Source organism: Bombina bombina, chromosome 4 (genome assembly GCF_027579735.1).
Source record: "Bombina bombina isolate aBomBom1 chromosome 4, aBomBom1.pri, whole genome shotgun sequence".
NCBI classification, from domain to species: domain Eukaryota; kingdom Metazoa; phylum Chordata; class Amphibia; order Anura; family Bombinatoridae; genus Bombina; species Bombina bombina.
The window spans coordinates 676,519,056-676,663,234 of NC_069502.1; the positions used below are offsets into that span (position 1 = coordinate 676,519,056).

General features: G+C 37.0%; 1 protein-coding gene across 1 annotated transcript; it reads right to left on the bottom strand.

The window, feature by feature from the left end:
- Positions 1-17,306: 17,306 nt before the first annotated feature.
- On the bottom strand, positions 17,307-112,003 carry LOC128657756 (G-protein coupled receptor family C group 6 member A-like). The gene is made up of 6 exons (XM_053712166.1): positions 111,903-112,003; positions 101,935-102,232; positions 57,495-58,352; positions 30,525-30,737; positions 25,492-25,609; positions 17,307-18,262 (listed from the first exon to the last, which is right to left on the bottom strand). The coding sequence occupies exons 1-6, from the start codon at positions 112,001-112,003 to the stop codon at positions 17,307-17,309; spliced, it is 2,544 nt and encodes an 847-aa protein (XP_053568141.1).
- Positions 112,004-144,179: the final 32,176 nt, after the last annotated feature.

Sequence of the window (144,179 nt, forward strand, 5' to 3'; positions counted from 1 at the left end):
GGGGTCAGCGATAGCGGGGGCGGCAGAATAGGGGTTAATAAGTGTAAGGTTAGGGGTGTTTAGACTCGGGGTAGATGTTAGAGTGTTAGGTGCAGACGTAGGAAGTGTTTCCCCATAGCAAACAATGGGGCTGCGTTAGGAGCTGAACGCGGCTTTTTTGCAGGTGTTAGGTTTTTTTTCAGCTCAAACAGCTCCATTGTTTCCTATGGGGGAATCGTGCACGAGCACGTTTTTGAGGCTGGCCGCTTGCGTAAGCAACTCTGGTATCGAGAGTTGAAGCTGCGTTAAATATGCTCTACGCTCCTTTTTTGGAGCCTAACGCAGCCTTTATGTGGACTCTCAATACCAGAGTTATTTTTATGGTGCGGCCAGAAAAAAGCCGGCGTTAGCTTTTCGGGTCGTTACCGACAAAACTCCAAATCTAGCCGCAAGTGTTTTTTATTTTTTGTGATTTAAGTTAATTATTTTTGGTACTCTTAGATTTTTTACATTTTTCGTATGATTTGGTTTTTTTAGTTGTAATTTAAAAAAATTTTTTTTTACAAAAAAAACATTATTTATACACTAAAAGAGGTTTTTACATGAACCAGTGACCATGAAAGGTGTGAGGTGTTATACATTCATGAAAGATTTTTTAACATATCGTTAAACACAAGACTAATGATAGTTTATAGTCCATTGAAAGATTCATAATAGTCCTGTATCAACACGATGAGTATGCCATAGGTCATGTTGTCCACTTTAATTTTTTCACTTTTTCTTCAAAACATTAAAAACAATAAACAATAATAAAATATAACAAACCAAAAAAATTGAGTAAAGTGCCATGCACCAATAAAGCCCAGAGTCGGCCATACTTACCCGAGACGCCCGCGGACCACTAGACCTAGAGCATCCCTCCTTACCAGTATGTGCATGAAGTGTTTGTTCATTATGTGCCTAGACAGACTATATATAATTATTCGAGAAGCACCATGTAATTTAGATTTTTTTTCCTAGTGTTAGGTTTTTTAAAATTTGTAACTTAGATTTTTTAATTGGTAGTATTTTTTATTTTATTAGATTAGTAAGGTTAGGTTAATTTATAGTTTAATGTTAGGCTTATATTTATTTCACAGGTAAGTTTTTATTTATTTAAATAGTTATAATGTAATTTAAAGTTAGGGCGTGTTAGGTTTAGGGGTTAATAGTTTAATTTAGTGTTTTGCGATGTGGGGGGGGGGGGCACGGTAAAGGGGTTAATAGGTTTCTTTAGTGGCGGAAATGTGGGAGGCCGGATATTTAGGGGTTAATAACTTTTTATAGTGGCGGCGATGTTGGGGAGCGACGAATTAGGGATTAACAGCTTTTATTAGTGTCGGCAATGTTGTGGGCGGTAGATTAGGGGTTAATAACTTTATTTAGGTGTTAGCGGTGCCGGGGGCGGTGGATTAGTGTTGTTTAGACTAGGGGTTTATATTAAGGTGTTAGGTTTAAACTTAACTTTTTTTGCATTACGGAAATTTTTCATTCCGCGATCGCAGGTGTTAGTTTTTTTTTTTAAAACACTCTTTCTTCATTGATGTCTATGGGGGAAAGCGTGCATTAGCACGTCAAAGCAGCCCTTGGCTTTTGTTCGGTATGGAGCTTAACGCAACCATATCGCACGCACAAGGAGGCTTTTCAGAAACTCGTAATGGCAGCGCTATGGAGAGTGAAATAACCCAACTATTGTTGCATTCATTTTGCACCCTGTTTAGCACAAAACTCAGAATCTAGATATTGTGCATTCTTTTTTTTTTACTACTAATGCAACACAAAGTTTTACTGAAATGTGTATGCTATATGTTTATTTATATATTTGTCAGATGAAAACCTATTAAAAAGGTTTAAAATATTTAGAGAATAGAGGGGCGTGTCTGGGCATCAGTCATGGAATGCCGCATTTCTGAGAGCTCCTGCAGCTTCACTGATAATCTGTCAATTATCAACAAAATACTGCTGCATCTATAAGTATCAAAGCTTGATACTGCCACAGTAACAGTTGTTGATCAAGAAAATGCATTGATTGCTGTATGTACACTGCAGGAATCTCAGGACTGGACCATTGAACCTGAAGGTGATGGCCTAGTTAAGCTCAATACCCCCCCCCCCCCCCCCCATTTGATTTCCTGGGGTAATGCAGCAATCTTCGTGTTGCTGCCTGTTTTCCATGAGCTGCATACTGGACAACTTAACCTCACAGGATGACTGCTTCTGTATTGCCAGATGAGGCGAGGAACCTTCTGAAAGAATTTAAAGCGCCTTTGTTAAAGAAATGCACATGATGCTTAAAGGGACATAATACTCATATGCTAAATCACTTGAAACTGATGCAGTATAACTGTAAAAAGCTGACAGGAAAATATCACCTGAGCATCTCTATGTAAAAAAGGAAGATATTTTACCTCACAATCTCCTCAGCTCAGCAGAGTGAGTTCTGTGTAAAAAGTTATACTCAGCTGCAGCCCATTTTTTTAAAATAATTTTTTATTGAGGTAATGAGTAATAACAACAAGATACAGGATATGTCCAGGCTCAAATCATAGTTAACAAAAGTGATCATACAATTCTCGTACAGGTAATAGACTTAAGCTAAAGCATTGAGGTACAAGTATTATAATTGTAATTGCTATGCCTAAACCACAGCGGTGCTATATACAAACGAATGAGAACTTTCACAATACAATATAACAAATTCAACAGAAAGAGAATAGCTGCTGGCATAAATTATAACACTGTGTCTAGAATTTTGATCCTGGAGCGTATGACACAAAGTGAACAACAAAAGAAACTAATGTATGGCGAAAATGGGTGACTGGGACATATAATAATGAAACCTCTTTTTTTTTTTTGTAGTAATAATAAGAATGATCCCCAAATTGCGGTGGTTATCATAAAATAGTGTAATTATTCAGAGCAGCTTGGGGCAAAACGGGGGTTAGTTTCATGCTTTTGTTGAGTGTAGGGAAATTCAGCGGGCGAGAGCCACTCTAAATGGGATTAAAGGGAGGGGGGGAGCGGAGCCAGTTATGGTGTCTATCCAACAGAACTCTTGGGACTCTACACTTTATGGCCAATATGTGAGTGGTATCGAGGAGGGAGAGTTATTTGTTCACATGACTGGGAAGAAAAAGATATAATCCATAAAGAATATTTATACCATAATAGTAGGGTTGGTCTATCACATGTGACGGATATAATGGGCTAAGCCCATAACAACAGAAATCTGGCAATAGGGAGATACTATTTATGATGCTCTATACCACGTGTAGTGACTGAGCTATGTTACTGTCAAAAGCAGCTGTTAGCTAATAATATATAACTATTCTTGGGTGTAGAAACAGTGGATAAGAGCTATTCCAAATGGGGCCCCAGGCATCTAGGGCTAACAGTTTTAAGGAGAGAAATTAAGAATTGTTATGTGTCTACTCAAGATGGACCAACATACTGCAGGTCTACAAATGTGATGCCAATACCCCCTATGAACCAGCACAGGGAGAGATGTTGCTATGTGGGAGAGCAGCAGACACCCTTTATATTTATAAAGGAGGACCAATTGCGGAAGCGAAAGGAAAAGAATGTACTTAGATAGCATTCCCCAATACTAAACGGAGGGACCACTATATACTAGTAGGGGAAAGCCACAGATATTGGCGAGTGTTTAAAACTTAACTTTTAATATACAGAGTAAAAATACTAAATAGAATTAAAAACACAGTTGTGGACCACAAGACAGACAAAATATATTACTAAGGTGGAGAACACCAGGAAAAAATACTAATATATCAGGGTGTAATACTAATAGATTCTGGATGTATGTGAGACTTATGGTGCTTGACCACCCCCTCAGCAGTGAGGGTGTTAGTGGTGTACTTGTAGGAAGATACTCAAGGTACTATCAGGTGACCTGTAAATTATTCAGACCCCCCTGTAATCACCCAATCATGGTCTTGGGATGTAGGATCTGTGTAGTTAAACTGGTAATAATGACAAATAATTACTGATCTCTGAGCCCATATGTACTTTGGGCTGGAATAACTAGTTATACTAGAATTGTGCTGAAATAGAACTAGAGGGTTTTCAGGTAACTGCCTTTAATAAAAATCAAAGTTAAAGTTGATTTAATACCAGTGGTTACCTTAAGACGCGTGTATTCACTTTCTGTTAGATTAACATAAAGTTAAGATATCTAAAAAGAGGTGCGACACGCCACTTACTGATTTTCCAACTGTAAACACATGTCCTGTATGTCAGTTAAATGTAGTGCTTACCACATCCTCTAATTGGAGGTTATACGTGGTGTACTTATAGTAATGCCCCTGGTTAGAGGACCAAAGAATGATCAGGATTGTATTGGGGTCAAATAGTATTTCACCCAGGATTAAGGATATGATAAAGCACTATTCCTAGTTTACTTAATAGTAAAATGAATCTATCAATGTGTTGGTCAGAAACGTGATTTTCCTCTATATTACTTGGTAATAGGGTTAGGCAAATACTGTGTATCCACTTAAAAAGAGAAATACAATTATTATTACTAAAGGCAAAACGTAATGCCTATATTGAATCATAGATAAGCGGATATATAATGTTAGTATGCCCAGCTGAATATTATATAGGGCCCCTAAATAGGTAATATCATTGGACCCCTATGATTAACAAAAGCATATGCTTTATCTCATATAGTCCATTCTAATCTCGGGACATAGTAAAAAAGGTACCAGAAAGCCAATATAGTAATTATAGCAACTCTCTCGCGAGAGATATTCAATGGTGCTATCTGATAAAGTACCACAAATTACTCTAATTGCCCGCTTGCTTGAATGAAATACTTTATGCTGGTAAATATAATATTACAGCTCCCATCAGCAGCAGTCAGTTCTAGATAGTAACTAAAGTTATCACTCTACTTTTGTTGTTAGGCTCTCCGGATCAGTTAAATAACACTACCAGCATGCACACATTTTCATCCACACTTAGTTTAAATTCTAAATTACGGTCGTCAATCGTACATCCAAACAACTGCTTTAAAAACAGAGACCGAAGGTCTCAGCGTGATCTGACATGTTTCGCCAGTTCGGCTTTGACACTTAGTTTAAATTTTAGAATTTAAACTAAGTGTGAATGAAAATGTGTGCATGCTGGTAGTGTTATTTAACTGATCCGGAGAGCCTAACAACAAAAGTAGAGTGATAACTTTAGTTACTATCTAGAACTGACTGCTGCTGATGGGAGCTGTAATATTATATTTACCAGCATAAAGTATTTCATTCAAGCAAGCGGGCTATTAGAGTAATTTGTGGTACTTTATCAGATAGCACCATTGAATATCTCTCGCGAGAGAGTTGCTATAATTACTATATTGGCTTTCTGGTACCTTTTTTACTATGTCCCGAGATTAGAATGGACTATATGAGATAAAGCATATGCTTTTGTTAATCATAGGGGTCCAATAATATTACCTATTTAGGGTCCCTATATAATATTCAGCTGGGCATACTAACATTATATATCCACTTATCTATGATTCAATATAGGCATTACGTTTTGCCTTTAGTAATAATAATTGTATTTCTCTTTTTAAGTGGATACACAGTATTTGCCTAACCCTATTACCAAGTAATATAGAGGAAAATCACGTTTCTGACCAACACATTGATAGATTCATTTTACTATTAAGTAAACTAGGAATAGTGCTTTATCATATCCTTAATCCTGGGTGAAATACTATTTGACCCCAATACAATCCTGATCATTCTTTGGTCCTCTAACCAGGGGCATTACTATAAGTACACCACGTATAACCTCCAATTAGAGGATGTGGTAAGCACTACATTTAACTGACATACAGGACATGTGTTTACAGTTGGAAAATCAGTAAGTGGCGTGTCGCACCTCTTTTTAGATATCTTAACTTTATGTTAATCTAACAGAAAGTGAATACACGCGTCTTAAGGTAACCACTGGTATTAGATCAACTTTAACTTTGATTTTTATTAAAGACAGTTACCTGAAAACCCTCTAGTTCTATTTCAGCACAATTCTAGTATAACTAGTTATTCCAGCCCAAAGTACATACGGGCTCAGAGATCAGTAATTATTTGTCATTACTACCAGTTTAACCACACAGATCCTACATCCCAAGACCATGATTGGGTGATTACAGGGGGGTCTAAATAAGTATCTTCCTACAAGTACATCACTAACACCCTCACTGCTGAGGGGGTGGTCAAGCACCATAAGTCTCACATACATCTAGAATCTATTAGTATTACACCCTGATATATTAGTTTTTTTCCTGGTGTCCTCCACCTTAGTAATATATTTTGTCCATCTTCTGCTCCACAACTGTGTTTTTAATTCTATTTAGTATTTTTCTCTGTATATTAAAAGTTATGTTTTAAACACTCGCCAATATCTGTGGCTTTCCCCTACTAGTATATAGTGGTCCCTCCGTTTAGTATTGGGGAGTGCTATCTAAGTACATTATTTTCCTTTCGCTTCCGCGATTGGTCCTCCTTTATAAGTAATCTCTTTAATGTACAGCACCCCTGTCCTATCCCACATAATAGTACACCTTCCCCAGTGAATATCACACAGGGAATCTAAATTGGGAATACTGACACAATACCAGTAGTGCCATCGAAATCTCCTCTTTCTTTTGTCACCCTTTATATTTATGCCATATCTAAAGACTGATGTACCCCACTCCTTCCACCATATGTAGAATGCTACCTCGGCCGCCGGCACCAAAAAAACTGGTGTGAGTTGTGTAAGTATTAGGAGTGGGCCCTCACGTGGGTTCTGTCACTCATCACCTTAAATATTTATTATGTGGAGGTACATAGAAATATAAGTGTATATATATATATAGGCCCTTAAACCAAGTCTGTAATTACCATAACTCAAATAAGGATCTCTCAAACTCAATGTAAACATGTATATAGGGATTGATACAATGAGATTCATAAATATGCGTCTGCATAATGAATAATGAGCTTAAATTAACAAAAGCAAGGTATCTAAGTCAGTGGTGTTAACCTTTCAGAAAAAAACAGTAGCTTTTAAATATGTGCAAAAACCTCAAACATATTATGGTCACACTTAAGTTAATATTAGATGTATGCGGCATAGAAAACTAAAGAAAAATTGTAATGAGACATATCTAAGTAACATTATTTAGATCAGGAATAGTTGAAGATGTTCCATAATGAAAGATAAAAAGCTAGGCTCCCTATAATCATGAAGGTATACTTTCATAAGAGTCATATATTGTGAATTAGGGTAGGAACTATCAAAGAATCAGGCTCTTTATGTCCTCTAAGCAGTTAATATTAGGAACAGTGAAAATAAGTAGAAGCTCAACACACATTCAATTGCCCGAAAGTAGTAATACGGTGAACAATAACTTATACACTAATCTTTTAAAAGGGATAATGTAACAGTTACCTTAATTAAAACATACATCTGAGAAGAGCAATACTAGATGTTTAAGGGGTGTGATTTGACCTAATAAGTGAGATTCCCAGTCTCAAATGAACTAAACTTGCTCGAGGCATATTCCATAAGGCCTTATGGGGTTACAGAAGCTTATAAACATAATTAATAGGATTGCATTTGTGAAAGAATATTAGCCCTATTGTAAACCTTGAAACTCAAGCACTTGGCATGGAAGTAACCTCTACATATCTGAATCTATAGATTAGATGGCTATCATGAACCAATTATTGAAGCTAGCCTAATGTATACGCAGTAAACATTAAACACTTGTAGTAGGCCTTCAACAAGGATATCTGGACTCTGGAGTTATACTAAGATACCAAAAATGCAATAGTAGGATGGTATTCAGCGCCGGTCACATGTGTAAAGCAATCTAGTAGGTATAATATACAGCAGACTATTGTCACGTACATAAAACCATATGATACATATATTTCTTAATGATCAACCGGCTCAGGTACATATGTTATAGAGCCTTAAACATTTCTAAAAGAAACATATTAAGCTATATGGTAGTAAATAATGGGCATGTAAACAAGGCAAAATAGATATATATATATAAAAATAAAAAAAATTAGATAAGGTCCTGTATATAGTCCCCAGTTCCCAAACCTATATGTTATCATCAGGGGCATGGTATCTAATGGTGTAAATTATAAGCCAATAGCAGCGATAAGCCTCCTCAGTTCCAAATTACTTCAAAAGAGAAGTAGAGTCAGACATGGGTGTGTGAGCACAGTATCCTGCTTAGACCCTATGCTTAGTTCAGCCTACACCTACTTTAACATCCTTGGTCTTGCAGAAAGAGTGAACCGATGAGAGGATTAGCAAATGGACCTAATATCTGTGGTCTGAAAGAACCAAAGGGCTTTATGAAGAATTCTGTGAGTCTTATGTTCTGAGGACTTTGCTGCGTTCGACCCTCTAGGAGTGTGAATACACTTGAGTATGGGTAAGACTTCTTGGGCTCCGGGAGGTCAGCCACCCACTCCCAGGAGCTGTAGGGTGTGAGAACAACACTGCTCTTGTCTTTAAAGAAATTTAGTTGGAAGCATTTGAGGTTTTCTGAGCCCAGCCACCACAAGGATGCGTGCGTCATACCAGCAGCCTCCGCTATTATTGTGTGTTTCGCTTGTACTGCTTCGAGCATGGTGGGTGAAGACGGGTCAGTCTTAATCAAGCTCAAGTCCTCAGGCAAGGGTTCGGGTGGCGGTGGTTGTGGGTTAGCTCGCTCTGACTGTAGGAGGGTCGAGAGGTCCCTGAATTGTTCCTCCATTTGTCTCTCGAAGTTCAGCAATAGGCCCAGCAATTCCCGATTAAGATCTTCCTGGTTCATTGTTATGGCGTGTGATGTGCAATCTCAGTGCAGAAGTTGCTTTCGTATGTCTGCCTTTGAATTCAGTTTCTCAGTATGTAGTACCAACAGCAGGCTTAATTGTGTGCTGTACAGTAGGTATCCACAGATGCTTGCTGGGGGGCCACATGTAGAGTCTGCAGCATCATAGCAGACTTCGGGACAGTCGGCTGCTCAGATGTTTAATCTGCCAGTTATCGTACAGGACTTCTATGTCTCAATGGTGGTTACGTCTCGTATATTGGGAGAGTAACAGTCTCAGGGCCAGACTATGGCTCGTGGCCTCGGTGCTAGGCTGGTGAGATGGTATGGCTTTCCTTTGTCCGGAACCGATCTTCTTGTCCCCGTATTTGGCAATTGCTGATCTCTGTGAATGAGTTGCATCAAGGAATCCTACTGAGGTGGGGAATAGGGTACTTTCAGATAGGGAAGAGACGGGTAAATTATATTAATTAAAAAATTTCGACGGAGCTCTGCTAAAACATGTCTGTTTACTCTGACTGCTGGCTCCGCCCCCCCCCACTGAGGAACTTTTGAGGTAAAATATCTTTCTTTTTTACATAGAGATGTTCAGGTGATATTTTCTAATCAGCTTTTTACAGCTATACTGCATCACTTTCAAGTGTTTAAATATTTGGGTATTATAGGCCTTTAACTCTATTGCCCTTGTGTTGCCTACTAATGCCTCCTATTTGCATTCTACTACTCTACTCTCAGAGGGTGTTGATGCCCTGATGTCACCTCTCCAGAACAACATTGTGCCTGCCTTGGAAACTAAGGCACAACTGCAGCTGAACGGTCACCATGCTTTAGGCCCACCCAGCCACAGCCAGCTAGAATTATCAACTCAACCCAGGAAGACTATCCTACATAAACTCTCAGTACTCTGGAAGGATATGAAGATATAAACTTCCTATCTTAGTGCTTTTCAGGTGAACATAAACTTCGGGTCTCTGAGGAGATTTGCATTACCACAGAAAGAACAACTCCCCAGAGCACCACTATTTTTTAGAAAAAGATCCTTAAAGGCCACAGCTAACAATATCTAAGCTACTGAACTACCATACTGTTGTATTGGCATGAGATTTTCTGGGTTGTTGCCCAATGCTTTCTTATAGAATACTCTGTTATTTGACTCTTGGTCTCACCCTACGGATGTTGCTGTTGGCTGAACTCTTTGACTTTTAAGGACCAAGCTCCAATGACGTAAGATTACCATTTCCTTTCCTGTTGGGTCATGTATTTCACTGTTATAGCAATTCAGATTACGTTTTTCTGTATTGCATATATTATATATTATGGCTACCCTGTCTGAACTCAAATGATTGCTTTTCTTTTCCAAACATAGAAATAAGAAATAATTTGTTTCAATTGCATAAGCAGTTTGCATTTCTTATATAACAATTAGACTAGTTTATTGATGTAAACTAATCTTTATTAACCACCACATCTTATCTATATAACCCATAAGCTCTAAATATATACCGTACCTGTAAATATTGTCACTTAATATCTAGTATAGTTGTCTTGTGAAAAGCTCAGTTTAAACCTTTTACCAAATTGCAGATAACCTTTTTAGCATATTTATTTGCTATTAAGGGTCAAGAGTTGCCTCCTAAACTGCCTCTAACCCTCCCCCCCACACACTTTTGGTTGATTGCTAATGGTCCACAAGTGACCATATAATTCATAGGACAAATTTTCTAGGTATTGACTTTTACTTTTTCAGTCTGTCAGGTTTCTGAGCTCGCCATTCTGAATGTGCATCTTATATGTTTGTTCCAAAGAAACCTATACCATATCATACACTTTAAAAGAGGTATCATTGCTGTACTAAGCTTTACATGAATGCTGTTTCGATTTTATGTTTTACAGTTATATGTATCACATGTTATATTAGTAATATCATTCATAAATATTTGCCAGACCTCCTTGTATGCATAGTATCCTAATCATCTCTATTGTTGGCTTGTTAAGTTTGCTTCAAGTACTCTTCATGTTTTATAACATGTAGTTTCATTTATTTTATTTTTTGGAAATTATTCACACCTCTGTACAATGTGAATTTTATGGTTGTATTTTTATTAATTTGACCCCAATATAAATATTAAAAAGAAATATTTAGTACATAATGTCCTAGATTCAATAATAGTTTCTGAAACAAATAAATTGAGGGGAAAAACTTGCCGTAACATTGCAACTCAAAAATTGTAGACTACAAACAGATTGGTACCAATCTTTCATCACATACTGAATTTGCTAGTGGCTATCTATAATAATTAGTGGAGCAACATCTCATCTGTGAAGGATGCCTGCATCACAGAAAATGTTACAGAACTAACAAATAAGAGTGAGAGTGGATAGTAACCTTAGAAAATCAGTTTACTTGAAAAAATAAAAGAATAAAATAAAGATAAAATATAAGCAACCTCATCAGCTTTGCAGTCATGAGACTCAACCACGAGACAAGTTACTTCATAGGAGAAATAGAGCCTTTATAAATTCCTCATGCCCCACAATGCCCATGACCAGCCCTTGGATTGTGTCTTCAAGTTCTATAACACATATTTCGATTCTGGATAGATATTCTATTCAGTGAGACTACTTCTCTATAACAAAACAGACGTGACATTTTATTTTTTCTGAATCATTTACATTAACCATGTTTCAAGCATGTTTCCATAGTTGCTGTGGTTGTTATTGTTTTAACCTCTTAGTGATAAGTTTTTGTGTCATGTGGGAGATATCATGTATTGGACACCAACTTTAGCTGTTAATGACAGCAACGCCCACTAACTGTAGAAAAGCAATACCCAAAAAATGTAGAACATGATCTCACCTTTACATTAAAGGTCCTCAGCAAAATCACAAGCATCAATGAATCCTGGGTAATGCGTTTGTGCTCCAGACACATTGCTCAGTGTGTCTAGAGGGATATGGCTGCACCTCACTGATGAGGCCCACACTAGGCCAAAACGTATATCTGCGGTTTTGCCGTTTCTTTTGTCTGGTATTTCGGGACTAGACTGCACTGTTTAGTCAGGGTCAGACTGATATACTACAGGAACATTCTTCTTTGTGAAAGGCACATGTTAAGCAAAAAGAGGCTGCTTCTTGGGTGGTAACTAGCCTTAGAACAAGCTCTTATGCTATTGTTCGTTCCCAGGTTGAGCGCTTCTGTCTTTTTATTTATGCTATATTACATGCCAAAAAAGTAACTTATTTTACATTTCATATGATTTTTCAATATAATATTTAAATGCTTAAAACATAGCAAAGGGATGTGAAATGGCTCAGCACTGTAGGGCATAGGCAACTTTAATATAACCCCTTTTCATGCAGAAAATATACATAACCTTTTTCATGCAGAATGTATGCATACATTTTGAGTTTCACTGCCTCTTTATATATATTATATACATATATATATATATATATATATAATTACTTTTTGTTTTATTTACCATTTTGGTGTACATTGAGCAAGTGTGATCATCAAGTAAAAACAAATTCTAAAAATACACATATATAATTTGATATGTTTTAAAATAATTCTTGAAATACCCTTCTTTAGTCAGCAAGTATTAACTTTTTATTTCAACAATGCAAGAAAAATTTGAATCTTTTATCAGAAATACAGATATTTTAGGTAAACATCTTTGTGAAAATATGATAGCATTCAATACAAATATATCAGTAATTATAGGGACATGAAACCCAAAAATGTTTCTTTTATAATTCAGAAAGAGCATGTGATTTTAATTAACTTTCCAATTTACTTCTGTTACCTAATGTGTTTTGTTCCTGTTTGTATCATTTGTTGGAAAGGATACCTAGATAAGCTCAGGATCTGCTGATTGCTGGCTGCACATATATGCCTTGTATATCTATGAATAAGGCGAGAGCCGAAACGCGTAACAGCCCACATCTTGGACATTTTATGCCAATAAAGTAACACTTTACTTTTATTAAGGAGTACCGACAGATTTCTTCTTTTTGCATCTGCACATATAAGCCTCAAGTTATTGGCTCACCCAATGTGTTCAGCTAGCTCCTAGTAATGTACGGCTGCTTCTTCAAAAAAAGATAAAATAAGAGAATGAAGCAAAATAGATAATATAAATAAATTAGAAAGTTGTTTAAAACTGTATTCTCTATCTAAATCAGGAAAGAAAAAGTTTGGGTTTCATGTCTCCTTAAAGGAACATTAAAGGGACATTATACACTCATTTTTTATTTCCATAAATGTTTTGTAGATGATCTATTTATATAGACCATAAAGGTTTTTTTGTTTTTTTTTAAATGTATAGTTTTTCTTATTTTTAAATAACATTGCTCTGATTTTCAGTCTCCTAACCAAGCCCCAAAGTTTTAGGAGAATACCTTCAGATACCTACTCCAGCTTGCTCCTGTTTGTGTAAAGGGTCTTTTCATATGCAGAAGAAGGGGGGAGCGTCTTTTTTCCCACTTGCAGTGGGCTTCCCAACTGCCTTTTCAACAGAGCTAGACTGAGAGCTTCTAAGTAAGTTTTATACTGTTTTATACTGGATTTTTATATCAGTATCTGTGCATCTTATTCTTTATAGTAGTGTCTATTAGATGCAGTTATATGAAAATTGGTGTATACTGTCCCTTTAAACACTTTGAGATGATAATATAAAATTATAAATTGTATATATAAAAAAACTCTGCAATAAACTTTCATTATTTATTTTGTTCCCTTTTCCTGTAATTCCATTCTGAAATTGTGGGTTTTTCAGTTCCTGTTTGAAATGGAAGTGCAGAACACTATTATATTCATCACAGTTATTGATGGATATTTATCAAAGCCTCAACTATGCTGCATTTGAAGGCACCAATACGCTCACCTAACCTCGCGGCCGCAGACCTGAGTACGATCTCCATATTTATAAAAAAAAAGCCGTCAAAAAGCCACGCACCAAGTACGGGGCGATGAGCATCGGACTGTTGTTAACTAACAATCATCGATCCCACTGCTATTCCGCTTTTTACCAACTTTATTTATACCACAACCAGGCCGCGACTCCTTTGCTTAAAGTGCTGCTGTACATGACTTTTTGGGACGTTTATTACGGCTACACTGCGACTCCTTTGCTTAAAGTGCTGCTGTACATGACTTTTTGGGACGTTTATTACGGCTACACTGCGACTCCTTTGCTTAAAGTGCTGCTGTACATGACTTTTTGCAACTTTATTTATACCCTATCACTAAACACCGCCACTATACTAAAATGTTTAACCCCTATCCCGCCGCTTCCGGACCCCGCTGCAACCTAAATAAAGTTATTAACCCCTATCCCGCCACTCCCGGACCCCACCGCAACCTGAATAAAGTTATTAACCCATATCTCACCACTCCCGGACCCCGCCGCAACCTAAATAAAATTTATTAACCCCTATCCCACCTCTACCGGACCCCACCGCCACTTAATAAATGTATTAACCCCTAAACCTCTGGCCTCCCACATCACTACCATTAACTAAACCTATTAAACTAATTAAGCTATTAACCCCTAAACCTAACAACCCGCTAACTTTACATTAAAATTACAACATACCTATCTTATAATAAATTTAAACTTACCTGTAGAATTTAAATAAACTAATTCTAAACTATTAATTAAACTACCCTAACTATTATACTAAAATTACATTAAACTACCAATTAAATTAACTATATTACATGTTAAAAAACCCTAACCCTACTCAAATTATTTAAATATACTATTAAAAATTACTAAATTATCAAAAAAAATAAACGCTAAGTTACAAAAAATAAAAAAACACTAAATTACGAAGAAAAAAAACACATTATCAAAAATAAAAACGAATTACACCTAATCTAATAGCCCTATCAAAATAAAAAAGCCCCCCAAAATAAAAAACCTCTAGCCCCAAAGGAATCAGCTCTTTTACCTGTAAAAAAAATACAAACACCCCCCAACAGTAAAACCCACCACCCCCACAACCAACCCCCCAAATAAAAAGCCTATCTAAAAAACCTAAACTCGCCATTGCCCTGAAAAGGGCATTTGTATGGGCATTGCCCTTAAAAGGGCATTTAGCTCTTTTACTTGCCCAGACCCTACTCTAAAAATAAAACCCACCCAAAAAACCCTTAAATAAATCTAACACTAACCCCCGACGATCCATTTACAGTTTTTGAAGTTCCGCTTGAAGGATCCATCCAGCCGGAAAGGAGTCTTCATCTGGGCGGTCTCTTCCATCTTCATCCATCCAGCAAAGTCTATCTTCATCCATCCGGTGCGGAGCGGGTCCATCCTGAAGACATCCGGTGCGGAGCTCTTCTTCAATGCGGTCGCCACCGTAAACTGGAACTTGAATCCAAGATGGCGTCCCTTGCATTCCTATTGGCTGAAAGGTTCCAAACAGTCAATAGGATTAGAGCTGCTAAAATCCTATTCGCTGTGTGGCTGATTGGAACAGCAAATAGGATTGAGCTCTCATCCTATTGGCTGATTGGAACAGCCAATATGACTAAGCTTGTATCCTATTGGCTGATTGGAACAGCCAATAGGAATGCAAGGGACGCCATCTTGAATGACATCACTTGCATTCAAGTTCCAGTTTACGGCAGCGACCGTATTGAAGAGGAGCTCCACGCCGGATGTCTTCAGGATGGACCCGCTCCACACCGGATGGATGAATATAGAAGAGGCCGCATGGATGAAGACTTCGCCAGATGGATGAAGATGGAAGAGGCCGCCTGAATGAAGACTTCTTGCCGGCTGGATGGATCCTTCAAGCGGAACTTCAAAAACTGTAAGTGGATCGTCGGGGGTTAGTGTTAGGTTTATTTAAGGTTTTTTTTGGGTGGGTTTTATTTTTAAAGTAGGGTCTGGGCAGTTAAAAGAGCTAAATGCCCTTTTTAGGGCAATGCCCATACAAATGCCCTTTTCAGGGCAATGGGGAGCTTAGGTTTTTTAGATAGGCTTTTTATTTGGGGGGTTGGTTGTTGGGGGTCGTGGGTTTTACTGTTGGGGGGTGTTTGTATTTTTCTTTACAGGTAAAAGAGCTGATTTCTTTGGGTAATGCCCCGCAAAAGGCCTTTTTAAGGGCCATTGGTAGTTTAATGTAGTCTAGGGGGGGGTTTATTTTGGGGGGCTTTTTTATTTTGCTTTCAGACTCCCATTGATTCCTATGGCATCCGCGGCCTCCAGGGTGGTCGATTGAAAACCATGTACGCTGGGCCGGAATAGCCGCGAGCGTACCTGTTAGAAATTTGATAACTGGCAAAAAATGTCAGATAGTGCCGAATGTGTATTCGGAACATCTGCAATGACGTAAGCATCGATCTGTGTCGTATTCAGACCAGACTTTTGCAAGTCTGTAGGCTTTGATAACTAGGTCGGCTCAAGCTCTCCACAATAACGCTGTGGAATTCCAGTGTATTTGCGGTTTACCGCTTGATAAATATCCCTCATTGGCTGCAGACTCTAGTGATCTATTTATAACTGCCCCTAATTGGCCACAGAAGAGAAATTAACCTATGTTACAACATCACAGCACCCATTGCTATATAGACACTAAGGGCAGATTTATTAAAGTTTCAACTGATAATACAATGAAATCCACTTAAATCTCGCGTCATATTAGACACAAATTGAATCTGCCATAATTAAAAAAGCATCAACATTGTCAAATGTTGAAATGTGTGACGTAATATACGCTCCTGCGATCTCAATCCGACGCAGATCGCGTCATTCCAGATGTTTCAAATTCACATTCGATAATATTTAACCCTCTTCCCAAATTATCAAACATTCAACAGGTACGCTCATGTCTTTTCCGCCACAGCGTACCTATCGTTCAAACCGCCACCCTTGAGGCCGCGAATGCCATAGAAATCAATATATGTGAAAATATAATTTATCCGATTTTTTGTATAACAAATAAATAAAACAATAATATATTATTGTTTGTTCAGGTATAAATCTAGCTATTTCTTGGACATTAGCAGATGAAAAATAAAAGATTACCATTAGAGAAATGTGCTTGTTCATGGACAGTAATGATATGGTATAAATAAAGTTGGAAAAAACAGAATATCCGCAACATCGATGACTCTTATTTATCAACAGTACGATGCTCATCGCTCCGTACTTGACGAGCGTGTTTTTGACTTACTTTTTAATAAATATGGTATGGTCATATGTAGATTCGCAGCAGCGATGTCTGGTGAGCGTATTGACTCCAGCGAATGCACCGAGTTTGACGCTTTGATAAATCGGTCCCTAAAACTTTAGACTTATTTTGTCAATATTTAAACAACTAATGAAACTTAAAAATACATCTACATGTTATTGTCAGACTAATCTTTTCTTTGAATGCATCATTCTATCTAGCATTTGTTTAGTGTTTAATGTCCCTTTAAATCAGATTTGTATTACTAATAGCTTCTTCTTCTTCTTCTTAAAGAAAGTTTGCCACCAATACCATTTTGCGTCTCCCGTGTGTAGTTTTTTTTATCACAATTTGGTTTAATGATGCTGTTTCTTTTCAACAAGATGATGTAACAGGTAGGTACAAGATGACATGAAATTATCCCAAAGCTTGAAGCTAATATGGCCACAACTTGTACTGCTGGTCGGTATATTCCATTAACATTCATATAAACTGGAATAAACATAACCCATACAAACATGTAGATGAGCATACTGAATGTGATACATTTGGCCTCCTTGTATTTATCTGGTAATTTTCTCCCTCTGTAAGCTAGAATAAAACTAGCAAGTGCAAGGAAACCAATGTAGCCCAACATGATACCAAAGGCCACATACGATCCTTCATTACATTGTGCAATAATAATTTTAGGTATTATGTTGACTTCTATAACAAAGGGTTCTTTTAGAATGAGCCATAACATACAAAGACAGAACTGGAGACCAGTTAACACAGCAATAAGAACCACAGGCTGATATGTTAATGCTGGTGTAGGTTTACCACTCTTGTAGGACTCGAAATCTAAGATTATTCTTAAAGATTTGACTAAGATGCAGGAAACACAAAGGGTGAGGCTGATACTATAAACGATTTGTCTGCACTTGCAGATAATATTTGTTGGATAACCAATAAAGAGCACAATGCTGACCAAGCTGACTAACAGTGATATCCCCAGAAGGTAAGTATAGTTGCCTCCTACTGCCTTAACCTCTGATGTATCTGAATACTTTATAAAAAAGACCCCCGTTAGTACAACCAGAGCGAATCCAAAAGCAGCAAAGCTTGTGAGGGCAACAGCAAATGGGTTTTTCCATTGTAGATACTCAGTTGTCCTGTTTTCACATTTAGAGCTTCCATTATTTGACCACTGGGCTAAAGGACACATCAGACATTCATTCATGTCTATAACAAAGAAGAGTGCATGTTAGAAGTTTGAAAGACTGGTGAACTTTATTAAATGAAGAGTAACTTGAACAGCACCCAGAGTTAATCTTTAATGTCTTATACTAAAGTTTAACAAATGTATTCAGAATTTACATAATTATTTATCACACTATTATTTTTGTTCAGAAACATAGAGGTCCCCCTTTCCAATCCATCAGTATTGACATTTAAAAACAATTTTTGGCAGATCAGATGATTTCTGCTTCTTTCTATAAAATATTTAAATCTTTACAAACAGCTCAAATTAGTTAAAGGGATAGGAAAGTCAAAATTAATCTTGCATGATTCAGACAGAGCATGTAATTTTAAGACACTTAAATTCACTTCTATTTTCAAATGTGCTTCATTCTCTTGGTATCCCTTGTTAACAAAAGAATACTAGTGGGAGATGGCTGCTGATTGGTGCCTGCACACATTTGTCACTTGTGATTGGCTAACCGGATGTGTTCAGCTAGCTGCCAGTAGTCCACTGCTGTTCTGTCAGCAAAGGATAACAAGAGAATGAAGCAACTTTGATAATAGAAGTAAATTAGAAAGTTGCTTAAATTTGTTTGTTCTATGCAAATCATGAAAGCAATTTTTGGGGTTTGCTATCCCTTTAAAGATAAAACAGCTAGTGTAAATTAATGTGTAGAAGGATTTTATATTATTTATTTGCACGTTTCCTTAAAACTGATGGTGACTATCTTATGTGACAACTATATGGGCATGGAACTTTTTCTTTGGTTTATATAATTCTTATTCTAAGGCACATTTCAATTGTTGATGCAATAGTATTTTTTTAAACTCACCCAGTTTATGACTATAGTCAATAATAATTATTAAAAACCATAAGCATAAATATGAAAAGGCAAATTTTATCATGCCCTTCTATAGGTTAGATCACAAGTGGCGCAATAACTGTTGCGCGCAAGTGAAAAGGGGTTTATTGCGGATTTTTGCACATGTCGGAAGTAGCACAATGTTTTAAGTTAAAATGTAAGTAAAATCGTTTGCTTGAGTGAAATTTAATTTTATGTGTGTCAGGAGAATGCAACCTCAGAGCTCTGGTTAACTGTTATGCAAGACAAAAAAGTTGCACAAAACAGATCACAAATATATTTTAAAGTATAGTTACAATCATTATAAGGACTTAACGATATGAAGTTTCAGGTGTTAGAAAAAAAGGCCTTCAAAGGTCTTTAATAAAGCGATATATACATATACATGTCTAAATATGTATGTATTTATATATTTATATATATATATCTATATATATATATATATATATATATATATATAAGCAACAATAATAAATAATACCCATGCTGTTTGGTGGAGCCTATCTTTGAATGTGGTCGCGCTACAGTGAATTGGAGCAGACGATTATCCGGAGTTTCAGCGTGCCTATGGTGAGCTAATGAGCACGCTGCTGAGGCCAAGCAGATATTATTTGGAGGCTAACCGAGGATTGATGATTGCTCACAGCAAGAAAAATGTTTGGAGAGAGGTCCCGAAGGCGTTTAGAAGTTTCGACAAGGCTGTGGGTAAACTGAGGCCACTTTGAAAGGGTGCAGTTGACAGAGGGGTACTTCTCCAATTAGCTAGTATCCTCCTGTACCTTTTCCTTTTTCCAGCTTGTTAAATATGCCTTTGCTTTGCCTGCTAATTAACGCTACATTAACCTGACCTCTTGCTACATACGTGCTCCAATTTTTGCTTGAGTGACTTTGCTTACTTTCATCTGCTTTACCTGATAGCTTACAACCGCATACCGTTTGTATTTGCTTTCATTACGACGACCTGCTCCAATTTCTGTTACTGGGCGCTTGACTGAGTAGTGCTAAAATTATCCTGGGGACTTTTGTACTTACTACATTGGTTCCAGTCTGGAGGACTGTGTAACTTCTATAGTCTCTACAAGGAGAACACTACTTAATACATCTCTATGCCCAACTGACCAGTACTATATGTTAATTGCTTTATTTTGTGCTGTCTTACGCTATCTTGTAATGCTTAAAGTTTGTTATGCATACTACTGCCATTTCTTGTGTGACAAGTACTGCATTGTGGAATAAGAGTTGCTTATTTCATGGTTGCCTTAGTTTTCACTAAAACCTTTATTAGGTCTGATGCACACCAGAAAGCTTTTCTTCCATTTACAGCACTAAGTCTAGCTGCTTACTAATTGCTTCACATGTGAAATACACTTACTATAGTTACATCCTGCATGGGTAACATTTGGGCCGGCCCTTTGGTGAAACTTTTTGCTTTGATTAAAAGTTTAATCATTTGTTATTATATTTTGGTTATGGTTTATACCATTTATGCTACTGCCTAGGTGGATCTGGACTGGTCCGTACCCGCTGGCCGCACAATAAAACTTTTTTTGATTACAAAATTCTACAAGTGTTTTCGTCTGTTTTTTTTATAAAAGAGTGCTGTATTCCCAGTCTTTGTTGAATGTCACTATTATGTGCCATTTTTTTCTCTCTTTATTATTGTTGCTTATAATTAATGAATGGGTCTGCACCAACAGTATTTATTGTAATACGAGATAGAAGTGTATGAGTACTCTATTCACTTCAACACTTGGTTTTCCTGCTATTTTTTCCATCCACCCAATCTATATTTAATATATATATATATATATATTTGTTAATATGAGTGTACATACTGTATGTATGTATTTATATGTGTATACAGTGCCCTCCACTAATATTGGCACCCTTGGTAAATATGAGCAAAGAAGGCTATGAAAATTTACTTTATTGTTTAACCTTTTGATCTTTTGTTAAAAAAATATACAAAAATACACAGCCCTCCTGGATATCAAACAATTACAAACACAACACAGGTTTATCAAAAAAAAATATATTTCTTAAATATACGTGTGGCACAATTATTGGCACCCCTATGAATTTATATGGGAAAATATATTTGAAGTATATTCCTATTGATATTTTTTTTTTTTTTTAGTACACCTGGGTGACTAGGGACAGAAAATTGTTCAACCATGACTTCCTGTTTCACAGGGTTATAGATATGAGGTAATACATAGGCCAAATTCCCTTAGTAATTCGTCACAATGGGTAAGATTGAGGAATATAGCTCTGATATGCGGCAAAAGGTTGATGACCATCACAAAATGGGAACTGGCTATAAGAAAATAGTAAAGGCTTTGAAAATGCCAATTTCCACCATCAGGGCAATAATCAAGAAGATCCAGTTAACTGGAAATGTTATGAATCAACCTGGAAGAGGACTTGTGTCTATATTGTTTCAATGTACTGTGAAGAGGATGGTTTGAGTGGCCAAAAAAATCACCAAGGATCACTCCTGGAGAATTGCAGTAGTTAACTGCATCTTGGAGTCAGAAAGACTCCAAAACTACAATCCGACGTCACCTTGGAAAGGTTTCAAGAAAAAAGGCATCTACTCTCATCCAATAAAAATCTCAATCATCTTCAGTTTGCCAGACACTACAGGAACTTCAAATGGGATCGGGTTCTATGGTCAGATAAACCCAAAATAGAGCTTTTTGGCAATAAACACCAAAGGTGGGTTTGGCGCACACAGAAAGGTAGCCATATGGAAAAGTACCTCATGCCCACAGTCAAATATGGTGGTGGCTCTTTAATGTTTTGGAGCTGTTTTTCTATCAGAGGACCTGGACATTTTGTTAGGATACATGGCATCATGGACGCTATCAAATACTAACAGATATTGAATGAACTAAAATGAAATACCAAAACACCTCACTGCCTCTGCCAGAAAGCTTACAATGAGCCATGGTTGGATCTTCCAGCAGGACAATGATCTAAAACATACATCAATATCAACACAAAAATGGTTTACTTACCACAAAATTAAGCTCCTGCCATAGCTATCCCAATACCCTGAATTGAACCCCATAGAAAACCTGTGGGGTGAATTGAAAAAGAGAGTCCATCAGCGTTGACCATGAAATTTGAAGGATTTGGAGAGGTTCTGTATTAAGGAATGGTCTCAGATTCCTTGCCATGTATTCTCCAACCTCATCAGGCATTGTAGGAGAAGACATGACATGACTAAGGACTAGAGGTCCGAAACGTTGTCTTTTTCTCTTTGAATATCCCAATAAAGATGGAAGTTTTTGCATAATTGGTGAGTGCTGCTGTTTCCTTTGGACTGTGCTACATTGTTACAGGGGCTTTGTGTGGAACCCCTACAGCTTGCACCACCTATCAACCATTGTGCTGTACCATTTGGACTGCAATTATAGGAGAAGACTCAGAGCTGTTATCTTGGCAAAGGGAGGTAGCACAAAGTATTGACGAAAAGGGGGCCAATAATTGTGCCATATTTATATTTAACAAACTTTTTTTTTGCATAAAACTGTGTTGTGTTTTCAATGGTTTGATATCCATGACAACAGAGTATTTATGTGTATTTTTTAAAAAAAGATCAAAAGGTTAAACAATAGACAATTTTTCACAGTCTTCTTTTTATATATTTACCAAGGGTGCCAATATTAGTGGAGGGCGCTATATATGTATTTATAGACATATATACACATACATATATATATATATATATATACTTTTTTTTTATATATATATATATATATATATATATATATATATATATATAAATAAAACTCTGCAGGCAGTCAGAACAAGGAAATCAAATTCATGGCCAGTGAAGTAGAAACTTGAAGTTTATTGGAAAACTTAAAAACATAGGCTCCCGTAAAGTTTAAAAATTATAGCGAACATAAGTGAACACTCAGTGCATAGCTGTACACGTTTCGGGCTCCACCCAGCCCTTGCTCACCAGCTGTACACATATATATATATATATATATATATATACAGTATATATATATATATATATATATATATATATATATACATATATATATATATAGTTATATAGATATGTGCATTGCAGCCCTTTGCAGTCAAGAAGATGAAAACATGTAAAAGCATATTTATGCAATATTCATATTTAATAAAATGTTTAAATGTGTATTTACTGTAAATATTTCACATTCCAATGTTCTTCAAATAGGGTAATATGTTCTATGTATTTTTAAATAAATAAATTCATATATATATATCTTTATATAGCTATACCTCTATTGAATTATATATATATATAGATATATATTTTACCAAAAAAACAACAGCACATCATATATATATATATATATATATATATATATATATATATATATATATATATAGTAATACATATTTATGAATAAAAAAAACATATTCTTCTATGTGAAAAACATTGGAATATGAAATATTCATATTTTCATGTCGGGTTTGCGCACCTGGAAAAATACAATTGGATATGCTCGCGAGTAAGAGTGTTAGTTTTGATTTTCACTTTTCGGCTCTATTTAAGGCAATGGCACAATACGTTAACGCAGTCCAGTCACGATATTTGAAATTTGGCTTTTTGTGCGCTTAGGTTTAGCGTGTGAGCAAAACCTTTTTACTTTCAACTTGCACGTGCGCATCCCGACGCATGCAAAAAAACATACTCTAGCTGGTTAATGTGCGAGCAGGAATGCCAACTACCGCTTTACTTGTAATCTAGCCCTATGGGGGGATACGATAAGGCAGTTTTGATATATTTTTTGTATGCATTGGGTTAATGTGCGTGCAGGAGGGAAAACTACTGCTCCACTCGTTGTGTGTGTGTGTGTATTTGCTGTCTTTTGAGCATAGGGACAACATGTTAAACAAATCTGATAGGTCAATGACATTTCAATGGCAATTACCTCACAAGAAGAAGAACTTGCCACCTCAAGAGTCCATCATATTAAAAAATATAACATTAATCTATTCTGGTTATAAACAATGAGATTATGGCTCCAAGTTATCAAGGTCTGTCGGACCTGATCCGACAGTGCGGATCAGTCCGACAGACCTCGCTGAATACGGCGAGCAATACGCTCGCCGTATTCAGCATTGCACCAGCAGCTCACAAGAGCTGCTGGTGCAACGCCGCCCCCTGCACACTTGTGGCCAATAGGCCGCCAGCAGGGGGGTGTCAGTCAACCCGATCGTACTCGATCGAGTTGATTTCCGGCGATGTATGTCCGCTTGCTCAGAGCAGGTGGACAGGCTCGCCAGAAACATGCCCCAATGGCTCCCATAAAATATTAGGAGCTGAGCGCCCCAACTAAGAAAGAGGACCACCAAATGAAATATAGACATCAGGGTCAAGCTAAAGTCCTGCATCTGGGTAGGGTTCCATTAAGTGGAGAATGCTTGCAGTAGGGGGGCGTGGTAAGGAGGGGGCATGGTAAGGGTTTTCTTAGTTGGGGTCTAATTTGAGAGCCCTGAGATCATGGGGCTTATGCCTACTTGGAATGAAGGGCGATTTATCTTACAATGAAAGATTGTGGTACATTTTTTTTTACCATAATGCATAAGTGTCTACTGTATTATAATATTTTATTTAGTTGTTTAGCATCAAAGGATTCTCTGATATACATAGGGCTACATTAGTTACATGGTTTTCTTTTTCTTTTTTTGGTTTCAGTTCTGGAATTTTGCTGCAATATTGCTGGTAAAGACTTTTATTAGCCTTGTCATTGCTAAATACAGTAAAAATGAAAGCGCTGTGCCATTGGGAAATTATGGTTTGTTTGTTTTTTATTTGTTTATTATTGAATGTTTAACTAAGAATTTCTTTTAACCAAGCCAATAAGAAATATTTTAAATCTACATTTGATACAATTATACATTTTCTTTCCTATATTCACCAAAAGTGGAATTAATCTACAAATCTCCCCAGTTTCTATAACACATCAATCAGAGAGAGTGTAGAATTAATCACAAGCATAAAGACTATAAGGCCCATTTATCAATCTCCGTATGGAGCTTGTGGGCCCGCGTTTCTGGCGAGTCTTCAGTCTCACAAGAAACACCAGTTATGAAGCAGCGGTCTAAAGATCGCTGCTCCATAACCCTGTCCGCCTGCTCTGAGCAAACGGACAGAGATCGCCACAATTCAACCCGATCGAGTACGATCGGGTTGAGTGAAACCTCCGCAAGTCTGCAGGGGGCGTTGCAATACTGAATATGGAGAGAGTATAGCTCTCCGCATTCAGCGAGGTCTTGCGGACCTGATCCGCACTGTCGAATCATGTCCGCAAGACCTTTGATAAATAGGCCTCTATAGCAGAATAAATTAAGAAATAAACTTACCAGATGCTGAAGTATAATGTCCTTCTGGACAAGGAATACAATCATAGCAACAGCTAATGATGGAATATTTTTTGTAAAATCCAGGTTTGCATGGTTTTGAACAATTTGACATGGGTATCTGCAGAAACAAAAGTATAACACTTATTTTAGTTTAATTTTAATCAATAGATGCTAACACCCAGATTGCAAGTTATGCGCTAAACCGAGTCCGTGAATAATGCAAAAAAATTAGCGGTATCGCACTCTCCATAGCGCTGCCATTACAAGTTACTGAAAAACCTTCTTTTGTTGTGTGGTATGGTGCGTTAAGCTCCATACCACACAAATCCCAAGGCCTGACTTGACGTGCTCATGCACGTTTTCCCCATAGACATCAATGGGGAGAAAGTGTTAGAAAAAAACTAACACCTGCGATTGTGGAATGGAGATCGCCGTAACGCAATCCCCATTGATGTCTATGGGGAAAAGAAAGTTACGTTAAAACCTAACCCCCTAACATAAACCCCTAAGGGTCAATTTATTATTGTGCGGATAGACATGATACAATGTAGTGTATCATGTCCGCCGCACATTGATAAATGCCCGACAGCAGATTTGCGGCCATTCGGCCGCTAACAGGAAGTGTCAATCAACCCGATCGTATTTGATTGGGCTGATTGCTGTCCGTCATCCTAGGACCGCTGCTTCTTAAGTTCAGCTTCAGGAGGAACTGAAGCGGAGTGGGTCAGAAGCAGCATCCGCTGTTTCATAAATCGCCCCCTAATCTAAATAGCCCTAATCCGCCGCTCCCCCGACTTCACCGACACTAAATAAAGTGATTAACCCCTAAACCGCTGCCCCCCGCATTACTAACACCTAAATAAACCTATTAACCCCTAAACTGCTGCCCCCAACATCGCCAACACTAAATAAAATGATTAACCCCTAAACCGCCAGCCCCCATAATGCCAACACTAATATAAAGTATTAACCCCTAAACTGCCAACACCCCACATTGCACAGACTATAATAAACCTATTAACCCCTAAACCGCTGTTCCCCACATCACAAAGACTAAACTAAACCTATTAACCCATAAACCGCTGCCTTCCCACATCACAAATCATTAAATTAAACTATTAACCCCTAAACCTAACTATCCCCTATACTTTTAATTAAAATTACAATATAACTATCTTAAAATAAATAAAAACTTAACTGTGAAATAAAAGAAAACTAAGATTAAACTATAAATAAGCCTACCATAACTATTTTAAGAAAATAAAATAAACGAAAAATAAAAAACCTGAATTCCAAGATTAAAAAAAACACTATGAAAAAAAAAAATCTAACATTACTAAAAAAATTTAAAAATAACATAACGAAAATTTAAAAAATCTAAAATTACAAAAAATAATAAACGAAATTAGCCAAAATAATACATATTAAGCCTAATCTAATAGCCCTATAAAAACAAAAAAGCCACCCCAAAATAAAAACTACAAATAGTCCTTTTGTAGGGCATTGCCCTAAGTTAAACAGCTTATTTACCTAAAATAATTACAAAGTCCCCCCTAAAAGTAACCCCCACCCAACCAACCCCCAAAATAAAAATCCTAAGTCTAAGTCTAAAAAAAACCTAAGCTACCCATTGCCCCAAAGGGGCATTTGTATGGACATTGCCCATAAAAGGGCATTCAGCTCTTTTTCGCCCATAAAAATATAAAAAGCCCTAATTTAAAAAAAAAAACACCCCAAAAAATTAAAAAAAAAAGTCCTTACACTAAGCTTAGAAAATCTACTCACAGTTCCTGAAGTCCAGAGATCTATCTTCATCCAGGCAGCGAGAAGTCTTCATCCAAGCGGCGACATTTTCCTCCATCACGGTGGCATCTTCTATCTGCATCCTGATGGCGCTGAGCTGTGGTGGTGCGGAGCTGAACAGGACCGGCGGCAATAACGACATCCAGCACGGAGCCTCCTCTTTATGTGATCACCGATGCACACTGAAGGTTTAATGCAAGGTACCCCTTTTATATTGGGGTACCATTGTATTCCTATTGGCTGAAAAATTAAAATCAGCCAATAGAATGAGAGCTGCTTAAATTCTATTTGCTGATTTGAACAGCGATTACGAGTTTTGCGGTAAGGATTTCAGTAGCTCTCATCCTATTGGCTGATTTGAATTTCCAAAATCAAATCAGCCAATAGGAATGCAAGGTACGCCATTTTGAATCATGTCCCTTGCATTGAAGATTCAGTATATGGCGGCGACTGTATGGAGAGGATGCTCCGCGCCGGAAGTCTTCAGGATAGATCCGCTCCGTGCCGCCGGGATGAAGATTAAAGTCACCGCTGGGATAAAGATAGAAGATGCCGTCTGGATGAAGATGGAGCCGCCGGGATGAAGATCCTTCAAGCAACTTCAGCAACTGTGAGTACCTAAAGAGGGGTTAAGGGGTTTTTTTAAGGTTTTTTAGGGTGGGTTTTTTTTTTTAGATTAGGGGTTGGGCAGTTCTTAAAAGAGCTAAATGCCCTTTTAAGGGCAATGCCCATACAAATATCCTTTTCAGGGCGATGGGTAGATTAGGTTTTAGCTATTTTTTTTACATTTTGTGGGTTTGGGGGGGTGGGGGTTTGTAACGTTAGTGGGGCTTTGTATTTTTTTTTTTTTTTTTAAAGAGCTGATATCTTTAGGGCAATGCCCTACAAAATGCCCTTTTAAGGGCTATTGGTAGTTTATTCTAGATTCGGTTTCTTTTATTTTGGGGTGGGTTCTTTTAAAATGGGTATTAGAATAGGAATAATTTTATTATTTTTGATAATTCGTTTGTTATTTTGTGTAGTGTTTTTTTTTCAATCTGGGGTGGGTTTTTATTTTTAGATTACGGGTTGGGCATTTCTTAAAAGAGCTGATTGCCCTTTTAAGGGCAATGCCCATACAAATTCCCTTTTCAGGGCAATGGGTAGATTGTTTTACTTTATTTTTATTTTGTGGGTTTGGTGGGAGTTTGTATACTGTTAGGGGGTGTTTGTTTTTATTTTTAGGAAAAGATCTGTTATCTTTAGGGCAATGCCCTATAAAAGGCCCTTTTAAGGGCCCTTTTGTAGTGTACTATAGTTTTGGGGGGGTTTGGGGGTGATTTTTTTTTTTAAAAGGGTATTAGAGTAGGAATAATTTTTATTGTTTAGGATAATTTCGTTTGTTATTTTTTGTAATGGTAGGTTTTTTATTTTTGGAAATTTAAGTGTTTTTTTATTTTTTGTAATGGTAGTTTTTTTTTTGTAATGGTAGGTTTTAGTGTAAGGCAGCTTAGGTTTTATTTCACAGGTAAGTTTGTATTTATTTTAACTAGGTAGTTAGTAAATAGTTAATAACTATTTAATAACTAGTCTACCTTGTTAAAATAAATACAAACTTACCTGTGAAATAAAAATAAAACCTAAGCTAGCTACAATATAACTATTATTTATATTGTAGATAGCTTATGTTTTATTTCACAGGTAAGTATATATTTAGTTTTAAAAAGGTACTGTATTATTTAGTTAATAATTGTAACTTTTATTTAGCTCTATTTTAATTATGCTAAAGTTAGGTGGTGTTAGGGTAAGGTTTAGGGTTAGGTTTAGGGGTTAATAGTTTAATTTAGGTTGTTGCGATGTGGGGGGCTAGCGGTTTAGGGGTTAATAGGTTTATTTATGGTAGTGATATGGGAGGCCAGAGATTTAGGGGTTAATAGCTTTATTTAGTGCCGGCAATGTCGGGGAGCGGCGGAATAGGGGTTAATATATTTATTATAGTGTGGGCGATGTTCGGGTGCAGGGGAATAGGGGTTAATAATTTTAGTATAGTGGCGGCGATATCGGGAGCGGCAGATTAGGGGTTAATAGATTTACTTTGGTGGCGGCTATATCGGAAACGGTAGATTAGGTGTTAATAACATTATGTAGTTGTCGGCGATGTTGGGGGCAGCAGATTAGGGGTTTATAACATTATGTAGGTGTCGGCGATGTCGGGGGCAGCAGATTAGGGATATTTAGATGTGGAGTTTATGTTAGGGTGTTAGGTTTAAACTTAACTTTTTTTTCCCCATAGACATCAATGGGGCTGCGTTACGGAGCTTTTCATTCCGCGATCGCAGGTGTAAGGTTTTGTTCTGTCCCGCTCTCCCTATTGATGTCTATGGGGAAAGCGTGCACAAGCACGTCAAATCAGCGCTTGTATTTTGCGCGGTATGGAGCTCAACGCAACCATATCCCACGCACAAGCCTGCTGTTTCAAAACTTGTAATGGCAGCGCTATGGAGGTTGAAATAACTTTTGTTACATTCGCGCATAACTTGTAATCTACTTGTATATTATTCATTTACTCCTTCCCTTCCCCCTTACCACCTAAAACAATTATTGGCCCATTTATTCTTGCTTTTGAAAAGTAATGCAACCCTGTATAAGTATAATATAACTAATTTTTTATGTACTCAAAAAGCTTTCTAATTTATCTAGTCTATCCCAGGACATTTAAACCCCTTCAATATACTGGATGGGTTGATATATATTTCTCTACTGTGTGTACAAGATGTTTCTAAATCTTCCTCTGAATGGACCAGTTTTGTTGTCAGCTAGATAGGTTATACGTGCCACATAGTATATAAATATCTACCAATATGAGTAATGACTTCAAGGGCTAAAATGCCTAGAAAGGACAACCTGTGAGCAAAGTAATTGATGCTTGGCATGTGGAGGAATGACTGGTAGAGGGTCAACGTAGTCAAGGTAGTTAGGTGAGCAGGGTTGTGTGGGAGTTTGGCTGGGATTAGGCTGAGTCAATCTGGGCATTGCTGGAGTTGGGGCAGTCCCTGGCTTCTTGATTTTTCAAGAAAAAGTAAAGTTGTGGAAGGAACAACAGGGAAGAACTTCTAAACTGTGACAGTGCACACACATTTTCAAGCCAGTTAAAAGCTCTGTATATATTGTAAGGTTTAAGATAACATTAATTAAAAGTATAAAATATTAATTTCAGCAAAGTAAATTATACAACATATTAATTTGCATACCTCATTGTCTTTAGTGTTCCAGAAGATAAGGGATTTATCTACCTTTATTTCTGATTTTAGAATATTATATTTTCCAACTCTTTTAAAACTTGTGTAACCGTCAACTGTATGCCAGTTGACAATATCATAGCCATTCAAAAAATCTCCATGATCTTCAAAGGATATATTTTTATTATTGTAGGTCAACTGAACATGTCTTATTTCATCAAGAAGCTGCAAAAAAAATGCATTACAGTGTGATTATTGCAAGCATGGAGTTTGGAGTGTTTGGATAAAATATGTCTAATGCAATTTAAATAAAAATAGAATTGTCTTATTTAGCTACATTTTAGTCTTTAGTCAAATCTTTATGTATAAAATAAATAAAAAAACAGCCTCTTAAATCATGTGTGAGTTGATAATTTATGTAAATTTATGTCTGAACAAAAAAATTTTCTGAAGTACAAAGCAAATTCAAGTTAAAGGGACATTAAACACTTTGAGATGGTAACATAAAATGATAAATTGTATATAATAAAACAACTCTGCAATATACTTTCATTATGTATTTTGTCCTCTTTGCCTGTAATTCCATTCTGAACTTGTGAGCTTTTCAGTTCCTGTTAGAAATGGAAGTGCAGAACACTGTTAAATCCAGCACAACCATTGGCTGCACACTCTAGTGACCTATTTATAACTGACCCTAATTGCCCACAGCAGAGAAGGTAACACAAGTTACAACATGGCAGCTCCCAGTGTTTTATAAACACTAAAACTTTTACACTTATTTTGTCACTTTTTAAACAACTAATGAAACTTTAAAAAAATACATCTACATGTTAGTCATGGACTAATCTTTTCTTTGGATGCATCATTCTATCTAGCATGTATTTAGTGTTTAATGTCTCTTTAAATGTAGTTAACTTTTACCTCATATTTTTCAGTCAAAAAGCACAATGTTTATCAGATGGTCTTTCATATGAATTAAATTAAAAAAAAATCACAATCAGATTTGTTACATTTTACACTTGAACCAAGCTTTTACATAGTTACTGAAGCAGTCAACCTACAAATATATATCTGACCTAGCTTGTAAAAACATTGTTTAGAAGTCCTGAACTATACATAGAATTGGTTAAATTGGAATTGCAAACAGGTCCAGTGCTAGGATTTTTGGCTAGACAGCTATCACATTTTGCCCCCCCCCCCTCCCCCTATAATATCCTCAGTCAACAAAATGGTCTACTGAGGTTTTAGGCAGCTACAGATAACTATTTTATCTATAATGTTAGAGAAAATAGATTTACATTATCACATCAAATTTTTGAGTGTCAGTCTAATTTATTATAACTATTATAGCTAAAAAAAATAAAAAAATTCTGCATTACATAATGTACCTAAGTGGTGGCACTGCATAACATAGCAAATCAGTGGTGGGCTCTGCATAATGAATCAAACAGTGGCAACATATAAACTTGGCAGGATGAACTCCTTTCTTTTTCACCATTATACCTAGACTGCTACTACATGTCTAACAGGAAAATGTATCAAGCTGCAAGGGGGCAAGTTCTCAATCAAAGAACCTGTCCTCCTTCAATCACCACTTGTCAATATGTAAAACTGTAGAAGAGCTCTGTTGTTCAGTCCTGATTCCTACTCTTGGGCAACCAATTGTGTGAGAGCAGGACCTGTCAATCACCCTTAACAAGTTAATTTAAGGTGATTTATCTCTGCCACCAAGGATGAGAAACATAGACTGCTTCATAAATTTGAGGTTGAGGGCTCACTTTTGCAAGCCTGAACTGCAAGTTCTCAGAAGCTGCAAATGCATCTCAATACATTTTCTTATTAGTATACATTTTTCAAGTTCTAAAATAGATTGCATTACTTGGCAGTAGACTACTGGCAAATTTTAGCCAGGGGACCAGTACAACTCACACAAATTTTTAACAAGTGCCCCCACCCTCTCTAGAAAAAGTGGATCAAGAATCACACTCAAAAAGCGTTTGAGCATAGTGTGCACATAAGTAACAGAGGAAACAAGGTACTGTCTTCCCTTTTTCGTATTGTTAAATCACTAATGTGTGGTACAACAGGGTTAAAAGGAGGAGTGCTGTGTTATCAGTTTATGTGACTCTTTATAAAATAAATTCCCAAAACATCAAAGGATATATTTTTATTATTGTAGGTCAACTGAACATGTCTTATTTCATCAAGAAGCTGCAAAAAAATGCATTACAGTGTGATTATTGCAAGCAGGGAGTTTGGAGTGTTTGGATAAAATATGTCTAATGCAATTTAAATAAAAATAGAATTGTCTTATTTAGCTACATTTTAGTCTTTAGTCAAGTCTTTATGTATAAAATAAATAAATAAAAAAACATCCTCTTAAATCATGTGTGAGTTGATAATTTATGTAAATTTAAGTCTGAACAAAATTTTTTTCTGAAGTACAAAGCAAATTCAAGTTAAAGGGACATTAAACACTTTGAGATGGTAACATAAAATGATAAATTGTATATAATAAAACAACTCTGCAATATACTTTCATTATGTATTTTGTCCTCTTTGCCTGTAATTCCATTCTGAACTTGTGAGCTTTTCAGTTCCTGTTAGAAATGGAAGTGCAGAACACTGTTAAATCCAGCACAACCATTGGCTGCACACTCTAGTGACCTATTTATAACTGACCCTAATTGCCCACAGCAGAGAAGGTAACACAAGTTACAACATGGCAGCTCCCAGTGTTTTATAAACACTAAAACTTTACACTTATTTTGTCACTTTTTAAACAACTAATGAAACTTTAAAAAAATACATCTACATGTTAGTCATGGACTAATCTTTTCTTTGGATGCATCATTCTATCTAGCATGTATTTAGTGTTTAATGTCTCTTTAAATGTAGTTAACTTTTACCTCATATTTTTCAGTCAAAAAGCACAATGTTTATCAGATGGTCTTTCATATGAATTAAATTTAAAAAAAATCACAATCAGATTTGTTACATTTTACACTTGAACCAAGCTTTTACATAGTTACTGAAGCAGTCAACCTACAAATATATATCTGACCTAGCTTGTAAAAACATTGTTTAGAAGTCCTGAACTATACATAGAATTGGTTAAATTGGAATTGCAAACAGGTCCAGTGCTAGGATTTTTGGCTAGACAGCTATCACATTTTGCCCCCCCTCCCCCTATAATATCCTCAGTCAACAAAATGGTCTACTGAGGTTTTAGGCAGCTACAGATAACTATTTTATCTATAATGTTAGAGAAAATAGATTTGCATTATCACATCAAATTTTTGAGTGTCAGTCTAATTTATTATAACTATTATAGCTAAAAAAAATAAAAAAATTCTGCATTACATAATGTACCTAAGTGGTGGCACTGCATAACATAGCAAATCAGTGGTGGGCTCTGCATAATGAATCAAACAGTGGCAACATATAAACTTGGCAGGATGAACTCCTTTCTTTTTCACCATTATACCTAGACTGCTACTACATGTCTAACAGGAAAATGTATCAAGCTGCAAGGGGGCAAGTTCTCAATCAAAGAACCTGTCCTCCTTCAATCACCACTTGTCAATATGTAAAACTGTAGAAGAGCTCTGTTGTTCAGTCCTGATCCCTACTCTTGGGCAACCAATTGTGTGAGAGCAGGACCTGTCAATCACCCTTAACAAGTTAATTTAAGGTGATTTATCTCTGCCACCAAGGATGAGAAACATAGACTGCTTCATAAATTTGAGGTTGAGGGCTCACTTTTGCAAGCCTGAACTGCAAGTTCTCAGAAACTGCAAATGCATCTCAATACATTTTCTTATTAGTATACATTTTTCAAGTTCTAAAATAGATTGCATTACTTGGCAGTAGACTACTGGCAAATTTTAGCCAGGGGACCAGTACAACTCACACAAATTTTTAACAAGTGCCCTCACCCTCTCTAGAAAAAGTGGATCAAGAATCACACTCAAAAAGCGTTTGAGCATAGTGTGCACATAAGTAACAGAGGAAACAAGGTACTGTCTTCCCTTTTTCGTATTGTTAAATCACTAATGTGTGGTACAACAGGGTTAAAAGGAGGAGTGCTGTGTTATCAGTTTATGTGACTCTTTATAAAATAAATTCCCAAAACATTAAAGGAGCAGACACGTGGTTAGTGGTTTGGGTGAAAAAAGTGCAGCGCCTCAGTAAAATACTAAGCAGTGTAAAACCGGACTAGGAGGTAAATCCTGGTAAAAGATTGGAATATGCAATGATGCCTGAAACGGAAACCCTGGGAAAAGTTAAGGGAAAGACAGACTTGCTGGTTAGCCTTCTGCTGGTGTAATAGGCGCAACAATTAAGAGTCTGTCTCTCATACTGAACTGGTAAAAGGAGCAGCTTTGTAGGCCATCCTGGGCCACCTTGGGCTGGTTAAATAATTGACATTTTCTCTGCTTTATTATAATTAAAAAAACAGAGGACAACCCCCAAAGAGAGCAATATTCAGCAGGAAAGGTGGTTAACTATCACCTGGTGAGCTTTGCGTCAGTCGCATGAACATTCTTAAAATAGAGCACAGGAGTCAAAAAACAAACAATAAGATAAGTCGGAACTCAAAACGCTGTAAACCCCTCTTTTTCTTTTTGTTAACCCCCTGTGGGGAGGAAAAGCTATTGAGAAATAGCCATAATCCAAGGAGTAGGTAATGCAAGTTCCGGATGGAGAAATACCTAAAACCTCAGAAAATGTCACCGAAATATAAAACGGGGAAAGGAAATCCTCTAAAAGCATAAATATTTAAAGGGACAGTCTAGTCCAAAAAAAACTTTCATGATTCAGATAGGGCATGTAATTTTAAACAATTTTCCAATTTACTTTTATCACCAATTTTAGATGAAAGCTTAACTTAGGAGGTTCATATGCTAATTTCTTAGACCTTGAAGGCCGTCTCTTAAGAATGCATTTTAACAGGTTTTTCACCACTAGAGGATGTTAGTTCATGTTTTTCATATAGATAACACTGTGCTCGTGCACGTGAAGTTACCTGGGAGCCATCACTGATTGGCTAAACTGCAAGTCTGTCAAAAGAACAAATAAAGGGGCAGTCTGCAGAGGCTTAGATACAAGATAATCACAGAGGTAAAAAATATATAAATATAACTGTGTTAGTTATGCAAAACTAGGGAATGGGTAAACAAGGGATTATCTATCTTTTAAAACAATAACAATTCTGGTGTAGACTGTCCCTTTAAGGGTCATCAATATTGGAGGATAAAGGAGAGGAATCAAGTATCAGCACTGATTTTTCCCAAAATGGAGGAGATAAATGTAAAGCTTGTCTCTATAATGGAGGAACTGAAACATCAAAATACTCGGCTCACAGAACTGAATATCAGAATGTGAGGATAATTTAAATATTTTTGATTCCAAATACAATCTGCTGATAAAACAAAATAGTAGATTAGAGGCCAAGGCTGAAGAATTGGAGGACAGAAGCAGACACAATAATCTGAGGATAATTGGGTTCACAGAAGATGTAAAAGCAGAAAGTCTGATTCAATTTGCTGAAACAATTTTACCCTCACTATTAAAGGGCCATAATACCCAAATGTTTAAACACTTTAAAGTGATGAGGTATAACTGTAAAAAGCTGACTAGAAAATATCACCTGATCATCTCTATGTAAAAAAGAAAGATATTTTACCTCAAAAGTTTCTCAGTAGCCACATCCGATTGTAAAGCGCTTTTAACCCCTTAATGACCACAGAACTTTTCCATTTTCTGTCCGTTTGGGACCAAGGCTATTTTTACATTTCTGCTGTGTTTGTGTTTAGCTGTAATTTTCCTCTTACTCATTTACTGTACCCACACATATTATATACCGTTTTTTTCTCGCCATTAAATGGACTTTCTAAAGATACCATTATTTTCACTTTTTCTAACTTTGACCCCCAAAATCTGTTACACATCTACAACCACCAAAAAACACCCATGCTAAATAGTTTCTAAATTTTGTCCTGAGTTTAGAAATACCCAATGTTTACATGTTCTTTGCTTTTTTTGTAAGTTATAGGGCCATAAATACAAGTAGCACTTTGCTATTTCCAAACCATTATTTTTCAAAATTAGCTCTAGTTACATTAGAACACTAATATCTTTCAGGAATCTCTGAATATCCATTGACATGTATATATTTTTTTAAGTAGACATCCCAAAGTATTCATCTAAGCACATTTTGGTATATTTCATGCCACCATTTCACCGCCAAATGCGATTAAATACAAAAAATCATTCACTTTTTTACTAATTTTTTCACAAACTTTTGGTTTCTCACTGAAATTATTTACAAACAGCTTGTGCAATTATGGCTTAAATGGTTGTAAATGCTTCTCTGGGATCCCCTTTGTTCAGAAATAGCAGACATATATGGCTTTGGCATTGCTTTTTAGTAATTAGAAGGCTGCTAAATGCCACTGCGCACTACACGTGTATTATGCCCAGCAGTGAAGGGGTTAATTATGGACCATGTAGGGAGCTTTTAGGGATACTTTTAGCTTTAGTGTAGTGTAGTAGACAACCCCAAGTATTGATCTAGGCCAATTTTGGTATATTTCATGCCACCATTTCACCGCCAAATGAGATCAAATTAAAAAAAACGTTACATTTTTCACAATTTTAGGTTTCTCACTGAAATCATTTACAAACAGCTTGTGCAATTATGGCACAAAAGGTTGTAAATGCTTCTCTGGGATCCCCTTTGTTCAGAAATAGCAGACATATATGGCTTTGGCGTTGCTTTTTGGTAATTAGAAGGCCTCCAAATGCCGCTGCATTTCACACGTGCATTATGGCTAGCAGTGAAGGGGTTAATTATGTAGCTTGCAGGGTTAATTTTAGCTTTAGTGTAGAGCTCAGCCTCCCACCTGAAACATGAGACCCCCTGATCCCTCCCAAACAGCTCTCTTCCCTCCCCCACCCCAAATTTTTTCCCCGCCATCTTAAGTACTGGCAGAAACTCTGCCAGTACTAAAATAAAAGCTATACTTGGGCTTTTTTTTGTTTTTTTTTTGGCATATTTACATATGCTGCTGTGTAGGATCCCCCCTTAGTCCCCAACCTCACTGATCCCCCACCAAACAGCTCTCTAACCCTCCCCCTCTGCCTTAATGGGCGCCATCTTGGGTACTGGCAGTAACAAATGTGCCTTTTTTTTTTTTAAAATGCCCTTATCTGTAGTGTAGCTTCCCCCCCCCCCAAGACCATCCCCCCATCCCTTCCAGATCCCTTAGCTGTTTATTTCTAACTTTTAAAACGTTTTATTTTAACTTTTAGCAGCTTTATTTTTCTGTAGTGTAGCGGTTCCCTCCCGCTCCCACCCCGTGCACATGCCCGCCCACCGCCCCCGTGCACCCGCGCACTCCCGACGGTTCCGCCCCTGATCCCGCCCCCCTTCCCTCCACTCGGCACATCGATGGCCGCCCACCCGCCTCCCAGACTTGCTCCCACCCACCAACGATACCGGCCACCGATGTCCGCTGCAGAGAGGGCCACAGAGTGGCTCTCTCTGCATCGGATGGCCAAGGGGGGTTATTGCGGGATGCCTCCATATCGAGGCATCACTGCAATAACCGGAAAGCAGCTGGAAGCGAGCAGGATCGCTTCCAGCTGCTTTCCAGACCAAGGACGTACGCCACACGTCCTCGGTCATTAACTGTACGTGTGGCGTACGTCCTTGGTCATTAAGGGGTTAAGCAACAAATCAGGAGCGAGCTTTCGTGCACACTCATGTTATTTCCCAATTCAGTGTAAGAAAGTTTACAATGAAATCTCATGAGAGTTAACTGAAATCTCATGAGATCACAGTAAAAGAGTTCATGACTTCAGCACTGTTGATGCTGATTGGCTGCTGTTCATTTCTTCATTTTTTTTTTACCTCCAGCTGGGCAGTAACTGAGTATAACTTTTTACACAGAATTTACTCTGCTGAGCTGAGGAGAATGTGAGGTAAAATATCTTCCTTTTTTAAATAGAGATGCTTAGGTGATATTTTCCTGTCAGCTTTTTACAGTTATACTGCATCAGTTTAAAAGGATTTAGCATATGAGTATTATGTCCCTTTAAAGTTGGAAGGAGAAGGAGTCAGATATGCAGTAGAGAGAGCTCACCGAACTGGAAGAATAACAGAGGCGTCTGAGTCAAGGCCAGTTGGGCCCAGAGCAGTTGTGGTGAAATACCGTAACTTTCAGGGTAAAATGGATATTCTGAGAGCCTTCAGGAGGATACAACAGCTTACCTATAAAGATGGAAGAATGTTGCTTTTTCAAGATTTTTCATATGAGACTGCAAATAAAAGGAGACTCTTCTCCCCAATTTGTACCCGCTTGGTGAAAGAGGGGAATTTTTTTTCACTATTGTACCTAGCTAAATGAAAAATTAAATCCGAAAATTACTTTTTTGTTTTTGAGACCCCTGAACTGGCACAACAATTTTTGGACAAGGATGCAGTAGACACTTAAATCTATGGGGTGTCTTCCTCTTATTGGGGAGTGGGGTTCTCTTCTCAGGGTGATTACCTTGGAAGATAAATAAGGTCACTGAGGAAATAACTGTCATTATCTATGTGCAGAAGATTTAGAGGTTTAAGTTAAAAAGCACATATGAAACTGTTGATTTATAATGAATGAGGTTGTATAAATGCTTTTTTAACTGACTAGATGGTATTAACTAACCTACTATTTTGTACTAAGAGAGATGCAATTGTTTAAAGATTTGATACACATAACCTTATATGAAAACCCTGACTCATAAGGGATCAGGTTATTTAAATGTTTTTTCATTTGAGTAAAAGGCAAGGATTACTGTACATATTTGAGATATGATATGGTTTAGTGATTCTTTTTTTTTTTTTTTCTTCCTTGGGTGGTAAGCAGAAAACAGTTACTACTCTTGGGCAAATGATTTAGATAATTATTTATTATTATTTACTTAATCCACTATTGCAGTATGTTAATTTTTACTGATCTTATAACTAGGCATCTACTTATCAAGCCGTCAACCGCAAATACGCTGGATTTCTGCAGCGTAATTGTGGCGAGCTTGATTTGCCTTAGTTATTAAAGCCTACAGACCGGCAAAAGTAGAATTTTGTGACGTAACATACGATCCGGTCTCAGTCCGACACAGATCGATGGTTACCTCACTACAGATGTTCCGATTGCAAATTCAGCACTATCTGACTACTTTTGCTAGTTAACAAATGTCTACCAGGTACGCTCGGCACTATTCCAGCCCAGCGTACCTGGTTTTCAATCCGCCACCCTGAAGGCGGCAGATGCCATAGGAATCAATGGGAGTCTGAAAGCAGCGAAAGCTCATGTTCACTGATGCCCGATATCCCATTGATTCCTATTGGAGAATAAAAGTTACGTTTACACCTAGCACCCTAACATGTACCCCGAGTCTAAACATCCCTAATCTGCCACCCCTGACACCGCTGCCACCTACATTATACTTATTAACCCCTTATCTGCCGCTCCCAACACCGCCGCCACCTACATAAATGTATTAACCCCTATCCCGCCGCTCCCGGAGCCCACCGCAACTAAATAAAGTTATTAACCGCTAAACCCCTGGCCTCCTACATCACTACCACTTACTAAACCTATTAACCCCTAAACCGCCAGCCCCCCACATCGCCATAAACTAAATTAACCTAACAACCCGCTAACTGTACATTAAATATTAACTCATCCCTATCTTATAATAAATTTAAACTTATCTTTAGATTTAAATTAAACTATATTAAACTATTCATTAATCTACCCTAACTGTTATACTAAATTACATTAAACTATATTAAACTAATAATTAATCTACCCTAACTGTTATACTAAAATTATATTAAACTATATTAAACTAATAATTAATCTACCCTAACTGTTATACTAAAATTATATTAAACTATACTAAACTAATAATTAACCTATTCTAACAATTATAATAAAATTACATTAAACTATATTAAATTAATAATTAATCTAACCTAACTTTTATACTAAAATTACATTAAACTACAAATTAAATTTACTATATTATATATTTAAACACCTAACCCTACTCAAATTATTTAATTCTACATTTAAAAATTACAAAGTTACAAAAAACTAAGTTACAAAAAATAAAAAAACACTAAGTTACACAAAAAAATAAACACTAAGTTACAAAAATAAAAAAGAAATTATCAAAGCTTTAAACTAATTACACCTAATCTAAGGGCCCTATGAAAATAAAAAAGCCCCCCCAAAATAAAAAAAACCCTAGCCTACAATAAACTGCAAATGGCCCTTAAAAGGGCCTTTTGCGGGGCATTGCCCCAAAGTAATCAGCTCTTTTACCTGTAAAAAAAAAAATACAACCCCCCCCAACAGTAAAACCCACCACCCACACAACCAACCCCCCAAATAAAACCCTAACTAAAAAAATCTAAGCTCCCCATTGCCCTGAAAAGGGCATTTGGATGGGCATTGCCCTTAAAAGGGCATTTAGCTCTATTGCAGCCCAAGTCCTAATCAAAAACTAAAACCCACCCAATAAACCCTTAAAAAATCCTAACACTAACCCCAGAAGATTTACTTACAGTTTTAAAGATCCGACATCCATCCTCCAAGAAGCCGGGCGAAGTCCTCAACGAAGCGGCCAAAGTCTTCATCCAAGCCAGCAGAAGTCTTCACCCAGACGGCATCTTCTATCTTCATCCATCCGGCGCGGCTCCATCTTCAAGACATCCGACGTGGAGCATCCTCTTCCTTCCGATGACTACCGACGAATGAAGGTTCCTTTAAATGACGCCATCCAAGATGGCGTCCCTTAGATTCCAATTGGCTGATAGAATTCTATCAGACAATAGGAATTAAGGTTGAAAAAATCCTATTAGCTGTTGCAATCAGCCAATAGGATTGATCTTTCATCCTATTGGCTGATCCAATCAGCCAATAGAATACAAACTCAATCCTATTGGCTGATTACAACAGCCAATAGGATGAAAGCTCAATCCTATTGGCTGATTGCAACAGCCAATAAGATTTTTTCAACCTTAATTCCGATTGGCTGATAGAATTCTATCAGCCAATCGGAATCTAAGGGACGCCATCTTGGATGACGTCACTAAAAGGAACCTTCATTCGTCGGTAGTCGTCCGAAGGAAGAGGATGCTCCGCATCGCATGTCTTGAAGATGGAGCCGCTCCGCGTCGGATGGATGAAGATAGAAGATGCCGTCTGGATGTAGACTTCTGCCCGTCTGGAGGACTACTTCACCCGGCTTGGATGAAGACTTCTCCCGGCTTCGTTGAGGACTTCAGCCCGGTTGGATAAAGACTTCTGCCGCTTCCTTGAGGATGGATATCCAGTCTTCAGGGGGTTAGTGTTAGGGTTTTTTAAGGGTGTATTGGGTGAGTTTTATTTTTAGGTTAGGGCTTTGGGCCGCAAAAGAGCTAACTGCCCTTTTAAGGGCAATGCCCATCCAAATGCGCTTTTCAGGGCAATGGGGAGCTTAGGTTTTTTTAGTTAGTATTTTATTTGGGGGGTTGGTTGTGTGGGTGGTGGGTTTTACTGTTGGGGGGTTGTTTGTATTTTTTTTTACAGGTAAAAGAGCTGATTACTTTGGGGCAATGCCCCGCAAAAGGCCCTTTTAAGGGCTATTGGTAGTTTAGTTTAGGCTAGGGGTTTTTATTATTTTGGGGGAGCTTTTTTAATTTTGATAGGGCTATTAGATTAGGTGTAATTAGTTTAAATATCTGTAAATTGTTTATTATTTTCTGTAATTTAGTGTGTTTTTTTCTTTGTACTTTAGCTAATTTAATTTAATTTAGGTAATTGTATTTAATTTAGTTAATTTATTTAATTATAGTGTAGTGTTAGGTGTTAGTATAACTTAGGTTAGGTTTTATTTTACAGGTACTTTTGTATTTATTTTAGCTAGGTAGTTATTAAATAGTTAATAACTATTTAGTAACTATTCTACCTAGTTAAAATAAATACAAACTTGCCTGTAAAATAAAAATAAAGCCTAAGCAAGCTACAATGTAACTGTTAGTTATATTGTAGCTAGCTTAGGGTTTATTTTATAGGTAAGTATTTAGTTTTAAATAGGAATTATTTATTTATTAATAGTAGGTTTTATTTAGATTTATTTTAATTATATTTAAGTTAGGGGGTTTAGGGTTAGACTTAGGTTTAGGGGTTAATAAATTTAATATAGTGGCGGCGACGTTGGGGACGGCATATTAGGGGTTAATAAGTATAATGTCGGTGGCATCGGTGTAGGGGGCGGCATATTAGGGGTTAATAACATAATGTAGGTGGTGGTGGTGGGCTCCGGGAGCGTCAGGATAGGGGTTAATACATTTATTAGAGTGGTGGTGGGCTCCAGGAGTGGCGGTTTAGGGGTTAATAACTTTATTTAGTTGCGGAAGGGTCCGTGAGCAGTGGGATAGGGGTAAAACAGTGTAGTATAGTGTGGGTGTTTGGTGACAGTATACCAATAAAGCTGGAAAAAAGCTGAAGAGCAGCGAGATCGATGACTGCCAGTTAACAACAGTCCGCTGCTCATCGCACCGTACTTGGTGTGCGGCTTTTTGACAGCTTTTTTGGTAACTTTGGAGAACGTATTCAGGTCCGTGGCAGCGAAGTTAGGCGATCTTAGGCGAGCATATTGGTGCCGTCGAATGCAAGTAAGTTGACGGCTTGATAAGTAGATGCCCTAGCATAAAGTAGCTCTTATAGAAATGGAAAAATCTTAGAGGATCTTTCTCTGAAGGAATTTTAAATTGATATATAAGCACATGGTAGAGGATAGAGATTATCACTTAAAGGTCCTAGAATTAATATGTGTTATTTTTCACACGATAAAGGGTGATAGCCTAGGTTCTTGAACTTTTATCTATTTCACAATTATATGGTCACAAATGGAAATGTTTTTTGCTTATTGTATTACAGGTATTGAATGTAAGGGAGGAGGTGTTTAGTAAATATAGTTTTGTTTTAGGTAATATATGTAAGGAGAGAAGGTAAGGGAAAGTAAGAAACGTAGGCTAATTATAGTGAGTAACTCGATTTTGTCACATCATGGGGTGTTATTTTTTTTTTTTGTATCTCTCTCCGCCCTTTGCAAGGGAAGTTAGCCCTCATGAGGTTATAGTAATTGGAGTAAATAAAGATGCTGTTTGGAAAAAAATAGGTGTGAAGGCTGTATAGCTATATAGTCATAGGTTGTTTGTTTTTTGTGTGTTGGTTATATGTGTTTTTTCTTCTTTTTATATATATATTTCTATCCAGCTGTAGTTCAACATTAGAGGAGGGTAGACAGGTTATCCTTAGACTACTTTGATAATGGTTAAATTCCTGTCATGGAATGTGGGTGGTATTAACTCCCCAATCAAACGTAAAGCTATTATAAACTATCTTAGTAAGAGGAAGTTGGATGTCATAGGCCTCCAGGAAACTCACCTTTCAGAAATAGAACGTTTGAAAATTAGGGCAAAGTGGATTGGGAAGGTCATTAGCTCATCATATAGCAAATCTGCAAGGGGGGTAGCAATATTGTTAAATCAAAAATTAAAATATGCTCTTAAACAAAAGATAATTGACCGAGAAGGACACTTTGTATTTATATATATTGATATAGAAGGTATTGATATAGAAGGTAAGGAATACGTTATTGAGAACATATATGGACCTAAAAAATTAGAGTGGAGTTTTTGAAAGAAGATCTATAGAATCATAGAGAAATTTTCGGATTATAAAACAATAATAATGGGGGATTACGCCACGCTAGATTCTTTTCTTGATAGAAAGAAAATTGGGGGAAATAGGGCGACAATGGGGTGGAAAAGAAACTGTAAGCGTGAAAAAAAAGATATTTACAACATTTTCTGTATCTTATAATTTAATAGATGCTTGGAGACTTTTAAATCCAAATAACTTGGATTATACATGTTTATCTAAAACCCATAATACTTTGGCAAGATTAGATATTTTTTTATCTCAGATTCACTAATGAATAGGGTTATAGATATTAAATTCTTTAATTCATACTTTCAGACCATGCCCGTATTACTCTAACCCTAAGTTTCAATTCCTTTTATTTTCCTAGCTATTTGTTGAAATCATTAAAATTTGCAGAATGTGGAATGAGTATAGCAATAACAAAGAGGACCATAGGGGTAATACGTCTATATATTAATTAAATTAAGAAAAGAGGGGCATAACATGCAAGGGAAACTAGCAACAGCTCTTTCAATAGCATACTCGCGACTAAGGAATACACCAACAGAGGCCAATAGACTTAATTATTATAAAATCAAAAAAGAGAGAGAGGATTTTTTTCTCTATATGGCAGGGAAGTCAATACTTAAGAGTTTGGAACACATTGAGAGATTTGGTAATAAAGGGGGTAAATACTTAGCAAATCTGTTTAATAAAACAAAGAAGAGAAAACCTATAGGACACATAAGTGAAGGAGAGAGAATTACTAATAACGTAGAGGAAATTCCATTACTTTTCCAAAATTATTTCTCAAACTTATATTCATCTCAACTTCCTGGGAGGGAGGATATCCAGGGATTTTTTTGAACATTTATATACTGTACTAATAAATACAATAATTATGCCAAGTATCTATACATTTAAATAGAACATATTGGGCTGAATACTGTTTATGGCCATTTATACACTTTAATGTATAGGTAAAGATGTAGAGTAGACAGATAAAAGGCGTACTGTGCAATTATGATTTTATATAGACATAAAATACATTGATATCTTGCAGTCTATTAAAATTTGGAGGATTGTCAGTGCTCTTACTAGCACTAGTATTACCCATTAGACTGACTATGGATTCGTATCCTCCTGCTGTCACCGGCTCCACCAACTTTTATGAAAGCTGCTAAAGTTCTGTAGAGAGTTTATCGGCTGTGCAGTGAGATATTTCAGTCAGGTGCTTTAAGTTGTTCTGCCTGACCTGCACTCTCTGGCTCCCTATGTTTCAGGGGAGTCCCCTCCCATTCTAGCCATTATGGACACTACTATGAAGCCGCAAGTTAAGCCTCAAAAAATGCACACATTTAAAAAAAGATATGTCATGCACCAAATCTGCCCTATAATCTCAAATTTCCTCTTTTCAAAACATCCTAACCTGCACCTGCATTTCAACTACCATTGTCATTTCTTAATCCTTTGTCCATCAAACAAATGCCCTCAAAAACCTCAGGCAATAGGTCCACAGTAACTCTTCAGCTTCTGTTCTCTAATGTGTTCATCTATTCTTGTCTCAGCTTGTCACTCATTTATTATAATCATTAGCCTCGGTCTCTGAAATTTGAACCTAGTATCTCAAGTCAATCCAAGCACACGTAGCTTAATTTATGTCTTTTTAAATATGCTCAATATTTTCAAACGGTTCCTGTTACTGCTGAGGACTTCTACCAGCAATCATTTATTCAAACAACTAGCCGTATTACTAATAAATATAGGTCTCAAATATCTGTCCATAACGTTTTCAACACCAACGTTTTTTTGTTTTTTTTTAACTTTTAGCAACCTCCTAGTGGTACAGATATTGAGTTGACCTTGCTTTTTGTTTTAAGTAAAAATCCATAACCCTAGACATAATAACATACTAAAAACACATCATCTTTGATTATCTCTTTGTAGTCTATCTTTCAGGGTCTGCTTAATATTTTGCAACTTCCCAATTTTACGCTATTGAAAATATATTCATTTTTTTTTGTTTTTTACTAACTTAAAGGGGCATTAGATTAAATTTGCCTGAAAACATTAAACGGATATTATAGTAATAAAATGACATGATTTAATTCATTGCAGCATGTCATTTTATTGCCTGTCTTTCACCCCTGCTGCTTCCAAGATCCAACCAAAATAATGGAAAACAGCACACCAATTTTCCTCTTTCAGTGGGGCACGGAGTAACAGACTTGCCAAGTCTCACCAAAGTCCATGAATTCCAAAAAACTCCAGCCACCAATTTCTTTAATTTTTGGAGAGGATAACAGAACATAAATCAAACATAAGATGTAAAAACATGGAGGCTCCTGTGTCCTCTCACTTCCTCTCTGCAGGTCATAATATTAGTCAACTTAGATTCCTTATCATAGATCAGGTAATGAAACCAAGGAGGGGTGGTGATAGAGAACATCTCCTCAAAATGAGGGAGATGTTCTGGATTCATAAATTAGATTGCCTGACCCCTAGGGGTCTAAATAAAGACTTTGATTGGAGTCTGTTTTGTTGACTCCTAATCAATTATGTAGTATATAGATTAGTCAAATAATAAATACATTATGGGTATAGACATTAATATCTAAGGACACTAATAACTGGTCAAATATTGGCAAACAAGATTGGAGATTTTCTTGAAGAAACAGGCGCTTTTGGGAAGGTATATTTCTTAAAATTTTCTGTATGATTATCTTTTTGTCTGAATTTATGAGAATGTATTATGTACATTGATCCCTATCACTGTGGCTTTATAGATATTGGGATTTTATACTCCTCTTTTTAAATTGTATATAGGTTTTATGTGATTTTAAGAATATGTGATGGTGTTTATCCATTCCATAAAGGAACACTGAAAAATTCAGAATAAAAACAGTGGTGTACTATATTTTTTATCCACAAGATGTCACTGTTGCAATAGCAATGGTTGTGTTCCTTATGGAATGGGTTAATTAACATCAGGTGAATGATTAACAGGTGCAGGTATAAGTAACAGAAACCTGTATAGCTAAAGTGTACATGACTAAGAGCATAATGCTGGCTTGAAACGTTGTATATCAATGGGACCCATGACAAAAGAATAAAGGTCTTTTAAAGAAATTGGTGGCTGGAGTTTTTTGGAATTCATGTCCAAGATCCAACCACCAGCCTAGTTTCATGAACCACCTGTATGACTAAGACTGCTGATTGGATCAGCTGCAGTTTCTGCAGTGCTCTGCGGCTCTCAAGGGACACTTTAATTATGTTTTTAACCATGTTGCAGCATCACTAGTGATACAATTACATGCTCTAATGAATTAGAGCATGCAATTTTATCACTATAACAATAATCCTTTAAATAAAATCTATTTACATTTAAATTAATTTACATTTAAATTAATATACAAGTATTCATTTTTACTTCAACTTTTACCAAATGCTTGTTAGCTTACATGTACTTTCTACTAATGTACAATGAACATTAGCAGAAACTACATCTCAAATGATGAGCATTAAAGGGACATTAAACACTTTGAGATGGTAATATAAAATGATAAATTGTATATATAAAACAACTCTGCAATATACTTTCATTATTTAGTTTGACCTCTTTGCCTGTAATTCTATTCTGAAATTGTGAGCTTTTCAGTTCCTGTTAGAAATGGAAGTGCAGAACACTGTTAAATCCAGCACAACTATTGGCTGCACACTCTAGTGACATATATATAACTGACCCTAATTGGCCACAGCAGAGAAGGTAACACAAGTTACAACATGGCAGCTCCCAGTGTTTTATAGACACTAAAACTTTACACTTATTTTGTCACTTTTTAAACAACTAATGAAACTTTAAAAAATACATCTACATGTTACTCATGGACTAATCTTTTCTTTGAATGCATAATTCTGTCTAGCATGTATTTAGTGTTTAATGTCCCTTTAACATGAAGCACATCTCAACCAATAAGCATTAGTAGAAAGTTTCTATGAGCCAATGAGGATAAGTAGAAAGCACACACCTGATACAGCTGTATTAGTTTAAATTTAATTTTGTAGTGCATTATGCTTAGTTATTGAAGGGACATGATACCCATGTGTAGAATCATTTGAAAGTGATGTAGTATATGTTTAAAAAGATGACAAGAAAATATCAGCTGAGCATCTCTATGTAAAAAATGGAAGATATTTTACCTCAATGTTTCTTCACCTCACAAGAATTATTGATCTGGGAACAGTTATCCTACAGTCAGGTGAATGATGAAAAAAGAAATAGAAAACAGCCAATCAGCTTCACCGGTTCTTTGCTGATGTCTTACTTTGCTTTACAGTGATCCAAGGATTTTTCACTGAAATATTGCAATATCTCATAGTAAACTTCCTTAAAAGGACAGTAAAGTAAAAAAAAACTTTCATGATTCAGTTAGGGCATGTAATTTTAAACAATTTCCAAATCTACTTTTATCACAAATTTTGCTTTGTTCTCTTGGTATTCTTAGTTGAAAGCTAAACCTAAGAGGTTCATATGCTAATTTTATAGACCTTAAAGACTGCCGTTAATCTGAATGCATTTTGAGCACTAGAGGGCATTAGTTCATGTGTTTCATATAGCTAACATTGAGCTCATGTACATGAAGTGACCTAGGAGTGAGCACTGATTGGCTAAAATGCAAGTCTGTCAAAAGAGCTGAAATAAGGGGGCAGTCAGCAGAAGCGTTTAGATACAAGGTAATCACAGAGGTAAAACGTGTATTATTATAACCGTATTGGATATGCAAAACTGGGTTATGGGTAATAAAGGGATTATCTTTCTTTTTAAACAACAAAAATACTGGTGTTGACTGTCCCTTTAAACTGATGAGGGATATAACATGGCTATGCCTGTGTTTTATCTTAGTTTATATAAGGAGATCAAGCACAGGTCTTAATAACTGTAAACTTTATTAAGAATGCTATACACACACACACTATGCAAGAGGCACTTCCTGACTCTACCATTGTGCACATAACAACAGGTTGATATGGTTCATACCAACTGATAATCTGAATATCACACATTTCCCTTTTTCTTTTCTTTTTAAACAACAGAAAACTTAAAGTACATTTTTTTTTAAACTGTAGTCTATGTGAAGAAACTTCAGTCCCTTTTAACATTGTTCAATTAGACGATTAGGTTTTTTGATATATCGACCTGACCTTGTTTGCATTGCATCACTAGCAGGCAAGTCAGTCAAGCTTTGCAAAGTTTCTCTGGCATCTTCATTCTCCAACTGCAATGGAGTGTTCAATGTATCCTCACAGGTTTCCTTCACTACCGAATTGTTGTGAACTGATGGAATAGCCATCAAATGTCTACGATTCCTACGTAAACATTGCCCATCATTGGTTTGAACTACATACGATCTTGGAGAATATTGCTGGATAACTGTCCCTTCAGTATTCCAGCTGTTTGAACCTTGTACTCGCACAGGAGTTTGTACCTGAAGATTCTCCAAAGGCTTTGCAGCTCGGTCACAGTATTCATTCCTTTTTTCTCTGAGTTTTCAACATGTTTTTGTGGGAACCTTTTCCAAGGTTTCAGAACTGGTACTCGTGTGACCAGCTGTCTGCCAAACAATAATTCTGCCGGTGACTTCCCACATTTTAAAGGAGTAGCTCTATAGCTAAGAAGAGCCAGACATGGATCATTGTCTGCATCTGTTGCTTTACGAAGTATGTTTTTCACTATTTTTACTCCAGCTTCTGCTAATCCATTTGCTTGTGGATATCCCGGGCTGGATGTTCGATGTTCAAATTCATAGGTACTGGCAAAACCCCTAAACTCTCTACAATTGAATTGAGGACCATTGTCTGATATTATTACTCTTGGAATGCCATGTCTCGCCAAAATTGCTTTTACTTTTTTGATCACTGTACATGCTGACTCATCTTCCAATAATGCTATCTCTGGGTAATTAGAGAAGTAATCCATTACTAAGATATAATGCTGATTTTTGAAAACAAACAAGTCCATTCCTAACTTTTCCCAGGGTGCCAACGGGAAGTCCGTATCCAGTATAGGCTCTTTAGGTAACTGAGGTCTGAATTTTTGGCAAGTCCGGCATTGAGTGATCATTGTCTCAATGTTTTCATTCACATTTGGCCAGTACAAAATGTCTCTAGCTCGTCTTTTTGTCTTTTCTATACCTGAATGACCTTCATGTAGTCTTTTCAGTATTTGACTTTTTAAACTCGCTGGTACAATTATCTTTTGTCCTTTCAAAAGTACCCCTTTTATCAAAGAAATTTCAGAAATGTATGGTCTATACAGGGATGGCATTAGTGTCTTAGATTTTCCACTAGAAACTGCTTTCTTCACTTGACTTAAAAGAGCATCTGTTTCTGTAGCCTGTTCTATTGCTGCCCACATTGCATGACTAAACGGGGCTGTCTTCAAGATCAAATTGACGTGAACAGTCACCTCTTTCTGCAACTGTAAGTCCTCATTGTTAAATGGTAAGTAAGCTCGTGACAGAGCATCTGCTACCACCAACTCCTTGCCAGGTATAAAATCCAAGGTGAAGTCATACCTTTGAAGTCTCAAAACGTTGAATTCTTGGAGGTGCATCTATCAAGCCCTTTTGGTAGATGTGAATCAAAGGTTTCAGTTTCTGCTGAAAATACTCTTCCATACAAATAAACATGAAATTTTTCACATCCGTAAACTAGTCCCAGTGTTTCCTTTTCAATTTGAGCATATGATTTTTCAGTATCTGTCAATGCCCTAGATGCATAAGCCACAGGCATCCATCCCGAGCCTTGATTTTGAAATAGAACTGCTCCCAATCCATTTTGTGAAGCATCAGTTGACAACTTTGTTTTTGCCGTTGGATCAAAGAATTGCAGAGTTGGTGCAGTAGTAAGCATGTCCTTCAAAAACTTCCATTCTTTCTAGTGATTCTCTGACCATTCCCAGGAATAGTTTTTTCTGAGTAGTTGTCGCATTAGTACAGTTTTGTCTGGTAAATTTGGTATGAACTTGCCAAGGTAATTCACCATTCCTAGTAAGTGTTGTATATCTTGCTTATTTTCTGGCTGTGGCATTTCTGTAATTGCCTTAATCTTTTTCATGTCTGGTAAAACACCACCTCCTGTGAGTTGTTCTCCCAAATATTGAATTGAAGTTTTTCTGAATTGACACTTTGTCTTATTGAACTTCAAATTATTCTCCTTAGCAACATCTAAGACCATCTTTAGCCTTTCATCATGTTCTTGCTTGGTTTTACCCCAGATCAGAATATCATCAATGAATACGGTTGTGCCTGGTATTCGTTGCTGCATGGTACTATGAAACACTTCTGGTGCTGAACACAAGCCGAAGGGCAATTGTTTGTAACAGTACCTCCCATAAGGAGTATTAAAAGTGCAGATTTTCATGCTTTCCTCCTCCAGTGGAATTTGCCAAAATCCTGAGGATGCATCCAGTTTACTGAATACAGTTGCTCCACTTAGCTCCCCAAGCAATTCTGGTTTTGTTGGTAAATGGAAGTGTTCTCTTAAGATGCTTTTATTCAGTTCCTTGGGATCAATACAGATTCTGAAACCCCCATCCGGTTTTTCCACCAACACCATAGAATGAACCCATTCAGTAGGTGTCTTGATTTTCTTTATAATACCTTTATCCTCCATCCTGGCAAGTTCCCGTTTAAGACGATCCCTTAGAGCAACTGGAACATTTCGCATGGCATGCACTACTGGACGAGAACCTTCTTTTAGTTGTATTTTATGTTGCATTGGAAGACATCCTATTCCTTCAAATACTGCAGCATAGTCTGTTAATAAATGTTCTATGTTCTCTTCTTTATTAGTTCCTTCAATGGCATTTACCCTTTTAATCAGTCCTAAAGTTTCACACATTTGAAGACCCAGTAGAGCTGGTTTGTTTCCTGGAACTACCAGAATGTTCATTTTATGCATTTGATTTCCATATTCCAGGAACACACTGCACTTACCAAGCACTGGGATAAAATCCCCATTATATGTCTTTAGTTTAACTGAGCTTTTCAGAAGTTCTGGTTTGTTCTTCAATTGGTGATACTTGCTCTCAGGCATCAAATTAGCTTGTGCACCTGTATCTACTTTGTAAGCAATATTAGTGCCATTTGTAATAGCTTCAATGACCCACTCCTTATCTGTAGCTTTGGTTACGTCAAGTCAAGTCCAATAAAGAATTCTTCTGATTCCTCACTTTCTGACTGGTCAACAATGTGAACCGTTTTTTTAGCTTTACACATCTTTTGAAAGTGATTCCTTTTTCCACATTTTCTGCAGATTTGCCCATAAGCCTGACATTGTCTTATGCCATGCTGCTTTCCACATCTGGTACATAGCCAGTCTGATTCAGGCTGAGAATTTGCTGTTTGTGTGATAAAACTTTTTCCTTTCATTTTATTTTCATAATGTGGATGCACTTTGTTTTTCCCCACTGTAACTGACATTACTGATGTTGCTGCTGTACTGTGGCAGAGTGTGCGCACTTGTTCCTGTGCTGCCTCTGAACTTTGACAAATTTCTACTGCCTTTTCCAGTGTTAAATCTTTCTCTCTGAGCAAGCGTTCTTTAACCCTTATATTTCTGCTGCCCATGACTAACTGGTCTCTGATTAATGAGTTACACATTGCTCCATAATTACATGATCTACTTTTCAGTTTTAAGTCTGTTACATACTCCTCAATAGTCTCTGTTTCATTCTGCATTCTACATCTGAAAAGATACCTTTCATAGGTTTCATTGCGTCTAGGTACACAGTACTGTTCAAATTTGTCTAGAACAACCTGATAAACATCCCTTTCTTCATCTGTAAATGTGAAGGTGTTGTATACATCTATTGCTGCTGATCCTGCTACAGTCAGAAAAAGTGCAATCTTTTGTTCATCATCTTGCTCCTGAGCTCCTATAGCTCTAACATATAGCTGGAATCTTTGCTTAAACCTCTGCCATGCATCTTCCATATTACCAGTCATTTTCAATTCTGGTGGAGGATTTAACTTTTCCATCTTAATGTTCTGAATTATGCAGTATTAATATAAAAGTCTGTAGTGCTGTTAGAATCAATCAGTTGTACAAGTTATGATGCACTTACTCAGTTCATGAGAAGAAGCTGTAGTCACTCTGCCAGAGCCTTGACTCTCACACTTTCAATTTGCTGCAAAGATTTCTAATGGATTCCTCTGAGTCCTTGCTTGTCAGTTCAGATAGAAGCAGGGAACTCCTTATTCTGACACCATTTTTATCTTAGTTTATATAAGGAGATCAAGCACAGGTCTTCATAACTGTAAACTTTATTAAGAATGCTATACACACACACACTCTGCAAGAGGCACTTCCTGACTCTACCATTGTGCACATAACAGGTTGATATGGTTCATACCAACTGATAATCTCAATATCACACAGCCTGCACATGCAGATGCTTGCTCCCTTGCAAGTCCTGGGACTAGCATCCTAATTGGATGCCTAAAGTCCATTTACAGTGGTATGTGGCTACTGAGGAAATTTTGAGGTAAAATATCTTCCTTTTTTTACATAGAGATGATGAGGTAATATTTTCTAGTTAGCTTTTTACAGTTATGCTGCATCACTTTCAAATGCTTCAACAATTGGTTATCATGTTCATTAAATAATACTAAAACTTATTTACCTGGCTGATTTTATAAAGGTCACTCCACTTAATTATACAAACAAATCACACAGGCCATCAGATTAGCCTGTGGCACATTGCTAGGCAAAAATGGTTTATTTCTGAAAAACTTACATACAACCATTCAATATATATAGCAATTTACTGCTATTACCAATTTTGCTTCATTCTCTTGTTATCCTTTCCTAAAGGAGTAACGGTGCAGTTCTAGGAGCTAGCTGAACGCATCGGTAAGATAATCACAATAGGCATTAATGTGCAGCCACCAATCAGCAGCTATCTCCCAGCTTCTGAGCCTACCTAGGTATACTTTTCAACAAATGATACCATGTGAACAAAACAAATTAGATAAAAGTAGTAAATTGGAAAGTTGTTTAAAACTGTATGCTCTGTCTGAATCAAAAAAATAAATAAAATGGGTTTTGTGTACCTTTAATCAAGGATTCACACAAAGTTTTTTTTCTTGAATTAAAGGGACAGTAAAGTCAGATTTATACTTTGAGAATTAAGATAGAACACTGTTTTTCAAACCTGTCTTCAGGCCTCCCTAACAGGTCACATTTTCAGGATATCTGAACTGGAGCACATGTGAAATGATCAGCTGATTAGTAAACACGGTTATTAACCTGATCTTACCCAAAATAATCCTAAAAATCTGGCCTGTTAGAGAGACCCAAGGACAGGTTTGAAAACCAGTGAGTTAGAGTTTACATCTATTATCAAATTTGCTTATATTTCTCTGTTATTTTTTGTTGAAGAGTACACCAAAGTAGAGTCATAGGAGCTCAGAAACTTGTCCTTAGCACTCAATGTCAGCAGCGTTTGTAACAATGTATAATACTGCAACAAACCACTTTCAGACACATGCACGTTCCTTATATCCTATGAGCCTACCTGAGTTTATTATTTAACCAAAAAAAAGTAAAGTTTTTTTTTAATTACATGCTTTGGGCTAGATTTATTAAGCTGCGAATGCAGCGGTTTCCACGCCAGCCTTCAGGCTCGCTGGAAACAAACGTTAAGATGCAGCTTTAACTCATACAACTCAGATATGATCGGGATGATTGACATGTTGTTAGACCCTAATCTATCTTTTGGCCCCCACATAGAAAAACGTGCATCTAAACTTTATCCAAAACTAGGTGCCCTGTACAGAAACAAATCCTGCCTCAGTCCTACAGTAAAGGAAAAGATTGTACAGCAAATGCTGATGCCTATCATGGATTATGGGGACATAGTATATGCACCTGCTCCGCAAACTCACCTTAATAATCTAAATACGTTATATAACTCGTTCTGCCACTTTGTGCTACAATGTAACTACAGGACCCACCATTGTGACATGCTAAAAGAACTAAACTGGCTGTCGCTGGAATCCAGACGCACCCTCCATCTTACCTGCCTTGTGTTTAAGAGCCTTTCTGGGAAGCTCCCACCCTACCTGAGCAGAATGCTCTCTTCAGCTATTCCCACCTCCTATAACCTCTGATCCAGTACCAGCACATTATTTTGCTTGCCTCAATACAAAAAGAAAGCAGCTCGATCCTCCTTTTCCTACAGAGCACCGAAAATATGATATGACCTCCCTCACACTTTCAAACCTTCCCCAAGCCTAATATCCTTTAAGAGATCCCTCTCTACATATCGCAAAACAGAATGCACCTGTCATGGTTGATTATATATTTCCTACCTGTTCTATGTTAAATTTTTGCATATATTGCGTATTATTGTTTTTGTATTTTATTGTACCCTATTGTATCAATGCAATGTTTTATGAACACAGGACATACTTGAAAATGAGAGAAATCTCAATGTATCCTTCCTGGTAAAATATTTTTTAAATAAATAAATAATTGACACTCCCTGCTAGCCGCAAATGTGCAGGGGGCGGCATTGCACAAGCATTTCACAAGAAATGCTTGTGCAATTATAAATGCAGACAGCGTATGCTGTTGGCATTTAGCAATGTCGGGCGGACATGATCGGCTACAGCGGGTCATGTCCTTCCAACATTTAATAAATCTACCCCTTAGTTTGAACCAGTGTTTCTCAACTCCAGTCCTCAAGTTTTCCTAACAGGCCAGATTTTCATGATATCTTAACTAGAGCACAGGTGAAATAATCAGCAGGTGGGTGAGAGCAGGTTAGTAACCATGGTTACGGATCAGCTGATTATTTCACCTGTGCTCTAGTTTAGATGTCCTGTTAGGTGTACTTGAGGACTGGAGTAGCAAAAACTGAAAACCATGACATTTTAATTCTGACTTAAAGTTAATGCTTTAATTTTTGTTTAAAAAGTAAAAATACAACTAAAATAACACTTTAAAATAATTGTGTGAACAAATGTAAATATGATCATATGATTGCAATAATTGGAATAACTGTATTCAAATATTTTAGGAAGTCAATATTGCATAATTAGTTGTCATGTTTTGCTTTAACTGCATATCTTTGGATTCCTGTCATACTTGTGAATGCTTACCTTGCTTTTGTTTATATATTAATTTACAGATTAAGGGGCCGATTTACTATGCAGCGTATGCTACAGTTTCCGTGCAAGCCTGCAGGCTCGACGGAAACAAGATTTAAAGGGACAGTAAACCTTAAAATTAATGTTATATAATTCTGCACATAGTGCAGAATTATATAACATTATATTAGCCAACCATTATTTAACATAATATTGCCTTTTTATTTTTAGCAAAAAACGCTGTTTTACAGACCCGCTCTCTGTGCTCTTCTGAGCGGGTCTGTTTTTTTTCCTCAGCGCATCGAGCCAGCTGTATTGTCACAGCTCGGCCCGACCGCGCCATAAGACTAAGTGCAGCTCGCTCCTGCTGTCAGACAGAGAGGGAGCGAGCTGCACTTAGTCTTATGGCGCGGTCGGGCCGGGCTGTGACTATACAGCTGGCTCGATGCGCTGAGGAAAAAAAACAGACCCGCTCAGAAGAGCCCAGAGAGCGGGTCTGTAAAACAGCGTTTTTTGCTAAAAATAAAAAGGCAATATTATGTTAAATAATGGTTGGCTAATATAATGTTATATAATTCTGCACTATGTGCAGAATTATATAACATTAATTTTAAGGTTTACTGACCCTTTAAGAAGCAGCGGTCCTAAGACCTCTGCTACTTAATTCATCCGCCATCTCTGAGGCGGCAGACAGTAATCATCCTGATTGGATACGATCTGGATGATTCACACCCCCTAGTGGCCGATTGGCCGTGAGTGTGCAGGGGGCAGTATTGCACAAGTATTTCACTAGTAATGCTTGTGCTATGATAAATGCCGACAGTGAATGCTGTCGTCATTTATCGATGTGGGACAGATATGATCTGCTACAGCGGATCATGTCCGCCCGCACATTCAAAAATCAGCCCCTAAGTGTTTTTTTTTTAGTTAAATAACAACTCTCCTTATTGATTGGAATTGTTTAAAAGTGATTAAAAACACTGCCCTACCATGTCTTATTGTAACTTAGACTATAGGCCCAATATAACTTAGTTGTCTTGCAATACATAATATGTTAAAGTTATGCTGTTTTACTTTACCTCATGAGGTGGCAAACTCTTAAGCTTTTCACAGTTTCCATTGCTGCACATTATATTTTTGACAGCTTGAGCAATGGCTGTAACAGCTAAAATAGTGCTGTACGTTGTACTAATTTCAATATGTTGCACCAAATAGTCATCATTTGCAAGGTTGATATTCCCCACGCTGCATGCCAAGGCAGATTTCTGGCTTATGGAATCTGTCTGAGGACAATATTTAGAAGAAGAATTAATACAATCCAGGTATTTCTTGTAGTCATCAGTACAGCCAAATCGTAGCTCTTTATACGCTTTAAGAAATGTATTTATTGCTCCATGTGGTGGAGGCTGGAGGTTTTTCAGATAATCATCAAACCCCTGTACTTGCCTTGCTTCAAAATCAATTCCAAGTATAGTTCCAACTTTATTAATATTTTTTATTCTAGAAACTTCTCTGGAGATTGACCAACTGTCACTTGCAATCCATGTTCTGGAAATATTCCTTCTTATACACTCCTGCAAAACTTTAATGATAGTTGGTGAGTTTGCAAAAATGACCACAACATTAGCAGTACAGTTGCTAAGCTCATTAAGAATTATGTTTATTTCTTTTGCCATAGAAGGATATTCCACATTTGATGGAACAATTTTAGAAAATGCTTTACATATTCTCTCTTCTTCCAGAAATCTGTTTATGTAGTCAAGTCCTGAACGTCCATAGTCATCATCACTTGAAATCACACCAACCCAGTTCCAACCAAATGCTCTGATAAGCTTAGCAATAGTTTGTGTTTGATATTTGTCACTTGGAACAGTACGTAGAAATGAAGGGAACTTCAAAGTATCACTGAGAAATGTGACAGTTGAAGCGGGACTCACCTAGAGGGACAGAAAATCAGCAATAAATAATTCAATATTAAGTGAAAGCACATTTTACATTGTAATACTTTTTAAATAACAATACAATACAAATTCAGCAATATATAATTTAATAATAAGTGAAAGCACATTTAAGATTGTAATATTTTTTAAATATTCAGCAATATATAATGTTATAAAATAATAGGCAACTGTGTAACCCTTGATGGTTGATGCAGCTTTAGAAAAGCACGTGTTAGGTTTTATTTACAGTGGAGGTTTGTACCCATGACAAGGCCTTCTCTCCATACTCCCCAGAAAAAAAGGTTATTGACATTAATGTCCCACAGTGATTTTTCTGTATAGTAGTCAATTTTTTTTAATGGAACAACATATTAAAAAAACTGTTTTTTATTTCATAGAGTTCAAATGCAGGTAATGACTGACTGTGTACAAGAGGCGTATATATCATGTGCATGAATACAAGTATATAAGTAATTAAATTAACTAGATTAAAATTATTTGTTCTCTGCAGCACTTAGAGGGTAGTGACCAACTGCTTGATATGACTGAGAAAGGGGTAGATTTACCAGGTGCCGGGTGGACATGATTTGCTGTAGCGAATCATGTCCGCCCAACATCACTAAATGCTGACAGCATACGCTGTCTACATTTAACATTGCACAAGCATTTGATTGATTGATTTGATTGCAGTCCACCACATAAAAGGTGGCGGACAAGTTAAGGAGCAGTGGTCTTACGACTGCTGCTTTAAACTTACATTTCTGGCGAGCCGGAAACGATGGGCGTAGAAAGTAGCATCCGCTGTTGAGTTTGGTTCTACCTGTTCTTTTATTTGGTAGTGAAAGGATTGGTAATTATTATCCATTATTTATTGGGTGAAAAACTGAGAAATAATGTTAGCTCTGGTAGTTAGATCTGGTAGTAAGAGAGCTTACAGATAATCTGTTATTCGAAAGGGTCAACTCTATTCTTCTTGATAAGGTGGTTCTGAGGTCATGTGTTGTGTTTTGTATGAAAATGATAAACTCATGTCTCTAATATTTGGAATCCAGCATATTGACAGCAGACTGCAATAATTACTGACACGGAGAAGAGGGCATTATTAAAGCCTGTGAGAACTGGCTACACTCTGTGCTAGTCTATGTAAAACAAAATTTATGCTTACCTGATAAATTTATTTCTCTTGTGGTGTATCCAGTCCACGGATCATCCATTACTTGTGGGATATTCTCCTTCCCAACAGGAAGCTGCAAGAGGATCACCCACAGCAGAGCTGTCTATATAGCTCCTCCTCTAACTGCCACTACCAGTCATTCAACTGAAGACAAGCAAGAGAAAGGAGAAACCATGGGGTGCAGTGGTGACTGTAGTTTAAAAATAAAACACACCTGTCTTAAAATGACAGGGCGGGCCGTGGACTAGATACACCACAAGAGAAATAAATTTATCAGGTAAGCATAAATTTTGTTTTCTCTTGTAAGGTGTATCCAGTCCACGGATCATCCATTACTTGTGGGATACCAATACCAAAGCTATAGAACACGGATGAAGGGAGGGACAAGGCAGGTGCTTAAATGGAAGGCACCACTGCCTGCAAAACCTTTCTCCCAAAAATAGCCTCCGAAGAAGCAAAAGTATCAAATTTATAGAATTTTGAAAAAGTATGAAGCGAAGACCAAGTCGCCGCCTTACAAATCTGTTCAACAGAAGCCTCATTCTTAAAAGCCCATGTGGAAGCTACTGCTCTAGTAGAATGAGCTGTAATCCTTTCAGGAGGCTGCTGGCCAGCAGTCTCATAAGCTAAGCGTATTATTCTCCTTAGCTAAAAAGAAAGAGAAGTTGCCGAAGCCTTTTGGCCTCTCCTCTGTCCAGAGTAGACAACAAACAATGCAGATGTTTGACGAAAATATTTAGTAGCTTGTAAATAAAACTTTAAAGCACAAACCACGTCAAGATTGTGTAAAAGACGTTCCTTCTTTGAAGAAGGATTAGGACACAGTGACGGTACAACAATCTCCTGATTGATATTTTTATTAGATACCACCTTATGTAAAAAAACAGGTTTGGTACGTAACACTACCTTATCAGAATGAAACATGAGATAAGGAGAATCACATTGTAAAGCAGATAACTCCGAAACTCTTCGAGCCGAGGAGATATCTACTAAAAACAAAACTTTCCAAGATAAGAGCTTAATATTTATGGAATGCAAAGGTTCAAACGGAACCCCTTGAAGAACCTTAAGAACTAAATTTAAACTCCAAGGCGGAGCAACAGGTTTATACGCAGGCTTAATTCTGACTAAAGCCTGACAAAACGTCTGCACGTCTGGAACCTCAGCCAGATGTTTGTGCAAAAGAATAGACAGAACAGAAATCTGTCCCTTTAAGGAACTTGCTGACAAAACCCTTCTCCAATCCATCTTGGAGAAAAGATAATATCCTAGGAATCCTGACCTTACTCCATGAGTAACCCTTGGATTCACACCAATGAAGATATTTACACCATATCTTATGATAGATTTTCCTGGTGACAGGCTTTCGCGCCTGTATTAAGGTATCAATGACCGACTCGGAGAAACCACGCTTTGATAAAATCAAGCGTTCAATCTCCAAGCAGTCAGCCGCAGAGAAATTAGATTTGGATGGTTGAAAGGACCCTGAAGTAGAAGGTCCTGTCTCAGAGGAAGAGTCCATGGTGGAAAGGATGACATGTCCACCAGATCTGCATACCAAGTCCTGCGTGGCCACGCAGGTGCTATCAAAATCACTGAAGCTCTCTCCTGCTTGATCTTGGCAATCAGACGAGGGAGCAGAGGAAACGGTGGAAACACATAAGCCAGGTTGAAGGACCAAGGCGCTGCTAGAGCATCTATCAGCGCTGCCTTGGGATCCCTGGACCTGGATCCGTAACAAGGAAGCTTGACGTTCTGGCGAGACACCCTGAGATCCAGTTCTGGTTTGCCCCAACGTTGAATCAACTATGCAAACACCTCCGGATGGAGCTCCCACTCCCCCGGATGAAGAGTCTGTCAACTTCGAAAATCCGCCTCCCAGTTCTCTACACCTGGGATATGGATAGCTGATAGTTGGCAAGAGTGAATCTCTGCCCAACGAATAATCTTTGAAACCTCCAACATCACTAGGGAACTCCTTGTTCCCCCTTTATGGTGGATGTAAGCTACAGTCGTGATGTTGTCCGACTGAAATCTGATGAACCTCACTGCCGCTAGCTGAGGCCAAGCCTGAAGAGCATTGAATATCGCTCTTAATTCCAGAATTTTTATCGGAAGGAGAGCCTCCTCCTGAGTCCATGACCCCTGAGCCTTCAGAGAGTTCCAGACTGCTCCCCAGCCCAGAAGGCTGGCATCTGTAGTTACTATGGTCCAATCTGGCCTGCGGAAGGTCATACCTTTGGGCAGATGGACTCGAGATAGCCACCAGAGAAGAGAATCCCTGGTCTCGTGATCCAGATTTAGTAGAGGGGACAAATCTGTGTAATCCCCATTCCACTGACTGAGCATGCAGAGTTGCAGCGGTCTGAGATGTAGGCGGGCAAAAGGCACTATGTCCATTGCCGCTACCATTAAGCCGATTACTTCCATACACTGAGCCACCGAAGGGCGAGAAGTAGAATAAAGAACACGGCAGAAATTTAGAAGTTTTGACAACCTGGCCTCTGTCAGGTAAATCCTCATTTCTACAGAATCTATCAGAGTTCCCAGGAAGGAAACTCTTGTGAGAGGGGATAGAGAACTCTTCTTTTCGTTCACTTTCCACCCATGAGACCTCAGGAATGTCAGAACAATGTCCGTATGGGACTTGGCAATTTGGAAATTCGACGCCTGTATCAGAATGTCATCTAAGTAAGGGGCTACTGCTATGCCCTGCGGCCTTAGGACCGCCAGAAGTGCCCCCAGATACTTCATAAAGATTCTTGGTGCCGTAGCTAACCCAAAGGGAAGAGCCACAAACTGGTAATGCCTGTCTAGGAAGGCAAACCTGAGAAACCGATGATGATCTTTGTGTATCGGAATGTGAAGATAAGCATCCTTTAAGTCCACGGTAGTCATGTATTGACCCTCCTGAATCATAGGTAGGATGGTTCGAATAGTCTCCATCTTGAAAGATGGGACCCTGAGAAATTTGTTTAGGATCTTGAGATCTAAGATTGGTCTGAAGGTTCCCTCTTTCTTGGGAACCACAAATAGATTTGAATAGAATCCTTGCCCCTGTTCCTCCTTTGGAACTGGGTGGATCACTCCCATAACTAGGAGGTCTTGAACATAATGTAAGAATACCTCTCTCTTTATCTGGTCTGCAGATAATTGTGAAAGGTGAAATCTTCCTTTTGGGGAAGAAGCTTTGAAGTCCAGAAGATATCCCTGGGACACAATTTCCAATGCCCAGGGATCCTGGACATCCCTTGCCCAAGCCTGGGCGAAGAGAGAAAGTCTGCCCCTTACTAGATCTGTTACCGGATCGGGGGCCAATCTTTCATGCTGTCTTAGAGGCAGCAGCAGGCTTCTTGGCCTGTTTACCTTTGTTCCAAGCCTGGTTAGGTCTCCAGACTGGCTTGGACTGGGCAAAATTTCCCTCTTGTTTTGTATTAGAGGAAGATGATGCCGCGCTCGTCTTAAAGTTTCGAAAGGCACGAAAATTAGTTTGTTTGGTCCTTAATTTGTTAGACCTATCCTGAGGAAGGGCATGACATTTTCCTCCAGTAATATCAGAAATGATCTCCTTCAGTCCAGGCCCGAATAGGGTCTGCCCCTTGAAGGGAATATTGAGAAGCTTAGACTTTGATGTAACGTCAGCTGACCAGGATTTAAGCCATAGCGTGCTACGTGCCTGAATAGCAAAACCTGAGTTCTTAGCCGTTAGTTTAGTTAAATGAACAATGGCGTCAGAAACAAAGGAATTGGCTAGCTTAAGCGCTTTAAGCTTGTCAAGTATATCATCCAATGGAGTTTCTACCTGTAAGGCCTCTTCCAGAGACTCAAACCAGAAGGCCGCAGCAGCAGTGACCGGGGCAATGCATGCAAGAGGCTGGAGAATAAAACCTTGTTGAATAAACATTTTCTTAAGGTAACCCTCTAACTTTTTATCCATTGGATCTAGGAAAGCACAACTGTCCTCAATGGGGATAGTTGTACGCTTAGCTAGGGTAGAAACTGCTACCTCCACCTTAGGGACCGTTTGCCATAAGTCCTGTGTAGCGGCATCTATTGGAAACATTTTCTTAAAAATAGGAGGGGGAGAGAACAGTACGCCTGGTCTATCAAATTCCTTAGTAGCAATTTCTGAAAACCTTTTAGGTATTGGAAAAACATCAGTGTAAACAGGCACTGCATAGTATTTATCCAATCTACACAATTTCTCTGGCACTATTATGATGTCACAGTCATCCAGAGTAGCTAAAACCTCCCTGAGCAACACGCGGAGGTGTTCAAGCTTAAATTTAAATGTTGACATATCAGAATCAGGTTGAAGGATCTTCCCTGAGTCAGAAAAATCACCCACAGAAAGAAGCTCTCCTGCCTCAGCTTCTGCATATTGTGAGGGGATATCAGACATAGCTACTAAAGCGTCAGAGTGCTCTGTATTTTTTCTAGCCCCAGAGCTGTCTCGCTTTCCTTGTAACCCTGGTAGTTTGGACAATACCGCTGTAAGGGTATGATACATAACTGCCGCCATGTCTTGTAAAGTAAACGCCATGGGCGCGCTAGATGTATTTGGCGCCTCTTGAGCGGGAGTCCCTTGAGCGGGAGTCAAAGGTTCTGGCACGTGAGGCGAGTTAGTCGACATAACTTCCCCCTTGTCAGTTTCCTCTGGTGATAAATTTTTTAAAGACAGAATATGATCTTTATAACTTAAAGTAAGATCAGTACATTTGGTACACATTCTAAGAGGGGGTTCCACAATGGCTTCTAAACATAATGAACAAGGAGTTTTAAACAGACTAGCAATGAGACCAGCAAGCTTGGAAAACACTTTGATAAATGTAAACAAGCAAAAAATAAAAACGGTACTGTGCCTTTAAGAGAAACAAATTTTGTCAGAAATTGAAAAACAGTGATAAAAAGCAGTAAATCTTACGAAATTTTTACAGTGTGTATAATAGACTAACAGAGTATTGCACCCACTTGCAAATGGATGATTAACCCCTTAGTTTCAAAACTGGATCAAAAAAACCATATAAACGTTTTTTCAACAGTCACAACAAACTGCCACAGCTCTGCTGTGGCCCTACCTGCCCATATAACGACTTTGAAAGGCACAAAAACCATTTAGAGAGGTCCTAAGTGTTCAGGGGACTCCTTCAGGGAAACTGGATGTCTCAAGCTGCAAAATCTAATGTGCATTTAGGCGCGAAAATAGGCCCCTGCCAACCTGTATTCACAGTGAAAGGGCCTAACAAAACTATCCCTAGGCAAAATCTAGCCAGCCATGTGGAAAAAACTGGGCCCCAATAAAGTTTTATCACCAATATGTATAAAAAAAAAAACGTTTAAACACTTCCAGCAAACGTTTTATTTTTCAGTAATGTGAGAAAGTAATAAGAATATTACCTTTTCCAGCAAGCATGATACTAGTCGTTATTAAATCACTGTAATCAGGCTTACCTTAAATAAATCCGGTATTAACAGCATTTTCTAGCATATTCATTTCTCTAGAAAAATTTAAACTGCACATACCTCATAGCAGGAGACCCTGCACGCCATTCCCCCAGCTGAAGTTACCTCTCTCTTCAGTAATGTGTGAGAACAGCAATGGATCTTAGTTACAACCTGCTAAGATCATCAAAGACCACAGGCAGACTCTTCTTCTACTTTCTGCCTGAGGCTAAAATAGTACAACTCCGGTACCATTTGAAAATAACAAACTTTTGATTGAAGATAAACTAAATAAAAACACCACATCTCTCTAGCTACTTCCTTTCTTGTTGAGAGCTGCAAGAGAATGACTGGTAGTGGCAGTTAGAGGAGGAGCTATATAGACAGCTCTGCTGTGGGTGATACTCTTGCAGCTTCCTGTTGGGAAGGAGAATATCCCACAAGTAATGGATGATCCGTGGACTGGATACACCTTACAAGAGAAAGAGTGTTTATCCCAATCTGTAGAATTTATGAAATATTGTGCATAAGTAATATGTTTATATATGTGTATATATGCTATTTGAATATGTAAAAATATATGGATATATATATTTATTTCTGTCACTCTTGGCATACCACTTTTGTGGATTTTATGCATGGGTATCTTAAGAGTTAAACAGTTAACATTAATAATTATCTGGCTTTTGCTTTAGTTAGTACAAACGTGTTATTTGTTGGTTCTGAGTTGGAAACGAACAATAAATATATATATTTTTTTGCTATTTGTATAGCTTTAGTAGCTGATATTATTTGCAGGATCCCAGGATATAATGTAATTGGAGCTTACTAAAAAAAAAACATTAGTTAAAATATAACTTTACTTGATATAATAAAAACACCATTAAGGTTTACCTTATGCAGCTGGAATCATCTTTATCTTTCAACAGAGTTACTTTTCAAGAAAAGCTTTGTTAAAAGTGCTAACGTCCTACAGCCTAGGTATCTGTTCATTTAAGGCGCTAGACAAAATCGCTATAAGTCACAGGGAAGTCTCAGACTAAGTATAAAAGGCAAGGGACATCTCCTTACACATGCGACCAGACTACAAGTAGAGAGCAAAAATATTAGTAGTTAAATCAATTGCACTCTTATTCTTGTGCTTGGAGCAAAAGCCTCAGTTGCGTTAACATTTGGAGGACTGATCCCTCACCTCATAGTCTTCTATGGGGCAAGTGTATAACTGTGTATGTGTGTATACATATGTATGTTCACGTATATATATATATATATATATATATATATATATACAGTAATTATACACATACAAATCCACACACACATATATAAGGGTGGAAAAATATCACTATGGTATACTAGTTAGGGGTTAAAGGCTACTAGTCCAGAAGGAAAAAGTAGTAGTCCACTCAATGTTAAAGATAGAAAAAAGTCTAAGTTGTCCAGAACCCCTAGACCACTTGAAATTTCAAGCCGTGTATATATATATATATATATATATATATATATATATACACACACACACTCTGCATATCCATATCTCCGGACAAAAAAAGAAGAAAAAAAAAAAAGTAAAAAAATATGTCTAACTTTATTTTGGAAAAAAGGTTAAAATCTTTTGCATGTAAAAACATGAAAATTCAGTTACAAGCCTAAGTACAAACAACAGCAGCCAGACATGTTTCGGGCCTAATGTCTGCCCTTGTAGTATATATGTAATATAATATTTTATTATTATGTCAAACCAAACCTTAATGTTGAGTTTAAAATATATAGATCTAGAAATCTGTATTACCTACATAAAAAGCATAATTTCTTTTGTGTTGAAAATAAAAAAAATTGTAAAAATAAAATTCTAAATTTATAATACATTGTAAATATTTATATCATATTATAGAAAAAGAGTAGTATAATCACTAATATATTCCGGGCAAACATATGCAACTCCCAAAATATATCAAAGAACAATGTACAGAATAATAAAGAATCAGAAATGCAACCTAAAACATTGAATAACAAATTAATCTACATTGTATGCTCACAGGAAACTACTGGCGCTCACACCTGTCTATATTGAAAATCAACATTATGGAGCTATGTCTGGCTTAGCGATACAGAAAAAAAATAATAAAAAAAATGTCTGACTCTAAGCACCCAAAAGCTGAAGAAGGATGTACAGTGAGCATTAAGGTGCCAGATGTAGACAGAGCAAAGACGAACAGTCGTTCAGCTTTAGCTGTTGTGCTTTATGAAACAGATGATGGCTTCAATCAATGGAGGCTTAAATCTATTCAATGTAAAATGTAGTAGCAAAGATAAAATTCCTCAAGATGAAGGGGTATAATTATTAAGCAGCGGATGCTGCTGTTTCCGCGCGAGCCTTCCGGCTCACTAGAAACTTAGGTTAAGAAGCAGGAGTCTTACGAGGGACGGCATTGCACAAGCATTTCACCAGAAATGCTTGTGCAATGATAAATGCAGACAGCGTATGCTGACGGCATTTATCAATGTCCACCTGACATTTGATAAATCTTCCCTGAAGGATTAAGCTCACATTCTATTGGCTGATTTTAACAGCCAATAGAATGCCAGCTCAATCCTATTGGCTGATTGCATCAGCCAATAGGATTTTTTCTACCTTAATTCCGATTGGCTGATAGAATTCTATCAGCCAATCGGAATTGAAGGGACGCCATCTTGGATGACGTCACTTAAAGGAACCGTCATTTAGTAAGAAGACGTCGAAAGAAGAGGATGCTCCGCGTCGGATGTCTTGAAGATGGACCCGCTCCACGCCAGATGGATGAAGATAGAAGATGCCGTCTGGATGAAGACTTCTGCCCTTCTGGAGGACCATTTCGCCCAGCTTCGTTGAGGACTTCGGCCCGGTTGGGTGAAGACTTCTCAAGGTAGGGTGATCTTCAAGGGGTTAGTGTTAGGTTTTATTAAGGAGGAATTGGGGGGGGTTAAAGTAGGGCTGGGTGTGTGGGTGGTGGGTTTTAATGTTGGGGGGGTATTGTACCTTTTTTTACAGGTAAAAGAGCTGATTACTTTGGGGCAATGCCCCACAAAAGGCCTTTTTAAGGGCTATTTGTAATTTAGTATAGGGTAGGGCTTTTTATTATATTGGGGGGCTTTTTTATTTTATTAGGGGGATTAGATTAGGTGTAATTAGTTTAAAAAACTTGTAATTATTTTATTTTTTTCTGTAATTTAGTGTTTGTTTTTTTCGTACTTTAGATAATTGTATTTAATCGTAGTTAATTTAGGGAATTAATTTAATTATAGTGTAGTGTTAGGTGTAATTGTAACTTAGGTTAGGTTTTATTTTACAGGTAAATTTGTATTTATTTTAACTAGGTAGCTAATAAATAGTTAATAACTATTTAATAACTATTCTACCTAATTAAAATAAATACAAAGTTGCCTGTAAAATAAAAATAAATCCTAAGCTAGATACAATGTAACTATTAGTTATACTGTAGCTAGTTTAGGATTTATTTTATAGGTAAGTATTTAGTTTTAAATAGGAATAATTTAGTTAATTGTAGTTATTTTTTTAGATTATTTTAAATTATATTTAAGTTAGGGGGTGTTAGGGTTAATAACTTTAATATAGTGGCGGCGACGTTGGGGGCAGCAGATTAGGGGCTAATAAATGTAGGTAGGTGGCGGCGATGTTAGGGACGGCAGATTATGAGTTAATAAAATGTAACTAGTGTTTGCAAGTTGGGAGTGCGGCGGTTTAGGGGTTAATATATTTATTATAGTGGTGGCGATGTCCGGTTCAGCAGATTAGGGGTTAAAATTTTTATTTTAGTGTTTGCAATGTTGGGGGGGACCTCGCTTTAGGGGTTAATAGGTAGTTTATGGGTGTCAGTGTACTTTTTAGCACTTTAGTTAAGAGTTTTATGCTACGGCGTTGTAGTGTGAAACTCTTAACTACTGACTTTAAAATGCGGTACCAGGCTTGACAGGAGAGGGTCTACCCCTCACTGTTTGGAAGACTCGTAATACCAGAGCTATGCAAGTCCCATTGAAAAAATAGGATACGTGACGTAAGTGGATTTGCTGTATTTTCGAGTCTGGCTGAAAAAGTAAACAATGAGCCTGTCATTTCAAGACTCGTAATACCGGCGGGCGTTAAAAAGCAGCGCTGGGACCTCTGAACTCTGTTTTTTTAAGCCTAACACAAGACTCATAATCTAGGCGTATGTTTTTTCATGGGATTCCCATAGCGCCGGTATTACGAGTTTTGCAGTACGGCTAAAAAGCTAATGTTACAGCCTAAAACGACAAGATCTGTACCGCCATCTAAAGTCAGTAGTTATGAGCTTTACGCTACAAAGCTGTAGCATAAAACTCATAACTAAAGTGTTACAAAGTACACTAACACCCATAAACTACCTATTAACCCCTAAGCCGAGCCCTCCCACATCGCAAACACTATATTAAATTTATTAACCCCTAAGCTGCCACTCCCGATATCGCCACCACTAAAAAATGTATTAACCCCAATTCCGCCGCTCCCCAACACTGTCGCCACTATGATAAACTTATTAACCCCTAAACCACCGCTCTCCCACATCATAAGCACTATTTAACTATTATTAACCCCTAATCTGCCATCCACCCACACCACCGCTATAATAAACCTATTAACCCTTAACCCGCAAGCCCCCCAAAATGAAATATACTAAAATAAACTATTAACCCCTAAACCGAAATCCCCCACAACAAAAGAAACTAATTTAAACTAGTAGCCCCTAAACCTAACGACCCCCTAACTTTATATTAAAATTACAATTTCCCTAGGTTAAATTAAATTAAAACGTACCTGTCAAATTAAAAAAAAATATTTTTAAACTAACAATTAAACTATAATAATTATTAAACCAAAATTAAACTAACTACCAATTAAATAAAACTAAACTACCAATAAAAATACTAACACTACTCTAAAAATTACAAAAAGTATCTAATTACAGAAATAAAAACTAACTAAATTATAAAAACAAACACTAAATTACGAAAAATAAAATAACAAATTATCAAAAATTAAAAAGAATTACACCAAATCTAATAGCTCTATCAAAATAAAAAAGCCCTCCCAAAATAGAAAAACCCTAGCCTACATTAAACTACCAATGGCCCTTAAAGGGCATTTTGTGGGGCATTGCCCCAAAGATATCAGCTCTTTTACCTGTAAAAAAAAAATACAAACACCCCCCCAACAGTAAAACCCACCACCCACACAACCAATCCCCCCCAAAAAAAACCTAATCTAAAACACCTAAGCTCCCTATTGTCCTGAAAAGGGCATTTGTATGGGCATTCTCATCCAGCCGGCGTGGAGCGGGTCCATCCTGAAGACATCCGGCGCAGAGCATCCTCTTTATATGGTCTCCGCTGTACACTGAATCTTCAATGCAAGGGACGCAATTCAAGATGGTGTCCATTGCATTCCTATTGGCTGAAAAATTTGAATCAGCCAATAGGAATTAGGGCTGCTAAAATCCTATTGACTATTCAAATCAGCAAATAGGATATAAGCAGCTCTCATTCTGTTGACAGATTAGGGGTGTTTAAACGTAGGATTTATGTTAGGGTGTTAGGTTTAAACTGTATTTTTTATTTCCCCATAGACATCAATGGGGCTGTGTTACGGAACTTTTGTTTCCACAATCGCAGGTGTTTTTTTTTTTTTTTTGCCGGCTCTCCCCATTGATGTCTATGGTGAAATCATGCACAAGCACGTCTCAGCAGCGATCTGATTGTGTGCAGTATGGAGCTCAACGCAACCATATCACACGCAAAAGGCATATGTTTGAAAACTTGTAATGGTAGCGCTATAGGAAATTAAATAACGTAACTTAACGTAAATTAACTTCTCTATAGCGCTTAAAACTCGTAATCTAGGTGATAGTTTAGTTAATTTACACATTAAGGGCCAGATTACAAGTGGAGCGTTATTTAGCCCTCCTAATTGCACGCTAACACCACTAGAAGTAAGGTTTTTGCGCGCATCAGGTAGTGCTCATATTACAAGTTATAAGTAAAATGTTTTCACTTGTGCGCTAATCTGATGTGAGCAAAAAGTCCAATTTACAAGATCTCGATTCCCCTGTCAAAGTCAATATAGTAAAAACAGCCTAATAGTGCGTAAATGTTTTTTTTATCTATTTGACTGCAAAAGGGCGCCAATGCACTTCTATATATGTCTATATATGTATTCAAGTGTGTTTATATGTATATATACTGTATGTCTGTAAATATACTTTTGGCCCTTCTAAATCAAACACCTTGTCATATTCTAGATCACTTTAAAATAACTTTTATGCATTTATTTCAAAATTAAACATACAGTATATCTTACTTTTAATATGTATATATATGTGAATGTAATACTTTTTAATTTTAATATGTTTTGTTTTAATGAACTGATATTCTAACCCTAACACTTTACTTAAGGAGGGATATTTATCAAGCCGTCAACCGCAAATACGCTGGAATTCCGCAGCGTTATTGTGGAGAGCCTGATTCCCCTTATTTATCAAAGTCTACAGACCGGCAAAAGTTGAAATCTGTGACGTAAAATACGATCCGCCGGTCTCAGTCCAACACAGATTGATGCTTACGTCACTACAGATGTTCTGAATGCAAATTCGGCACTATCTGACTACTTTTGCTAGTTAACAAACTGCTAACAGATACGCTCACGGCTATGCCGGACCAGCGTACCTGCTTTTCAATCCGCTGCCCTGGAAGCGGCGGATGCCATAGGAATCAATGGGAGTCTGAAAGCAGCGAAAGCTTATGTTCGCTGCTGCTCGATATCCCATTGATTCCTAGGGGAGAATAAAAGTAACATTTACACCTAACACCCTAACAAGTAACCCGAGTCTAAACACCCCTAATCTGCCACCCCCTACACTGCTGCCACCTACATTATACGTATTAACCCCTAATCTGCCGCCCGCCACCGTCGCCACCTACATTATACTTATTAACTCCTAAACTGCCGCCACCTACATTATACTTATTAACCCCTAATCTGCCGCCCGCCACCACCGCCACCTACATTATACTTATTAACCCCTAATCTGCTGCCCGCCACCGCCGCCACCTACATTATACTTATTAACTCCTAATCTGCCTCCCCGACACCGCCACCACCTACATTATACTTATTAACTCCTAATCTGCCACCCCAACACCGCCGCCACCTACATTATACTTATTAACCCCTAATCTGCCGCCCTCTACACCGCCGCCACCTACATTATGTTATTAACCCCTAATCTTCAGTCCGCCACCGCCGCCACCAACATTGTGTTCTTAACCCCTAATCTTCCTCCCCGACACCGCCGCCACCTACATAAAAGTATTAACCCCTATCACGCCGCTCCCGGACCCCACCGTAACTAAATAAAGTAATTAACCCCTAAACCCCTGGCCTCCCACATCACTACCACTTACTAAACCAATTAACCCCTAAAACTAACAACCCGCTAACTTTATATTAAATATTAAATCATCCCTATCTTATAATAAATTTAAACTTACCATTAGATTTAAATTAAACTATATTAAACTAATAATTAATCTACCCTAACTATTATACAAAATTACATTAAACTATATTAAACTATTAATTAATCTACCCTAACTGTTATACTAAAATTACATTAAACTACAAATTAAATTAAATATATTATACCAAAAACTAACAACTAAGTTACAAAAAATAACAAACACTAAGTTACAAAAAAAAAATAAACACTAAGATACATAATAGGATTTGTTCAACCTTAATTACGATTGGCTGATAGAATTCTATCAGCCAATCAGAATCTAAGGGACGCCATCTTGGATGACGTAATTTAAAGGAACATTCATTGTAAAGAAGACGTTGAACGAAGAGGATGCTCCGTGTCAGATGTCTTGAAGAAGGAGCCGCTCCACGCCGGATGGATGAAGATAGAAGATGTCATCTGGATGAAGACTTCTGCGGGATTCGATGAGGACTTCTGCCGCTTCATTGAGGATGGATGTCGGCTCTTCAGAAACTGTAAGTGGATCTTCGGGGGTTAGTGTTAGGCTTTTTTAAGGGTTTATTGGGTGGGTTTTAATTTTAGATTAGGGTTTGGGCTTTTGAAAAAGAGCTAAATGCCCTTTTAAGGGCAATGCCTATACAGGGCAATGGGGAGCAATGGGGAGCTTAGGTTTTTTAGATTAGGTTTTTATTTGGGGGGTTGGTTGTGTGGGTGGTGGGTTTTACTGTTGGGGGGGCTGCTTGTATTATTTTTTTTACAGGTAAAAGAGCTTAAAGGGTCATTGGCAGTTTATTGTAGGCTAGGGGTATTTTTTATTTTGGGTGGGGCTTTTTTATTTTCATTGGGCTCTTAGATTAGGTGTAATTAGTTTAAATCTTTGATAATTTATTTTTTATTTTGTGTAACAGTGTTTTTTTTTTTTTTTGTAACTTAGTGTTTGTTGTATTTTGTAACTTAGTTGTTAGTTTTTGGTAACTTTGTAATTTGTAATAGTAGATTTAAATTATTTGAGTAGGGTTAGGTTTTTAAATATATAATATATTTAATTTAATTTGTAGTTTAATGTAGTTTTAGTATAACAGTTAGGGTAGATTATTTTTTAGTTTAATATAGTTTAATGTAATTTTAGTATAACAGTTAGGGTACATTAATTATTAGTTTAATATAGTTTAATGTAATTTTAGTATAATAGTTAGGGTAGATTATTTTTTAGTTTAATATAGTTTAATGTAATTTTAGTATAACAGTTAGGGTAGATTAATTATTAGTTTAATATAGTTTAATGTAATTTTAGTATAACAGTTAGGGTAGATTAATTATTATTTTATTATAGTTTAATATAGTTAATTTAAATCTAAAGTTAAGTTTAAATTTATTATAAATAGGAATGAGTTAATATTTAATATAAAGTTAGCGGGTTGTTAGGTTTAGGGGTTAATAGGTTAATTTAGTATATGGCGATGTGGGCGGCTAGCGGTTTAGGGGTTAATAGGTTTAGTAAGTGGTAGTGATGTGGGAGGCCAGAGGTTTAGGGGTTAATACGTTTATTAGAGTTGCGGCGGTGTCGGGGAGCAGCGGGATAGGGGTTAATAACTTTATTTAGTTGCGGCGGGGTCCAGGAGCGGCGGGATAGAGGTTACAGTTTAGTATAGTGGCGGTGTTTAGTGACAGGGTATAAATAAAGCTGTGAAAAAGCCGAATAGCAGTGAGATCGATGACTGTTTAGTTAACAACAGTCCGCTGCTCATCGCCCTGTACTTGGTGCGCGGCTTTTTGACAACTTTTTATATAAATATGGAGAGCGTATTCTGGTCCACGGTCACGATGTAAGGCGATGTCAGGCAAGCGTATTGGTGCCGGCGAATGCAAGTAAGTTGACGGCTTGATAAATAGGCCTCAATTTCTCTAGTTATGCTAACTATTTTAGCGCTCTTATGTGTTGTGTTCGTGCACAGCACATAACTCACAACATGTTATTTGAGCTGTGTTTAGTATGGCCGTACCATTATTTGAAATGATATGGCATGCAAAAGAGATGCTGTCCTCGCTAAACATTCTGTGGTAATTCTGTTTAACCATTCACTTGTAATAGCAGATTGTCTGCTATTCATAGAGCAGGCTCCCAATATTAATAGCACACTCTGCACCATTAATAGTGCTGCACTTGTAATCTGGGCAATTGGAATCTGTGACACAGTGTGCCTAGAACATTTACATAGAAAACGTGGCACTTTCCCTTCATAGACATTAGGCCTCCACATGGGACTCTAAAAGGCAAAGGCTGCAGACTGGAGCTCCACTCTAGACAGGAAATGTGAGAAGGAAGCACGGAGGAAGTAATTGTAACTGTACAGGATGTGATGGGCAATTTTCCCAGGCATAAGAATCCAAATTCTAGATGTTAGATGCTAGATGCTTTTGATGCCTTGGCTTCCAGGTTCATCTAGCCCTAATTTCTTTCATGTAATTGGCAAGAGTCCATGAACTAGTGACATATGGGATATACAATCCTACCAGGAGGGGCAAACTTTCCCAAACCTCAAAATGCCTATAATTTATAAATACACCCCTCACCACACAAACAATTCAGTTTTACAAACTTTGCCTCCCTATGGAGGTGGTGCAGTAAGTTTGTGCTTGATTTTCTTCTGTTATATGTGCTTCTCATCATTTTGAAGCCTGATTCCTCTCACAGTGCAGTGAATGTCAGAGGGATGTGAAGGGAGTATCACCTATTGAATTCTATGGTTTTCCTTGCGGGAAATCTTTTCATAGGTTCTCTGTTATTAGTCAAAGAGATTCATCTCCTACCTCCCTTTTCAGATCGATGATATACTCTCATATTCCATTACCTATACTGATAACTGTTTCAGTACTGGTTTGGCCATCTGCTATATGTGGATGGGTGTCTTTCGGTAAGTATGTTTTCATTGCTTAAGACACTCTCAGCTATGGTTTTGCACTTTATGTATTAATATAAAGTTCTAAAAATATATGTATTGTACTTTTATTCGCCGTGAGTCAGGTTTATGTATATTTCCTTTTGCAGACTATCAGTTTCAAAATTGGGAAAATATATTTAGGAAGTTATTTTTTCTTAAATATATATTTCTTAAAAATTATTTATTTATTTCCCACTTCCTATATGCTCCTTTGCTTTTTCTATGCTCAGAGGGCTATGTTGTTTGCATTTTTTCCCATTCCTGAAACTGCAATGTAAGGAAATTGATAATTTTGCTTTATATGTTGTTTTTTCTCTTACATTTGCAAGATGTCTCAATCTGATCCTGTCTCAGAAATCACTGTTGGATTCCTGCTGCCTGATAACAGTTCTAACAAAGATATGTGTATCTGTTGTAAGTTAGCGGATATTATATCTCCAGCTGTGGTATGTAATAATTGTCATGATAAGCTTTTACATGAAGAGAATGTATCCATCAGTACCAGTACAATGCCTGTTGTTCCTTCAACATCTAATGTACACGATATCCCTGTGAATCTAAAAGATTTTTTTGCCGATGTGATTCAGATGGCTTTGTATTAATATAAAGTTCTAAATATAAGTATTGTACTTTTATTCGCCATGAGTCAGGTTTATGTATATTTCCTTTCGCAGACTATCAGTTTCAAAATTGGGTAAATATATTTAGGAAGTTATTTTTTCTTACCTGGGGTATAGTCTTTTCTTCAAATTGACTGCTTTTTCATTAATTTCGCGGGCAAAACTAGGCTCACAAGGTCGCAAAATGCTGATATTTATTCCGTCATTCTTGGCGCGAGAATTTTTTGGCGCGAAGGTACGTTTGGTGACGCAAATTCGTCATTTCTGGCGTCTTCGTTGATGCCAGGTTTCCTTGCACAAGGTTGCGTCTGCCATGACGCAAGTTGCTTCATTTCCGGATGTTATTAGTGCCAAAAAATTTAATTTTGCGTTGTGCATCATACTTGGTGCCAAATAAATTCTTTATTTATTCCCCACTTCCTATATGCTCCATGCCTTTTTCTATGCTCAGAGGGCTATGCTGTTTGCATTTTTCTCCCATTCCTGAAACTGCCATATAAGGAAATTGATAATTTTGCTTTATATGTTGTTTTTTTCTCTTACATTTGCAAGATGTCTCAATCTAATCCTGTCTCAGAAACCACTGTTGGATTCCTGCTGCCTGATAACAGTTCTAATAAAGATAAGTGTATCTGTTGTAAGTTAGCAGAGATTATATCTCCAGCTATGGTATGTAATAGTTGTCATGATAAGACTTTACATGCAGAGAATGTATCCATCAGTACTGGTACAATGCCTGTTGTTCCTTCAACATCTAATGTACATGATATCCCTGTGAATCTAAAAGATTTTATTGCCGATGCGATTCAGAAGGCTTTGTCTGCTATTCTGCCTTCTAATAAACGTAAAAGGTCTTTTAAAACTTCTCATAGAGTTGATGAAATTTCAAATGACTGACAACATACTGAATTATCCTCCTATGATGAGGATCTGTCTGATTCAGAAGATCCTACCTCAGATATTGACACTGACAAATCTTCTTATCTCTTTAAGATGGAGTATATTCATTCCTTGTTAAAAGAGGTGTTGATTACTTTTGGATATTGAGGAAACTAGTCCTCTTGATACTAAAACTAGTAAATGTTTAAATTCTGTTTATAAAACTCCGGTGGTTACCCCAGAGGTTTTTCCAGTTCCTGATGCTATTTCTGATATGATTTCAAAGGAATGGAATAGGCCTGGTACTTCTTTTATTCCTTCTTCTAGGTTCAAAAAGTTTTATCCTTTGCCAGCAGTTAGATTGGAGTTTTGGGAAAAATCCCCAAAGTTGATGGGGCTATTTCTACTCTTGCTAAACGTACTACTATTTCTATGGAAGATAGTACTTCCTTTAAAGACCCTTTAGATAGGAAACTTGAATCTTATCTAAGAAACGCTTATTTATATACTGGCTATCTTCTCAGGCCTGCCATTTCTATGGCTGATGTTGCAGCTGCATCAACATTTTGGTTGGAAAGCTTAGCGCGACAGGAAACAGAACCTGATTTATCTAGCATTGCTCGCTTGCTTCAACATGCTAATCATTTTATCTGTGATGTCATTTTTGATATCATCAAAATTGATGTTAGATCTATGTCTTTAGCTATTTTAGCTAGAAGAGCTTTGTGGCTCAAATATTGGAATGCTGACATGGTATCTAAGTCTAGATTACTATTTCTTTCTTTCCAAGCCAATCCTTCCTCCAAAGAATCTGGTTCCAATTGGAAACCTTTTTCAAGTTGGAATAAATCCAAGCCATTTAAGAAACCAAAGACAGCCCCCAAGTCTACATGAAGGTGTGGCCCTCATTCCAGCTCAGCTGGTGGGGGGCAGATTAAAAATTTTCCAAAACATTTGGGCAGATTCTGTCCAAAATCATTGGATTCAGAGTATTGTCTCTCAAGGGTATTGAATAGGATTCAGAGTAAGATCTCCTGTGAGAAGATATTTTTCTCTCATGCGTCACAATAAATCCAGTGAAGGCTCAGGCTTTTCTGAAGTGTGTTTCAGATCTAGAGTTTTCAAGGGTAATCATACCAGTTCCGTTCCAGGAACAGGTTCTCGGGTTTTATTCAAATCTGTTCATTGTCCCAAAGAAAGAAAATTCATTCAGGCCAGTTCAGGATCTGAAAATTTTGAATTGTTTTGTAAGATTGCCAACTTTCAAAATGGTGACTATAAGGACTATTCTGCCTTTTGTTCAGCAAGGTCATTATATGTCCACAATAGACTTACAGGATGCATATCTTCATATTCTGATTCATCCAGACCACTATCGGTTTCTCTTTTCTAGACAAGCATTACCAATTTGTTGCTCTTCCTTTTGGCCTACCGACAGCTCCAATGATTTTTTCAAAGGTTCTTAGTGCTCTACTCTCTGTAATCAGAGAACAGGGTATTGCGGTGTTTCCTTATTTGGACGATATCTTGGTACTAGCTCAGTCTTTACATTCTCACACGAATCAACTAGTGTTGTTTCTTCAAAGACATAGTTGGAGGATCAATTTACCAAAGAGTTCCTTGATTCCTCAGACAAGGGTCATCTTTTTATGTTTCCAGATAGATTCAGTGTCCATGACTCTGTCCATGACTCTTCTCGGAACCTTCAATCTCAATCATTCCCTTCAGTAGCTTTGTGCATGGAAGTTTTAGGTCTCATGACTGCAGCATCGGACGCAATCCCCTTTGCTCATTTTCATAGGAGACCTCTTCAGCTTTGTATGCTGAATCAATGGTGCAGGGATTATACAAAGATATCACAATTAATATCCTTAAATCCCAATGTTCGACTCTCTCTGACTTGGTGGTTAGATCACCATTGTATAGTTCAAGGGGCCTCTTTTGTTCATCCAACCTAGACTGTGATCACAACAGATGCGAGTCTTTCAGGTTGGGGAGTTGTCTGAGGATCTCTGACAGCACAAGGGGTTTGGAAATCTCAAGAGGTGAGGTTACCAATCAATATTTTAGAACTCTGTGCTATTTTCAGGGTTCTTCAGGTTTGGCCTCTGTTAAAGAGAGAACCGTTCATTTGTTTTCAGACAGACAACATCTCAACTGTGGCATATGTCAATCATCAGGGTGGGACTCACAGTTCCCTAGCTATCAAAGAATTATCTTGGATACTTTCTTGGGTGGAATCCAGCTCTTGTCTAATTTCTGCGGTACATATTCCAGGTGAAGACAATAGGGAAGCGGATTATCTCAGCCGTTAGACTTTACATCCGGGGGGGTGGTCGCTTCATCCAGATGTGTTTTTTCAGATTGTTCAGATGTGGAGTCTTCCAGAAATAGATCTGATGGCTTCACATCTAAACAAGAAACTTCCCAGGTACCTGTCCAGGTCCAGGGATCTTCAGGTGGAGTCGGTGGATGTGTTAGCAGTTCCTTGGTTTTACCAACCTGCTTATATCTTCCCGCCTCTAGTTATTCTTCCAAGAGTGCTCTCCAAGATCATCATGGAACAATCGTTTGTGTTTCTGGTAGCACCATGATGGCCTCACAGGTTCTGGTATGGGGATCTTGTCCGGATGTCCAGTTGCCAACCTTGGCCACTTCCTTTAAGACCAGACCTTCTGTCTCAAGGGCCATTTTTCCATCAGGATCTCAAAACATAAAATTTGAAGGTATGGAAATTGAACGCTTAGTGCTTAGTCATAGAGGTTTCTCTGACTCATTGATTGATACTATGTTGCAGGCTCGTAAATCTGTCTCCAGGAAGATTTATTATCGAGTCTGGAAGACTTATATTTCATGGTGTTCTCATAAATTCTCCTGGCATTCTTTTAGAATTCCTAGAATTTTACAGTTTCTTCAGGATGGTTTGGATAAAGGTTTGTCTGCAAGTTCCTTGAAGGGACATATTTGCTCTTTCTGTTTTGTTTCAAAGAAAGATTGCTAAGCTTCCTGATATTCACTGTTTTGTACAGGCTTTGGTCCGTGTCAAGCCTGTCATTAAATCAATTTCTCCTCCTTGGAGTCTTAATTTGATTTTGAAGGCTTTACATGCTCCTCCTTTTGAGCCTATGCATTCCTTGGATATTAAACTACTTTCTTGGAAAGTGTTGTTCCTTTTGGCTATCTCTTCTGCTAGAAGAGTTTCCGAATTATCTGCTCTTTCTTGTGAGTCTCCTTTTCTGATTTTCCATCAGGATAAGGCAGTTTTGCGGACTTCATTTAAATTTATACCTAAGCTGTTAATTCTAACAACATTAATAGGGAAATTGTTGTCCGCTCTTTGTGTCCAAATCCTAAGAATTCTTTGGAGAGATCCTTACATTCTCTGGATGTTGTAAGAGCTCTGAAATATTATGTGGAGGCTACTAAAGATTTCAGGAAGACTTCTAGTCTATTTGCTGTCTTTTCTGGTTCTAGGAAAGGTCAGAAAGCTTCTGCCATTTCCTTGGCATCTTGGTTAAAGCTTTTGATTCATCAGGCTTATTTGGAGTTGGGTCAGACCCCGCCTCAGAGAATCACAGCTCATTCTACTAGATCCGTCTCCACTTCATGGGCTTTTAAGAATGAGGCTTCAGTTGATCAGATTTGCAAAGCAACAACTTGGTCTTCTTTGCATACATTTACTAAATTCTACAGTTTTGATGTATTTGCCTCTTCCGAAGCAGTTTTTGGTAGAAAAGTTCTACAGGCAGTTTTATTCCTCTACTTATGTTTTAAGTTTTTTCTTTGCATTTATGAGAAAAACTTATTATTTTGGGTGTGGATTTAATTTTTTCAGCTGAAAATTGCTGTTTTTATTTTTGTCCCTCCCTCTCTAGTGACTCTTCTGTGGAGTTCCACATCTTGGGTATTGCTATCCCATACGTTACTAGCTCATGGACTCTTGCCAATTACATGAAAGAAAACATAATTTATGTAAGAACATACCTTATAAATTAATTTCTTTCATATTGGCAAGAGTCGATGAGACCCACCCTTTTTATAGTGGTTATGATTTTATTGTATAAAGCACAATTATTTCCAGTTCCTTTTGTTATGCTTTTTACTCCTTTTTCTATCACCCCACCACTACTTGGCTATTCATTAAACTAAATTGTGGGTGTGGTGAGGGGTGTATTTATAGGCATTTTGAGGTTTGGGAAACTTTGCCCCTCCTGGTAGGATTGTATATCCCATACGTCACTAGCTCATGGACTCTTGCCAATATGAAAGAAATTCATTTATCAGGTAAGTTCTTACATAAAGTATGTTTTATACAGCTATAATTCCTGATTAATCTCTCTTTTTCTCAGAATGTAATTATATAAATCTTTTTTTACCTGAAACTGATTTATTTATCTAGTAACAGTGAAAGCAGAGCACCTGTTTGCCTGAGATTGTCTTCTATGTTCAACTATAATAAACTGTTAAAAAATATAAATAAATACAATCACAAATAGACACAGGACATCACCACTTTGTCCTGGGCAGGTAGGAGGGGGTTACTGCAGACACCCCAAGATTTACAAAGTCCAAAATATTCCACAGCACCAGGATAGTAATCTGCATGATTAAGGGTTGTTAACCCGAAATGTTGCATGTTTATCTGATGACTCTGATGTTCCAATAAAAGTTTTGTTTAATATCCTGGTGCTGTAGAATATTTTGGACTTTTCAAAATATAAAGTAACCCTAAAGAAATAGTAAAGGCATAGAATATATTCTCTTTGTAGTTGCAAAAAAAAAAAACACAAGTAAACAAAAACTTTAAAGCACATGAGTGAACAATGAATAATGTTAATTAATAGAATATCAATAATGACCTTCAGCCTCATTTAACACCTTAATGACATGGATGTACCCTGTATGTCACGTGTCATGCCCCATGAGCTGTACGCCAATGGGTGCACGTAACAATTGGAGGAAGCTTCGTCATTGATATACAAAATACAGAAGGAGAAGCGGGAAGAGCATTGGCGTTCTGTTCACCATAATAAAAAGGTAGTTTTTTTTTTAAAGTGTTTTTTTAAAGTTGAATGAATGAATATATAGTAATGTAATAGTATTTTTAAAAACTTGGCTTTAATTCTTTAAACGTTACAATCACTTTAAGGGTTTTTTGGCCCTGTAACAGTGCGGGTCTCACTGATAGCATCAAGATGCGCTATTACAACATGTCTCACTGTAGGAGAATTTGGGCTATAGTGCATTCTCACTGCTGTTGGCAGGAGCAGCTCTATTTAACCCCTTCAACTGCAGATGATGGCTGTCATACAGTCCGTTAATAATTTAATATAATTTTCACTTCATTATCACTTCATTGCAATTGTAAATTAAATATTTTGATGATCTTTTTTTAATTTGAGTTCAAGTTTCATAATTTAATAGTGTAATTTAAGTAACATTTTATCAAATTAAAAAATGTGTTTAATGAATGGAACATGTAAAAATTGTAACATTAGAAAAATATCTCAAATTCATGTAAAACTGTGTTTTATGTGGTTTTTGATCGATTTTAATACTAGTGTTGATTTTTTTCAGTACACAAATTTTACATATAATACATTTACATACAAACTTATATTCTTTATGTGTACAAAATTACAAAATGCCTAACACTCACACACACATACAAATCTGAAATATGTACACTTTTTATCTGATAGAGTAGTAAGGGAGGGAAAAATAAGCAGTGAATCTACACAGTAGGAATGAGTCAAAGAGACATAAGAAGCAGGAACTATAGCACCTTTAAACATAGGATTCAAATACTCTTCACAAGCTCCCATTCAAATATGAAATGAAAATGCTTCTAAAATGTAATTTGCTGCACCTGAGATGAAACTAGATAGATAGATGATAGATAGATAGATAGATAGATAGATAGATAGATAGATAGATAGATAGATAGGTATGTGAAGCTCTTTAGTCAATGAGGTTGCTGTCAGACCATCCCTGGACTCTTGAAGCTATACTCTTTTTTTCCCTTATTTTTTGTTACCGGGTTATTCCAGTGAGTTTTGAGCATTATTAACGGAATGAGCCAGTAGACTTTTTTCCCATTATCTGAGGACTGTATTGAATACACTGCTATTTTTTCATGGTACATCTGCTTACCTACCACACCTTATGAGAAGCAAGTGGTTAAAGGGACAGTATACATCAATTTTTATATAACTGCATGTAATAGACACTACTGTAAAGAAGAATATGTACAGATACTGATCTAAATTTTAAGTATAAAACCTTTTAAAAACTTACTTAGAAGCTCTCAGTTTAGCACTGTTGATGAGGTAGTCTGGAACACCCACTGAAAGGGGCTGGGTAAACAAAAAGAGCAGAAACTTCCCACCTCCCCCCTTCCCTGCATATGAAAAGAAAAATAACATAAACAGGAGCCTGCAAATGCGTGTATACATCTAGCACTGTGGGGCTTGGTTAGGAGTCCAAAAATCAGCACAATGTTCTTTAAAAATAAGCAAAACTATACATTTTTACAAAAACACTACACAATGATCTTTATAAATGGATCATCTACAAAAAATGTATTCAAAGAAAAATCTAGTGTTCAATGTCCCTTTAAGTCCAACTTTTATATGATAGCCAACATGCCTAATGTTCTTGGTGCTACATAATGTACAAAAATGGCAGTGAAACTATCATGTAAAAGAGAATAAATAATAATTCCTACTCCTTAAAAATACAGATAGTATACAGCCCCACATGAATATTATATTTGGCTGGTCAGGATTTTACTAAAAATTAAAGGATAGAGAAAGATATGTTTAAGTAAAATACTTAACTTGGGTTATCATACATTTCATTCACACAAAAGGCAGCATATCCTGCTTATGTTACAGGACCATTAAATACAGAAGAATTGTATAATCAGCAAGTGCATAATAAAAGGACAATGCAAAAACACTTTTAAATAGCAATTTTAAATGAGCAGCAGACATTTGACATTTGATAAGACCTCAGAGAAACTTTTCAGCCACCTATTAGACTTTTTCACGGCTATTTCCAGTCATTTACATTGCACCTATGTTAAACACTCTGAAATGGTTTCCTAACATACGTGGTATTGATTAATTACACCTCCATTCATTTCTGTTTGATAGACTGTACACAGTTAACAGGTTATACATTTACATATCTATAGGTACAAATGTATAGGTACATATACATACGTAAATATGAAAACAGGATATCGTGTACAAGGGATATCATGTAAAGGTGATCTGCAGGAAAACTCACTTCAGGAAACCTACATCTACAAAAGTCATGATCTTATATTTCATATTTCAAATTTGATTGCATTTCTCACTCGAACTATTGTGATTGTCACTAACAGTACAGGCAATATTAAAATTGGATTTTTAAAGGAGATTGGAGCTTTCAGAGTTTATTATTGCAATCTGTTTCCATCCACACCACTGCTAAACCATCTAAAATAATCTGTTAGGTAATGTGGATGGTCAGACTGTAAACTGTTTTTCTATAGCTACATGATCATTTGAAAAAAAAGGATTGTTTTTAAACAATTTTTTTTTTTAGTATTTGTCAAAGGCCCGGTTCCATTTTGTAGTGAACTGTACACAAAATGGCAACTGCAAGTTTCTATGTAAAACATAAAATATACATTTATTTACAGAATTTTCACTTCTTTAAAATTGTAAATCACATTCCCTTTGTCTTGCTGCTTGTGCTTAGAATCTTTCCAAGAAACTCTTAAACAAGATCACCCAATATTGAATGGGTTTTTCATAGGGAATGGTCCTCCATGCAAGTCCAAACTCGTTCACAACAGTGCATATTTTATTGAATTCCCAGTTACAAATACTTGTTCTAGATTACGATTAAGTTCAAGAGTTGTCATTTTGTGTATAGTTCATGCCAAAATGGAACCATGCATTTAACAAATACTTGAAAAACTGTGTGTGTGGATTTTTATACACATTTGTCTTCTATATTATAGTTTTAGCAATGAACACTAATGTTAACTTTAAATTCTCACAAGCCGCAAACATTTTCAAGAAATAAAACATTTAGTTGCTTACAAACACAAAGGCCTAGATTTAGAGTTGGGCGGTAGCCGTCAAAACCAGCGTTAGAGGCTCCTAACGCTGGTTTTTACCGCCCGCTGGTATTTAGAGTCAGTCATGAAAGGGTCTAACGCTCACTTTGCAGCCGCGACTTTTACATACCGCAGATCCCCCTACGCCATTTGCGTATCCTATCTTTTCAATGGGATCTTTCTAACGCCGGTATTTAGAGTCGTGGCTGAGACAAAACTCCAGCCGCAGAAAAAAGTCAGTAGTTAAGAGCTTTCTGGGCTAACGCCGGTTTATAAAGCTCTTAACTACTGTGCTCTAAAGTACACTAACACCCATAAACTACCTATGTACCCCTAAACCGAGGTCCCCCCACATCGCCGCCACTCTATTAAAATTTTTTAACCCCTAATCTGCCGACCGCACACCGCTGCCACATACGTTATCCCTATGAACCCCTAATCTGCTGCCCCTAACACAGCCGACCCCTATATTATATTTATTAACCCCTAATCTGCCGCCCCAACGTCGCCGCCACCTACCTACAATAATTAACCCCTAATCTGCCGACCGGACCGCACCGCTACTATAATAAATGTATTAACCCCTAATCCGCCTCACTCCCGCCTCAATAACCCTATAATAAATAGTATTAACCCCTAATCTGCTCTCCCTAACATCGCCGACACCTAACTTCAAGTATTAACCCCTAATCTGCCGACCGGAGCTCACCGCTACTCTACTAAATTTTTTAACCCCTAAAGCTAAGTCTAACCCTAACACTAACACCCCCCTAAATTAAATATAATTTTTATCTAACGAAATAAATTAACTCTTATTAAATAAATTATTCCTATTTAAAACTAAATACTTACTTGTAAAATAAACCCTAATATAGCTACAATATAAATTATAATTATATTGTAGCTATTTTAGGATTAATATTTATTTTACAGGCAACTTTGTAATTATTTTAACCAGGTACAATAGCTATTAAATAGTTAATAACTATTTAATAGCTACCTAGTTAAAATAATTACAAAATTACCTGTAAAATAAATCCTAACCTAAGTTACAATTAAACCTAACACTACACTAGCAATAAATAAATTAAATAAAATACCTACAATTATCTACAATTAAACCTAACACTACACTATCAATAAATTAATTAAATACAATACCTACAAATAAATACAATTAAATAAACTAACTAAAGTATAAAAAATAAAAAAGAACTAAGTTACAAAAAATAAAAAAAATATTTACAAACATTAGAAAAATATTACAACAATTTTAAACTAATTACACCTACTCTAAGCCCCCTAATAAAATAAAAAAGACCGCCAAAATAAAAAAATGCCCTACCCTATTCTAAAATTAAAATAGAAAAGCTCTTTTACCTTACCAGCCCTGAAAAGGGCCCTTTGCGGGGCATGCCCCAAATAATTCAGCTCTTTTGCCTGTTTAAAAAAAAACATACAATACCCCCCCCCCCCAACATTACAACCAACCACCCACATACCCCTAATCTAACCCAAACCCCCCTTAAATAAACCTAACACTAAGCCCCTGAAGATCTCCCTACCTTGTCTTCACCTCACCAGGTTCAGCGATTGGTCCAGAAGAGGGTCCGAAGTCTTGATCCAAGCGGCGGCTGAAGAACTCCATCATCGGGCTGAAGTCGGAAGTCCATCATCGGGATGAAGTCTTCTATCAAGCGGCATCTTCAATCTTCTTTCTTCCGGAGCGGAGCGGAGCCATCTTCTTCTCAGCCGACGTGGATCCATCCTCTTCAACCGACGCCTTCTCGCCGAATGACGGTTCCTTTAAATGACGTCATCCAAGATGGCGTCCCTCAAATTCCGATTGGCTGATAGGATTCTATCAGCCAATTGGAATTAAGGTAGGAATATTCTGATTGGCTGATGGAATCAGCCAATCAGATTCAAGTTCAATCCGATTCGCTGATCCAATCAGCCAATCAGATTGAGCTCGCATTCTATTCGCTGTTCCGATCAGCCAATAGAATGCGAGCTCAATCTGATTGGCTGATTGGATTAGCCAATCGGATTGAACTTGAATCTGATTGGCTGATTCCATCAGCCAATCAGAATATTCCTACCTTAATTCTGATTGGCTGATAGAATCCTATCAGCCAATCAGAATTCGAGGGACGCCATCTTGGATGACCGGGAAGTCGTCGGTGAAGATGGATGGATCCGCGCTGGAGGTCTTGAAGATCAGCCGGTCGTCATCGTATTGAAGAACATATAAGATGCGGCTTGGATGAAGATGTTTGCCGGTCCGGATGTCCTCTTCTGCCCGCTTGGATCAAGACTTCAGCCGGAGGATGGACGTCACTCTTTAGCCCCCGCTTGGGCTTGGATCAAGATTTCGGAGGCTTGGATCAAGACTTCGGTGGACAGATCGGTGAACCTGGCATGCTGAAGATAAGGTAGGAAGATCTTCAGGGGCTTAGTGTTAGGTTTATTTAAGGGGGTTTGGGTTAGATTAGGGGTATGTGGGTGGTGGGTTGTAATGTTGGGGGGGTATTGTATGTTTTTTTTTACAGGCAAAAGAGCTGAATTATTTGGGGCATGCCCCGCAAATGGCCCTTTTCAGGGCTGGTAAGGTAAAAGAGCTTTGAACTTTTTAAATTTAGAATAGGGTAGGGCATTTTTTTATTTTGGGGGGCTTTGTTATTTTATTAGGGGGCTTAGAGTAGGTGTAATTAGTTTAAAATTGTTGTAATATTTTTCTAATGTTTGTAAATATTTTTTTATTTTTTGTAACTTAGTTCTTTTTTATTTTTTGTACTTTAGTTAGTTTATTTAATTGTAGTTATTTGTAGGTATTGTATTTAATTAATTTATTGATAGTGTAGTGTTAGGTTTAATTGTAACTTAGGTTAGGATTTATTTTACAGGTAATTTTGTAATTATTTTAACTATTTTAGCTATTAAATAGTTATTAACTATTTAATAGCTATTGTACCTGGTTAAAATAAATACAAAGTTGCCTGTAAAATAAATATTAATCCTAAAATAGCTACAATGTAATTATTATTTATATTGTAGCTATATTAGGGTTTATTTTACAGGTAAGTATTTAGCTTTAAATAGGAATAATTTATTTAATAAGAGTTAATTTATTTCGTTAGATTTAAATTATATTTAACTTAGGGGGGTGTTTGTGTTAGGGTTAGACTTAGCTTTAGGGGTTAATACATTTATTATAGTAGCGGTGAGATCCGGTCGGCAGATTAGGGGTTAATTAATGTAGGTAGCTGGCGGCGACGTTGTGGGGGCAGATTAGGGGTTAATAAATATAATATAGGGGTTGGCGGTGTTAGGGGCAGCAGATTAGGGGTACATAACTATAATGTATGTTGCGGCGGTGTACGGAGCAGCAAATTAGGGGTTAATAATAATATGCAGGGGTCAGCAATAGCGGGGACGGCAGATTAGGGGTTAATAAGTGTAAGGCTAGGGGTGTTTAGACTCGGGGTACTTGTTAGGGTGTTAGGTGCAGACTTAGGAAGTGTTTCCCCATAGAAAACAATGGGGCTGCGTTAGGAGCTTAACGCTGCTTTTTTGCAGGTGTTAGGTTTTTTTTCAGCTCAAACAGCCCCATTGTTTCCTACGGGGGAATCGTGCACGAGCACGTTTTTGAAGCTGGCCGTGTCCATAAGCAACGCTGGTATCTAGAGTTGCAGTGGCGGTAAATATGCTATACTCTCCCTTTTTGGAGCCTAACGCAGCCCTTCTGTGAACTCTAAATACCAGCGGTATTTAAAAGGTGCGGGAGAAAAAAAGCATGCGTAGCTAACGCACCCCTTTGGCCGCAGAACTCTAAATCTAGCCGAAAGTTAACTATAATTTTATGATCACTCTCTTTTTCTCTGATTTAAGACAAAGGGGCCCATTGATCAAGCTCCGAATGGAGCTTGTGGGCCCAGTGTTTCTGGTGAGTCTTCAGACTCACCAGAAACACCAGTTATGAAGCAGCGGTCTAAAGACCGCTGCTCCATAACCGTGTCCGCCTGCTCTGATGAGGCGGACAGGAATCGCTGGAAATCAACCCGATCAACTACGAGGTTGATTGACACCCCCTGCTGGCAGTCGATTAGCCGTGAGACTGCAGGAGGCGGCGTTGTACCAGCAGCTCACAAGAGCTGCTGGTGCAATGCTGAATACGGAGAGAGTATTGCTCTCCGCATTCAGCGAGGTCTTGCGGACCTGATCCCCACTGTCGGATCAGGTCCGCAAGACCTTTGATAAATAGGCCCCAAATGCTTTATAAAAAGCGTGTCAGTTGATTTATTAAAATAAGTTACAGTTTATTAGATTACATGAATAAACAATCATAACAACATAATGCAACAAAAAGAAACAAATACAAACTTAAACCACTAATTAGAAATTTCTAAATGAAAAAAAAACTGACCGAATTAAACTTTCTAAACCTCACATATAACAACAAAACGAAATAAACAACTTTTTGTAACTTATTACAAAATTCTGTATTTTTGTAATGTAAATAGCAATAAATGAAACACAATAATTTAGTATTACAATAATTTTCAAAACTGTTACACATGATTATTCTCTTTATTTGACTGTGTATCTTTCTTTTGCTTTTGTATCATAGAACTAGAAATAGAAAATGTCAAACCACAGCCATTTACAGTAGGTGAAATGCAGATTTTAGGTTATTTAATTGATAGGTATTTTCTAAAACACTTGGTAGGAGTCTGCGGTGTCCAACAAGATTGTAGAGAAGAGGATGTTGAGGAGGATGAACTAGAAATATGCATATGTTTTGTCACGAATACACATTCATGATGAAAATCTGATTTTTGTTTTCATTTAAGGAAACAAAAATCTGAATTAATGCACCAAAGAAAATGAAAAGAAATGAAGAAATACTGATGAAAATGATCAATATTCATTTTGTTTCCTTGAATTTTTTAAGGGGTTAATACTAACCTTAACGTGCTCTGTAAAGAGTGCTAACCCGCTCCTCTTTTTGCCAGAGCACCAGACACTCAGATAGGATGGTTAGTGTACTCGGCTCCCAGTACCTGCATTAAAGTTTAGGGGTTAATAGAGTAAAGGAGTAGTTTGCCCTGTGGGTTGTGACAGTTCAGGGGTTAATAGAGTAGTTTAGTGCAACTGTTTCCTTTAGCCAAATTCTTTACGTAAAGTTTCACGTCACATAAAATGTTTGAGCGTTAAATGCGACTGCGTTCTAGCAATCACATTTACTTTCAACTTGTAATACGAGCAGACATTGCTGCTCAACACCGTCCATAGAAAAATGAGGAGAGTAAACAACCGCAAGTTAAACAGCTCACCACTTGTAATATGGAGCATAAATAACATCATGATCTTGCGATCGCACGTACGCTTCTTGTGCTAACAATAGCGCTCCTCTTGTAATCTGGCCCATAGTGATCTAATACAGGGATAGCCAAAGTATAAGGAGTCTTTTAAAAATATTTGAAAACAGTTGTAAGATAAATAAAGTTATTCAATCTGTGAATTATGTTTAGACAGTGGTGTCATAATTTATTTCACAGCTACATTATAGCTAACAATTTATTCAAGGCTAGACCAGTAATACATATAAACCAGTATATTCCAATTGCAAAATACACAAATACACTAATCTATTTAAATTAGTACAAAGTACAATATGTGCAATGAATAATAACTGAAATTAAATACGTTTTTTTAGGTACAATGTATAAAATCATAATGCATTTATTAAACAAAAAAGGAAGTAATGTATACATTGAAGTAATGTATGCATGCAACTATAAAAGTATCAATGGTAAATAACTATAGAACTAATAAACAAAACCTTTAGAAGAAAGTATTTTAAAAAATATATAATTAAAATTATTTAAAAGAAAACAAAGAACATGTAGCAATCCACAATACCATTAAAGTCCTTATAAAAGACCCTATCCACTACAATACATAATTAAATAAAAATTAGTATTCTAACAAAAAATTGCATTTTTTCTTTTCAGATTTTAAGAAAGAAAAAAAGGGGGTTCTTCCTCCACATTTTCTGAGACTCACCCCTAGGAGTAATGCTGCATAACCATTACTGTTAGACAGGATGCTCACTCCATTATGTCAAGGGGTCAGACAGTTGACTGTTGTATACCTACAAGGTCATTTAATTTTTAAACATCAAAAAGGAAACAGAAAACCAGTTTGAGGCAGTAAGTGATGCATTTAATTCGTGCTTGTAAAATATTAGGAAAGTACAAAATACGGGAAATAACCCCAAAATAGCGCAACAAGGTTCCTCTTACGCGTTTCGTGTGTAAGAACACACTTCGTCAGAGAGGTCATTTTATTTTTATAAGGGTATGAATATAAACAAATGTATATACACAATTATTTATATTGCATTCAATATATTGAACTGTGAATTTCCCAGAGAGTCAACAACTACAATAGACAGAGACACATGTATGTTTGCATTAGTATATTTTCTTAAATAAATATGTCATTGTTTATGTAATAAAACAGAGTAACACCCAGCTCATTACATTTTAATAATTGTTTTTATAATAAACATTATAATAGCTTATATAATACAACCAAGTCCAAGTGCTTTGAAAAATTAAGTGAAAAAACTTCAAACCTAAATTCTGCTTTTAGCTCATATGATTTAAAATGTATCTAAGGTGTTTGCATTCACTACCTGCTTAGGCAAGGATTTGATTGCGCTTACAGTGAACAAAATGTTTACATTGCTGGAGATTAAGGGGTAGATTGATTAAGCAGTGGATGCAATCTACCCCCGAAGTTTCAGGTCCGCCGGCGCCTGAAACTTAAGTTAAGAAGCAGCGGTCGTAAGACCACTGCTCCTTAACTCATCCGCCACCTTTGAGGTGGCGGACTAAATTATTGCAATCAGATACGATCGGGATGATTGACACTCCCCTGCTAGTGGCTGATATCAGCTCTTTTTTTCTAGATTAAACAGACGAAACAGTTGCATTGGAATAAACAGAATGTATAGCTATTATTTATATTAAAAAAGTTATACATTTAGACGCATTACTTTTTCATTAGTATCTTTTGCACCTTAAAACTATTAAAATGGTCATGATAAAACAAATTCATAATTATTTAAATTTTTACATTGTTTGTTTGTTTGTTTTAAGTAGACACTACTGCCTAGTATATAATTATTCAATACAAATTATAATTTATAGAATTTGCAATATAATTGGTTACATTTTTAAAAATTCATTAACTTGCCTTCAAAAAGTCTTAACAGATGAAAATAGATTAAATAAATTAGATTTTAGTTTTATAAGTATACACAATTTATAAATCATATTTACAACACTCTTCATTGATAAAGACTATCAAATAGGAAAACTAGAAATATTTTACTTCATGTTATTGTGAAACTTCCATTTGTCATTAACACAACTTTAAAAATTATTATAACTCACCTCTTCCCCTTCCAGCACCAATATCTGGAGTGCATCTTCTTATGTCTGATATGTTTACAGATGATGAGAGACTCTGGGGCTGATTTATTATGCTGCGAATGCAGCAGTTTCTGCGTGAGCCTTTAGTCTCGCCGGAAAAATAAGTTAGGAAGCAGCTTGTCCGCCCAATCGGATACAATCGGGTTGATTGACACCCCCTGCTAGCGGCCGATTGGCCGCTAATGTGCAGGGGGCACAAGCAATTCACGCTACATCGGATCATGTCTGCCAGCACATTGTTAAATTGGACCCTCTTACTAATCCAGAGAATGTTGAGACTGCCTTTTAATCTCAACGGATGTGAAGGTCCACACGAGTTGTACTATACTGTACTATGGGATGGTCCAACTGCAAAAGTACAGTCTTTGCTAGTCATAGTCTGTGCTGAAATAATTGATGATAACAATAAATAAATTAATTTACACTTTGAAAAAATATTAGATGTTAATGATTTTTCTTAAAAAAAAAAAATCCAATGGGGGAACGACAGTACAGAAAAATGAATCTAATTATGTCACAGATTCTCAAAGCAATTTGCAAATGACAACGTACCCCACAATTATAATCAATACTTGATACACTTGACACAATTATGTACTTCTTGAACAACAGGCTTAACCAGTTTCTTTCCAAAAGTATAAATACCTAACTCACTTTGAATTAACAAAGGGAATATTTTGGATTAGGTTAAATATATATTACATTTAAGAAGGAACGAACTCTAATCTCATTATGGGAATCCCTTTTGAAGCAATGCTATGTGTTTGTTGTGTAGTCAAATGATAATGATATTTTGGATATCTAATTAGATAAAAATGCATGTAATCTGTTGGGAAAAAATAAAACAAAACATTTTAAGTGATTAGCTAAATATATATATATATATATATATATATATATATACACAGTATATGATAGCAGATTTATATATTTTTTCAGTTTAAAATAAATATTTAAAATTTGCATCTAATATAGCTGTGCTATCAAGTAGACTTGTGTGCGGCAGAAACATTTGTTTTGTTTAGTTTCGGACCGATTCAGATTTTTTCGAATTTCGTTTTCAGATCGATTCGAATACATTCGAATGTATTCCTTTCGGATTCAAATAAATTTGGATGTATTCGGTTCGGATTCAATTAGTAAATTCAGAAGTTTGGTATATGTTAGGTGGGATGTGCTGTGTATTAGACTAGTATTATGTACTGTATATTAGGTGTAACCCTTCTGAATCAACATAAGTACCAACCTCACAGGTACCAGCTACACAATATGCACAGAGCTAGCAGAGGTATATAACCTAATATACAGTACATAATACTAGTATAATACACAGCACATCCCACCTAAGTACCAGCCTCACATGTACCAGCTACATAATGTGCCCTGCACAGAGCTAGCAGAGTGATATAACCTAATATACTGTACAATACTAGTGTAATTGTGATTAGTCCATGGCCATTCGAATGTAACAAATAAATCCAAGCTAATTTGGATTTATTCGTTACAAATGCATTCGGATTAGTTTAGTTTAGTTGCTAGGGTAATTCGGAAATTTGAATCGATCCAAAGCTCCGAATTTGACAAATTTGGCCGAATGACGATTCAGAACGAAACGAAATGCACATGTCTACTATCAAGCAGATAATAATCAAATAATGGTAAACACCATCAAACCAATGGTGAAATGCAAGGTAATTTGGGGAATTATTAGAAAACAATGAATACACTTTTATATATGGAGCAAGAAGTATAATTTAATACATTACAAAACATATTAATACAATTTTAAATTCTTAAATTAATTGAAAGAAGTGAATGTAGTCATCCAAACAATGTACTTTTACTATTTAAGAGAGATATATGCAATTCACAAATCAATTAGGAGAGCATAGCAAGCATAATTAATGTAATGTCAGCAATAAACTAGTTATTAGTTGAAATGATGCACTTCAAAAGCAGCCTAATTAGTAGTTATGACAAAATTGCACATTGTGGCCTTATAGTTTTGTGTTACATATTACGGTATAATATTTACCTCTAACATTCTTCCACAGTCCCATTCTTCTGAGATCCACTTGATAAAATCCGCGCCTAGATGCTGAAGAACCTTCTGTTCATAGTCTAGGAGATCAGCAACATAAGCTTGGGTTCTACTTGTACCCTTAGTGCACAGTTTTTTCCCAAGCCAGTTTAGACAGTTACATTTTTTATATTGTTGAATCTTTTTTTGCAGTAATCTATATCCTTTTTAAAAAAATCCCTGGGCATTCACTTCATCCATTTTCTCCAATAAAAAGTATTTTCCTTGCAATTGGGATCTTCTTCATCCAAGAGCTGAAGAGAAACTCAAAGTACTCGAGTACTTTGTAGCTAAAACATTATTTAGCTGATGAGAGTACTGTATGTTCCATCCCTATTGGATGTTGTTATACAAAATATAATCAGAACTTCTCTAATTAGATATCCTGCACTACCTTTCTACAATCAAAGTTCCTGAGTTATCTTTCATTCGCTTGTCTTCCAGTTGAATTTTACGCAAATAGCTTTTAGTGTATTTTTAGTAACTATGAGTGGCGGACACATAGGCAATGGTGGGTATGTTAGTTTATTGAGAAACAAACCAAGTGATGTTTTAATACATGGGGCCCTATGTTTTGATTCTAATATATATATTTATTTATTTATTATTTTATTTTTTTGTATACAATTACACAATAATGCTCAAATGAATCAAATGCTAATAAAAAAAATAGGAAATTGAAGAGGTGTATGCATGTAGTGCTGTATGTTTTAAATATAAAATATAACAAAATACTAAAAATAATTTTATTTAACAGAGATGTATTATTTGGGACCTCATATAAAAAAGATAATGGCCTAGATTACAAGTGGAGCAGTATTGATAGCACAGGATGGGCTATTCATAACACGACTCTGCGCTAGAAACAGTGCACAAGTCAATGGTTAAAGATATTAACCAGATAAATGCTAGCACAGCCGTCATTTTTTAGCATTTACAGGGAGTGCAGAATTATTAGGCAAATGAGTATTTTTACCACATCATCCTCTTTATGCATGTTGTCTTACTCCAAGCTGTATAGGCTCGAAAGCCTACTACCAATTAAGCATATTATGTGATGTGCATCTCTGTAATAAGAAGGGGTGTGGTCTAATGACATCAACACCCTATATCAGGTGTGCATAATTATTAGGCAACTTCCTTTCCTTTGGCAAAATGGGTCAAAAGAAGGACTTGACAGGCTCATAAAAGTCAAAAATAGTGAGATATCTTGCAGAGGGATGCAGCACTCTCAAAATTGCAAAGCTTCTGAAGCGTGATCATCGAACAATCAAGCGTTTAATTCAAAATAGTCAACAGGGTCGCAAGAAGTGTGTGGAAAAACCAAGGCGCAAAATAACTGCCCATGAACTGAGAAAAGTCAAGCGTGCAGCTGCCAAGATGCCACTTGCCACCAGTTTGGCCATATTTCAGAGCTGCAACATCACTGGAGTGCCCAAAAGCACAAGGTGTGCAATACTCAGAGACATGGCCAAGGTAAGAAAGGCTGAAAGACGACCACCACTGAACAAGACACACAAGCTGAAACGTCAAGACTGGGCCAAGAAATATCTCAAGACTGATTTTTCTAAGGTTTTATGGACTGATGAAATGAGAGTGAGTATTGATGGGCCAGATGGATGTGCCCGTGGCTGGATTGGTAAAGGGCAGAGAGCTCCAGTCCGACTCAGACGCCAGCAAGGTGGAGGTGGAGTACTGGTTTGGGCTGGTATCATCAAAGATGAGCTTGTGGGGCCTTTTCGGGTTGAGGATGGAGTCAAGCTCAACTCCCAGTCCTACTGCCAGTTTCTGGAAGACACCTTCTTCAAGCAGTGGTAAAGGAAGAAGTCTGCATCCTTCAAGAAAAACATGATTTTCATGCAGGACAATGCTCCATCACACGCGTCCAAGTACTCCACAGCGTGGCTGGCAAGAAAGGGTATAAAAGAAGAAAATCTAATGACATGGCCTCCTTGTTCACCTGATCTGAACCCCATTGAGAACCTGTGGTCCATCATCAAATGTGAGATTTACAAGGAGGGAAAACAGTAAACCTCTCTGAACAGTGTCTGGGAGGCTGTGGTTGCTGCTGCACGCAATTTTGATGGTGAACAGATCAAAACACTGACAGAATCCATGGATGGCAGGCTTTTGAGTGTCCTTGCAAAGAAAGGTGGCTATATTGGTCACTGATTTGTTTTTGTTTTGTTTTTGAATGTCAGAAATGTATATTTGTGAATGTTGAGATGTTATATTGGTTTCACTGGTAAAAATAAATAATTGAAATGGGTATATATTTGTTTTTTGTTAAGTTGCCTAATAATTATGCACAGTAATAGTCACCTGCACACACAGATATCCCCCTAAAATAGCTATAACTAAAAACAAACTAAAAACTACTTCCAAAACTATTCAGCTTTGATATTAATGAGTTTTTTGGGTTCATTGAGAACATGGTTGTTGTTCAATAATAAAATTAATCCTCAAAAATACAACTTGCCTAATAATTCTGCACTCCCTGTATACTTTCAATGGATAGTGCGAGGCACTCTAACATCACTCATATTACAAGTGGTGAGATATGTGTTGCATGTGAGCACAACACATAACAGCTATTGAAAAATTGAGTGCACCTGGAGACTTGAAGTAAAATGTTAGGGCTAAAATAAAAGTATAAAAAAGCACATGTATAATATATTCAAATAAAGTATTTCACAAAAATGTATAAATAATAAATGTAAATTATAAGGTATTGAAGTTTTCTTCATTAAAAATGTATTAACAGTGTTTTAAAGGTATATGATATAGGCACCCAGTAATAAAGGGAAAGACTGCTTGAAATGTTTTATTGTTTAAAAAGATAGATAATCTCTTTATTACCTATTCTGCATTTTTGCATAACCAATACTGTTATATTAATACACTTTTTACCTCTGGGATTACCTTGCATCTAAGATACAGTTATTTTGACACACTTGCATTTTAGCCAATCAGTGCAGACTCATGAATAACTCCACGGGGAGAGAGCACAATGTTACCTATATGGCACATATGAATTAGCACTGTCTAACTGTGAAAAACTGTCAAAATGCACTGAGATAAGAGGCAGCCTTCAACAGCTTAGAAATCAGTTTATGAGCCTACCTAGGTTTAGCATTCAACAAAGAAAAACAATAGAACAAAGCAAAGTTGATGATAAAAGTAAATTGGAAACATGTTTAAAATTGCATGCCCTATCTGAATTATGAAAGTTAATTTTTTACTTTACTGTCCCTTTAAAGGCAAAAAGGAGAGTCCTATTTCTGTTTTTGAATATTACTGTGTGCTTGCTAGAGAGTACTAGGTTTTCTGTGTGTTGTATTGATAATTTTGTTTTGTAATTTTCCCTATGGGCTTGTCACCCAGGCTGCCTAATTTGCTTGAAACTGTACAGCTGTGTGTAAGTATTCAGGGCTGGCAGTGCAGTCCATTTCTGTGTTTTGTATGTGCTAAGGGAAATGACAAAGGCCTGTGTCACTCTGGTTGGTTCTCAGTTTGTTTGTTTGAAAGCATGCATTGTGTGGCTGCTGGTTAGGTCCCAGGAAGGGAGAGACCTTGACGTGATTCTGGGCTTAAACCATTTTTGGCCAAATGCAACTGACTCAACACACTAACAGACCCCTCAAATCCAGAATTCCAAAATCTCGTATTATTCAAAAATCCAGACTTTATCATTAAAATCCAGACTTTATCATAAAATTATTAAAAATTACAGTAATTTATAATCTTCTCTGCCTGAGTCTTTGGTTTGTTTATGTTCTAAAAAGCAAATGCTAGTTTATATTTATTAAAAAAAACTATTACCTTTCTAAATTACTGTTCTGTACTATATGTCTAATGGTATTATGTATAGAAAAGTAATACAAATTATACAAATATATACCTTTAGATTGAATGTGTAAGCTGTATTATGACTTGTAAACAGTGCATAAATGACAAGATATTGTTGTTCGCACTTTGTCCCACCCTGAAATCCAATTTGTGTGCATATATGTGTGTGTATTTAGGGGCCGAATTATCCAGCTCTGACCGCTGCTCCATAACTTGTCCGCCTGCTCTGTTCCAATCAGCCAATAGAATGCGAGTTCAATATGATTGGCTGATTGGATCAGCCAATCGGATTGAACTACAATCTGATTGGCTGATTGCATCAGCCAATCATATTTTTTCTACCTTAATTCCGATTGGCTGATAGAATTCTATCAGCCAATCGGAATTGAAGGGACGCCATCTTGGATGACGTCCCTTAAAGGAACCTTCATTCGTCAGGAAGTCGTCATTTGAAGAGGATGACTCCGCGTCGGCTCCTTTGAAGATGGCTCCGCTCCGCGGATGAAGATTGAAGACGCCGCCTGGATAAACACTTCTACCGGATGGAGGACCTCTTCTTTGCCGCTTGGATGAAGACTTCTACCGGATCAAGGACCTCCTCTGCGCACCTTGGATGAAGAATTCGGCTCAAGGTAGGGAGATCTTCAGGGGGTTAGCGATAGGTTTTTTTAAGGGGGGTTTGGGTGGGTTAGAGTAGGGGTATGTGGGTGGTGGGTTGTAATGTTGGGGGGGTATTGTATTTTTATTTTCAGGTATAAAATGCTGATTACTTTGGGGCAATGCCCCGCAAAAAGCCCTTTTAAGGGCTGGTAATAGAGCTGATTACTTTGGTACTTTAGAATAGGGTAGGGAATTTTTTATTTTGGGGGGCTTTTTTATTTTATTAGGGGGCTTAGATTAGGTGTAATTAGTTTAAACTTCTTGTAATTCTTTTTTATTTTTTGTAATTTAGTGTTTTTTTTATTTAAGGTAATTGTAGGTAATTTATTTAATTAATTTATTGATAGTGTAGTGTTAGGTGTATTTGTAACTTAGGTTAGGATTTATTTTACAGGTAATTTTGTAGTTATTTTAACTAGGTAGCTATTAAATAGTTATTAACTATTTAATAGCTATTGTACCTAGTTAAAATAAATACAAAGTTGCCTGTAAAATAAATATAAATCCTAAAATAGCTACAATGTAATTATTAGTTATATTGTAGCTATATTAGGGTTTATTTTATAGGTAAGTATTTAGTTTTAAATAGGATAAATTTAGTTAATTTTAGGAATATTATTTTGTTTCATTTAAATTATATTTAACATAGGGGGGTGTTAAGGATAGGGTTAGACTTAGGTTTAGGGGTTAATACATTTATTATAGTAGCGGCGACGTTGCGGGCGGGAGATTAGGGGTTAATAATTGTAGGTAGGTGGCGGCGATGTTAGGGAGGGCAGATTAGGGGTTAATACTATTTATTCTAGTGTTTGCGAGGCGGGAGTGCGGCGGTTTGGGGGTTAATACATTTATTATAGTGGCCGTGAGGTCCGGTCGGCAGATTAGGGGTTAATAAGTGTAGGTAAGGTAGCGGCGACATTGGGGGGGCAGATTAGGGGTAATAAATATAATATAGGGGTCGGCGGTATTAGGGGCAACAGATTAGGGGTTCATAGGGATAATGTAGGTTCCGGCGGTGTACGGAGCGGCAGATTAGGGGTTAATAGTATAATGCAGGTGTCAGCGATAGCGGGGGCGGCAGATTAGGGGTTAATAAGTGTAAGGTTAGGGGTGTTTAGACTCGGGGTTCATGTTAGGGTGTTAGGTGCAGACTTAGAGAGTGCTTCCCCATAGGAAACAATGGGGCTGCGTTAGGAGCTGAACGCTGCTTTTTTGCAGATGTAAGGTTTTTTTTCAGCCAGCTCAGCCCCATTGTTTCCTATGGGCATATCGTGCACGAGCATGTTTTTCCAGCTTACTGCTACCGTAAGCAACGCTGGTATTGAGGGTTGATGTGGAGCTAAATTAGGCTCAACGCTCCCTTTTCTGAGCCTAACGTCTGAGCCTAACGCAGCCCCTCAGACAAATCTAAATACCAGTATTGTCTTAAGGGTGTGCTGGGAAAAAAAGCAGTGTTAGCTACGCGGGTCTTTACCGACAAAACTCGAAATCTAGCCGTATGTGTGGCAAAAAAGAGGCACAGCACACCAACATCAAAATCTCATCCCAACTGTGAAGTATGGTGGTGGGGGCATCATGGTTTGGGGCTGCTTTGCTGCGTCAGGGCCTGGACGGATTGCTATCATCGAAGGAAAAATGAATTCCCAAGTTTATCAAGACATTTTGCAGGAGAACTTAAGGCCATCTGTCTACCAGCTGAAGCTCAACAGAAGATAAGATGGGTGTTGCAACAGGACAATGACCCAAAGCATAGAAGTAAATCAACAACAGAATGGCTTAAACAGAAGAAAATACGCCTTCTGAAGTGGCCCAGTCAGAGTCCTGACCTTAACCCGATTGAGATGCTGTGGCATGACCTCAAGAAAGCGATTCACACCAGACATCCCAAGAATATTGCTGAACTGAAACAGTTCTGTAAAGAGGAATGGTCAAGAATTACTCCTGACCGTTGTGCACGTCTGTTCTGAAACTACAGGAAACATTTGGTTGAAGTTATTGCTGCCAAAGAATGTTCAACCAGTTATTAAATCCAAGGGTACACATACTTTTTCCACCTGCACTGTGAATGTTTACATGGTGTGTTCAATAAAAACATGGCAACATTTCATTCTTTGTCTGTTATTAGTTTAAGCAGACTGTGATTGTCTATTGTTGTGACTTAGATGATGATCAGATCACATTTTATGACCAATTTGTGCAGAAATCCATATCATTCCAAAGGGTTCACATACTTTTTCTTGCAACTGTATGTACATACACACATACAAATTTATACAAATATATATGTACACGTTTGAGCCCTTCCCAATCCAACATCTTGTTGTATACTATATTCCTTTAAGACACTGTTAAAACATTTGTATTAATAAAACTAGGACTGTACTGTATCTTATAGTTTCATTGACATTACAAATATAGCATAGTAAGTACCCAAACCAACAGAGATTACAAGTACGTTGAATTAAACATTTTATAATCTTGTTAGTAAATGGATAGATATAGAACTTTAAACATGCATATTTTCTTTATAGTTAACATATGTTGAACTAAAATATTATATTATATTATTATATTTAAAGAGCATAGGTCTACAGCGAATCATGTCTGTGCAACCATTAATAAACTTACTCCAATTTATTTAGTTATTTTTTTATATAATTAGGATTTGTAGAAGAGAGTCCGTTTTTTAGCACATAAACTCAGGCATTTCCCTACTTATGAGCATTTCCAATGGAAAAATTATATATTCAAATTATACGTACCAGAGGTATGAAGTGAAGACTTAGAATCCTTGCAACAGCAACTGAGATTTCTGAATATATTTCTCCTATAACTGCTTTAACTGAAGGTATTATTTCTGTATTATTGCACTGGGAATTGTTGTTCATTTTATTCAACTCAGGAAATAATTTTATTGTGGACTGAATGGCTTTTTCAACATAAGAACAGGAGTCATATATCTCATAACCCAATGTAATTCCTGGTAAAAAGGTTGAGTTGTTAATTTTCTCAATTGTATGTATCATTGATAATGCTTTAATAACATTCCTTAGTTGTAACCTGAAAAAAAAAAGAAAACAAATTCTGATTAAATTAGTCATTGTAAAAATGACAATGGCAGTGATTGGATATTTTAAATGCTCTCATGAAATCTATCTAAAAGTACTGCTAAAAATAACAGGAAAGAAATCTTTAAAGGGACATTCAGGTTAAATAAAATTTTCATGATTCAGATACAGCATATAATTTTAAACAACTTTCCAATTTACTTCCATTAATAAAAATGTGCACAGTCTTTTATATTTACAATTTTTGAGTCACCAGATCCTACTGAGCATGTGCAAGAATTCACAGACTATACGTATATGCATTTGTGATTGGCTGATTGCTATCACATGGTACAAGGGGAGTGGAAATATACATAACTTTGAAATTTGTTATAAAAAAATCTACTACTCATTTAAAGTTCAGACTAAGTGCTATTGCATTGTCTTGTTATCTTGCATTTGTTGATTATGCAAATCTAATGTGTTGACTGGTCCTTTAATTAAAATAATTGTATCAGCTTATTTTCTATTAATAGTATTTTAATTTAAATGCAAATTAATATTTTTTTAACAATCTAATGCTATCATGAAAGAATGATTTTATAGTCAAATGTTTTGGTATAAAAACATCCTGCTTGACATCTGCACGGAATTATTTACTTATATTATAAAAGACGAGTATATCTGCTAATTCACAAAAAAAACATGAAATAGCAGCTCTGTATTTTTATTTTTTTATTTTAAGCATTTCTTTCAAATCTGCAAAATCAATTTTAAGACAAAAAATAAAAAAATTAACACTTGCGTTACTTATTTTGGGGTTCTTAAGTGTTTGTGTTTGCAAATATATGAAAAAAGGGGTCTTGTTCATACTTTAGGCTCTAGTTATGATGCTGTAAATGCAACTATGGAGTCCTGGAAGTGCAAACTCAATCAAGCGAGCTTGCAACTGCAAGAAGTAATCGTTATATCAGGGGGAGTGATGGGTACAGAAGTAGTCAGAGGGGCATTAAGGGGCAGAAGAGATTAAAATTAGTTGAATGAGTATAGAAGGGGTTGTGCCTTTCTGGTGTCATTGACCTCACAGTCCACCGGTCTATCAATATTTTCTAAAAAAGGGGGCAAATCTGCAAAGTGCCGGTGAGTGGCCATGTGTCTCCCATAGGATATAATAGGGAGCGCTACATCAGCTAAACATCACTGCCATGACCACTTGTCGACACTTTCTGTGGGCAAGGGAGAGTGTTCAATATCTGAAGTGTTCCTAACACAGCACATACAGTACGCTCACTGAAACCAAACACGGAACACTTCAGATAATGCCTGTGTGACAGGATAATCTTCTCTTCATCTGGTCGGGTAATCAGTCTGACATTCAGGGATTCATTGACTATCTGAATCATAATGACATTGGACTAAGCTTCACTTTTGAAGCAAGTCAGAGTTCAATTAACTATTTGGATATTACATTGGAGGGCAGTTCCGATGGCAAAATACTTTCCAGGATTTTCAGAAAATCCATTTCAGGGAACTCCTTACTCTTAGGAACAAGCTGTCATCCCAGACATGTTCCCTATGCTATTGCAAAAGGTGAATATACCCGGATTAAAAGGAACTGTACCTCCAATGAGGACTTTTGCAGGGAGGCAGAAAGATTGGAGATGAGATTAAAAGAGAGAAAGTATCCCAAAAAAGTGATCAAAAGGGCTAGAGAATCTGTACAAGTAATACCGAGAGAGAGCTTACTGAAAACTAAAAATAAGCACAGTACAACCAAACAGGGAATTACTTTTGTTACAACACACAGTACCCAATATCCTCAGGTATGTGAGATTATCAGGAAACATTTTCCAATATTGAAGGCTGAGGATAAATTGGTTGACACAGTCCGACAAGGACTCAGATGTGCCTACAGGAAAAGCCCCACATTGGGTTCTATTCTTTCGCCCACCCTGCTAAAAACTGACAAAGATGAGAGGGGATCATGGTTGGTACATACTGGGATGTACAGATGCGGTCACAGGAAGTGCAAGCCCTGTGATTATGCCAAGGTGACTAAGGAATTTGTGAGTGTAAGAACGAGGAAAAGTTACAAAATCAATTCTTGTATGAATTGTAAAACGGAATCGGTAGTCTATATGATTGAATGCACATTGTGCCAGATTCAGTATGTGGGACTCACCTCCAGAGACCTGAACTCTAGAATTAGGGAACATCTCTCCTCTTTCTCCACTAAGAGATCCACGACTCCAATAGTACAACACTTTGGAGTCTACCATGATAACAACCTTAAAGGATTCACATGGTGTGCTATTGAGAAAGTTTCTAGACCTGCTAGGGGGGGTAATCTGGACCAATTGCTCGCCAGACGCGAAGCCTTTTGGATTTTTACCTTAGGCACTCGGGTGCCTGATGGTCTAAATTCAAGATATGACGTAATGAACCTGTGGGAATAAATATTATGGTATTTCGCAATACATTTACCTATAGATCTCCTTGTATATTATAATTTAAGACTCATCGGATGGTCATGTGTGCTCAACCTGTATCATATCACATTGGATTACTTTATGGGGAGGCGCTATTTGTTAGCTTGTTATTTTCTACCATATATCATTATGATGACAATTTGTTTAGATATCTTTAATTCATACAGTATTTGACAGGTTACTCCTCATTTAGAATTATTTGCTTATTGCATGTTTATAATATTTTTATAATTTGTTTATACATTTATTTATTTTTGACACATGATAGCATCTATTGTGGTATTCTTTACTTAGGGTATTGTTTGAATTCTGTTGCCCATTAGTGCATTAGATAGGATAAGAGTAATGATTTAACTCTCACATATCGAGGATATATTAATAGAGACTCCTATACGCACTATCTGGGCATTAGAATTTTTAATAACATTTAATTACTTACTAACCCTTAGTATTTGACATTTTGTCTACGATGTATACCACTATGTTGGTTATTGACATAATTATTGCAGTGTGTATATTACGGTTGTATGGGCTCAGGCAATGTATTAGATTGTGCGGTTCTGACACCAGTGGGTTAATTTTATACACTGTTGGTATTGGTTAAACTTGAAGGCGTTGTTTTTTATGTGTGCACCAATCACATTTGTTTTAACTAGTTTTAAGCAGGTGTGGAGCACAGCACAGTAGGCTATGACTACGGATTTCATCCGAAACGCGTAAGCCAGACTGTGCTGCGCCTTCTACACCATACCCTATCCTTGCTGTGTTTGCCGGTTTTAAACTGAATAAATAAAGGAATTAATTTTAAGGAAACAGCCTCCACTTTCTCTTTTCAAGCTACTATTGTCCGGAGTTTGGCTGTTTCCTGCTGTGCATTACGAGCTTATACTCTTCAAAGAGGATTGCATTGTGTGCTTTTCTACATTTGGCAGTTCCCTATTGCAAGCAGGAACTGTTTTTCACTACGTCACTGGCGGAGGGATACTGTATTCTATCGGAGGAACAAGTGTCTGGAATAAGTTGAGGCGGAGCAAGGGATCTCTGCCTCGTTCCAGAGTGTGTTCCATTGGCCGGAATTGGGCCGAGCCCCCTTAGAGGCGTCCGGATTGAATCTACAGCCGCGAATGGCGATACCCACCTTCTCCATTGGATTGGGTGAGTGAGATCTCCATTGTCCACGCTGGAGCGAGTGAATGAGTGATATACCAAGGAATTTGAGAGTTTCTTTTTAGCACCTTGCACTTTATTTGATACCTTTTTGTTGTTAATACAATACAGACTGCCTATCATATTCTGGGTTTCCTTTCCTTACATTTGACAGGATAATGCACAGAGAAAATAAGGAGCAATAAAGAAAAATGTGAGCGTGCCAGGAGAGTGCTCATCAGCTCCCCCTCTTGTGCAAATTCCCCCTTTTAATGATGCCGATGCTCTCGACCAGAGATGTCAAAATAGAAATGCTGAAGAGAGGGATAAGCTTAAGTGTGCAGTAAAGTATTATTATTATTATTATTATCGGTTATTTGTAGAGCGCCAACAGATTCCGCAGCGAAGCTGTTTTGCGGCAGCCCTCACTGACACCTAACTCTGCAGAGGCTGTCTAAGCCAGATCACACTGCAGTGGATGACAGCGGAGCCAGAGAAGTTATTTTCGGCACTGCAATCGCATACAGAATTGTATAGGGAAGAATATAGGCGTTTCTATAGCCCAAAGAATCGTTGATTGGCTTCAACACTCACGTGACTGCGGGAGTTTGGTGCACGCCATTGGTTGGTCTTCCGGGCGACGGTTGAGGTCCCGGTCTGCTTCACTAGGCACAATTTGGTGCCGCTGCGTTTGTAAGTATTCCATCTATATGTTACCTGAGCGTGTTTGCAGTTTGTAACAATATTACCCTATGTCTGGCGCCTTCTTACCTTCAATCTAGATTCGCTCGTCGTACCCCAAACATTTGGAAGAGCTGCCGTTTATTGGACTCGATTGGACTTTTTATCCGACATTTGCTTCCTTGAGCGCACCTCTACAGGGAGTCCATAAAACCCTGAAACCCATCTATTACACCTGCTGCAGGCTTATGACTTACTCCTTCACCAGGAGTAATTGTGTCACTGCCCCATACTCCAATCTCCCCTCTGACTGTCAGCAGAATTTCTCTGAGGGGAATTATGGGCCTCAGATCAGTATGAGAACCCCTCTCAAACAAAATTCAGGAGCATCATACCAGTGAGGTGTGAGGGATAAAGTGCTCTTGAAAGTTTTTGGGAATCTTTTCCTCCTCCTAGTAGTTAGGAAGTGAATCCCATGTGTAATCCTTAAAATTGTAAGCTTGAGAGCCTTTCTAACTGTAGCTCACTGTATAAAAGTGCAACTCTAACTGATTGTGCTCATGGGCAGGGTGCGTCTCTCCTTTTGTTTATGTTTGTTAATCTAAGTGTAGTAATGTAAATTGTATAGTCTTTTTTTTTTTTATTACTCTATTATTCATTAATACTTTCCTACTAGTTTTTTGAGATCATATACTCAGATTTGACCTAATTTATCTACACACATATTTAGAACAATGTCTATTATATAACATTATTATAGGGACATATGCCATTAGTATGGCTATCACTAAATGATAAAAATAACCCTACATGCATGTAATGGGATTTTATAAAATAGATTTACATGAGTGTATATATATATATATATATATATATATATATATATATATATATATGTGTGTATGGTATGTCTGAGAATAATTGCATATGTGATTTCTTTAAGCAATGATGAATATAATATGTCTGTCATTAACATAATGAGGCGATTTACAAAATACTGTATCAGTCTAGCCATGCTGTTAATATTGTTTAACATCATTTTGTCAGCAGCATTTCGTGTTGCATATTTACATATATATATACACTTTTATATATTAAGATTCATTATTACTTTTCCCTTTTTTCTTTCCTTTTTTTCATTATTTATTTAAGTATATAAAATCAATGTACATTTTGTAGGAGTGAATATTCTGTTGAGGTATACATTGTTGTAGAAATGCTATAATATCATGCTTTGCATTTTTTATATTGTTTATAGTGTGCATGGCTGCAGTTGTGGGGCTGTATTAGGGACTCAGGCACTTGGAAGAGACCTTGATGTGGTGCCTGAGCTTGTCCAATTTGGCCAAATGTGGTAACTAACTCTTCCAATTTTGCTTTTTAATCCTAGCTGAGAGCTTGTGAGTGAGTACTGGACTTTATGTGTGTTGTATTGTCTGTTTTTTTAATTCTCCCTAAAGGACTTGCACCCTGGCAGGCCCGGGGTTAACTGCCTGTGACTCTGTAGATAGTGGAGCTTTATGTGAGTATGACAGCAACTAAAGCTGTGCCTGTTTATGAGTCACGGGATGTGTACCCGGTCCAGTCTGGATGTGCATTCCTTTTTCCTGATTTATATATATATATATACACAGTACTGTGCAAAAGTCTTAGGCCACCATTAGATTTGTTGTTTTAGCAAAGTTCTAATGACCATATATACGTTTTTTCTCAGTCTCTTTATTAGAATACAACGAAAAAATACAGGATATTTGTATGCAGTATTAAACAACTGGAAAAAATCTGAAAAAGCAGCTTCTATAGGCTAAAGTGGCAAGTATTTAGTGTGACATCCCCTTACACTTGAGCAATACCAGGAACCTGGCTTTCGTAAACCTAAATGTAATGGAACCCTAATTAATTTAATTGGTATCACCTGTATTTGTCCTACTATTTTTTTATGTCAAAATGACTGCTGTGAAAAAGGTCTATTACACCAGGTATGTGCATTCCATACACTCACCAGCCACTTTATTAGGTACATCTGTTCCATTGCTTGGTAACACAAATTGCTAATCAGCCAATCACATGGCAGCAACTCAATGCATTTAGGCATCTAGACGTGGGGAAGACGACTTGCTGAAGGTCAAACCGAGCATCAGAATGGGGAAGAAAAAAGTATTTATGTGGCTTTAAACGAGCCATGGTTGTTGGTGCCAGAAGGGTTGGTCTGAGTATTTCAAAAACTGCTGAACTACTGGGATTTTCACCCACAACCATCTCAAGGGTTTACAGAGAATGGTCCGAAAAAGAGAAACTATCCAGTGAGCGGCAGTTGTGTGGATGACAATGCCTTGTTGATGTCAGAGGTCAGAGGAGAATGGGCAGACTGGTTCGAGATGATAGAAAGGCAACAGTACTTCAAATAACCACTTGTTAAAACCAAGGTATACAGAATACCATCTCTGAACGCACAACATGTCGAACCTTGAAGCAGATGGGCTACAGCAGTAGAAGACCACACTGGGTGCCACTCCTGTCAGCTAACACCAGGAAATTGAGGCTACAATTCGCACCGGCTCACCAAAATTGGACAATAGAAGATTGGAAAAAACATTGTCTGATCTGATGAGTCTTGATTTTAGCTGCGACATTCAGATGGTAGGGTCAGAATTTTGCATAAACAACATGAAAGCATGGATCCATCCTGCCTTGTATCAACGGTTCAGGCTGCTGGTGGTGGTGTAATGGTGTGGGGGATATTTTCTTGGCACACTTTGGGCCCCTTAGTACCAATTGAGCATCATTTAAATGCCAAGGCCTACCTGAGTATTGTTGCTGACCCTTTATGACTAGAGTGTACCCATCTTCTGATGGCTTCTTTCAGCAGGATAATGCACCATGTCACAAAGCTCAAATCATTTCATACTGGTTTCTTGAACATGATAATGAGTTTACTGTTCTCAAATAGCCTCCACAGTCACCAGATCTCAATCCAATAGAGCACCTTTTAGATGTGGTGGAACGGGAGATTTGCATCATGGATGTGCAGCCGACAAATCTGCAGCAACTGCATGATGCTATCATGTCAATATGGACCAAAATATGATCGCAAGTTAAAAAAAAAAAGACAGATGCAGGGGGATCTGCGTTGTTTAGTAAGGGATCTGGGAGGTGGAGGGATGTAGATTATTTAGTGGGGCCAGCTACACTACAGAAAACAAATCTTTCATATAAAAAAGTAAAAAAAAAAACTATTTTGGGGGGCAAATTGGGTACTGGCAGACAGCTGCCAGTACCCAAGATGGAGGCAAACAGGTAGAGGGGGAGGGTTAGAGAGATGTATGGGGGGGATCAGTGAGGTTGTGGGGTAAGGGGGGATCCATTACTGCAGACTGTATGAAAAAAAATAAAAAAAAATAATAAATGATTTTTATTTCAGTACTGGCAGGCTTTCTGCCAGTACTTAAGATGGTGCTGACATTTGTGAGGTGGGGGAGGGAAGAGAGCTGTTTGAGGGGGGTCAGGGGGGATCAGGGGGTGGGATGTGTCAGGTGGGAGGCTGATCTCTACACTAAAGCTAAAAATTAACCCTACAAGCTACTTAATTAACCCCTTAACTGCTGGGCATATTACAAGTGTGGTGCGCAGCAGCATTTAACGGCCTTATTATTACCAAAAAGCAACGCCAAAGCCATATATGTCTGCTATTTCTGAACAAAGGAGATCCCAGAGAAGCATTTACAACCATGTGTGTCATAATTGCACAAGCTGTTTGTAAATAATTTCAGTGAGAAACCTAAAAATGTGAAAAATTTAAGTTGTTTTTTTATTTGATCGTATTTGGCGGTGAAATGGTGGCATGAAATATACCAAAATGGGCCTAGATCAATAATTTGGGTTGTCTATTACACTACACTAAAGCTAAAATTAAACCTAAAAGCTCCCTACAAGCTCCCTAATTAACCCCTTCACTGATGGGCATAATACACGTGTGGTTTGCAGCGGCATTTAGCGGCCTTTTAATTAACAAAAAACAATGCCAAAGCCATATATGTCTGCTATTTCTGAACAAAGGGGATCCCAGAGAAGTATTTACAACCATTTATGCCATAATTGCACAAGTTGTTTGTAAATAAATTCAGCGAGAAACCTAAAGTTTGTGAAAAAATTGTGAAAAAGTCAACAATTTTCTTTATTTGATCGCATTTGGCGGTGAAATGGTGGCATGAAATAAACCAAAATGGGCCTAGATCAATACTTTGGGATGTCTTCAAAATAAAAAATATATACATGTCAAGGGATATTCATGGATTCCTGAAAGATATCAGTGTTCCAATGTAACTAGCGTTAATTTTGAAAAAAAAGTGGTTTGGAAATAGTAACGTGCTACTTGTATTTTTTGCCCTATAACTTGCAAAAAAAGCAAAGAACATGTAAACATTGGGTATTTCTCAACTCGGGACAAAATTTAGAAACTATTTAGAATGGGTGTTTTTTGGTGGTTGTAGAAATGTAACAGATTTTGGGGGTCAAAGTTAGAAAAAGTGTGTTTTTTTTCAATTTTTTCCTCATAGTTTATATTTTTTTTATAGTAAATTATAAGATATGATGAAAATAATGGTATCTTTAGAAAGTCCATTTAATGGCGAGAAAAAACGGTAAATAATGTGTGTGGGTACAGTAAATGAGTAAGAGGAAAATTACAGCTAAACACAAACACTGCAGAAATGTAAAAATAGCCATTGTCATTAAGGGTAAGACAATTTAAAAATGGTCCGGTCATTAAGGGGTTAAAGTCTTTGGAGATTTTTGTATATAGATACATTTTTTCTAAAGGATTAATATATATTCATAATAGGTTTGTGCACACATTTTTTTTTGCTGTACAGTAATCTTGTAAGATACAACCATACTCAGAATGTACCCTACACCAAACCTGTGAAAGAGCAATTTGTAATTAAATTATTAATCTATCAAGATGAAAGGTGAAATTATTGTGTTTTTAAAAATGATATTGTAAGTGTTCAGTATATCAAATTAAACTATTAAAATATCATTATGATCAAATTGATATCACAATTTTATAGCACTTTTCTTGTGTTACACAATGATAGCACAATATTAAAAAATAAAATAACGGGGGGCGGAGCCAGCTATCATGCAGAGAGGATGTGTTTGAACATGGCTCCTGCAATAAATAATAAAAAAAGTTATAAAATTTAGCTAATTCGCACAGCACAAGAGATGTACTCATTCTAAAGGAGCCCTGCAATAGCTGAGGACCTCGCTGGCGATTTATAAGAAGGTTTTGGGCGCCAGAGAGGAGCGACAGATTGAGGCCTTGCCGAGCTCGGGGTCTCCATGAGAGACCTGTATACCATGTACCTCGCAGCAAGATAATAGTAAGAGGGCCCGAGCTGGCTTTTTGGAGCGGTGCCTGCTGGAGTGTGAGGACTCTGAGACCATGGAGGGGCTGTTAGCGGCATTGCACAACTGGCAGGAGGACTTCGAGTGCAAGATGGGCCGCAGATTTGACCACCTCCTAACCATCATGGCGGATACCCATGCAGAAATTGCTACTGAAGTCTCGGATGTGGCACCCCATGCAGCTTTGAACGCACAGCGCAGTGATTCTCAGGAGGATATTGATCAACCCCCGGATAACCCACCGCTCACCGCAGAATCAGAGGCCTGTGGATTACCAGCGACCCGGTACAGGTCAGATCTCTTAATCCAGATACCCAGGGGGGACTGTGGGAGCTCCTACCATTGCGCTGCTACACTTCAGGAGGGTGCGCGCAGAAGACAATTCTACTCCAACATGACCTACAGCCTGAGGCTACATCGGATGGACATATCATGCTGGGAAACTCTGGATTTACCTGGCGTCTTGGTGAGACAACTGTTTGTAAAGACCGGTGTGGGCTGAGCATTCCTACTGTGGCTGTCATTTGTGCAGCTACCGCCATGTTCAGCAGGGTGCCTCTGTTCTAACATTGCAATCCCATATGACGACCGTTAGGTCTGAACTCACAGACTCAATTTTGTGAACATTTTATCTTGTGTCCCCAGCAATATTCATATTTGTCAGCTTACTGGAGATATGAGAACCTATATCCTCTCTGATTATTTGGCTAACTGTGGATCTAAATATGCAACTGTTATGTCCCCTGTACTTGTAAATTACCACTGTCTGCCCTTTGCTCTTTCCTAATCTAATCTTTTTCCATATATAGTGAATAGTTTATCCATCTCATACCATTGCAGCCTCCTCCTGATGATATGTGTTATTGGGAAAGAGAATGCTAGTTTTCAGCTATTACTTGGGTAGCGGGGTTTTTTCAAAGAATGGGACCACAATACTTGTCTTAGATCCGCCTCTCTTCCCCCCTCCCTCCCCCCTCTTTCCTTCCTCCTTCCCCCCCTCTCCCCCCCTTTTTCCCCCCTCTCCCCCCCCTTTCCCCCCCCCTCTCCCCCCTTTTCCCCTCATCTCCCCCCCTTTTTTCCCCTCATCTCCCCCCCTTTTTTTCCCCCATCTCCCCCCCCTTTCCCTCCTCCCTTCTCCCCTCTCCTACTCCCCTCCAACCTTCTTCTCCTCCCTTCCTCCTCCTCTCCTTCCCTCCTTCCCCCCCCTTTCCCTTTCCCCTCCCTTTTCCCTTTCCCCCTTCCTCCCCCTCCCCCCATTCCTCCCTCCCCCTTTTCCCTCACTCCCCCCCCTCTCCATCCTTTCCCCTTCCTCTCCCCCTTCCTCCTCCCCTCCCTCCTTTCCTCCCCTTTTTCTTCTCCCCCCCTCCTTTTCCATTCCCTCCTTTTCTCCTTCCCCTCTTTCCTCATCCTTCCTGCTCCCCCCCCCTCTCACAATTGTGTAGTAAAGGGATAAATAATTTATCCTCTATGCTCCTATCTGGCAGAGTTATGAATTCTCTGCCCTGTTCGTAGGGCCTCGGTTAGAGAATATACCCATATGAGTGTAAAAATTGGCTCTTCGAATGTCACTAATGTAACAATATATTATGAATGTCATGCATTGTTTATTATCTACAAGCTGCGTCTCACTATTGGCTTTCTGTATTTGCAACCTCACTTATATATCTAATGCTTTTTCTAGAATTATTACTATGCTGCCTAAGGCTCAGAGATTCTAGGACGTCCAATGCTTATGTTTTCTTTCATATGCTACCCACCGTGGTGGTATAAGCACTCACTAACCTTCGGGTGATTAATAATTCCTTTTGAGCCTGCAATTTTTGGTCTGTTCGTTTTCTAGCCTCAATGCTCTTCCCATATTTGTATCTTGGTGAACAACTACATTCCTTTATTTATCAGTATGTGAGCTTTTATGAGACACAGTTTCTACAGTTTGTTTCTCTGACATAATATGAGATATTGAAATATTTAATGTTGTAATATCTGGTTATATCATCTCCTCCTATATTATTCTGAGCTTCTCGGACCTTACCAGGGTCCTATCTGCCATAGGGAGGAGCTATTCAGCGTAGGCCTTGATTGGGTCTGTGCTGCCTAAAAGCCCTCTGAATAGTACCCTTAATTCATAGAAGTTCAAAAGTGGCTTCAGTCATCTTTGAGGGAAAAGAGGGCGATTTTGAGTTTGCTCTCCAACTTCTATTCATTTGATGTATACTTTAACCTGAGAACGTTTTGTGAATTTGACAGGAGATTTATCTCTATATCTGTTCTTCTACATTTATAATTATCCACAATACTTGTTTTACTATATGCTTTATACTATGTCCATGTTGGGGCAAACTGTTCTTGTGTGTTTGTAAGTGCAATTCCCTCAATAAAAACATATTTAAAAAAAAAAAAAAAAAAATAAATAAAATAACATAATAATAATGTCCCTCTGCACACCACTCAGACAATAAAACATTTAGGGCCAGATTAAGGGGTGTATTTATCATAGTGCGAGCAGACATTATATGATGCAGCGTATCATGTCCACTGCACATCGCATACGCTGTCAGCATTTATCATTGCACCAGCAGATCTTGTGAACTGCTGGTGCAATGCCGCCCCCTGCACATTCGGGGCCAATTGGCCACTAGCAGGGGGTGTCAATCAAACCGATCGTATTCGATCGAGTTGATTTCTGTCTGTGGCATCAGAGCAGGTGGACAAGTTATGAAGTAGCGGTCTTTAGACCGCTGCTTCATAACTTCTGTTTACAAGGAGCTTGATAAATCGGTCCCTAAGAGTGGAGTGCTATCTCAATGTGCACCTGTAAAGGTTTAAATTTGACCATTTACAGGCGCATGTTAAATAACCAGCAATTACAAGTGGCTGGTTAATGTGACTGTGAGCTTGTGGTTTCAATTTGCACTTAGTGCAATTAACTAGAGATCAGAGACCTCTGGTTAAAAATAAAAAATGCACCAATTGCCTCCAAAATAAGAACTGTCAAGGATCAATAGTCCCTAAGGAGGTGCGCTTGTGTGTGGCAACAGAAAAACTTAATACAAATCCAAAGGACTCAGGCAGCACTCCCAAATGATGGTAGATGGAATATCCTGCAGATGGTAAAAAGAGAGGAGAGAGGCGCCAACATAGAGCAGTATCGTTTGGACGTTAACCAGAGGCACAGGATTACGCCCTCCCCCCAAAATAACGATCTACTCACAATCGGAGTGGCACAAGCCAAGGTGCCAGATCTAGCAGGTCGGAACTGTTGTGACAGTGACGGAGTGGCGTTCCAGCGTGTCTGTTGGGTGACTCACAACAGTCCCGACCTGCTAGATCTGGCACCTTGGCTTGTGCCGCTCCGATTGTGAGTAGATCGTTATTCTGGTGGGAGGACGTAATCCTGTGCCTCTGGTTAATGTCCAAACAATGCTCTATGTTGGTGCCTCTCTCCTCTCTTTTTACCTCCAAAATAAAGAGTACAGTACATTAAAATTGAAAATAAAGATGACCTTTTTTTTTTAAAATTGCACAAAGCAGTTATAAGGGGTTAAAGTGAGGTATTGTGGGATGTTTGGGAAAAAAATGGCAACAAAAGTGCCTTTACATGGAGGTCAATGGGGGACTGCGTTTTCACTATTAATAAATATGTATATACTTATATACATGTATATTATGTGTTAATAAACATATAAATACATACATTTATATGTACATAAGCATACTTATTTATTGCTGCCCAATGCTGAGCGATTTGCCCGCTGCGCTGCACTAGATTGTTTGCTGTGACTGTCAGCTTGAAAATGAGGTTCCCATTGGAGCCACTTGGCTTTTGGCAATGTGAAAGCGAGGTCACATTCGCATATTACTGAGTGAAGCGCAAATATCGCTCTTGCGTAAGCGCAATATTGCGCTCCACTCATAATCTATCTCAAATTTGTGATGGAAATCTACTGGTTCTAAGGTTGTCAATGCAAATGCTATTTTCTATATACATAGTGTTATGGAAATCAAATTGTTTTGTCCTGTGTTTTAATTTTTTTTACATTAAATTCCTTTATTCACTGCCTTTCATTCAAAATGTTGCTCATGGCTAGTGATTAAGGATACGCATGTTTCAATACTGATAATGTAGTAACTGTTTAGACTGTGTTTTTAACAAAATTTCAAAAAGCAACATTACAATTTGTATTTAATATATATATATACAGTTAGAAGCAAAAACTTACCCAGTGCAATTAAAATCATCATCAGAGTCTGTTCGATTTCTCAAATTTGAAACTCCAGCATGAAGGGGAAAAATTCCTCCTATGATGATATCTCCAGGCATTCGAGCTGATGCATATTCTTTTATATCACATGATGATAGTGATTTCCGAAAAATGATTAAGAAACATAAATAAAATAGATCCCTGTGACACATGGTGTAGTTTCAACTATTTTATGATATTTAAAAAGTATTACTAGGAACGAGAAAATGCTCCTATCAATAAAAAACAAAATGTTTTGATTCATCTTTATTTAGAGGTGTAACCAAGGTAAATTTAATGTATGGATAGTTTGTAGGTCTGTAATCCATTCATTTGCATTATTACACAATAAGGGCACTTCCCAAGCAACATTTGCATAAAACATATTACTAAAAAAGGTAATATATATAATTACATAACAATAGGTCAATCAAAACAAGTCCTTAAAAAATTCCAATGTAAAAAGTATATATGTTAATATCTATCTATCTAGCTATCCTCTTAATGGTGCCCTAACAGATCTGAATATGTTTATGTGAAATTTGGGTGTCTGTAAATATTTCTCCGCAGAGGGCAAATAAATAAAATGCAACATACAAATAATATCATTAGCAACATGTGCAGCAGAAGAGAGTTGAGTGTTTTACACATGTGATGCACATAATTTTAAAAATGGTGGCCCATCAGGAACTCAAGAGGGTGCTTGGATATAAAGAGCGAAACTCCAAGGGTTGGGATTAGATGGAAACCTATATAAGTTTTCATCTTATTGGAATCATAGTATATTGGCAGGCTATTCACTAGGAGCTAAGGAAAGTTGCTGCTAAATATTATTACCTAAAATACACCTGCATTAAATCTTTACTGGGCTATTGTTCTGCTAAGAAAACTAAATTTAGCCAGAAAAATGTATTTGTGATAAATGCACACATTCTACAATGGCTGTTACAATATTGTAAAAAAAAAATTTTTTTGTAGATTAAAACAATATTATTGAATCAATGACATAGTGAGAGTGCATTTGGATTAAGTGACGGAAGAATTTAATAAATGTCTGAGTAACACAGATTTCTCACCCCAACTTAACATCAAGTTTAAAATGAGTATTCTAAAAATGACTCTGTTTCACCATAAAATGCTTAAAAAAATGGGAGATATATACCCCCTCTACAGATTATGGCAGTCACTGGTAAACTTTTGATTATTCCCAATAGTGAAAAATATGTTCCAAAAGTTTCAAAGGATTTTTTTAATTCAAATTCAAACAATTTTACCAGTCATTATATATTTCTCTTTTACCGTTTTTTCTGTGTCCTTAGGTGTCTTCTTTCCACAATTAAGTAAACTTCCACCTCCCGGTGCTGCTTAACGTCCCAGAAGCTTGTTGTTTAATGCTCTCTTCAGAAGAGTTACATGAAAGAGATTAAATCACAAAGCACAACCTCGATTCATGGTGATAAAAATATTTATTTACACACTTCACACCATAAAATTACACTTACTAGATAAAAGAGTATAGGTGTATAATAATCAGTTTTTTGTGGGATCCGTCTACCTCTGTGGTTCCGGTTTTGCCGTTCACCTCCAGCTTGTTTCCCTTGTTTGGTGACTGTTAAATCACAATCTCTGTTTACTTTTTCCTTCTCTACGTGTTGTGTCTGTCCACTTAACAGACTTTCTCAAGAAGTTATAAAATTGATGTTTAGCTGGTCACGTTTGACCTTATAGACCTTAATCTATATTTCTGATCCCCCTTCCCAAATGGTATAAACCTATTATATTCAATGATAAGTTTCATGTCCTATCAAGTTAAAGATTAATTACTATTACAAAATAGTTTAAAATGCCATGCAAGTCTTTATCAACCTGAAAAATATGAAATCTTGTTTACCTCCTATATATGTTTTTACTTAAGTCTATCCTACATTCTTAAAAAAGGCTCCCTGTAACTTTGAGAAACTATATAAATATCCTTGAGTAGATCAATAATTCCTAATCTTGTAATAGAAACAAAGCACTTAAACCAATATTTTTATCTTTTGTAGCAAAATTCCAAATACCTTTTACAGTTATGATAGAGATTCAATGCTACAAGAACATGTTTGGACTTTGTCATCATGAATGCACAATTTTGTTTGCAAGTCCATTTACTTAGGCTCATTTCATTTTTAAAAACAGGTTCACAATTGCACAATCTCAGTTCAACATATTCTTTGCAGATGCATCATTGCAATGGCACAATTTCACATTTTACAATTTCAGTAATGTTAAAATCCAGTATAAGAAGATGTCATAAGTATTTCTTATAGAAATCTGGCTCTTCTTGTTTTCAGATGTAGATCAGGCCATAAAGAAAATGGTGCTTTGAAATGAATTAATGTAAATATTGTTTACAGTCCTTTCAACTGACATAGTCCTTTTGTGTGACACACGGTTTTCTGCATTTCCTCCTGATCACCGGACACAGGGCTAGATTACAAGTAGCTCTCTAACGATAGCACGCACAATATAGAAATATTTGGGTCTGCGCTAACTTGAGCACGTAATACAAATTGAAAGTAAATGCGATGGCACGAGAACTAAATTTGCGCTCCTGACTGAAGTTCTCGAGTAAAGGGTTAAGGTTTAGCTGCACTAAACACTACATAAATACATTAAAATAGAGTGTTACACTGAAATTATAGAGGTTAAAAGGTATATTGTATAAGACAACGTGCTTGAAAGGAAAGGCCTATAATGCATACAGTGTATACAGTACATACATATACATGTCAAAATATGTGTATGTATGTATGTATGTGTATATATATATATATATATTCATATGTATATATGTGTATTCATATGTATTTATGTATCTACTTTCACACTAGGTTGATCCTCTTTATCGAGGCTCCAGGCGACAGGAGCCCATCTTCACGAAGGCGGACTTCCATAGCCTCTTACGTCGCCTCTGCTCCGCAATCTTCAGCTCTATGGCTCTCTTTGGGGAGCCCTGTCATCGCTGTACACTGAAATCTCGAAGGCCCTAAACCTCAATATGAAGAAGTACCACTTTATTCCGACTGACTGATTTTAAATCAGTCAATCCTAATTTCTAATTATCCTTTTCTAAAAAAAAAATGTTTCACAAAACTCATAACTACGTTACAAAGTACACTAACACACATAAACTACCTATCAACCCCTAAAACGCCACCCTCCCGCATCCCAAATGCTATATTAAACCTATTAACCCCTAATCTGCTGACTTTTCAAATCAGCCAATAGGATTTCAGTAGCTCTCATCCTATTGGCTGATTTGAATTTGAAGAATCAAATCAGCCAATAGGAATGCAAGGTACACCATTTTTAAACGGGTACCTTGCATTCAACTTTAGTGTACGGCGGTGATCGTATGAAGAGGACACTTCGCGCAGGATGTCATTGCCGGTCCTGGATAGCTGCGCTCCGCGCCACTGGGATGAAGATAGAAGACGAACCTGTGATGGATGAAGATGTCGCCACCTGTATACAGACTTCTCAACGTCTGAATGGAAATGGATGTCCGGACTTCAGAATTCAGGAACCGTGAGTAGATATTCTGGGGTTAGTGTTAATTAGTTTTTTTAGGGTGTTTTTTTTTTTAAGATTAGGGCTGTGGGCTTTTTAAAGAGCTTAAGGTTTTTTTTAGACTTGGGTTTTTTATTTTGGGGGGTTGGTTGGGGGGTTGGTTGGGTGGGACGTTTTACTGTTGGGTGGACTTTGTATTTTTTTTTTCTAGGTAAAAGAGTTGTTTAACTTAGGGCAATGTTATTGGTAGTTTATTGTAGGTTAGGGGGTGTTTTTATTTTGGGGGGCTTTTTATTTTTATAGGGCTATTAGATTAGGTGTAATTGTTGTTATTTTTTATAATTTCGTTATTTATTTTTGTAATTTTAGAGTTTTTTATTTTTCGTAATTTACAGTTAGCTTTAGAGTTTTGCGGCCAAAGGGGTGCGTTAGCTACGTGTGTTTTTTCCCCCCGCACCTTTTAAATAACGCTGGTATTTAGAGTTCTCTGAAGGGCTGCGTTAGGCTCCAAAAAGGGAGCGTACAGGCATATTTACCGCCACTTCAACTCTCAATACCAGCGTTGTTTACGGTAGTGGCTAGTTTGAAAAACGTGCTCATGCACGATATCCCCATAGTAAACAATGGGGCAGTTTGGGCTGAAAAAAACCCTAACACCTACAAAAAAGCAGCGTTCAGCTCCTAACGCAGCCCCATTGTTTCCTATGGGGAAACACTTTCTAAGTCTGCACCTAACACTCTAACATGTACCCCGAGTCTAAACACCCCTAACCTTACACTTATTAACCCCTAATCTGCCGACCCAGCTATCACTGACCCCTGCATATTATTATTAACCCCTAATCTGCCGCTCCGGACACCGCCGCAACCTACATTATCCCTATGTACCCCTAATCTGCTGCCCCTAACACCGCCGACACCTACATAATATTTATTAACCCCTAATTTGCCCCCCCAATGTCGCTGCTACCTACCTACACTTATTAACCCCTAATCTGCCGAACGGACCTTGCCGCTACTCTAATAAATGTATTAACCCCTAAACCGCCTCACTCCCGCCTTGCAAACCCTATAATAAATTTTATTAACCCCTAATCTGCCCTCCCTAACATCTGGAACACCTAACTTCAAGTATTAACCCCTAATCTGCCGACCGGACCTCGCCGCTACTCTAATAAATGTATTAACCCCTAAAGCTAAGTCTAACCCTAACCCTAACACCCCCCTAAGTTAAATATAATTTTATTCTAACGAAATAAATTATTTCTTATTAAAAATATTAATCCTATTTAAAGCTAAATACCGGTAAAATAAACCCTAAAATAGCTACAATATAAATAATAATTACATTGTAGCTATTTTAGGATTTATATTTATTTTACAGGCAACTTCATATTTATTTTAACCAGGTACAATAGCTATTAAATAGTTATTTACTATTTAATAGCTACCTAGTTAAAATAATTACAAAATTACCTGTAAAATAAATCCTAACCTAAGTTACAATTAAACCTAACACTACACTATCAATAAATTAATTAACTAAACTACCTACAATTACCTACAATTAAATCAACTAAACTAAATTACAAAAAAAACAAACACTAAATTACAAAAAATAAAAAAAGATTACAAGAATTTTAAACTAATTACACCTACTCTAAGCCCCCTAAAATAATAACAAAGCCCCCCAAAAAATAAAAAGTTAACAGCTCTATTACCTTACCAGCCCTTAAAAGGGCTTTTTGCGGGGCATGCCCCAAAGAAATCAGCTCTTTTGCCTATAAAAAAAACATACAATACCCCCCCCAACATTACAACCCACCACCCACATACCCCTAATCTAACCCACCCAAACCCCCCTTAAAAAACCTAACACTAAGCCCCTTAAGATCTTCCTACCTTGTCTTCACCCAGCCGGGTACCATCCGATCCATCCAGAAGAGGGTCCGAAGTCTTCATCCTATCCGGCCAGAAGAGGTCCTCCAGAGGGTCCAAAGTCTTCATCCTATCCGGACGGAAGAGGTCCTCCAGAGGGTCAGAAGTCTTCATCCAGACAGTATCTTCTATCTTCTTCCATCCGGAGCGGAGCGGGTCCATCTTGAAGCAGCCGGCACGGATACATCCTTTTCTAACGACGTCCTAACAGCGAATTAAGGTTCCTTTAAATGATGTCATCCAAGATGGTGTCCCTCGAATTCCGATTGGCTGATAGGATTCTATCAGCCAATCGGAATTAAGGTAGGAAAAATCTGATTGGCTGATTGAATCAGCCAATCAGATTCAAGTGGCGGCGATGTGGGGGCCTCGGTTTAGGGGTACATAGGTAGTTTATGGGTGTTAGTGTACTTTAGAGCACAGTAGTTAAGAGCTTTATAAACCGGCGTTAGCCCAGAAAGCTCTTAACTCCTGACTTTTTTCTGCGGCTGGAGTCTTGTCGGTAGAGGGTCTACCGCTCACTTCAGCCAAGACTCTAAATACCAGCGTTAGGAAGATCCCATTGAAAAGATTGGATACCCAATTGGTGTAAGGGGATCTGCGGTATGGAAAAGTGGCGGCTGGAAAGTGAGCGTTAGACCCTTTCCTGACTGACTCTAAATACCAGCGGGCGGTAAAAAGCAGCGTTAGGACCCCTTAACGCTGGTTTTGACGGCTAACGCAGAACTCTAAATCTAGGCGATAGTGTTTTTATTGTTTTTTGTAATGTTATATATTTAAATTTTTTTCATAGTATTAGGTTTTTTTAAATGAGTAATTTAGGTTTTTTAATTGGTAGTTTTTTTTAAATTTTATTAATATAGTAATGTTAGGTTAATTTATAGTTTAATGTAAGTTTTTATTTATTTTAAGATAGTTATATTGTAACTTTCATCTAAAGTTAGGGGTTCTTAGGTTTAGGGGTTAATAGTTTAATGAAGTGTTTTGTGATGTGTGGGTCCGGCGGTTTAGTGGTTAATAGGTTTATTTATTAGTTGTTATGGGGGCGGCCAGTGGTTTAGGGGTTAATAGGTTTTCTTAAGTGTCTGCAATGTCGGGGAGCAGCGGATTGGAGGTTAATCACTTTATTTAGCGTCGGCAAAAGGGAGCGGTGGATTAGGGGTTAATCACTTTATTTAGGTGTCGGCGATGTTGGGGACAGCAGGTTAGGGGTTAATAATTTTAGTTGTGTCGGCGATGCCGGGGGCGGTGGATTAGGGTTTTTTAGACTAGGGGTTTATGTTAGGGTGTTTGGTTTAAACATAACTTTATCTTCCCCATAGACATCAATGGGGTTGTGTTACGGCGATTTGCGATTTTTTTCTAACACTCTCTCCCCATTGATGTCTATGGGGGAAAATGTGCATGAGCACGTAAACTCCGCCCTTGTTTTTTTTTTGCGGTATGGAGCTTATCGCACCATACCGCACAGCACAAGGAAGTTTTTCACTAACTTGTAATGGCAGCGCTATTAAAAGTGCGTTACCGCTCATTTTATTGCTTATTTATGCACCCGGTATAGCGCAAAACTTGTAATCTAGGTGAGGGTTTGAGTAATTTGAAATCAGCCAATCGGAATTAAGTAATACCTCTATATATTGGGGTTCTGTGCTTTCAGGATTTCAGTGTGTGGCGGAGATTGCATGAAAAGGAGGGCTCCCAAAAGAAACAAGAAGAAAAGAAGATGCTGCGAAGATGGGTATTCGGCGTCTGGAGTCTGGATGAAGATGGGCTCAACATCAGATAAAGAGAAGCCGGAATCCCCATCAGATGTAGGATTAGATTTCTTTTGTTTTATTTCAGTTTAAGATTTTTTTTAATTTAATTTATTAGTTAGATTTAGTTAGATTTTGTAAAAAAATGTTTAACTTAGGGGGTTTAGTTTAGAGGGGTGGTTATGTGTTAGGTTAGCTTATTGTTAGGTATAATGCTGTTTTTTTTTTTGGATACTGTAGTTTATTTTTATTTTTTGTAACTTACCTTTTTTTGTAACTTATAATTTTTCTGCAACTTAGTGTGGTTAGTGCTTAGTGTGGTTAGTTTAGAGGAGGGGTTTCCTTTAGAGGGGGGTTAGCTGTTAGTGTAGCACTAGTTTTCATTGGGAGGTGGCGGTTTAGGCATTAATCTCCTAACTGGGGGCTGATTTTAGATTATTGTTTGTTAGTATTTAGTAGGTCTTAATCTCCAACCAACCCCCATACATCTCCTAACTATCCCCCATACCTGTAGGGGGTTGATTAGGTGATTAGGTTAGGGCAGCTTAGGGGTAAATATTGCATTTATATACATTTTAAAAAAATATATGCCTTCTTATGTATGATACATATTCTTTTAACTATTGTATATAAATTAATATGTATTTTTTTAATTTTAAACATAAATATATATTTTAAAATTGATATTCATGTTACAAAAGGCATTAGTTTTACAATTGTTTTATTGCATAACAGGCATGTAGTTATGTAATACTATAATTATAATACAACTGTCTTTTATAACATAAATATCTATTTTTAAAATATATTTATATTTACAATAATAAATGCATCAAGCAAGAATATCTACATTTTAATTTATATATCCAATACTTAAACTAATATGAAATATACTTGGCCATGCATTTTATTCCAAAGATTGTAGATATAATGTAGTTAGCTCTCCAGAATGTCTTGTTCCTTGATATTTGGGAAATATTTTTGCCATTTATACTGTATATATTTCCATTGCCTACGATTGTGGTGTACATTTAAAGTGTCATAAAAGGCCACATCGTATGTACACTCTACTGATACTTTTAAATTCTTTCAGCGATAGGGCCTAATGACCAGTCAGAATTATATTTATTTTGTAACTCAGAAAAAATGTCTAACCTGCAAATATGCAAAAAAATCTTTATTAGATAGTCCAAAATTTGTACTAATATTGCTAAAAGAATCTAGTGTGAAGTCTGTCATCAATAATTATTTGATCCATTTTAACCCTTTATTTTCCCATACTTGAAAGACCTAAGTGGTATAACCTGGTAGAAATCCAGGGTTGCCTGTAATTGGTAGAAAATCAGTGGCGTATGGAACTTAGTTGATCTCCAGACAATATCTCTGTCAGGCTAATATTATATTTCTAAAAGTTATCATATTATAGACATTGGAGGGTAATTTGGATATCGGACAGTGCAACAGAGCCTTCAAATCAAATGGGGCTATCAAACTAGATTCACATTGAAAGAAAGACACATATTCCTTCTCTGTGATCCAATTGATGGCAAATTTAAAAAGAGCAGCAAGTTTATAATATTTGGGATCGCCAGTCCCGCAGCTAAGTTAGCACTCATCAATCTATTTAGTGCAATGCAAGGTCTATTCCCTTTCCATATAAATCCAGCACAGAGTTGATTACATTTGCCAATATCAGCTTTCTGTAAAAAAATTTGAATATTTTTTAATAGATATAGTAATTTTGGAAATAGTATGGTCTTGTTTAGCATAATACATGCTATGAGGGTAATTGGCAACTTCATCCAGCTTACTCTTGCTTTCCCTAAAAAAATTGAGTACATTTAAATCATACCATTCTTGTGAGTTCATACTCAAATTTATACCTAAATAATTGATCTCAGTAGTTTCTCTGAATGGATCTTTAATGAATCATTTTGATGGTTTCACTATCCATAATAATTCAGACTTTGAAAGGTTAATTTTATATCCTGATATGGATCCTCATAACTGGATATCTGACAATAGCCTTGGGATATTTACTTTTAAATTATTCAGAAATAGCAATACGTCATCTGCATAGATGGATAAAACAAAATTTTGACTTCCTAATTGAATACCTTCCAGGGCCTCGATCCGATATGCAGCATCGCCCGCAAAAGCTGGCGACGCCAAATTTTGCGCTGGTTTGGTATCACATATACGGCGTAACATAGAAGTTACGCTCATATATTTCTGCCTTCGGCCGTAGTTTTTTGGCCCATAGGCAGGTATACCAAACCAGCGCAGTTTGGTATCCAATATACAGCGTAAGGACTTACGTGGTGAAAATGTAGAAATCCTACTCCATTTTCACCTCGCCACAAATTGCAGGTGTAGTAAACCTTACGCTGTCTATTGGAGCCCTGTAACTCCCTAAACTAGCTGCTAAATAAAACCTAAGACCTAACGCATGCGCAATGTCTATCTACCTGTCAACCGCGATCCCCCGCCGCAATCCCTAATAAAGTATTTAACCCCTAAACCGCTGCTCCCGGACCCCGCCGCCACCTCCATTAAATGTATAACCCCCCTAATGTGAGCCCCTACACTGCCGCCATCTACATTACCTACCCCCTAATGTGAGCCCCTTACACCGCCACCATCTACATTACCTACCCCCTAATGTGAGCCCCTTACACCACCGCCACCTACATTGCCTACCCCCTAATGTGAGCCCCTACACCGCCGCCATCTACATTACCTACCCCCTAATGTGATCCCCTTACACCGCCGCCATCTACATTACCTACCCCCTAATGTGAGCCCCTTACACCGCCGCCACCTACATTACCTACCCCCTAATGTGAGCCCCTACACCGCCGCCATCTACATTACCTACCCCCTAATGTGAGCCCCTTACACCGCCACCATCTACATAACCTACCCCTTAATGTGAGCTCCTACCCTGCCGCCAGCTATATTAAAATTATTAACCCCTAATTTAATCCCCCTACACCGCCGCCAGCTATATTAAATACATTAACCCCTAATTTAATCCCCCTACACCGCTGCCACCTATATTAAATGTATTAACCCCTAATCTAATCCCCCTACACCGCTGCCACCTATATTAAATTAATTAACCCCTAAAATACTAAAATATCCCTACCACTAAACATAAGTCTAACCCTACAAATAGCCCTGAAAAGGGCTTTTTGTGTGGCATCGCCCCAAAGTAATCAGCTCTTTTACCAGCCCTTAAAAGGGCTTTTTGCGGGGCATTGTCACAAAGTAATCAGCTCTTTTGACTCTAATCTAAATCCCCCCACACTGCCGCCACCTATAATAAATGTATTACCCCCTAATCTAATCCCCCTACACCGCCGCCACCTATATTAAATACATTAACCCCTAATCTAATCCCCCTACACCGCCGCCACCTATATTAACTATATTAACCCTAATTATATTAGGGTTAATATAGTTATTATAGTTATTATATTATATATATTAACTATATTAACCCTAATTATATTAGGGTTAATATAGTTAATATAGTTATTATATTATATATATATATTAAGTATAATAACCCTATCTAACTCTAACATCCCTAACTAAATTCTTATTAAAATAAATCTAATTCATATTAATATTATTAATTAAAATATTCCTATTTAAATCTAAATACTTACCTATAAAATAAACCATAAGATAGCTACAATGTAATTAATAATTACATTGTAGCTATTTTAGGGTTTATATTTATTTTACAGGTAACTTGGTATTTATTTTAACTAGGTACAATAGCTATTAAATAGTTAATAACTATTTAATAGCTACCTTGTTAAAATAATTACCAATTTACCTGTAAAATAAATCCTAACCTAAGTTACAAATACACCTACACTATCAATAAATTAAATAAACTACAAATATCTAAACTAAAATACAATTAAATACAATAAACTAAATTACAAAAACAAACAAACACTAAATTACAAAAAATAAAAAAAGATTACAAGAATGTTAAGCTAATTACACCTATTCTAAGCCCCCTAATAAAATAACAAAGCCCCCCAAAATAACAAAATTTCCCTAATCTAAACTAAATTACAAACGTTAACAGCTCTATTACCAGCCCTTAAAAGGGCTTTTTGCGGGGCATGCCCCAAAGTAATCAGCTCTTTTGCCTGTAAAAAAAAACACAATACCACCCCCCAACATTACAACCCACCACCCACATACCCCTACTCTAAACCCACCCAAACCCCCCTTAAAAAAACCTAACACTAAGCCCCAGAAGATCTTCCTACCTTGAGTCGTCTTCACCCAGCCGGGCCGAACTCTTCATCCAATCCGGGCGATGTCTTCATCCAAGCGGCAAAGAATAAGTCTTCCATCCAGCGATGTCTTCATCCAAGCGGCAAAGAAGAGGTCCTCCATCGGGGCGAAGTTTTCCTCCAAGCGGCATCTTCAATCTTCTTTCTTCGGACCTCCGACGCGGAACATCCAGCTGGCCCAACGACTGAAAGACGAATGAAGTTTCCTTTAAATGACGTCATCCAAGATGGCGTCCCTCGAATTCCGATTGGCTGATAGGATTCTATCAGCCAATCGGAATTAAGGTAAGAAAATCTGATTGGCTGATTCAATCAGCCAATCTGATTCAAGTTCAATCCGATTGGCTGATCCAATTAGCAAATCAGATTAAGCTCGCATTCTATTGGCTGTTCCGATCAGCCAATAGAATGCGAGCTCAATCTGATTGGCTAATTGGATCAGCCAATCGGATTGAACTTGAATCTGATTGGCTGATTGAATCAGCCAATCAGATTTTCTTACCTTAATTCCGATTGGCTGATAGAATCCGATTGGTTATTAACTATTTAATAGCTATTGTACCTAGTTAAAATAAATACCAAGTTACCTGTAAAATAAATATAAACCCTAAAATAGCTACAATGTAATTATTAATTACATTTTAGCTTTCTTAGGGTTTATTTTATAGGTAAGTATTTAGATTTAAATAGGAATATTTTAATTAATAATATTAATTAGATTTATTTTAATAAGAATTTAGTTAGGGGTGTTAGAGTTAGATAGGGTTATTATACTTAATATATATATAATATAATAACTATATTAACTATATTAACCCTAATATAATTAGGGTTAATATAGTTAATATATATAATATAATAACTATAATAACTATATTAACCCTAATATAATTAGGGTTAATATAGTTAATATAGGTGGCGGCGGTGTAGGGGGATTAGATTAGGGGGTAATACATTTATTATAGGTGGCGGCGGTGTAGGGGGATTTAGATTAGAGGCAAAAGAGTTGATTGCTTTGTGACAATGCCCCGCCAAGAGCCCTTTTAAGGACTGGTAAAAGAGCTGATTACTTTGGGGCAAAGCCCCGCAAAAAGCCCTTTTAAGGGGTTGGCAATAGAGCTGTTTACTTTGGGGTAATGCCACGCAAAAAGCCCTTTTCAGGGCTATTTGTAAGGTTAGACTTAGGTTTTGTGGTAGGGATATTTTAGTATTTTAGGGGTTAATTAATTTAATATAGGTGGCAGCGGTATAGGGGGATTAGATTAGGGGTTAATTAATTTAATATAGGTGGCGGCAGTATAGGGGGATTAGATTAGGGGTTAATTAATTTAATATAGCTGGCGGCGGGGTAGGGGGATTAAATTAGGGGTTAATAATTTTAATATAGCTGGCGGCGGGGTAGGGGGATTAGATTAGGGATTAATAATTTTAATATAGCTGGCGGCGGGGTAGGAGCTCACAATTGGGGGTAGTTAGTGTAGCTGGCGGCGGTGTAAGGGGCTCACATTAGGGGGTAGTTAATGTAGCTGGCGGAGGTGTAAGGGGCTCACATTAGGGGGTAGTTAATGTAGCTGGTGGCGGGGTAGGAGCTCACATTAGGGGGTAGTTAATGTAACTGGTGGCGGTGTAAGGGACTCACATTAGGGGGTAGTTAATGTAGGTGGCGGCGGGGTCCTGGGGCAGCGGTTTAGAGGTTAATAACTTTATTAGGTATGGCGGGGTCCGGGAGCGGCGGTTTAGGGGTTAATACATTTTTTATTATTAGGAGAGTGAGGGGGGATAGCGGATAGAGGGGTATACATGTCGGGCTATGTTTGGGAGGCGTGTTAGACAGTACGGGAGATGTAATAATTTAGTCAGGTTTTGTAGGCGCCGACAGTTTCTAAAGTATATTGGATAGCTCGAGTTGCGAGCTGAAACTACGGGCGGCGGGGGTTCCCTCGCTTGTGCCGCAAACTACGATGTATATCGGATCGCGCCCCAGATGTTGACATAACATAATTGCTAATGATTCTAGTGAAATATTGAAAAAAAGTGGGGATAAAGAGCAACCTTGGCGCGTCCCTCTCTGTAAAAAAAAGGAATCAGTAACTGAACCATTAATAATAATCGAGGATAATGGCTTTCTATAAATTAGTTTAACAAAATTATTAAAATGCCCACTAATTACAAATTTGCTAACGTAAAAAAAAAATATATCATCCCAACTTATAAAATCAAAGGCTTTTTCTGCGTCTACTGTCAAGAGTTCCAGGTCAGTTAATTTTTTTTTTTTAATTTTTTTTTTAATTTATTCCAGAAAAAATCTAATACAATCATAATCTTACAAACATATTTAACAGGATTTCATCTAGGCATAAATCCTACTTGGATTTCATGAATAATTTTGCCAAGATGCAGTTTTAATCTTTTAGCAATGATCGATGTTAGAAATGTATAATCAATATTTAGAAGGGATATTGGTCTATAAGAAGATAATGTCTCAGGATCCTTATTTTTTTTTTTTCAAGATTAACAAAATTTTGGATGTTGCAAAGATTTGGAACATTGTAGTGGTTTAAGTGAGTAATATGTATTAAATAATTTGTAAAGAATAGGTATTATTTGTTCTTGTAGGATTCTATAGAATTCAACTGGTAAGCAGTCTGGACCAGGTGCTTTATTCAATTTTGCTAAACTAATAGCATCTGATATTTCTTGGATAGAAATTGGTGCATTTAATGCATCTATAACATCAAGGGAAAACGTAGGTAACTTCATGTTTGCCCAAAAAAAAAATTTCTGCTTTGTATCCAGTGTTTCTGCTGCATATAAATCTTGAAAAAAAGAAAAGGTCTTTTTAATATCCTAATTTTTAGTAAATATTTCTTTACCCTGTTTAATTGCAGCAATTGAGTTTCTTGTCCTATGTTTGGTAATTATCTCAAGATATTTGGTGAATCTACCCACGTGTCCCCCATAGAGAGATTTTTGTTTTAAATTTTCTTGTGCAGTCTTTTGTTTAAGGAAGAAATCTCTTTGCAATTTAGCATTAATATATCTGGCCCATAAATATCTGCTCAGGTTAGAAATATAGGCATTATAGGTGTTCCTAAGGGTATTAGATAATTGAATTTATTTCTGTTTAATCTTTTTTTAAGATAGGATAAATGAGATTTAATATCACTGTGTAGTACAGCTTCCGCTGCTTCCCAAAATGTTTCAGTTTTTTCTAAATAGGACTGGTTATAATCTTAATATTCTTTCCATTTTATCTTTAACCAGTTCTGGAATTTGATATTATGGAGTAAATTCATTGGGAAAAAAAGGAATTATTACCCTGTATTTGCAGGGATTTAGTTTTAAATTCTAAACAAATAATCCGACAGCACAATGTAATTAATTTCTGCTTTTAAACCAAGACCAAGCAAAACATCAGAAACTAAAAACATATCTATTCTGGAAAGCATTTGGTGGTCTTGTGACATACATGTATATGCTTTAAGATCCAGATTCTGGATTGGCCATATATATTTAAGTTCTAGTTTACAGCAAAATGTTTGTAAAATACGCACCTTCCTATCTTTCTTTATCAAAACTCTACTACCCATTCAATCCAATTGCGGTATCGAGGTTACATTCAAGTCACCTGCTATTATTACATTTTATCCTATACACTCCATTAATTTAATTTTAATTTTCAGAGCCAAATCATCCCAAATCTGTAATCTACTATGTTAAGACCATAGATATTGCATAGGATAAGAGGGGTCTTATCAATTATTATAATCTGAAATTGGCCTTCTGGATCAAATTCTGTAGCCATTATCTCAAAGTTAATATGTTTACTTAACAAAATTGCCACGCCCTTCTTCCTGTCAGTACTAAGAGCTGCTATGACCTCTCCCATCCATTTTGTTTTCAGTTTGCCATATTCAGACTCCTTCAAATGGGTTTCTTGTAACATCACAATGTCAGGATTATGTAAGCCAAGTTTTCTAATAATAGCCTTCCTCTTAATGGGGGAGGTTATCCCTCCTATATTCCAAGATAACATTTTAAGGGCATCTGTTCCCATAGCAGCAAATATTCATAAAAAATTAGAAAAGCGAAGAGAGAAGGAGAAAAAAAAAAAGTAGAGGAGAAGAGGCATCCACATAAAGGTTCCAGAAAAAAAAAAAAAAAAAAAAAATACAGGGACCTTCCTCATGTGCCATCCAAATTATTGTGCCAAAAAATGCTAAAATAAATTGTCCAGGGGGGAGGAGCCGGCCGTGGTGGAGAATGGCCGCACGCATGCAGAGCTCCTGCTGAACCGTTCCTAATGTGGCGATAATGTAGCTTTATGGTTCATAATACCCCATATACAAAATAATGCTTAAAGGACTTTTCAAATTATACATGCCTGTAAAAGAACTATCTGCAACGCTGCATAAGAAATATGCTCTATATACTGAACATAACATCTAATTGAAATACACCTGTGCTCAGGTAAAAAACATGCACCTGTGTAAGCGGGCTCAAGCTTCCTATTCTGTGTGAGACGCTACAGACAGCAGATGAAGGCGGTTGGAGCGCTAGTAATCTAACACAGAGGCTTATGCTGAGGGGCGGATTGTTCAGGCTGGATCCACAGCTTAGCCCAGTCTCAGCGGACACGGAGGAGGAGAGAGTCTTCGTGTACAGCGAAAGCATTATGTGGCACACCTAGCAACAAAAGATTAAGTTTCCGGACAGCACCAGCACCCGTGGAAGATAGACTGGACGTGTCAGAGTCCAGATACCTACTGGGTTAAACAAGCCGTAGAAGGAATATGGGAACAGAGCCAAGTACGGTGCTGGAGCATAGATTACAGCTTGTCTTTCTGGTATTAGGTGTGCCTTCAGTTGCGCCCCGGCCAGATAGGTAACCGAAGTGCTGGGATAAAACTCACCAGACCGCAGCAAGAGCTGGAACCCCATGGTTAAGTGGTGGACTCTCTTTTTCCCCCCAGGCTTAGAGTGGACTGTAACTGCCTTCACTAAAGCACGAAGAGCGCACCCTACGGCCTTAGAACCACAGCGCTGCAAAGTGGCAAATCAACCCAGAAGGACTGTGGGACCTGCAAAAGGTAACATTTCCTATTTTTTTCTAACACAAGGATATGTTAATAACAGGCCACAGGAAAAAAGACAGTAAATAAGGGTTGTTGTTTAAAATCATAAAGAGTGAGGGGAGGAGGAAGGCAAGGAGAGAGGAAGAGAGGGGAAGAAAAAAGAAAAAAATTACTTTGACCCCCCTTTTTTAAGATTAAAAGGAAAAAAGGAAAGGAAAAAAGAGAAAGGGGGAAAAATAACCTCTCTGCTAATTTAAAGAGGATCCTACTTAAACTACTTATATTCGTAAGAGGAACAAACACCTCAGTTACAAGCTGTATCTGTGCCTAGGGCAGAGGAGGTTTAAAAAATGGCTACTAAAAAACAGACCAAACAAGATAAAAGTGGTAAATCTAATTTTTCACAAGCACCAAAAGTAGACTCTTACTTTAAAACCACAGAATCCTCTTTATTAAATCAATCCCCAGAACCCACCTCACCTAATAAAATACCTAATACTCCTGATCCTAAAACATCTCCTCTAACAAAAGCTGATCTAAAGGGCCTACCCACGAAAGCAGATATTCAAACTTTGCTAGAAGAAATAAGTCAGGTGAAACTCTGTATTAAAACTGAGTTTTCTGAGATTAAAAAAGATATTGGAGAGATTGGAAACAGAGTGGCCCAACTGGAAGAAGAAAGGGACACATGGGTCTTACATACTGATAACATGGAACAGCAGTTGTGTCAGCAAGGAGATATCATACTGTCACTACAAAATCAGTTAGAGGATTTAGAGAACAGGCAGAGGAGGTCTAACTTACAAATAAAGGGGATTACAGAGGACATACTATCTACAGATCTGGAAAAATTTATTTTACAATTCTTTAATACATTCACAAAAGATAAATCATATACATCGAATACATTGGAAAGATGCCATAGAGCCTTAAAACCTAGGCCAAAAAAAGGAGACCCCCCCAGAGATGTTATAATTAAATTTGCACATTTCAAAGATAAGGAGGCCATTACACAAGCAGCAAGACAACAACAAAACATTATGCATGAAGGCCAGCACATTCAAATCTACACCGATATATGCCCAAGAACATTACAAAAAAGAAGAGAAGTTAAATTCCTCACCCTGCATCTTAATAACTTAAATATCCCATATAGATGGGAATTTCCCTTCGGATTAAGAGCTACAGCGGAGGGAAAGACTGCAACCTTACACTCCTTACAAGAGCTAGGAACTTTCTGTGCCAATCTGGGTATCAGTACCCCAACACAGGACCCATTAAATAACCAAGGGAGAGGGAAGAACGACCACCCATCTAATCAAAGGACAATACAGGGGGCATGGGGGTCACAATGGACAAAAGTCCCGAAGAGGAATAAACAGCAAGGGATGTACAATAAGGGCCCAGAGACAATTCCTAAAAGCAGCACAGACTATAGCCCAAATCCTATTAGCTAAGGGTTAACGGGTTAGACAGCATCATTATAGAGCTAGTATAAGATTATGATAAAATAATTGGAGATTCAAGAAATTTGTTAAGCAAGGAGGAAGGTTGTGTTTTTTTATTTTTTTTTCCTTAGAATCATATGTTGTATATAAGCTTAGGTATTAGAGTTATTAATTGTGTTTCACAAGTTATATGTATCATGGATAGCATGTATCTATGCTATGTTTTCACAGGTATTCCTTTTTTCCCTGTGTTTTTTTTTTTTTATACAGGGGTTAAAGAAAGGTCTTAAAAAGTACGCTCACATGTTTTTTTTTTTTTTTTTTTTTTTTTTTCTCTTTGTAGGGGTCATTATATATTATGTGCACTATCCTTAGACAGTATGTATTTTTGTTACGTATGTATTTATAAGTATTTTTTATTCCTTTCTTCTCTGTGCTGTTTAGACAAGGGGTTAAAGAAAGGTCCTTATGCACAAGGTTTCTAAGGGGTTAGAGAAGGATCATATATTGTATGCACCAAGGGTGGATAGTAGGGCGTGTTTTTTTTTTTTTTAGGGGTCACCACACATTATGGGCACTATGCTTAGATAGCATGCATTTTTGTTATGTACGCATTTATAAGTGTCTTGTACTCCTTTCTTCCCTGTGTTGTTCAGACGCAAGGGGTTAAAGAAAGGTCCTTATGCACAGGGTTTCCAAGAGGTTAATTTTTTTATTTTTTTTTCTCACAGTTTTATATATTTTTCACATATTGCATGTTGGTTTAAAGCACTTGCACAACGGGGTGTTTAGTGGGTTTTTTTTTTTGGATTTTACTTTATTCTTTTCTTCCTCTTTTTAGAGGTTATCATATACTGTGCACACTATGCTTAGTTAGTAAGTATTTTTGTTATGCATTTATAAGTATTCTGTTTTCTTTTCTTCCCTGTGTTGTTGTGGCACAAGGGGATAAAGAAAGGCCCTTAAGCACCAGGTTTTTAAGAGGTTATCTTTCCCTTCATGGATGGAGGGTATGTTTCTCTTTCAAATTAGGTATCTGTACCTCCGTCAGGTTAGCATAGGGACTAAAGGTGGATATTTTTTTTTTTTAGAGTATATTAGGGGTAATAAGAATATTGTGTTGCTTTAAATTATTGTATTATTGCCACAGGAAGGAAAAATTACATCAGTAGGTTCAATTTTCCCTAACTTAGGGTCATGGATGGGATATGTATGGTATATGTTGTGGGTGTGTTCCTTTTTTTTTTTTTCTCCTCCCCCCTTCTTCGGGACCTTTTCCATGGTTACTTATGCTATCAGAGCCCCAGGTAGTCTTTTAAAAAAATGAAAGCAGATAAAAGAGAAGTACACTTATTATCCCAAAACGCCAAGGGCCTTAATAATCCACAAAAACGTAACAAGGCTTTACACAGCTTTCATAAAGATAAGGGTGATATTGTTTTTATACAAGAATCCCACTTTATTAGAGACAAAGAACCTAATTTTACTAATAAAAATTATCCAACTGTATACCAGAGTTCGAGTAAATAAAAAAAAAAAAAACGGGGTTTGTATTCTGGTTCATAGAGATATACCATTTCAACTTATCCAACAGGATAAAGATGAAGAGGGTAGATTTTTATGTCTAGTAGGTCTGTTATATAACAGGCCAGTTACTTTAGTAAACATATACGCACCAAATAGTGGCCAGAATCTATTCTTCAAGAAAGTCTGTAACCGGATATTAGACATACAGAAAGGTACCCTGGTGGTCGGCGGGGATTTTAATGTCCCAATGGAACCGGTAATAGACTGTTCTAAATCTAGAAGCAATATCTCAAAAAATACAATTAAAGCAGTTAAGACAAGTCTTCTGTCTCTTTCCCTGTTAGACACATGGAGGACACTCCACCCAACCATTAGAGATTTTACCTTTTATTCATCACCTCAAAAGTCTTACTCACGCATAGACTATTTTTGGATAGATCAAAATAGTTACTCATTAGTTCAAGAAGTTAAAATACATAATATTACCTGGTCAGATCATTCTCTTATCTCTTTAAGGCTGAAGTGGCCTCAAAAACCAATAATACCATATCAATGGTGTCTAGATGACAATTTGTTAAAGGACCCCTTAATAAGACAGTCTATACTAAAATCCATCGAATCTTATTTTGATATCAATGCTATAGAGGAAACCTCACCAAGTATGTGGTGGGCGGCACATAAAGCAGTAATAAGGGGGGAATTTATAAAACATAAATCTAGGGTAAATAGACAAGCTAGAGAACAATTCATACATCTGAAGGATATACGGAACAAGGCAGAACATAAACATAAGAAAGATCCATATAACAAACAATTGGCAGATATCCTTAGAAGAGAGTGATAAAATCTCAATATTTACTTAAATAAGGGGGTACAACGCAGAGCTTTACAACTTAAAAAAGTGTTTTTTAATGGAGGAAATAAGGCTGGGAGATTGCTAGCCCGAGCATTAAAAAAAAGAATGTTACAAACTTATATACCTAAAATAATAGATAGGCTAGGCAAAGATAAAACAGGGAGTCAGGACATAGCTAAGGTATTTCAGGACTATTATCAACATCTATATAACCTAGACATACATAACAACCAAAAAAACTCTCAAACTGATAAAGCTCAATATATTAAGGAGACAAAAGTCCCCACGATAACCGAGCCTCAAAAAAAAATGTTAGAAGAACCTTTCTCGCTTCAGGAAATTAAACAGACTATTAAAAAATTGGTCCCGGGAAAAAGCCCAAGAATAGATGGTTTCAGTTCAAACTATTATAAAACATTTATAGAGAACTTAGCCCCAAAACTTTTACTTTTCTTCAACTCTTCAAGTACAGAACCCCTATTGGCAAAAGAGATGTTGGAAGCAAAGATAATTGTTTTACATAAACCAGGTAAAGACCCAGTACTTCCAGCAAGTTATAGGCCTATTTCATTGCTGAATAACGATGTTAAAATATATGCTAAATTATTAGCAAATAGAATAAATAGAATATTGCCGGACATTATAAATTTAGATCAAGTGGGTTTTGTCCCGAATAGAGAAGCAAGGGACAATACCATTAAGGCTTTATATCTAATAAAGTACACAAAAATTAACAAGATACCTATGACCGCACTATCGTTAGATGCAGAAATGGCCTTTGACCGGCTGGACTGGTCTTTCCTACAATTATCACTTAAAAAATTTGGTTTTGGGGAAAGCATAATTCAGCGTATTTTTCATTTATATACATTACCTGCAGCCAGAGTTAAAATAAATGGAGTAATTACAGACTCATTTACAATCACAAATGGTACTAGGCAGGGTTGTCCCCTGTCTCCCCTGTTATTCATTATCTCAATGGAAATATTAGCAGCCAAAATTCGTGCAGAGGCAGAAATTAAAGGAATTAAAATAGGGGACCAGGAATATAAGATCTCATTGTACGCCGATGATGTGCTTTTAACAATAATTGATCCAGTAAGGTCTATTAAAAAGCTAGAGCTGACATTGCAGTAATTTGGGACTCACTCAAATTTTCTTATTAATAAAAATAAATCAGAGGCCCTTAAATATGCAATTCCCTCAAGTGACTATACTAACTGTAAAGCATTCAGCTCATATAGGTGGAAAGAAACCTCCTTAAAATACTTGGGGGTACAATTATCACTGGATGATACACGGTTATATACAGAAAATTATGCCAATCTAATATCCAGACTTCAAATGGATTTGGACTCTTGGAGGTTGAAAATGATTTCATGGCTAGGGAGAATACAGATAGTAAAAATGAATGTGCTCCCTCGCATTTTATATATCTTTCATATATATCCCGTGCTCCTATTGTACTAAACTTCAGAAAATAATAAATTCCTTTATTTGGAACAAAATCAAGCCAAGAATCAAAGCTTCTATGTTATATAGGACAAGGAATGAGGGTGGACTGGGTGTCCCAAATATCAGAAACTACCATAGAGCAATTATTCTTCAGAGGATCTTAGATTGGCATACCAATCAAAAGAATAAAGCTTGGGTACATTTAGAAAATAAATTAATATCATCTCAACCAATGTATAAATTAATTTGGACCCCAAGAGAAGGCAGACCAGAAAATATTATGAAGTTCCCAATGCTGAAGCATATATTTATGAACTGGGAACAAATTACAATAGAATGTCCCTCAATATTATCAGTCCCATCACCTCTACTTCCAATTACAAACAATGTAGAGTTCCAGGGGGGACATATACCTAGTTGGGTTAACCAATCAAAATCACATCAATCCACGCCATTATATCTTTTTTTAAACAATGGAAAGCTCAAACCACAACAGGAGCTGGTAGATTTGGCAGGAGGTATATATCGTAACTGGCTAAAGTATTTACAGCTTCAGAATTTTTTGTCATCACACCCAGGAAAAGCAAATTTAACTAGGCAACTAACCACATTTGAGAAAATTTGTTTCAAGGAATCTTCATTTAGAAGCTTGGTATCATTTAGTTATAAGCTTCTTAATACATCGGTGGATTTTACAAAACATAGGTTTATGCAAAAATGGGAGGCCGAGACGGGGACTTATGTAGATGATTCAGTCTGGAGGTCTATATGTGTCAATATAGCTAAATCTTCTTCTTCCTCTGATATTCAAGAGTTAAATTATAAAAATTTTACTAGATGGTATCTAACGCTAGTCAGACTCCATAGCATATACCCTAACGCCTCCAAATACTGTTGGAGGGGTTGTGGGGATATAGGAAATATGCAACATATATGGTGGGAGTGTCCCAGACTGAAAGAGGTGTGGGAAATAATCTTAAATTGCATAAGAAAGATAAGTGGGAAGGAAAATTTTCAACTAGACATATATACTGCTCTGTTAAATAAACCCATTAAGAATATTGGTAAAACAAAAGCTAAACTTATAATGTACGTTTTAAATGGAACAAAATCTTTGTTGGCTATAAATTGGAAAAAAAACTATTGTCCCGGATAAGGAAATGTTGTTTACCAGAATTAACGAACTATTAATATTGGAGGAATACTCATATTTAAGATCCAATAGAGAAGAGGTTTTTCAAGAAATACGCTTTCATTGGGAGGAACTTAAAATCAATCTAGCTTAAGCTGGAGAGTACCTAGAGAACGGAAGGTCCAATGTCATGAAGGAGGGTGTTAATTTTTTTCCCTTTTTTTTTTTCTCTTCTATTATTTATGGATTGTATGGCTGTGGATGGATGTGGTTAAACATATTACTGATGTTTGTTGATTTTAGTTAGACATCAACAAGAAAAAGGGGTTTCTTAACTTCTTATGTTCTTATTTTTTTTGTTCTCTTTTTGTACAGTCAGAGCCGGTGGGCTTGATAAGATATTATATAGAAGAGTATTAGCATTGTTAAGAAATTTTTGAATATGTCTTAAATGTTTGTACTTGGTTGTGTGTAAAAATGTAAAATATAAAATAAAAAAATAAAAAAATAAAAAATAAATTGTCCAAGCAGTCAAAAAGGAAAAGTAAAGGGCATATATATAACCAAACCTTTCCATTTTAACATAATTAAACATTAGCTTCTTCTAAAAAAAATAACATTATTCAATTCCGTATAATTTGCAAAAGGCTTGTGCCTCCCCAATATTACTCAACATTTTAGAAGTCCCATCTACCATTAAAATTAGCTTTGCAGGATAAACCATTTTGACATCAAAATTGGCTTTCATAATCTTAGAATAAAATGGGGACATCTCTTTCCTTCTGGCTAAGGTCTCACTAGAAAGGTCTTGAAATATCATGATCTTATGTTGTTCTATCATAATTGGGTTCATTTTAAGATATTGCTTGAGATAATTAACTTTGTTTTGATAGTTCAAGAATTTTAAAACAATTGGTCCAGGTTTATTTGAACCATCTATGTTCTTACAAATTACCCCTATTCTATGTATTTGTTCAATCTGTACTGGGTGTGAGCTGAAATAAATTCCCAGTAATTGTGGTAGTTTATTACTTGCAAAGTGCATAAGATCTTGGTAATTAATCATTTCGGGAAGGCCAATAATTCTGATGTTATTGTGTCTAGACCGGTCTTCCAGGTCTTCTACCTTAGCTTGTAGGGTAGCTATAACACTACTATAAACTGTATTAGTCTGTTCTTGTAAATTAAGTCTGTCCTCTACTTCAGCAACTCTAGTCTCAACTTCAGCTATTCTTATAGCAAATTGTCTCACTTCTTTAATTAAACTGTGTATTTCTTGCTTAATTTTTTGTTTCATGGCGTCAAATTGAGGTATCATTACCTTAGAGATTTTTGTAACTAATTCAGCCATATCAACATTTAAACCATTTGTCTCACTACGCTCTTGCATTATTTCTAAGCTTTGGTCAACTTGTTTAGTTACTTTATTATCCCTTTGTTTCAGCAGCATATTTGGGGAGTTACTTTTCCTTTGTAAGATAAATCTTTCCATGAGCACAACAAATTCAATGAGCAGATAAGACAATATCAAATTGTGACAAACAACACAGTGAAAGCAATAGAAATAAAATAATTAGTAGACTGGTATAGGTGTCATAAGTGAAAAACTTAGTGAAAAACACGTTAGAAAAAAAAAAGTGGAAGACAAAAGCAAATCTCTTGAAACATAGAACGGTGTATTTTAAGGAGGACAAACAACTAGTCCACTAAGGTGAGTGAAAAAAAGAAGTGAACTCTTATCTGAAGTATAATTATTGTAAAGTAATATACTTTTTCTCCCCATTATTATAGCAAATTAAATTATCCCAATATCCGAAAATGTTGTGACCTTCTCGTGGTCAGCTTCTAATCTAAAATCACTTGTGAATTTAAATACAAGTTGGTAGCTCAGAGTAATTAAAGACCGGATCTTTTAAATCTATATCAGGTATAAAGTTATTTTAGCGTTTATAGGGTGCACTCCAGCATAGAAAAAGAAGAGTAACCAATATAATCATCAAGTGTTTAGATCTTTCAAATTGACACACTCTCTCGTTACCCAATCTAATGAGCTATTTAGATAAATAAATATATATGCTTCTACAGTATGATCCTATTAAAAAAGTTAAATTAAGGTACTATTTAACGATGGTTAAGTATCTTCCCATAATCAAGTACAACATAATAGACCTTTTCAATAATTCTTGTAGGGTACACCTTAATAGCTTTATATGTAAAATCTCAGTTATTGAACAGTAATACTACTTAACATAGACAAACATGGTGGCATATACATCAGTATGACATTTCTTGATGCCCCCTAAAAGAGGATTATATATGTAATTTAAATTGTTAGTATAAAAAAAGGAAACAGAAGTTATGCTGAGCTCGGTTAGCAGATCATTAAGTTGAATTTCGTTTAAGGATTATAGACTTTTCAGTTCAGTTAAACCATGTTCGTGGTCTATAGGCTACTTGCTCTGTGGTAGATAGTAATATTTAAACACACATTAACTCCAAAGTTATCAGCCTTGGTTAAACAGCCAACGGACCATGTCCAATAACATTTTATATAGGTAGCGTTGCTGCCAGATGCCACGGGCATGATCACAATGTTATCTATATGGTTTTACATGAACTAGCAGTCTCCTTTTGTGAAAAGCAAATAAAAAAGCATGTGATAAGAGGTAGCCTTCAAGGGCTTAAAAATTATCATATGAACCTTCCTAGGTTTAGCTTTCAACATTAATATCAAGAGAACAAAGCAAAATTGGTAAAAAAAAAAAATTGGAAAGTTGATTAAAATTATATGCCCTATCTAAATCATGAAAGTTTTTTTTGGACTTGACTGTAAGGGTTTAACTGGGGGGAGTTAACACCTAATGCTTGCAAATAGGAGAATGCCCTTGAGTCCCTAGGAATACAAGTTTTACAGCCCTTCCTTTAAAAGTTGCAAGGGAATCAACTAAAGCATATTCACATTTTATACACCATAGGCCCTAAGTCTCATAGTTTAACTAAGTTTTAAACACTGGGTGATACACTTCTCCTTCCACTCTATGAGGCCTATTTATCAAGCTCCGAATGGAGCTTGAAGGGCCGTGTTTCTGGCGAGCCTTCAGACTCACCAGAAACAGCAGTTATGAAGCAGCGGTCTAAATTTGACGCAATTCAACCCGATGGAGTACTATCGGGTTGATTGACATCTCCCTGCTGGCGGCCCATTGGCCGCAAGTCTGAAGAGGGCGGCATTGCACCAGCAGCCAATGCTGAATACGGAGAGCGTATTGCTCTCCGCATTCAGCGAGGTCTTGCGGACCTGATCCGCACTGTCGGATCAGGTCCGCAAGACCTTTAATAAATTGGCCTCTATGTTTTTAAAATAGTTACAAATAAAAGTTGTTTTTTTTTTTCTTTTTTTTGTTTTTTGCTGATTTAGGGCTAGAATACAAGTGGATCGCTATTTAACGCTCTCGCTCGAGTGTTAACTGTGCTAGAAGTAAGCTTTTTGCATGCATCGGGTTGCGCTTGAATTATGAGTTGAAAGTAAACTGTTATCGCTCGAGCGCTAACCCGACATGCATAAAAAGCCGAACTTAGAATATCACCTGTGCAATAACCTATTCCCCCATAAAAGTCAATGGAGCAAAGATAGTGGAACACACCCTACTATTTAATTTAATATTAATATTTAATTAATATTTAATATTTCACATTCCAATGTTCTTCACATAGTATATGTTCTATTTATTCATAATTACATATTTCTATATATAAATGATTTTTTCCACAAATATATATTTATACTTCTATGTATATATTATTATATATAGGTATAGATATATACAGATATAAATAGGAATACCTATTTACAAATACATAGAACATATTCCCTTATGTGAAGAACATTGGGATGTGAAATATTTATAGTAAATACACACAATAACCCTTTATTATATACGAATATTGCATAAATATAATCTTTCATGTTTTCACTAATTAACTGCATACAACTCCAATGCACTTAAATAAACAGTTAGGTCCAAAAATAATTGGACACTGACACAAGTTTTGTTATTTTGGCTGTTTACCAAAATAAATTCAAGTTAGAGTTAAATAATAAATAAGGGCTTAAAGAGCAGTCTATCAGCTTTAATTTGAGGGTATTCACATCCAAATTGGAAGAAGAGTTTAGGAATTACAGCTCTTTAATATGTAGCCCCCTCTTTTTCAAGGGACCAAAGCTAATTGGGCAATTTATCAAAGCGTCAATCTCGTGCATTTGCCGGCGTCAATGCGCAGGCCAGATATCACCAGACATCGCTGCCACGGATCTGCATACGATGCCCTTATTTATAAAAAAAAAACAATCAAAAACACGCGCATCAAGTACGGCATGATGAGCATCGAACTGTTGTTAACTAACAGTCATCAATGTTGCGGTTATTCTGTTTTTTCCCAACTTTATTTATACCATTTCATTACTGTCCATGAACAAGCACATTTCTCTAAAGCTTATCTTTTTTTTTCATCTGTTAATGTCTAAAAAATAGCTACATTTATGCCTCAACAAACAATATCTCATAGAAAGTTATTTTTAAATGTATTTGTTATACAAAAAAATCTCTTATATGATACTTTCACATAAATTAATGTGTATTTGTATTTCTAGAAGTCATGATATGCTTTTATCTCATGTTTTTTTTATAAATGATTATTAATACTAGAATTTGTACATATATCTTTGCACATATATACAGGGAGTGCAGAATTATTAGGCAAATGAGTATTTTGACCACATCATCCTCTTTATGCATGTTGTCTTACTCCAAGCTTTATAGGCTCGAAAGCCTACTACCAATTAAGCATATTAGGTGATGTGCATCTCTGTAATGAGAAGGGGTGTGGTCTAATGACATCAACACCCTATATCAGGTGTGCATAATTATTAGGCAA

Bases quoted from the DNA above. Each gene is read 5' to 3' on its own strand.
- LOC128657756 (XM_053712166.1), bottom strand. From the start codon at position 112,003: ATGCCGCTAACAGCCCCTCCATGGTCTCAGAGTCCTCACACTCCAGCA. The intron at 102,233-111,902 runs GTACATGGTATA...TTTTTTTTTCAG, and splicing joins TACTATTATCTTGCTGCGAG to GTTACAACTAAGGAATGTTA. The intron at 58,353-101,934 runs GTACGTATAATT...CTGTCCCTCTAG, and splicing joins GTCTTCACTTCATACCTCTG to GTGAGTCCCGCTTCAACTGT.